Here is a 144,179-nt window from a genome sequence, read left to right on the forward strand (position 1 = left end):
CTTTCAATTGTGCTTCTACTTTTCAGTTACATCTTAAAGCAAAGCTTGAATCTGCCCCCGATCCCCTTCTCCACTAGGCAGGATTCTACTGACAGACATCAGTTCATTCCAGTGATTTCCCAGAGTTCCGTATTCCATCCCAACGGAAGCAATCTTCCATTCTACTGGCCAAAACACAAATAAAAGAGGACCCAGTTTTCGTGGAACCCTGTGGTGTTTTGATACATACAGTACACCCTTAGGGAGAATGCTGAAGGTCAAATAAGGTAGGCTCTATCTGGAGATCAGTGTGAAGACGTATGCAAATTATGTAAGAGGCATGTATTCATGCATATTGTATACTGTGGATGATAATGACAGGGTCTTGAATTCATTCTTGCAAGTGTGTTCAACATGAATAATGTCAGATTTGTCAAGAACGGATCCTTGGATTGATCTGTGTTTTAACAATCACCTGCTGGGTGTCGAAAAATGGCAGCGATTCAAACATTTTATGAACTGGCTGATGCTCTTTAATCACAGGTGTTCAGGTTAGACGGCACCCGATGCTTTTAAGTGGACAATGTGTGGCTCAGTCGGTAGAGCATGGAGCTTGAAACACCAAGGGTCATGGATTGGATTCCAGCTGGGGCCAGCCATATGTAAAATGTATGCACGCATGACTAAGTTGCTTTGGATAAAAGCATATGCTAAATTATAAGGACACTGCCATGCGTTGCTCTGGTGTATTTCCCCTCTAACCTGTGTCAATATTGTGCAAACATGTTCAGTATACTGTATAATATTTAGTAATAAATCAAGTAGAATTGAACAGTTGAAAGGTTTTTAATATGTTGTCTCATTCTTTTTAACCCCCCCCAAAAAATAGGTTGCACTAATACAAAATAGGTTGCATCAAATGCAAACTTCACACATTTTCTTGACATTACCAGTCTTACATTGATAGAACCCACAGAAAGAAACCTTCATATATACACTACTTCTGCAAGCAGAGCTCTGTACTGTTATTGTTCCAATACAACCGCTGAACCATTTCTAAGAAAGACATTTAATTGGGTGATATAAAACATACATTTTAAAGGCTATGCATAAAATGTATACATTGAGAGGCACAGACAATGGCAGAGGATGAGATGGATGAGTCCAATTTACAACTGGCTTATGAAGAGCATGACTACAACGTAGGTTCCGTTTCAACGTTCCCACTAGCACACTACTTAGAATGAAGTACTGGACATGTACTTGAAGTAGTATGCTAGTATGGACATTGGAATGTAAGCCTACTACATTTCATTTTTGAGTAACGTCCGTCCGGCTATCTCCGTCTATGTGGGGAGCTATCCCTGCTCCGTTCCTCGTTTCTCCTGGGTTCTCTGTATCTGTCAGATTGATGGCGGTTCTCCCTGTTCTCCTTGTTCGCCCGCTCTGCTTGCTGCTCCACCCCGTTCCTGTACGAGTTCCTGGAAGAATCCATGTCTTTCTCCTTGCGGCTGCTCTTCTCCCGTGACTTTGACCTCTCTCTGTTTCTGTACCTGGCTGGTTCCTTCTCTTTCTCAGGGCTGCGGTGTCTGACTCTGTCATGGTCAGCCCGGTCAACCTGGGGGGCTTGGCGTTTCCCATCATATTTCCCCCCATCGTCCCTGTTGTGCCTGCGGGACTCTGTCTGTCTGTCGCTGTCCTCGTAGTCTCTGCCTCTGTCAGGCCTGCCACGAGGCTGCTCCTCATCTTGGTGCCCCCCACGGTCGCGGTGGGGTCTCTCGTACGTGGGTTGCGGTGCGTCTTCTTCTCGACCCCGGTGGCGAGAGGATTTGTGGTGGTCCTCGAGCTCTGGTCTCCTCTCACCGCGCTCCGCCGCCTCCTCATCGCTACTGCTGTCATCACGGCGACGGTTGTCGTTTCTCAGACTCTTATTGGGCCGTTCCTCCAGAGGTGACTTCTGATTTGAGGAGGTATTTTTGGAAGAAGCCTTGGACTTGGTCATCTTGTCTTTCTTCTTGTCTTTGTCACTCTTCTTATTTTTGCTCTGGCCCTTGCTCTTCTTACGCCTCGAGTCAGAATCTGTAAAACAGTAAGTACGTCTTAGAAACTCGAGATAATTCCAGACTTTGAACTGAAATCTGTTAAACATAAGCAAAGAACCTAAATAAATCCAGAAGCATGCAAACAGCACACCACATTGCAATCCCATAGAGCGAAACATTATATATGCTGTAAAAAAACGAAAGAAAAGAAAAATCAACCAATGACAGTCTGTCATCGCCACACATCTGCACACACAGGTTGTCCCCCAAATGGCACCATTTTCAATATATAGTGCACTTCTAGGCCCTGTAGGCCCTGTTCAAAAACAGTGCACTAAATAGGAAATAGGGTGCCATTTCGGACACAGCCTGTGTGTGCAGATAATGTGTGGCGATGACAGACTGTGCTTTTAGCAGGTGCCTGGGGTGCCCTACTCTGCCATGTTAACATGTCACTCTACCCTACAGAGAGCAGGCCAGGGACACCCAACACCACACCAGTCAAACAGTCACCAGACTGCCAGAGCACTGACTGCAGGGAGGGTGTATTTGTGTGAGTGTGTGTGGCCACGGCAGGGACTGACTGACTGTCTTTGCGTGCATGTTTTTCATAGATATTTGCATACAAACACACAGGATGAATGGTAAATAGCCACATCAACATCACAGCAGGAAACACCTCTAGTATCTCAAACAGGCTTGATATCATGTTCAGGACAATTGAGAACCAACAGAAGCTCAGAGGACATTTCAGTGCCATTGGACATTTCCTCGGTTGGCTGTGGTTGCATGTCATCAGCAAGGGACTGACACGAAAAGCCATCTTAATGTCCCACAATCAAACAAGAGGTTGCCTAAACAAGTCTTTGGATAAAAACCTTTGCTAAATGGAATTTTTATATTATTTGAAATGGGGAGAAGCATTTAAGGGAAACAGTGAAGTCCTTCAAACATCCAAGTTTCATTTCAATAGAGCTGGTCAATTAAAAATAATTAGCATGCCGAGTGAGAGGGGCTGAGTACAGCACAGTGACATTCTTCAAGGTGAGGCAAGCGATGACCCATGACCCAGGCGCGCACACACACACACGGGCAACAGGCTGTGCCACCCTCACATCAGGGACCAGGACCTCCCCGACACAACACAGGCATTATAATTAAGTAGAGGTGAATGTGGAGGGCAGGCAGTTAATAAATACTCAACTATCAAAGGACGAATTAAAGGACAAGCACTTTGAATTCCTCAGAAATAATTCAGATATTGCTGTTAGAAGAGGGCTGGGTTGTAAATTGATTGCAACTCCCTAAGTATTTCAATAAAAAGCCTAGTTAGGGAAGCCTGGTCCCAGATCTGTTTAAACTGCTGTCTGTTCTGACAATGATCAAAGTCGATACAGTATAAGAAACAGCTCTGGGACCAGGCTACTGTAAGGGTGGTAAAATGACTGTACCTGAGCTGCTGCTGGATGAGGAGGAGTCACTGGAGGAGTCAGAGCTGTCACTGTCGCTGCTGTCACTGTCTGAGGAGGACGAGTCAGAGGACGAGTCGGTGTCAGACGATTCCACTTCCTGGTTCTGGGTCATGATAATCTTGGGGGCGTTCTTTAGATGCTCACGGAGCTCATCCCTGTGGTAATGAAGAGGAGAGATAGAGCAGGAGAGAGAGCGAATGAAAGAGGAGAGAGAAGGAGCGAGTGGAAATTATGACACTGGCAAGAGATCACCGGAGGCTGGTGACGCAATACACCAGCCTGTTATAGGTGCCAAGGTTGTGGGTTCAAATCACACAGGGATCACAACACAGGAGGTTGGTGGCACCTTAATTGTGGAGGACTGCCCTATAAAATCAGTTTTTTTTAAAAATACATTTAGTTGATAAACCTAAGTTCAATACATTTTGGGATTTGTTGAATTCCGTTTGTTGTCTGGATTAAGTGATTCAGTCTGCGTTCTCCGTATCAGATTTTATAGTGCCCTAGTAATGGCCGGAGCAGAATGAGTCGAATGGTATCAAATACATCTAACACATGGTTTCCATTAGTTTGATGCGATTCTATTCCCTCCGTTCCGGCCATTATTATAAGCCTTCCTCCCCTCAGCATCCTCCTGTAGATCACAAACATACATCAAATCTATGCACACATTGAGCTGTCGCTTTGGGTGAAAGCATCTGCTAGGTGGCACGTACTATCGTATTATTAGGATGGAGGCACTTACGTAAGTCCACCCAGGCCGATGGAGGTGAAGAAATTAATGGCGAATCTGGTGTTCCTGGGGTTGTCACGAGGAAAGAGACCCTCAAAGAAGGGCTGCAGCGTCCTGGAAGATACAGAAAAGACCAGAAGCAGGAAAAAAATCTCACTTTAATTTGCCATTCAGTTAAATTCAACTTTATTTTTCCTTTCAGGGGCAATAAAGAAAAACAGAGCCAGACTACAAATATCAACATCCTTAGGTGATATATTAGTTTACAGTGGAAGAGGAAAAGACTAGATTGACTTACATATCCTTGAGTCGTTCATTGAGCCTGGGAAGTCCCATATAGGCACAGAGCTCCTGAAACAAGATCTTGACGAAGATACGACTGGATGAGGTGGTGGTGTCCTCACTGACTTTAATACATTCCAGCACCTGAGAGAGAAAAGGTGTAACTAGATTAGTAGCTGTTTAAAGAAAATCAAATCAACAAACCCAAAAAATCTTGGCTTACCGAAAGTCATCTGTTCTTTCGACCTATCGATTGATTGAAATGTTTAAAGGTGTATTTTTCCATATAGACACACCCTATGTGTTTTAATAAAATCAACTATATGCTTGTCTGATTCTGTTTGATGAAATAAGACAGAAATTACCCAAGAGGGAGTCAGAGATCAAGATAACCAGAAGAGAAAACCCTTAACCGGACCATCCGCCTCCCGCTCCTGCTAGCTTTCGCGGATTCGGCCATTACTCTCCTGAAGTTGCCGGTAACAGGCTACACCAGGAGTCGGAAACCTTTGCTATGTGGCATGCCAATTTATCTGAACATTTCTACCAATCAGCGTGCCTGTTATGGTTTACATATGCACATATCCTTCGAACAATTACATTTATAATAACGTCTTCGTATCTCAAGATCATTGTCATGTGGTTAATAAAAATGTATCCAAATCTAAATGAAAATGAACCTAAAAAGTTGCATCTATTGCCAACTATGTAAAAAATATCCTACATAAAGACAACAAATAAACATATTGCAGCCTGCAGGTAGAACAAAAATATTCTGATAAAAAAATATCCTATAAATCCCACTGGCTACACATGGCCTGTCTGCAACAAACTTGAAACATTGTATCAACTATCAACTTGGGTCCAGCCAGACACAGCTATAGGCTATTTTCCGTAAGGGATGAGGTCATCAGGTAGACCTATTTAAAAAAAAAAGTTTCCACTGGATCAGAGCATGACATTTTCCCCTTTCACGCTGAGTGATTATCGAAAGGCAGAGAACTGGAAAGACCATCCAAATACATTGATTAACTATTGTCATTCTCAATGGATGTTTAAAAAACAGACTCCACAGCTCATTAGTGGTAGTGCATTAAGACAATCAGAAATACTATCAGATCCCCAAATGAGCACATTTATATGCCTACATTTGCATGCAGGCCAGGTAGCCTACTTCTATGCTTAATCAGGTGCCCGTCCTTACTCAACATTGACAGTAGCGCTTTCTCATAAGTGTAGCACAGGCTGTGCGCTCTGCAAACAACGTGTCTACTCTGACCATGAGAACGGTAAAACACTGGAATAATATACTGAATGCATTAACAGAAATTACCATAACCAAACAAACATTGTAGATTAGAAATTACAGGAATTAACAGTAAATGTAGGCTACTAGTGGTGATATATATATATATTTAGTGGAGAATTAATAGACACTAAATCAAGGAAAACAATTCACACAATTAAGTTATGAAACAATGAATGTGCACAAATTGGCTGGAGAGCGCATTCGGCTAGAGACTTGCATTGTGCGGTGTCCCGTGTGCCATAAAATAAAATACACAGTACCAGTCAAAAGTTTGGACACATTTAAGTTTTTTTTATTTTAATTTTTTACATTGTAGAATAATAGTGAAGACATCAAAATTAGGAAATAAAACATGTAGGAACCCCAAAAAGTGTTAAACACGTTTTTCAAAGTAGCCACCCTTTGCCTTGACAGCTTTGCACACTCTGCATTCTCTCAACCAGCTTCATGAGGAATGCTTTTCCAATAGTCTTGAAGGAGTTCCCACATATGCTGCTTCCCTTCACTCTGCGGTCCAACTCATCCCAAACCATCTCAATTGGGTTGAGGTCGGGTGATTGTGGAGGCAAGGTCATCTGATGCAGCACTCAATCACTCTCCTTCTTGGTCAAATAGCCCTTACACAGCCTGGTGGTGTGTTTTGGGTCATTGTCCTGTTGAAAAACAATCGATAGTCCCACTAAGCGCAAACCAGATGGGAGGGCGTATCGATGCAGAATGCTGTGGTAGCCATGCTGGTTAAGTGTGCCTTGAACTCTAAATAAATCACTGACAGCATCACCAGCAAAGTACCCCCACACCTCCTCCTCCATGCTTTACGGTGGGAACCACACATGCGGCGATCATCTGTTCACTTACTCTGCATCTCACAAAGACACAGTGGTTGGAAACAAAAATATCAAATTTGTCTCTTATTCTCATTGGTGTCCTTTAGTAATAGTTTCTTTGCAGCAATTCGACCATGAAGGACTGATTCGCTCAGTCTCCTCTGAACAGTTGATGTTGAGATGTGTCCGTTACTTGAACTCTGAAGCATTTATTTGGGCTGCAATTTCTGAGGCTGGAAACTAATGAACTTATCCTCTGCAGCAGAGTTAACTCTGGGTATTCCTTTCCTGTGGTGGTCCTCACGAGAGCCAGTTCCATCATAGCACTTGATGGTTTTTGCGACTGACCTTCATGTCTTAATGTAATGGACTGTTGTTTCTCTTTGCTTATTTGAGCTGTTCTTACTATAATATGGACTTGGTATTTCACCAAATAGGGATATCTTCTGTATAACACCCATACCTTGTTACAACACAACTGGTTGGCTCAAACACATTAAGAAGCACAAATTCCACATTAACTTTTAACAATCATACCTGTTAATTGAAATGCATTCCAGGTGACTACCTCATGAAGCTGGTTGAGAAAATGCCAAGAGTGTGCAAAGCTGTCGTCAAGGCAAAGAGTGGCTACTTTGAAGAATCTCAAATATAAAATATATTTTGATTTGTTTAACACTTTTTGGTTACTACATGATTCCATATGTGTCATTTCATAGTTTTGACATTGTCAGTATGATTCTACAATGTAGAAAATAGTCAAAATAAAGAAGAACCCTGGAATGAGTAGGTGTGTCCAAACTTTTGACTGGTACTGTATATTTTCTACAGGTCATAAGTGCACCATATAGGGAATAGGGCGCCGTAGAGAGCTACAATACGTACACTCCACGGGACTGAGTCTGTGTACAGGAGATGGGCGAACATTCTAGCAACGTTCCTCAGTTTATTGGTCTCTAGGCGATGGATGGTTTCATACTGCTCCATGAAGATGGCCTCAAAACTCTCCATGTAGTCCTTCTTCAGCAGACAAAACCTCTGAGAAAATAACAGTCACGGTTAAAAATGTTAGTTGATCATAGAATAAAGTTGTTTTTAAACTTAGTGCTCTTGAAGGAGAGTGTGAAAGGCCACATTAGTGAACTGTACTACTTGTCCCTAAAGCTTACCAACAAATGTAATTTCAAGGGTGATGAAATTCCCATTTTCCCCATGCAACATAAACAGACTTCAACTAAATAAAAGAATGTCTCAGGCATAAAAAAAGTATTACATTTTAGTAATTTAGCAGACGCTCTTATTCAGAGTGACTTACACGAGCAATTAGGGTTAAATGCCTTGACAGATGTTTAATATCACCTAGTCGGCTCGGGGATTCGAACCAGTGACCTTTCGGTTACTGGTCCAACACACTTAACCGCTAGGCTACCTGCCGCTACTATGAAATATATATTGTGGTTATATTTTGTATAATAAAATATGTAAAAATATATTATTTGGTCTACTTACCCCTGCTAGAAGACCAAAGAACTTCTCGTAGGTCCTCTGTTGGGCACAGCAGTCCAGAATCATATTGCACAGCTCTTTCTGTTGGGAGAAGACACACAAAAATAGCTTTAATCTCTGGCACATGGACATAGAGGGGGGATGCTGGCCGAGCCAGGCAGGGCTGCACCTATGGGGGATAGAAAATACCTTGTACTGGCCTGGAGTGGAGACCCATCTGTTACATCCTTCTGTAGTCAGGCTGCTTCTGAAATAGGACCCTCTCTCTACATAATGCCATTTGGGCATGGTCAAATGTAGTGCGCTGTAGGAATAGGGTGCTATTTCGGACAGCGCCATTGTCTTTCCTCTCCCATTCTCCAACAATTATCCCAGCTAAGCAGGTTATTGATTTCATAAGATTATATTTTCGATGAGGAAGCCAGCCTTGGGCGACCATGGGCTGCGGTATGATCAATCTTCACACTAACGTCCTAGACAGGCCATGACAAAATTACACTGGTAGTGAGGAGAGATAGGAGAAAGTAAATATCTTGGGCTAATAATAGGAGAACTATGATATGGAGATGGGAAAATGTATTTGCTATTTGTTTGACTAAAATATGAACATTTAATTGGAACACATTCAGATAACACAACACCTCATTCAATGTCTTTCTCAGCAGTTATTATAATAATGATGGGTATGAGGCTAGGCACTGTATGTATAGTTTGTTACTGAGAAGTCAATCTGTCTGGCGACTGTCTCTCTCGGCCACAGAGGAAGCCCTGGCAGCAGCATCAGGAGACTGTTATGTTGTTGTGTGATACTGAGATTGAAAGTGTGATGTTCACACAGCGTGCATGATTCACACGCCGTCCATGCCTGGCAACACGATGGGAATGCAATGAAACTGCTGTCTGTCCCCTATCTCATCTCAGCTGCTTTCCACCCGGAGGACATTTGTCCGGCGCCGACAAAGATGGCCGCCTCGCTTCGCGTTCCTAGGAAACTATGCAGTATTTTGCTTTTTTATTAGATATTACTGCATGGTCGGAACTAGAAGCACAAGCATTTCGCTACACTTGCATTAACACCTGCTAACCATGTGTATGTGACAAATAAATTTGATTTGATGGCACCCTATTCCCTTGTTTAGGGATGGGCAATTTTGATGGGGTGGGGGCCACGTGAAATCGTTACGCACCATGAGGGGATGCAGTGGTTTGTGGGTCTGCATACCCACATCCTAACCTTTTGGGGTCCCTAAGCGAACTTTTGTTGCAGGAAATTAACTGATTTCCTGCAATTCTACACATTTTGCCATAGGGTGGAGAGAAATGTTTGCAGTTTTAATATGATACACTACATGACGAAAAGTATGTGGACACCTGCTCGTCAAACATTTAATTCCAAAATCATGAGCATTAATATGGAGTTTGTCCCCCCTTTGCTGCTACTTCGCATAGGTCCTCTTTTGGGCACAGCAGTCCAGAATCATGTTGAATAAAAATAAAAAACTTTACTCTGGCACATGGACACAGAGATGGTATACTAGAGATTGCTGTCCTGCTAGAGCTGCCCTGGTCAACTGTAAGCACTGTTATTGTGAAGTGGAAGGAGCAACAACGGCCCAGGTGCGAAGTGGTAGGCCACACAAGGACACAGAACGAGTGCTGAAATGCGTAGCACGCAAAAATGGTCTGTCCTCGGTTGGAACACTCACTGCAGAGTTCCAAACTGCCTCTTGAAGCAACGTCAGCACAATAACTGTTAGTCGGGGGCTTCACGGAATGGGTTTTCCATGGCCGAGCAGCTGTACACAAGCCTAAAATCACCACACACAAGCCCAAATGTTGGCTGGAGTGGTGTAAAGATCACTGCCAGTGGAAATGCGTTCTCTGGAGTGATAAATCCCGCTTCACCATCTGGCAGTCCGACGGACTAATCGGGGTTTGGCGGACGCCAGGAGAACGCAACCTGCCCGAATGAATAGTGCCAACTGTAAAATTTGCGGAAAAATGGTCTGGGGCTGTTTTTCATGGTTCGGGCTAGGCCCCTTAGTTCCAGTGAAGGGAAACCTTAACGCTACAGCATACAATGACATTCTAGATGATTCTGTGCTTCCAACTTTGTGGAAACTAATTTGTGTAAGGCCCATGCCTGTTTCAGCATTACAATGCACAAACAGAGATGCAAACTGCTGAGGGCCCAAAAAGGTAACACTTTTTTTTTTGCTGCACTGAAACATGCAAAAAAATCCCTGCTAAGGGGAAATGCAGGTTAACTAATTAAACAAAAGAAAATGATCCACATGATCAAGTGGTTAATGTGAACCTAACTCACATCTAAACAATTTAAAGAAAGCAATCCAATGTTATTTGTTGCCTAGACTAACAAAAATGACACTCAAGTCTTGAAAAAAAAAAAAAAAACGATATAAACTAATATTGCAGTTAGCCATGACAGCCTTTATAATAGAACACTTGTGACCACACAAATATTGCACTTGGGAAAAAAACTTCTTAAAGTAGAAATATAATGAAACAAACAGGCATTCTATTTTTGCTCTATTATAGTGGCCACTATAGTAGACATCGATCAAGTGCACAAGGCTACATGTGTGAAAAAAGAACATTCAATGAGTAAAAATAAATGTATAATCCCCCTCACCTCACTCACGTGTTCCTGTCAAGTTCAACACAACAAAAACAATATCTTGGGCTACACTGCACATTATTACATTGTACACTATGTGCCTGTGGACATCTGTTCTACAATGTGCCAGCAGAGCATGATACCATTTGTTGGAATAATTGATCTATTTCAGGCAGAGTACACCTGTCATACTCCTTTTTATCCACTGTATTGAAAAAGTGAGAAACAGGGAAAGTGTGTGGTGTTCCTTTCACCTCTATAGTGGCATCCAGCTAAAGCCAGGCCCAGCTACACTTGATCCCTGAATCCACTTGTTTAACAAGCAATGCCTCATTTTCACCTAATTCTCTTATAATGAAAATGTACCACATACTGTAGAAGGAAAACATTAGTTAACAGATAGTGGTTAGTTTGTTAGCTAGTTAACTACTAAATATTTCACACATATTGCCAGGGTCCATTAAGCAACGAACGCGTTATAACTTGAGGAACGGCAAGGAGTCGTATACCAGTTAATACTATTGTGAATTGGTTAGGTTACTAATGTTAGCTCATCTGATGTTGTAACGTTAGCTGTCTGACTTTATTAGCGAGCATGTTTTTACACCATAAACTCAATTATCTGATCAGATAAGTTGGCTAATGCTCAACTTTCTCTGGCTAGCTAACGGAGAATTCGATCCAGCTAGCAAGATACTTAACAGCGCTAATGCTTGTTCCACCACACCTTCGCCCTCACAATCAAAGTGTCCAAATGCCAGTTGTTTTTGGTTCCAGCTCATGAAGTACGCTTCATCACCTTCTCATCCCGGTCTCCGTGGTCAGGCTTCTCACCTAACGTTACCTCTTCGTTCTCGTACAGGGGACGCGCTGTTGTAACTGGCAAGCTGCCTTTCCAGAGCGCGCACTGATGCTGTAACTAGTAAATTGGTTCTCTTCAGTCGTGTGCTGCGCTGCATTCTGTTATGTGAACGATTGGCTGAGCGTTGGATACTGACAGTGTTGCTCCAAACGCGCATCACTTGTTCACTTACAGCCAGTAGTGATCCAATGCCACCCCACTTTACTAATCGGATCTACACGAATCACGTAGGTCACCTATTTTGGATTCAAAAGAGCGAATTTCACCAAAAGGTGACCAGTTCACATCCCTGACAAAGCAAGGTCCATAAAGAAATGGTTTGTAGAGATTGGTGTGGAAGAACTTGATTGACCTGCATCGAGCCCTGACCTCAACCCCCTCGAACACTTTTGGGATGAATTGGAACGCCTACTGCGAGACAGGCCTAACATCAGTGCCCGACCTCACTAATGCTCATGGCTGAACCGAAGCAAGTGGAAGTACTTGGCGCCGAAGTGGATGGCCAATGTTTTACATGCTCCTAACCAACTGTGCTATATTGTTTGTTTTTTTGCAAAACCAAAAATTACATAATGTTGCTGCCATCGTCTCTTATGACCGGAAATAACTTCTGGACATCAGAACAGCAATTACTCACCACGAACTGCACTCCAGTCTCCTGCCTGGTCATTTCTCCACAACACAAATATGACAGTGGCGACGAGGTGATTAAACTTCTTAAACGGACATTGCTTGAAGGAAAAAATAATTATGTAATTCGTCAGTTATTTTTTAACATTTTCTTTCACCAGTAGAAAAGGCTAAGCACTGCTAGTAGGTACAGTGTTCAGGAGCTGCCAAGTAGCAAGACTATTGGAGTAGCGAATAGCAACACTGCTCTCTGGTGGTTAAATAAAAGAAACTCATGGAACCCATTGAACTTAGGCTCTCTCAGTGGAGAAATATTGTAAAAAAATATATATAAAAAAAGGAAGAAACGTAACACGGTGTGTACATTATTACAAATGAGCGCAGTGAATGAAGTAATTGCAGAAACTTCTGAAGTGAAGAATTAGATGAAAATTCAGAAAATTAAGCAATACAAGGAATGAGGACACTGAACATTTAACTGTGAAAATGGCAACCATTGGTCGAGTACCAGAGTTTGAGGCTACAAAAGAGGATTTTGATTCCTATTTGGAGCGTTTTGAGCGTTGGCTGGCTGCAAATGAAATCTAAGAAAGCAGACGTATTTCTCAGTGTTTTGGGTCCAACTGAGTATGGATTGCTGAAAGGTCTCATTGAACCAATAAAAGCAGTGGAGTTGAACTATGCAGAACAGACAAACTCTTTCAAGGCATTTCAAGCCTAAGCAAATTCTCATTGCAGAACGTTTCAGATTTGACCAACGTCACCAGAGTGAAGGGGAAACCATGGCTGACTACATCCTTGCTTTGAAAAGGCTGACAAGTACATGTGAGTTTGCACGATTTCTTGATGATGCTCTTCGAGACAAGTTTGTATGTGGTCTCACAGGTGAAGCATATCACAGAAGGATTCTGTCAGAGAAGAACCTGAGCTTGCCCACTGGGATACTATTGAGCTATCGGGACATGCAGAACATCAGAAAGGTGTTCACAAGGTCAGTGATGCACGTGGTGAAAAAGGCTCACAAAAGTCACACTTTTCTCAGTCCGATCCTCAAGGTTACACAAGAACAAAGCAGCCCACATCAAAGGTCTAAGCCAAGTTGCTACAGATGTGGGGGAGATAATCATCAGCCCAGTGAATGTCGATTCCAAAATAAAAGGTTGGACATTTACAGAGAGTATGTAAAGCGCCAAAACGCACAGCAAGAGCGCACAAAGTGACAGACGCAGCACAAGAAGAGGAAGGTACAACTGAAACAGTATTGGAACTGTTCAGTGTACACAGCTCAACAACAAAAATATGGAATCTCTCTCAGCATGGAGTTAGCGGGAAAACCAGTACAAATGCAGCTGGACACCGGAGCGTCTGTATCTCTGGTTCCAGAGAGACACTACAAAGAAAAACTGAAAGAGTGCCCTCTTCAGCCAGCGTCCATCCACCTTTCTTCATATACTGGTGACACTATTCCTGTGTTAGGGCAGATCCAGGTACCAGTCCGGTATGAGGGGAAGGAGTGGACGCTACCGCTTGTCATTGTCAAAGGAGAGAGAAAAAAATCTGCCTTGCTTGGCAGAAACGGGCTACAAAAGATCATGTTGAACTGGGGAGAAATCTTTAGTCTGAGAAATGACAAACCAGTGAGTCAGGCTACACTCACTAACATGCTGGTGAAGCACAAAGAACTTTCAAAGATGGCAACGGCGAAATACAAGACTTCACAGCAAAGTCAGAGTGCAAGAAGGAACCAAGCCTATCTTTCACAAACCACGTTCAGTTCCCTATGCTCTTAAGGAAGCAGTAGAGAAGGAACTGGACCACCTACAGAAAAATAACATCACGAAAGTATCGAGGAGCGACTGGGCCGCTCCGATCGTTGTAGTCCCAAAGACCGTCAGAATGTGCGGAGACTACAAGGTTATAGTAAATCACTGCATACTACCAGAGGAATATCCACTACCAAATGCTGAAGATCTGTTTGCCACTCTACCTGGTGGGAAGGTTCAGTAAGCTGGACCTGTCATTCGCTTATCAGCAACTGAAGCTGGATCCGGAGTCAGAACTGTATCTGACCATCATTACACACAAGTGGCTATTCAGATTAAATCGCTTGGCCTATGGAATCTCGACAGCTCCAGCAATATTCCAACACACAATGGATCAGATCTTGGATGGCATAGACAATGTTGTGTGCTTCATGGACGACATCCTCGTTTCAGCACCAACCATTGGAGAGCACCTTGTAGTGCTGGACAAAGTGATGTCAAGACTGGAGAAATAGAGTGAGAATGAAATGCAACAAGTGTGAGTTCTTCCAAGACTCAGTGGAGTATCTCGGATACAAGATTGATGCACAAGGCCTGCACCCAACCAGCAGCAAGGTGGAAGCAATCATAAACGCACCAGCACCCACACATCTCTCAGAGCTGAGGTCATTTGTGGGGCTCCTGAACTATTACGGAAAGTTTGTGGCAAACTTATCCACATTGTTGCATCCGCGTCACCAACTGCTGCAGGCCGATATAAAGTGGAATTGGTCCCCACAATGCGAAGAAGCATTTAAGACTTGCAAACAGCGTCTGGTAAAGAGCAAGTGGCTTGCCCACTACAACACAGAAATGAAGCTGAGACTCGCGTGTGATGCATCTCCATACTGAGTAGGAGCCGTCATCTCACATGTTCTACCATCAGGTGAAAAACACCCTATTGCATTTGCATCACGGACTCTGTCACCAAGTGAGAAAAATTATGCTCAACTTGAGAAGGAAGCCCTGAGCATAATATTCGGAGTGAAGAAGTTTCACAAATACCTCTACGGAAGGAAGTTCCAACTGCTGACAGATCACAAGCCTCTGTTGGCCTTCCTTGGACCAAAATCAGCTATACTAACCCTTGCTGCACTTCGAATGCAACGTTGGGCTCTAATATTGTTAGCCTACGACTATGAGATTTAGTACAGACGATCCAGTGATCACGCAAATTCAGATGCACTATCAAGACTACCATGCAATAGTGACTCCGACAGTGAAGATGATAGAGCAGTCTTCCAGATCTCTCTCATTGACGAACTGCCCATATCTGCTTCAGACATAGCAGAGGAAATGAGGAAAGACCCAGTGCTTTCCAAAGTCTTGGACTTAACATTAGGCGGTTGGCCAACCTTCGTAAATGACGATAACCTTCGTCCATTCATCGACAAGAAAGACCAGTTGTCCACTGATCAAGGATGTGTTCTGTGGGAATCAAGGGTGGTGGTACCTCACAAATTCCAGAGGAGACTGCCATCTGACCTGCATGAGGGACATCCAGGGTTCACTCGAATGAAAGCACTGGCCCGCCGTTATCTGTGGTGGCCTGGATCAGGACATTCAACAGCATGTAGGCCACTGCTCACCTTGTGAAGCTGTTTGCAACAAGCCTGCTGCTGCACCTCTGCATCCATGGTCCTGGGCTGCTACACCTTGGGAACGCATCCATGTGGATTACGCCGAGATTGACAAGCAACATTTCCTTGTTGTCGATGTCCATTCCAAGTGGATGGAAATGTTCTACTCAACAGACCACAGCTGAGAAAACCATCAATCTTCTCAGACACCTGTTCGCATCCTTCGGACTAGTCAAGGAGCTCGTATCGGACAATAGCCCTCCTTTCACGTCAAACGATTTTGAAATGTTTCTCAAAAACAACGGAGTAAGGCACATCCTGTCACCCCCTTACCATCCGGCATCAAACGGAGCAGCGGAGAGAGCCGTGCAAACCTTTAAGAAGGCCTGGACTAGACTCGAGGTTCAGTCTGTGCCCACCCAAAGGCTTCCCCGGTGCCTGTTTACTTACCGCTACACACCACACACGGTAACGGAATGTACACCAGTTGAACTGTTTCTGAAACACCAACCGCCTGACATTGTTGAAACCAGATTTGTCAAGCACCGTAGGCAAAGCACCAGCTACAGCAGAAGAAAGCTCATGACAGACACTCAAAGACTGTCAGAGAATTCAAAGAGGGAGAGAGGGTGATCGTACGTGATTTCAGACACCCCAAGCGCCTGTGGAACTCAGGTGTGATCTTGCAACGCAGAGGACCTTTGACTTACCAAGTCCAAATTGGTCATCGCCAGGTCAACGTTCATGTGGATCATCTGCTACGGTCCAACGCCCCAGCAGAGACATGCCGAGAGAACAAGAACAATAACGACCCTCAGGACTATTCTCCTGACTGTGGACGTACGGGAGAGACAGAGCCTGATCTTCCACCTGAACCTGGCCCACCACCGGAAGCCCAGAAAGAGCGGAGATATCCTATTCGACAGTGAAGGGCACCTCAAAAGCTTGACCTGTGAGTTGAGCTGTTTCAGGAGGTAACAGACAGTAAAACAAACAAACACTTTAATATGTCCTAGATAAAAAGAAAAAAGGACATTACCTGGGTTAGTTATGAGGACAAACTCAATTTTTGGGGCATAATAAACCCCTGGATTTGTGCTGGGCTCTGAAAAATCTGCTTCAACCCAGTAGTTGTTTAAGAATGCATTGTTCAGATATTGCATTAGTAGTTCCCTAACGTATTTACCTTGTTCTTTGGGAGTTAAACACTATGGGGGAGGAGTGTAGTATCTGGGATCTACATCTGTTTATATTAGTTACTATGCTGTTACTAAGTAGTAATGTATTACGGCAGTGTTACATTACTACACCTAATAGGAAATGCACATGCGCACTATTGTGCCGGGGGCTGTGGAGCACGAGAGGTTTTGACTAAACGAAAACGAACTGTACTCCCGTCTCCTGCCTGGTCATTTCTCCACAACACAAATATTACAACTTGTATTCGGCGCATGTGACAAATAAAGTTTGATTTGATGTCCCCGCAGCAATGTTCCAACATCCCAGAAGAGTGGGGGCTGTTATAGCAGCAAAGGGGGGGAACCAACTCCATATTAATGCCCATGATTTTGGAATGAGATGTTCAATGAGCAGGGGTCCACATACCTTTGGCCATGCAGTGAACATGTCAACAGGCCTGATGGAAACAGCTAATTTGACGGTAAACTTTCCAAAATGTCAACAAAACAATACGCTAGACAAGGTGGGATCGTTTTGTGTCAGTAAAATTAATGATAGAGAGATGGCTGTGGAAAACTTGTGTCCTCCCAGTATGACTCGGGAAAGCATGCAGTTTAATAGGCTAGATGAAATAAGTTAGGCTCTTGGAAAGTCATCTGCAAGACATCATTGAACACCGCAGCAATACAACTCCAACAGCATTTTAAAACTAGTGGTTGATGTAAATTCCAGTTCAGGTTAAGTCCAAGAGAATAGATTTGAGACAGAGACAGGCAGCTGACTGAAAATAAGGATTTCCCTTCATGTTTTTAACCCAAGAACCCTTTCTAATCTACAGTAGAAGTCAGAAGTTTACATACACCTTAGCCAAATAAATGTAAACTAATTTTTTTCACAATTCCTGACATTTAATCCTAGTAAAACGTCCGTTTTAGGCCAGTTCGGATCACACTATTTTAAGAATGTGAAATGACAGAATAATAGGAGAGAAAATAATTTATTTCAGCTTTTATTTCTTTCATCACATTCCCAGTGGGTCAGATGTTTACATACACTCAATTAGTATTTGGTAGCATTGCCTTTAAATTGTTTAACTTGGGTCAAACGTTTTGGGTAGCCTTCCACAAGTTTCCCCACAATACGTTGGGTGAATTTTGGCCCATTCCTCCTGACAGAGCTGGTGTAACGGAGACAGGTTTGTAGGCCTCCTTGCTCACACACGCCTTTTCAGTTCTGCCCACAATTTTATGGGATTGAGGTCAGGGCTTTGTGATGGCCACTCCAATACCTTGACTTTGTTGTCCTTAATACATTTTGCCACAACTTTGGAAGTATGCTTGGGGTCACTGTCCATTTGGAAGACCCATTTGCAGCCAAGCTTTAACTTCCTGACTGATGTCTTGAGATGTTGCTTCAATATACATCTACATACATTTCCATCCTCATGATGCCATCTATTTTGTGAAGTACACCAGTCCCTCCTGCAGCAAAGCACCCCCACATGATGCTGCCACCCCCGTGCTTCACAGTTGGGATGGTGTTCTTCGGCTTGCAAGCCTCCTCCTTTTTCCTCCAAACATAACGATGGGCATTATGGCCAAACAGTTCTATTTTTGTTTCATCAGACCAGAGGACATTTCCGGAAAAGTACAATCTTTGTCTCAATGTGCAGTTGCAAACCGTAGTCTGGCTTTTTTATGGCGGTTTTATAGCAGTGGCTTCTGAGCGGTATTACGGCTGCGTGGTCCCATGGTGTTTATACTTGCGTACTATTGTTTGTACCGATGAACAGGCGTTTGGAAATTGCTCCCAGGGAATTAACTAGAATTGTGGAGGTCTACAATTTTTTTTCTGAGGTCTTGGCTGATTTGTTTTGATTTTCCCATGATGTCAAGCAAAGAGGCATTGAGTTTGAAGGTAGGCCTTGAAATACATCCACAGGTACATCCCCAATTGACTCAAAGTATGTCAATTAGCCTATCAGAAGCTTCTAAAGCCATGACATAATTTTCTGGAATTTTCCAAGCTGTTTAAAGGCACAGTCAACTTAGTGTATGAAAACTTCTGATTACTTGTGTATTGCACAAAGTAGATGCCCTAACGACTTGCCAAAACTATAGTTTGTTATCAAGAAATGTGTGGAGTGGTAGAAAAAATGTTTTAAATGACTCCAACTTAAGTGTATGTAAACTTCTGACTTCAACTGTATTTGTTCTCCTTTAAAAACAGAGGCAGACAGGCATCGTTTGTGTGTGTGTCCACAGTCCAGTGAGCCGTGAAAAGAGAATAGGGCTATACTCTGCTGTGGTTGTGAATTGGTTGACAATCACTGCTTCAGTCATTAGCTTTTCTAATGTGTCGATACAATCAAAGCTAAGATATTGAGCAGTCCATAAGCTCAAGGTCTCTGTTCTTATCCTATCCACTTGGCTGTCGGTCCAAGGAATTCTCTAAATGCATGTGTACCCATAGCCTAGAATATGTGAATTATAGAATATTTGTGTCCTTGTCCACCTGGTTGAGGGCAGAAACCCCCATCACTGACACTCCCTGAGTCCTTGCAGTTGGGTGGGTATTACACACTCAGGTAGCCTCTATAGGAAGTGTGAGGATTAAATATGCAGAGACATAGAACCACATAGAAATAGTTCTCTATGTGTGCATGCTTCCCAGCAGCATTAAAGAGAGATTTCACTTTAAATAACATATTTGGTTCATTACCATGAAAGCAGTTTGTTGAAAGAGAGCAGTCATGCTTTGGGTTCATTTACTGAGCAATTTCTTACCAAAAACCAATGCAGCTCTGACCATCCCTGCAGCTTATTATGGTATTTCTCTGGGCTGCAAAGGAAGTATTCAGCCCCTTTGCTACGAGAGAAGAAATTGAGCTCAGGTGCATCCTGTGCCCATTGATCATCCTTGAGATGTTTCTACAACTTGGAGTCCACCTGTGGTAAATTCAACTGATTGGACATAATTTGGAAAGGCACACCTGTCTATATTAAAGGTCCCACAGTTGACAGTGCATGTCAGAGGAAAAAAAAAACAAGCCATGAGGTCGAAGGAATTGTCCGTAGAGCTCCGAGACAGGGTTGTGTCGAGGCACAGATCTGGGTAAGGGTACTAACACATTTCTGCAGCTTTCAAGGTCCCCAAGAACACAGCAGCCTCCATTATTCTAAAATGGAAGTTTGGAACCATCAAAACTCTTCCTAGAGCTGGCTGCCCTGCCAAACTGAGCAATTGGGAGAGAAGGGCCTTGGTCAGGGAGGTGACCAAGAACCCGATGGTCACTCTGAATGAGCTCCTCTGTGGAGATTGGAGAACCTTCCAGAAAAACAACCATCTCTGCAACACTCCACCAATCAGGCCTTTACGGTACAGTGGACAGACGGAAGCCACTCCTCAGTGAAATGCACATGACAGCTGGCTTGGAGTTTGCCAAATGGCACCTAAAGACTCTCAGACCATGAGAAACAAAATTCTCTGATCTGATGAAACCAAGATTGAACTCTTTGGCCTGAACCAAGCGTCATGTCTGGAGGAAACCTGGCACCATCCCTACGGTGAAGCATGGTGGTGACAGCATCACACTGTGGGGATGTTTTTCAGCGGCAGGGACTGAGAGACTAGTCAGTAACGAGGAAAAGATGAATGGAGCGAAGTACAGAGAGATCCTTGATGAAAACCTGCTCCAGAGTGCTCAGGACCTCAGACTGGGGTGAAGGTTCACCTTCCAACATGTTAATGACCCTAAGCACACAGCCAAGACAATGCAGGAGTGGCTTTGGGACAAGTCTCAATGTCCTCGAGTGGCCAGAGCCCCGACTTGAACCCGATCGAACATCTCTGGAGAGACCATAAAATAGCTGTGCATCCCCATCCCCATCCAACCTGACAGAGCTTGCTTGAGAGGATCTACAGAGAGGAATGGGAGAACCTCCCCAAATACAGGTGTGCCAAGCTTGTAGCATCATCCCCAAGAGCCTGTAGTTGCTGCCAAAGGAGCTTCAACAAAGTACTGAGTACTGTGTGACTGTCATATAGGCCTATCTAGCAATATAGGCCTGGTGATGGTTTGATGCTTACAGGCTCATCCCAGTTATGACATTATACTATACATTGAGGACTGAAAGTCATTGAGGGTCAGTTTATCTGATCCAGATTAGCCTAAACCTAGTCCTGGACTAAACAGCATGGTCAGTGGAAAATCACCATTTAAAGTTCTTTCGTAGGAGCCCTGGAGTAGGCTTAATCGGAATCCAGGAAACTGGCCTTCAACGTGGGTGGCAGGTAGACTAGCGGTTAAGAGCGTTTGGCCAGTAACCGAAAAATTGCTGGTTAGAATCCCCGAGCAGACTAGGTAACAAAAAAGAAATCTGCCCTTGGTCCTGCAAGTGGCTCTGGATAAAATGTAGGGCTGTCTAACTCAAATAAATGATCTTGGTCGACAGAGAGTCATCCTGTTTTTTCTACCAATCAATTGGTCGAAATGTTTAACATTATTTTTCCATATATTGGACACACACCCTATGTGTTTGAATAAAATCAACTGCATATGCACTGAGCTTGTCTGATGCTTTAAGCACACTGTTTGATTAAATAATTAATTAACAAATGACCCAAAAAAAGAGCCCGATGGTCACACTTAAAAAAAATGACAACGAGTGAATGTGTGACTGTCTCGCTCTCCTCCCTACTTCAGCAAAAAGGCACCACAGCAAGTGTTTATTGCGCTGTCCGTGCTGAAGCTGCAACATCATTTCAGCGATTTAGTTTCTTACTTGTTTCTGACTGACAAGTTCTGTCACTGAAATCCTCAATTTGTTTGGAAAAACACTCCCTCAACCCTTGCTCTCTTTATGTGAAACATGTACGCATCTCATGCATGTGACCAATAGGGCCTGACCTATAGCTTATCATAAATTAATTGGTCATAAATTCAGAACACAGTAACAAGTGACAGCAAAATAGATGCGGAGGACGTGAAAAAGAAACTCGAAACAGGCGAATGTTTACTGGTTGTTCAGGAGGGAAAGGGAAAGTCAGACTCATTTGTGGAAACTACTAGAGATCAAGATAAAGGAGGGTATAGGAGCAAGCGTTGCGTGAGTATTGTGTGCCACACAGTTGCTCTTAGATTACAATATTATAAATAAATAAGTGTCCCAGAGTCTGTTCTGACAAAAAAAATATATTAAGCCTTTATTACAGGAGACAAAAAACAGTTGCACACATTTGTGAATTGCGGTTTATTTATTGTTTAGGCTAATTATTCAAAGCTCCCATTGTTATTTAATTTTTAAACTAAAATGCTTGATTGCATTTCAAAGCATGAATGTCTCGTATGCTGTGATGGCATGAACAAATTAATGATTGATTGATACAGTAGCTTATATATTGAAATATAGGCCTAAGTAAGTTATGGTATTTAGACTAAACAGGACACGCTCTTAGGCCTACAGCTAGGGGGTGGTTGTACAAAGCCTACTAATGATAACGACATTACTTATTATTATAATGATGATCATAATAATTGTAATAACAATAAGGAAATCAAGAAAAGGGAGGATATAGAAGCCAGAGCTGCGTGCATATTATGTGTGACAAACAGGTGCCTTTAGATTATTATATTTTTCTGCCTGTTTGGAACAGTGTAAACACTAAATAAATTATAAGTAATACCAGTCTGTTCTTAGGAAAACAATTGTAAAGCCTTTATTATAGCATAGCAAAGATAAAAAAAACAGCCGAATCTGTGAAATTGCTTTATCCAACCCGGTTCCTAGAGAGCTACCCTCCTGTAGGTTCACTCCAACCCCAGTTGTAACTAACCTGATTAATCTTATCACCCAGCTAATTATTAGAATCAGGTGTGCCAGATTGGGGTTGGAGCAAAAACCCACAAGACAGTAGCTCTCCATGAACAGGGTTTGAGAGCCCTGTCTTAGAGTGATGGAATGTGCCATCCACAATGTATTAGTCCACTGAGACAGGTGTCTTGTGCACCATGACAAAAGAAATCTCGGGCGACCAACAGCCTATCGACAAAATGGGGTCAGCCCTACTAAAATGTAAATGTAATTACATCATCAAGAGAGGATATAGAGCAACCACAATTCCTGTGTTCCCCTCCAGTCTAATGACCTTGTATTTCAGCCAGACAGGAACTGCCGAATTTGTAGGTCAACCTGTATAAATCAGGTTTAAGTGTCTTGTCCCTAAATGACAGCACCGTGTGAACAGCCCATCAGCACTCAGTCACTAGTCACTCCTCACTAAAAGACCTTTGTCTACGCATTTAATACAAAGACCTTTCTCCATCTTCTTCCATCTCTAATTATCTGTGACTGCTATGGTAACAGAGATAGGGTAAAGGATAGTAGGCAAGAGTGAGAGAGAGAAGGGGAGAAAGAGACAGCTAAAAAAGACAGCCTTTCAGAACCCTGGCTTTCAAAGACAATTTGTAGAAATCCAAATAACTTCACAGATCTTCATTGAAAAGGGTTTACTTAAACATTGTCTCCCATGCTTGTTCAATGAACCATAAACAATTGATGAACATGCACCTGTGGAACGGTCGTTAAGACACTAACAGCTTACACACGGTAGGCAATTAAGGTCAGTTATGAAAACTTAAAGACACTAAAGAGGCCTTTCTACTGACTCTGAAAAATACCAAAAGAAAGATGCTCAGGGTCTCTGCTCATCTGCGTGAATGTACCTTAGGCATGCTGCAAGGAGGCATGAAGACTGCAGATATGGCCAGGGCAATAAATTGCAATGTCCATACTGTGATACGCCGAAGACAGCGCTACAGAGAGACAGGACGGACAGCTGATCATCCACGCAGTAGCAGACCACGTGTAACAACACCTGCACAGGATCGGTACAGCCGAACATCACACCTGCAGGACAGGTACAGGATGATGGTCAGATTCGTGTTTATCGTCGAAAGAATGAGCGTTACACCAAGGCCTGTACTCTGGAGCGGGATCGATTTGGAGGTGGAGGGTCCGTCATGGTCTGGAGCGGTGTGTCACAGCATCATCGGACTGAGCTTGTTGTCATTGCAGGCAATCTCAACGCTGTGCGTTACAGGGAAGACATCCTCCTCCCTCATGTGGACCCTTCCTGCAGGCTCATCCTGACATGACCCTCCAGCATGACAATGCCACCAGCCATACAGCTCGTTCTGTACGTGATTTCCTGCAAGACAGGAATGTCAGTGTTCTGCCATGGCCAGCGAAGAGCCCGGATCTAAATCCCATTGAGCACGTCTGGGATCTGTTGGATCGGAGGGTGAGGGCTAAGGGCATTCCTCCCAGAAATGTCCGGGAACTGGCAGGTGACTTGGTGGAAGAGTGGGGTAACATCTCACTGCAAGAACGGGCAAATCTGGTGCAGTCCATAAGGAGATGCACTGCAGCTGGTGGCCCCCCCTTTGTTCAGGGACACATTATTCCATTTCTGTTAGTCACATGTCTGTGGAACTTGTTCAGTTTATGTGTGTTGTTGAATCCTGTTATGTTCATACAAATATTTACACGTTAAGTTTGCTGAAAATAAACGCAGTTGACAGCGAGAGGACGTTTATTTTTTTGCTGATTTTATAAGGAGGAGTGGGGCAGGAAGGGACAGAGTAAACTAGGCCCTACTTCCAAAAGTTATAGTAGTCAAGCCTAAATCTCTTATTACCCAGGTTATGATTGAGGCTCTACAGTCTGAGCTGGACCAAGTGACCAGTAAACAATTACAATCAAGGTCTGGATGACAGCCATGAGAAAATAGAACTGTGGCAGAATCCTGATTGTCTTCATCTCACAATGATGTTTTGGAACACAGCAGCATGTGTTCTAGACTCTATTATAATAGGTAATGTTGATGTAGAAGCGGTGATCAAAACAACCATAGGTTCAGAGAACATGCTCATTAAAATACCACGTTACATAAACATGAACCAAATAGTCTAGTATTTAATTTATTCATGAGCAAAAAGAAAAGAAAAATACAAGCTTAAGAATAACAGTATAGCTATAGTACTATATGAATACAACTAAACTTGGTCATGCACAACTCTATTCCTACACAAAATAACTAGATGGGCACAAACTGATGAATTATTTGGATGTTAAAAGTGACCTAGTAGTAAGCTCACAAAAGCAGCCATTTGATATGTTATACAACTGCTGGCCCTGTGGCTATATAGCACAGTGTACCCATGATATACACCTCAGTGATTCCTTTATAAAGCAGGGAAAAGACAGATGTATCAAAGACGCCTGGGTATATTTTCTTTCACTATTTACTTACACATCATAGCATTATTTTTAACACTTATTTCTTATGGAAGTAGCCAACTTACAATTGCATATGAGACCAAATATATTGCAGAGTACAGGTACATGAGAGCGATCACATAATACTATTTCCACCCACAAACATGTGTACTGTAGGCTGGCCATGAGAAAACATGACCTATCGCACAGCTATTTTAAGGTAACATAAATCACAGGCAGTAAATCACTGCGTTGCATTACATAAAACGTGTAGGTGCATTAACGGTGTGTAGGATGTCTCTAACCTCCTCTCCTCTCTACTGGGGTTCTACTGTAAAGACCACAAGATATTGAAGCTTGTTATTACAATGTCCACAACTGTGACCGTTTAAAAAAATGGGACACTTATGGGAAACAAACTCCTTGATCAGCTAAATCAGTGGGGAACACCCAGTTCCTAAACGAGGGCTTTCTTTGGCCTGGCGAAGATGCAAAACAAGGAAATTAAGATGACAAATGCTTCCCGAGTGACTGAAGAATCCAACAACCCAGCAGACCAGAAACTATTTAGATGAAGCTAAAAGTTTGGATAAACAGCTCTGGAAGCTCTTTAGATTAGATGGCCATGATATGGCAGTCTGGCAGCTAGGGGAAATGTATACTGGTGGAAGGGTACTGGGAGGAGAAGTATTGGAACCTACCGTTTGGCTGTCAGGAAAGGCCATCTTGATCAATTTGTGGGCACACTCCTCAAAGTCCAAACTGTTGAAAGAAGAGAAACTTGTATTCACTATTCATCATGACTTAATAAGAGAATAATAATTAGCCAATAAGTGCATAAGTTTGCATTATCATATTCCAAAAAGCTTTATCATGCCATATGGACTAGGACAGAGTGTCCAGGCACTAGGCAGGGTCATGTCTTTGCTTGGATGGAATTTTAAAAACATCACAGAAAAATAAACTTTCTGCCCTCATGTTTATTTTAGAAGTACATTCAGTACGCATTTAGACTTTATATATCCATAAACAAACATGGGGAAGATGTCTTATTTTGTTGTTTGATCACTTTGGAAAATTCCATCCAACCCAACTGCATTTAGGAAGCAGGCAAAACTGCATTCTGCAGACATGGTGTAAAACTGTGGTAAACACCATGGACCTCTCATTTCATTCATACATTTCCACCAGCATTCTGCATCTATTCTCTAACCGCTGACAAACCCAGACAGACACACTGCTGAGCCAACGTGTCGATCCACGTGCTCCAAAACCACACAACACTAGAAAGAAAACTGTCCCGACCATTTCCTTTACCATGACTAGACAGGGAAATTCTGATAGGACGGTGTTAAACACAGAGGTTGGATAATCCCAGTGACGGTTATATAGCCTTCTTCAATACATGTGACATGTCAAACATGTTATTATATCACATTCATAAAGGACAATACATGTGACATGTCAAACATGTTATTATATCACATTCATAAAGGACAATACATGTGACATGTCAAACATGTTATTATATCACATTCATAAAGGACAATTTGTATAAGCTCCGTTTGAAAGACACCGATCTGCGTGTAACTCCACAGGTTATGCATCAAACCGGCTATATTCACGCATCTGTAGAGGTAAACCGGTAGAGAGCAAAGCCTCATCTAATTTCCTATGTGATCACTTATCAGGGCTCCTAAAGTTCAGTCCTCTCTCCATGTTGATGTTACTGCCTTTCTACCAGCTGGAACAGAACCTTCTCACACTACAGAGCCAAACCCAGATAGGCCAAGTGGAGTTGAACTGGGCCAATGTGAGACACAAATAGCCAAGCCAGCCCAGTTCGATTCAGGTCGGCAAAATGTAAAAAGGCTAAGAGAGAACCAGGACCACAGAACTACCTCTTTCAGACTGAGTACAGTGTGGCTATTTATCATCAGACAGACAAGCCGGCCGGTCCACGGAAACTGATTTGAGTATATCACAGAAATTATGGAAGAATTATGGAAAATGTGACAAACTAGGCTATGACAAAGTACTTACCTTTACTGGAAGGCCACAAATATGCCAAATGTCTATGTCCCCATGCTATACAAACATGCATTGCAGTATGCAAACACATGTAATACAAAATATGTGGGAGGCCTACACTGCACATAAAAATACTCAGCCTGTCTATTAGTGGCCTGAAGACGTTCAATCAGAAACAAGGTTAAAATAGACTGCACACACGTATAACCTCTTATCTGAAAGGGCTTACGAGGAGAGGAGCTTTCAGCATCAACATATGACTGGCCCTGAGGTAGTATGTCTGAGACAGTCGATGGCTATGCACTCTGCTCTTCCAAACATTGCGGTGTGTCTGATAGTATGTGGATTGCTCTGCAGTGTCATCCTTCCACCTACATCGTCTTGAGAGTAAGTCTGCTCTGTTCTCTCCTTCCTACACCAGCTAGAAAAAGACCAGCTCAGATTTAGAGAAGCAGAATCTAAGAAAAATAGCCAACAATGGTTGCCATTCTCTTTGACCTATATGGCCAGGTTTTTTTCATTAGGCAGAAAATTGAAGAAACTGTGATTGGACTACCTAGACAAATGTATTGTTATGGTGTGCTTTAATGAAAAAGACCCAGCGCAAAGAGAGAGAAAACTTCCCAAAAAGATTAAACTAGAGCATGGTGCATTCTGATCCTAGACTTCAGGGCTGCTGCGTATGAATGAATAGCCTACTTCATCACTTGCTGCAGCAGTGTCCCTAATAGCAATGTTTTAGCTAGTCACTAAAACCTGGTTTAAAAACGCCCCCGTCTCTCTGAAAATAGACAAGTCTTTTCCTCTTCAAAATCTACCCCAACATCCCTTAGCACAATGCTATTAAATTCTCCTCTGGAGAAGTCTGCGCCACTAAGAACTTAACCCAATAAAATGTTTTCATGCCAATTAATTATGAATGCGTGCAAAACAAAAAATGTTCATTCAATTAAGAGAAAAAAACATTCCGCAAATACAGCTTTAAATAAACTGCTTTCTTCAAGACTTGTCTATCTGCCGTGGACATGGAGTGATTTTCAGCCATCTAGGTTTGGCCCAGAGGAAAAGTCTACTGCCCCATTTCTGCTGAAAACATCTCTGGATTTGGACCCTTTCCCATTCTGTTTGGTTTGGCAGATCTAGTTTACTTTTCTTAAATGAAAATAACGCATTTAGGCAGCACGGACACACACAAAAAATAAGATGGATTTCAATAAGGGTGATTGAGTCATATCAGTGAACCATTGCAAAAATTATAGCTAACTTGCAGATGCACTCTGTATTCACTCTATAAAACCTGTGAAAAAGTGGGAAAGGGTGAAAATCAGCATTTATCAAAATTAAAATTCATCAAAAAGGGTTTTTTGGCCAAAGCAGGCAGTAAAGTTATGTGCAGAATAATTTGTATGGGGTATGCAATGTAAGTAGTGTAAAAAGAAGCAAGTCAGCCAAGCTAGCAGAATGATGCTGAAATTTGGAGCGAGAGAGGCAAATTGAAGGTTCATTTGAATTTCAAAATGTGATCATTTCACCACTTCACCTGACTTGGGAGGGCTCAGTGACAGCTGGGAAACATAACAGCACGTCTAATCCTTTTGACACACACACACACACACACACACACACACACACACACACACACACACACACACACACACACACACACACACACACACACGACTGAGGTTATAGGAAACACACCATGCTGACCAGATCCTGATACTGGATAAGAAACAGAGGATGGGCTGCAGTAAGTGGGCTGCACAATTCATTGAATTTTAATAGAAATTGCGACGTTGACATGTGCAATACGCAAATCGCAATTTGTTTGTCGTCTCTATCCAGTCACCCTCGCTTTCATGCAGCTGCTTGCTTCCGACACAAACCAAGTCCCGCCCCTTGTCACTCAAGCAGGCACAGCTGGCTGTTAGATTCAGTCACTCAGCTTGAGTCGGCATGCTTCCGTTTGCTTCTTCGTGTCAATCCACGTTTTCTGTATTAGACTATTTGTATCTTTATCTCTGCAAACAGCTAGTTAGTTAAAGCTCCATACCAAGTGCCTCCCCAAAAAAGTGTTAGCTGCTTATGTTAATTTCTCTAATACAGGCTGCTGCCAGTGACTGAGGCCGCATGTTGTTTGTGCAATGACATGTTCTGAGTCAGACGAACATGTGAAGAGCATTCTAAAATCTTGTCTGAATATAACATCTCTATTCAAAATGTATTTCGGGTCTCCTGGGAAACACTTTGGATTCTACCCCGTCACAACTCCTTCTATACGGTCTTTTTTATTTGTTGTCATGCCAAACACCAGCCATATAATTAGAATAGCCTACTCATTCTATTTCTATGACTCCAATGGTTCACATCACACACACAAACTGCCTTCAATTAGGATTCATACGCCTCAGTTTATTCCACATTTTGTTGTGTTACAGCCTGAATTCAATGTTTTTTTCTCTCACCCATCTACACACAATACCCCATAATGACAAATTAAAAATATGTTTTTAGAAATAATACCAATTATATTGAAAATGAAATACAGAAATCTAATTCACAAGTATTCACACCCGAGTCAATACTATGTTGAAGCACCTTTGGCGACGATTACAGCTTTGGTTTCTACCCTGTCACAACTTCTACTATTTGGTATTTTTTATTAGTTGTCATGCCAAACACCAGCCATAACAGCTTTGAGTCATCTTGGGTAAGTCTGCATCGGCTTTGCACATCTGAATTTGGGGATTTTCTCCCACTCTTCCTTGCAGATTTCTCAAGCTCTGTTAAGTGAGATGGGAAGCCGCAGTGACCAGCAATCTTCAAGTCATTCTACGGATTTTCAATGGGATTCAAGTCTGGGCTTTGGCTGGGCCACTCAAGTACTTTCACATTCTTGTTCTGAAGCCATTCCAGCTTTGCCTTGGCTGTATGCATTGTCCTTTTGGAACGTAAACCTTCGCCCCCAGTCTAAGGTCTTTTGCACTCTGAAGCTGCCACCACCATGCTTCATGGTAGGGATGGTGTTAGACGGGTGATGAGCTGTGCCTAGTTTCCTCCAGACATAACGCTTTGCATTCAGGCCAGAGTTACATTTTTGTCTCATTAGACCACAGAATCTTTTGTCTTACACTCTCAGAATATCACGTGCCCTTTTGCAAACTCCAGGTGTGCCGTCATGTGCCTTTCTCAGGAGTGGCTTCCGTCTGGCCACTCCACAGCACTTCACCAATCTGAGCTTTATGGTAGAGTATTGGCCTTCTGGCAGGTTCTCCCATCTCAGCCAAGGAACTATGTAGTTATGTCAGAGTGGTCATAGGTTTATTGGTCACCTCCCTGACCAAGGGCCTTCTTGCCCGGTTCCCCAGTTTGTTTGGTCTAGGCTGGGCAAATACATATTTCTTCTATTTCCCAACTTTTAACACTCCACAAATTGTTTTATACCCTTCCCCAGATATATAGTACCAGTCAAAAGTTTGGACACACCTACTCATTCAAGCGTTTTTCGTTATTTTTTACATTGTAGAATAATAGTGAAGACATCAAAACTCTGAAAAAAACATATGGAATCATGTAGTAACCACAAAAAGTGTTAAACAAATCAAAATATATTTTATATTTGAGATTCTTCAACGTAGCCACCCTTTGCCTTGACAGCTTTGCACACTCTTGGCATTCTCAACCACCTTCACCTGGAATGCTTTTCCAACAGTCTTGAAGGAGTTCCCACATAGGTTGAGCATTTGTTGGCTGCTTCCCTTCACTCTGCGGTCCAACTCATCCCAATCCATCTCAATTGGGTTGAGGTCGGGTGATTGTGGAGGCCAGGTCATCAGATGCAGCACTTCATCACTCTCCTACTTGGTCAAATAACCCTTACACAGCCAGGGGGTGTCATTGTCCTGCTGAAAAACAAATGATAAGCCAGATGGGATGGCGTGTCTCTGCAGAATGCTGTGGTAGCCATGCTGGTTAAGTGTGCCTTAAATTCTAAATAAATCCCTGACAGTGTCAGCAGCAAAGCACCCCCCACACCACCTCCTCCATGCGTCACTGTAGGAACCACACATGCAGAGATCATTCTTTCACCTACTCAGCGTCTCACAAAGACATGGCGGTTGGAAACAAAAATCGCAAATTTGGACTCATCATACCAGTATAATGTCCATTGCTCGTGTTTCTTGGCCCAAGCAAGTGTTCTTATTGGTGTCCTTTAGTAGTGGTTTATTTGCAGCAATTCGACCATGAAGGTCTGATTCACGCAGTCTCCTCTGAACGGTTGATGTTGAGATGTGTCTGTTACTTGAAACTCTGAAGCATTTATTTGGGCTGCAATTTCTGAGGCTGGTAACTCTAATTAACTTATCTTCTGCAGCAGAGGTAACTCTGGGTCTTCCGTTCCTGTGGCGGTCCTCATGAGAGCCAGTTTCATCATAGCGCTTGATGGTTTTTGTGACTGCACTTGAAGAAACGTTCAAAGTTCTTGAAATGTTCCAGAGACTGACCTTCATGTCTTAAAGTAATGATGGACTGTCATTTCTCTTTGCTTATTTGAGCTGTTCTTGCCATAATATGGATTTGGTCTTTTACCAAATAGGGCTAACTTCTGTATACCACCCCTACCTTGTCACAACGCAAGTGATTGGCTCAAACGCATTAAGGAAATAAACACAAATTAACTTTTAACAAGGCATACCTGTTAATTGAAATGCATTCCAGGGGACTACCTCATGAAGCTGGTTGAGAGAATGCCAAGAGTGTGCAAAGCTGTCGTCAAGGCAACGGGTGGCTACTTTGAAGAATTTAAAATATATTTTGATTTGTTTAATACTTTTTTGGTTACTACATGATTCCATGTGTTATTTCATAGTTTTGATGTCTTCACTATTATTCTACAACTTAGAAAACAGTAAAAATAAAGAAAAACCATGGAATGAGTAGGTGTGTCCAAACTTTTTACTGGTACTGTATGCCTCATCACAATTCTATCTTGGAGATCTATGGACATGGTAGTTTCTGCTCTGACATGCACCGTCAGCTGTGGGACCTTACATAGACAGGTGTGTTGAATTGGCCACAGGTGGACTCCCAAGTTCTAGTGACATCAAAGATGATCAAAAGAAATTGGATGCACCTGTGCTCAATTTGGAGCGTCATAGCAAAGGGGTGTGAATACTTAAGTAAATTAGATATTTCTATTTTCAATAAATGTGCTAACATTTCTCAAAATATGTTTTCACTTTGTCATTATGAGGTATTGTGTGTAGAAGGGTGAAAGTAAATGTTTTTATTGAATCAATTTTGAATTCAGGCTGGAACAACAAAATGTGGAATAAGTCAAGGGGTATGAATACTTTAAGGCATATATGCCATTTAGCAGACGCTTTTATTCAAAGTGACTTACAGTCATGCGTTCATACATATTTTTCGTATGGGTTGTCCCGGGGATCAAAGTGTTTTGATCTAAAATGCAATAAAAATTGATCACAATTTTTGTAAACAAATAGATTTTTGGCACATATCGTGCAGCCCTAACACACACACACACAGCACAACTACCCACCTTGACTGGATGGCGAGATAGATGGTACGGCGAAATGCGACTAGGTTGACTTCCGTCTGGTCAAAGATGGTGACCTTCTCTGCTTCTATAAAAGGAAAATAGTACAAAGTTATAAGGATGAAGGAGGGTTATATTGATTGTAACACTGTCAGGTGTTGTCATGCTATCGGTCTCCACACAGAGGTCAATCGGTTTGTCTCACTCATTTTTTGGGGAGTTATTTCCATTTCTCAAGCATGGCGTTGCCAACGCCAAAGTCGTGTGTTTGAGTCCCGCAAGATACTAAAGATGAATGCACTTACTGAAGTCGCTGTGGATAAAAGTGTCCAAGTGGCATGTATTATAATAACAAAACTGGGGTCATTCAAATTGATACAAAGTTTAATGAATAGAGTGCCGAAGTGTTCTGACAGACCATCTAGGAGAGAGCAGTCAGTGAAACGTAAAAGCATTGACCGATCTCTGGCTTGCCATGGGATAGCATGGAGACACTGAGAAATGACCCTGTGCATCCCCAAATGGCACCCTAATCCCTATATAAGGGACTACTTTTGACTAGAACCCATTATAGTGCATTATATAGGGAATAGGGTGCTATTTAGGATGCACACAGAGATTCAGAGGTCTCCTTCCTACCTAATGGTCTTGGTATGCAGTGCATTTCCTTTGCAGTACTGAGCCACTGGGGATGATGAGATTTCTGGGGCAGATTACCTCTGGGACCATCAAGGACAGCCAAGGCCACCACTATAACCACCACTGTCCCCAAGTTACCGCAGTACAGAGGACAGAACACGTCACTGAACTGAGCACTGTTAACATAACAGTATCCTTCCTCTTGTCACATGTTTAGGGTTTTGAACCATTCTCTTTGTAATTGTTGAATGTCAGTGTCCTTCTGTGTTAATCTGTGATTTTTCAAATCAATAAGATGTTGCATGCATACCCTCTCCACCCTCTTCCCCCTCCTTTTCTCCATCATTATCATCATCATCTTCATCATCATCACTTCCATCGGCATCCTCTCCAGAGTCGCTGCTGCCCTCATCCAGGATCTCTGTGGGGGAAAGAGATGGTCATATGACATACTGTACACTAAAACACATTACTTTCTCCAACATCTGTATTTATTTAACCAGGTATGTCATGGAGAACACCATCTTTTACAATATCTGAAATTATGGCACAGTATGGTGGAATTCAGTTGATCATACAGACTTTATACGCTGTAGTAGCTGCAACAATAGCTAGGTAGCTGCCAGACAACAATAACCTATTACACATTAAACCATATTCAGTTCAAAGTCAAATGCTGTGCTTTGCCTTAAGGCAATCACTAGCATTGTGATCCATCTAGCAACTCACCCTTTTTAATTGCTTTGTACTTCTCCTCGTTCTCCAAGAAGTCTGTATCCATCTTAAAGACATCTGCAAGATACAGAACATTATTGTTTTTAATAGCAACCATTCGTTTGCAATTACTACATTCCAGAGCAATTAAAGTCATTGCAAATGAGCCACAATCAGAAGTAATTACCCATAAAAACACACTCATTGTGTATTAGGATGCATTTCATATCAGAGCTTAAAGTGATAATGGCTTTCTTCCCTTCTCTTGCACCCTGAAGGGATGCTTGTATAGATTTTCCAATTAGGACAAGTGTGTATGTGCTGAAGCTACAGAAAATATGTTCATCATCTGTTGAATTGAACAAACATAAATAGAAGCGGAATCTTAATGTCAGTCTGAAAATATAACCCTCTTTTACGAGAGAGCGAGGGAGTGAGATAAAGAGGGCAGAGGCGAACGCTGCGATTTCTCTCCTCTCAGAGAACATCATTCCACACTGGGACATCTATAGAGAGACTGATAGAGGAAACCCCCAGCTATACCAGTATAATTAGCTCAGAATCCTTAGGGCCCTAAAGGACAGCAGGTGAATTGACTGAATAATGGGACAGGGTATTCTCTCTCCCCTGGCAATGAACAGTCATGCTGAAAACTAAGCCATCACAGATATGGCTCAATCCGATTTTCTTAACATGTTCTCTTCTCCCCTTCATTTACACAGATTTGAATAGTCTTGATAGTTGAAAACCACATGGTGGAAGCTAACCATTGGCTGGCTTTCACATTGTCAGTTATTTTAGAACAGTGGGGTAGGGTAAGGATAGGACTGTTGTGGGGTAAGTAGGGTAAGGATAGGACTGTTGTGGCGACCATATTACTGCCACACCGGCAGTCACGAGTCAGTCAAATTCCACATCAAATCAAATTTTATTGGTCACATACACATGGTTAGCAGATGTTAATGCGAGTGCAGCGAAATGCTTGTGCTTCTAGTTCCGACCGTGCAGGAATATCTAACAAGTAATCTAACAACTTCCTTACACACAAGTGTAAAGGAATGAATAAGAATATGTACATATAAATATATGGATGAGCGATGGCCGAACGGCACAGGCAATATGCAGTAGAGGGTATAGAGTACAGTACATACATATGAGATGAGTAATGTAGGTTATGTAAACATTTTATAAAGTGGCATTGTTTAAAGTGACATTTATTACATCCAATTTTTTATTATTAAAGTGGCTAGAGATTTGAGTCAGTATGTTGGCAGCAGCCACTCAATGTTAGCGATTGCTGTTTAACAGTCTGATGGCCTTGAGATAGCTGTTTTTCAGTCTCTCGGTCCCAGCTTTGATGCACCTGTACTGACCTCGCCTTCTGGATGATAGCGGGGCCTTCCTGTGACATCGGGTGGTGTAGGTGTCCTGGAGAGCAGGTAGTTTGCACCCGGTGATGCGTTGTGCAGACCTCACTACCCTCTAGAGAGCCTTACGGTTGTGGGCGGAGCAGTTGCCGTACCAGGCGGTGATACAGCCCGACAGGATGCTCTCGATTGGGCATCTGTGAAAGTTTGTGAGTGTTTTTGGTGACAAGCCAAATTTCTTCAGCCTCCTGAGGTTGAAGAGGCGCTGTGGCGCCTTCTTCAACACGCTGTCTGTGTGGACCATTTCAGTTTGTCCGTGATGTGTACGCCGTGGAACTTAACTTTCCACCTTCTCCACTACGGTCTCGGTGTGGATAGGGAGGTGCTCCCTCTGCTGTTTCCTGAAGTCCACGAGCACCTCCTTTGTTTTGTTGATGTCGAGGGTGAGGTTATTTTCCTGACACCACACTCTAGGGCCCTCCCCTCCTCGTCGATGTTGGTAATGAAGCCTACCACTGTAGTGTCGTCTGCAAACTTGATGATTGAGTTGGAGGCGTGCATGGCCACGCAGTCATGGGTGAACAGGGAGTACAGGAGAGGGCTGAGAACGCACCCTTGTGGGGCCCCAGTGTTGAGGATTAGTGGGGTGGAGATGTTTCCTACTCTCCCCACCTGGGGGCGGCCCGTCAGAAAGTCCAGGACGCAGTTGCACAGGGCGGGGTCGAGACCCAGGGTCTCGAGCTTAATGACAAGTTTGGAGGGTACTATGGTGTTAAATGCTGAGCTGTAATCGATGAACAGCATTCTTACATAGATATTCCTCTTGTCCAGATGGGTTAGGGCAGTGTGCAGTGTGATTGCGTCGTCTGTGGACCTATTGGGGCGGTAAGTGGGTCTAGGGTGTCAGGTAAGGTAGAGGTGATATGATCCTTGACTAGTCTCTCAAAGCACTTCATGATGACGGAAGTGAGTGCTACGGGGCGATAGTCGTTTAGCTCAGTTACCTTAGCTTTCTTGGGAACAGGAACAATGGTTGCCCTCTTGAAGCATGTGGGAACAGCAGACTGGGATAGGGATTGATTGAATATGTCCATAAACACACCAGCCAGCTGGTCTGCGCATGCTCTGAGTATGCGGCTAGAGAGCCTTGCGAGGGTTAACATGTTTAAATGTTTTACTCAAAGTTGGCTGCGGTGAAGGACACTGTATGTGGCACTGTCTTGTCCTCAAAGCGACCAAAGAAGAAGTTGTTTAGTTTGTCTGGGAGCAACACGTCCGTGTCCGCAACGGGGCTGGTTTTCTTTTTGTAGTCCGTGATTGACTGTAGACCCTGCCACATACGTCTCGTGTCTGAGCCGTTGAATTGCGACTCAACTTTGTCTCTATACTGACGCTTAGCTTGTTTGATTGCCTTGTGGAGGGAATAGCTACACTGTTTGTATTTGGTCATGTTTCCGGTCGCCTTGCCATGATTAAAAGCATTGGTTTGTGCTTTTATTTTTTTGCGAATGCTGCCATCAATGAACAGTTTCTGGTTGGGGAAGATTTTAATAGTTACCATGGGTACACCATCACCGATGCACTTGCTAATAAACTCGCTCACCGAATGAGCGTGTTCATCAATGTTGTTGTCCGAGACTATCCAGAACATATCCCAGTCCACGCGATCGAAGCAATCTTGAAGCGTGGAATCAGATTGGTTGGACCAGCGTTGAACAGACCTGAGTACGTGCGTTTCCTGTTTTAGTTTCTGTCTATAGGCTGGAAGCAACAAAATGGAGTCGTGGTCAGATTTGCCGAAAGTGCGAGGGAAGGCTTTGTATGCGTCGCGGAAGTTAGAGTAGCAATGATCCAGAATTTTGCCAGCCCGGGTCGCGCATTCGATATGCTGATAAAATTTAGGGAGCCTTGTTTTCAGATTAGCCTTGTTAAAATCCCCAGTTACAATAAATGCAGTCTCAGGCTATGTGGTTTCCAGTTTACATAGAGTCCAATGAAGTTCTTTCAGGGCCGTCGAGGTGTCTGCTTGGGGGAGGGGTATACACGGCTGTATATTATAATCGAAGAGAATTCTCTTGGTAGATAATGCGGTCGGCATTTGATTGTAAGAAATTCTAGGTCAGGTGAACAAAAGGACTTGAGTTCCTGTATGTTATGATCACACCACGACTCCTAAATCATAAGGCATACACCCCTGCCCTTCTTATTACCAGAGAGATGTTTGTTTCTGTCGGTGCGATGCGTGAAGAAACCGTGTGGCTGTACCGACTGATTATGCATCCCGAGTGTGCCATGTTTCCGTGAAACAGAGAATGTTACAATCTCTGATGTCTCTCTGGAAGGCAACCCTTGCTCGAATTTCGTCTACCTTGTTGTCAAGAGACTGGACATTGGCGAGTAGTATACTCGGGAGCGGTAAGCCCGTCTACGGAGCCTGACCAGAAGACCACTCCGTCTGTGGCGTTGTTGTTTTGGGTCGCGTACTGGGATCAGATCCATTGTCCTGGGTGGTGGTCCAAACAGAGGATCCACTTCGGGAAAGTCGTAATCCTGGTAAGTTGACATTGCTCTTATATCCAATAGTTCTTCCCGGCTGTATGTAATAAGACTTAAGATTTGCTGTGGTAACAGTGTAAGAAATAATACATAAAAAAACAAAAATACTGCATAGTTTCCTAAGAAAGCGAAGCAACCGTCTCTGGCGGCGCCATTTCACACACGTTTAGTCACAGTAATTAAGCTTCTCCAAGCTCTGATGCTGCTGCTGGTCATTAGTAGCCTACCAAACTTGCTAACTGCCAGGTAGTCAGCACTCTATTGTTCCTTTAACCACTATGACATAAATGCAAATGTATAGAAAATCTAATCAAACACTTCATGAGAGCCTATGAGCTCATGTTGCGCAACATTTCTAAAGGCTATGCAATTGCGGGAGAAAACAGTGACAGCCGCTAATAAAAAGAGGATTCCATCAGCTTTCTATAGGCTAGGCCTACTATATTTATTTCTCAACTTTCCTAATATTAAGCACATTGCTTATATTTCCAACAGGAGTAAAGCCAACGTGAAAATAATCAATGGGGAAAAGTGTCCTCCATTCGGTATTTAAGTGCATAGATTACATGTATTTTTTTCCCCGCTGCCCGTTTCGAGACAGGTGCATGATAATGGTCCATTCTAAATTAAATGTCAGACATATGATTTAGTATATGTAAAGACAAGATTAAATCAAGAATAGTCTGATGGGTGACAATATTACAATATCACTTGTGAATTATATATTATCACTTGTGAATGATGCCCAGCATAAGGTAAGAAACAATGCCTTCTTTGGGCAACTTTTTTGAATCAGTCGCACACCTTTTTGAATAGCCTAGCCCATGTGCCTATATGTTTTAATAAGGTTTGTATCACAACTAAAGTGGCCAAATAACTTCTTAAAATGAAGCACATTAATCCGCTTTACAAGGGGTGTAGAGCCTAACTGGCATACATAAGCAGCGTGTGAGTTTCAAGTTTGGGGAAGATAATTTCCCCCATAAAAATGCACCTTCATAATAAAAGCATTACATGCATAACTGCATTTGCGGTCACTTTTGCTAATGGTGTTTTCTGCTAATGGAACATTCACGCTTATAGCCTACTACCATGTGCACATTGCTGCGCTTATAATGTGAAGAAATTGCCTAGTAGCTTACCAACATTTGAAGATAAATACTCTGATCTGTTGAGTCAGCCTCATTGCTTTTAAAAGTTTTTTTGATGCTAATGGATGTATTAATTTGGGATCTATCGCATCCCACAACTATGTTTGAAATATGTGTTCCTCGCACAGAATAGGTAGACCTTTGTACTACGGGGAATAGTAGATTGACATAGGATAGTGATTTTGCTGTTCGTTAGGCCTACTCATCTTGTTAGCTGACGAAAAGTAAATGTGGACAATTCTTCCAATATCTTCAATATGCACCTCGGAATTGGATAAGGACGTGCGCAGTTGTATCCCCGATGTGTCGGTCTTCACTTGTAGCCTGTGAGAAAGACCCGATCACGTGACGGAGAGCCATGTAAGTGAAAGGCGCTTTGGATTGCACAGCACACTCAGGGAGAAGTGCACAATGCAGCACTGGACCACAAAAGGCATGGATTTTTTTAGGGTGAATTACAGCCACAAAGGGGAAGCCACCGTGAAATTCAAGGCATTATCAAGTGCTTGTCAAATTGTGAATGAGAGACTACTGGTGTGTTCAGCCTGCCCAAAAAACAAAGCAGAGCTCATGCCTTTCAAGCCACGTTTTTCAAATCATCATTAGTCTCATCATGCAGCCTTACAACATTAAAATCTAAACACGTAGCCCAACATTTGTAGAACTACTAAAGTTACATTAATAACTCCAAATGAAGCATATAGGAGTACCTATTTCTTTGTTAACCGCTCAACACATAGTAGCCGCATGTGAGCACTCCCTCAAATCATTGAGAAAATATTTATATTTTATTCAGCTTTGTTCAATTGTATTCTTCAGACTATAAAATAATGCCATGGAATTCTAAGCAAATCTTGTCTGCTAAATGAACTAGTGTAGCCCACAGCCATTTGTCATAGCCACATCAGGACAACTCATAGTATGCTATTCTGTTCTTCTGAAATAGACTACATTTTCCTCATATCATGCTTCTTTAGACCTGTCTAAAATAAATAGATTTAATGTGGAGGTGACTTTTTAAAATGTCTTGTAGGCTGTGTGTGGAAGCCAACAGATGCTAAATGTGTTTATGTTAATTAACTGTCAATTACCATGAGGACGACAGTTATTTGCTTGACAATCACCGGCTGACGAAATGTCGTGACCGCCACAGGCCTAGGTGAGGACAATTTGTTTTTTTTATAAAGTCTTGGCTGGTTAGGCCTACAGTATGTGAAAGCCTGGTACTACCTTACTCAGGATATCTTCTTGGCTGTAGTCATCCTCTAGGGGCAGCATGGGTGTGAACTGTCCCTACTAGGGACTCCCTACTAGAGGCTCCGGAGTGGCGCAGCGGCCTAAGGCAATGCATCTCAGTGCTAGAGGTGTCACTACCGACACCCTGGTTCGTATCCAAGCTCTATCACGACCGGCCGTGATTGCGAAACCCATTGGGCAGCCCACAATTGGCCCAGCGTCGTCCGGCTTTGGCCGGTGTAGGCCGTCATTCTTAACTGACGTGCCTAGTTAAATGAAGGTTAAATAAATAAAAAATAAATATATATATTCTATACACAGGGCCACTCAGTAGCCAGTTTATTTGGTACACGACGCCGTTCACAAAAATGGTTCTCTCCCACAGACAGTGAGTCACGTGGCCTGCTATATAAAGCAGGCAGGCAGGCATCAATTAAAAACAGTTACTGCTCGATTAAAAACAAGTGCCAAGTGATCGTCTAGTATCTCAGAAACGTCTGGCCTCCTGGGCTTTTCACGCACGACAATAATGAGAAACAAAAAAACATCCAGTCAGCGGCAGTGCTGTGGCTAAAAACAGCTTGTTGATGAGAGGTCGAAGGAGAATGGCAAGAACAATGCAAGGTAAGAGGCGGGCCACAAACAGGCAAATAACGGCACAGTACAACAATGTGTGCAGAATGGCATCTTGGAACGCACAACTTGTCGGTCCTTGTTACAGATGGGCTATTGTAGCAGACGACCATACCAGGTTCCACTCCTATCGGCTAAAAACAAGAAGTGGCTCCAGTGGGCACGCCATCACCAACACTGGACAATTGAGAAGTGGATAAACATTGCCTAGTCAGACAAATCCCAGTTCCTGTTGCGTCATGCTGATGGCAGAGTAAGGATTTGGAGTAAGCAGCACGAGTCCATGGCCCCATCATGCCTGGTGTCAACGGTACAGGCTGGTGGCGATGGTGTGGGGAAGGTTTCCTGGCTCACGATAGGTCCCTTGATAACAATTGAGCAACGTTTGAACGCCACACCTTGTAGAATCGATGCCCCGAAGAATTCAGGCTGTTCCGGTGGCAAAGGGGGTCCGACCCGGTACTAGATGGGTGTACCTAATTAAACATTATAATCTGTAGCATCTTACTGAGTATATCTTCTTGGTTGTAGTCGTCCTCTAGGGGCAGCATGTGTGTGAACTGATCTTCTTCCTCCACCAGGTCCAGCCCCTCTGGGACGATAGGGTGGTCCTTAAACCCATCCTTCCTGATGGCAAACATCACTTCGATCATGTACTGCACCCGCTTGTCAATCTCTGACTCGTGAAGGATGTTGCGCAGTCGCTCGAAAATGGCTGAAAACAGAAGAGACAGTGTTTGAATTAGATAACAAGCGAAATGGGACATAAGAACACCAGAGAAATAAATCAAATAAATCCCTTGATTTCTCTGAATGAGCTGTGATGGAGTGCTAAAAGGATTCTGTAGCTGTGATGGAACTAATGCTTCCTTTTCACAAGCCTGGTCAAACTGTAAGAGCGGACGTGTTCTGCATAGCCATGGACCAGTAATGCCCCTAGGGGAGACCTCGGTGTATAGCTATGTACCATTGATGCCCCTAGGGGAAACCTCCGTGAGTTTGAGGCCACACTCCTTGAGGAAGCTGATGGACACCTCCACGCTGTCGTCTGTAGGTCTCTCCAGGAGCAGAGTCAACATCTCCAGACACAAGACCTCATGGGCCACATTCTGATTGACGAGGTGAGCAACAAACTTTGATGCCGTGAGACATTGTGCCTGGAAAAAAAAAAGAATACAAAATGTATTACAAAGAGTTAAACAGCTGAGCTCTGAACTTCTCCATAATATGTATCAACGTTATATGTATAAATGAGGCAGGAGTGACTGAAGTAGCTGAAGCAGTCACCGTGTCTTTCCATCACATCGTTATGATGTCAAAACTAAACAAGGCAGCAGCTAGTCACCTTGTCGTTCCTCCGGTAGCCCTTGCGGAAGTTAAGGATGAGTCTCTTGAGGATGAGCTCTCCTATCTGAGGGAACTTAGAGTTGATGATGGCTACCACTGCAGCATAGACGTGGGTGAAGGTGGCAGAAGCACTCTGGGCCTGCAGGGTGGACCTGGCCAGGAGACCTCTGGAGAATGGACACACACAGGCGGAGCAGACAGAGACACGGACCGACAGACATGGATACGAGACAGACATACAGACAGACAGACGGACGGACAGACAAACACACATTAGTGATCTTCACTTAAAAATGACTTAACCAAAATAATCCATGTCTCAAAGCTAAAAAAGTAATACATTTGATTGATAAATCAAGCTGGAGCAATTACCTGCCCCTAACAATGTTCTCCTGCAGCAGTTCCTGAATGATCATGGCGATGTTGGACACATTCACCTTGTTGATCAGACCGTTGATGGACTTCTTCAGAGCCTCCCAGCTCATTCGCTGGTACGCCAGACTGGAAACAGGAGAAAAATCCTTATCAAATGTATTCATATAGCCATTTTTACAACAGCAGTCAAAAGGCAGTTATACAGTAACGCAGCCTTACAGCTGCATGCTGAGTTGACTCAGCTCATTTCAGAATGGTGAGTGCAGCAGGGATGTGTGCAACCAAGTAATAATAACAGTACATGCTAACAGTGCATTTCTACAACACACTTTCCACAAAGCAGAACATATTTCAAATTCCTTTCCAAAGCAAAAAAGTCAGTACCTACACAAGACTACCGCAAAACAATTATCTAATTTATAACACCTTCAGCCTGGTTAATAGACATATCTGCTTTTCCCAGTTCCACCGATAAATAAATAAAGCTGAAGTCGGAAGTTAACATACACCTTAGCCAAATACATTTAAAACACAGTTTCACAATTACTGACATTTAATCCTAGTAAAAATTCCCTGTTTTAGGTCAGTTAGGATCACCACTTTATTTTAATAATGTGAAATGTCAGAATAATAGTAGAGAGAATGACTTATTTCAGCTTTTACTTCTTTCATCACATTCGCAGTGGGTCAGAAGTTTAAATACACTCAATTAGTATTTCGTAGCATTGCCTTTAAAATGTTTAACTTCGGTCAAACGTTTTGGGTAGCCTTCAACAAGCTTCCCACAATAAGTTGGGTGAATTTTGGCCCATTCCTTCTTACAGAGCTGGTGTAACTTAGTCAGGTTTGTAAGCCTCATTGCTCGCAGACGCTTCTTTAGTTCTGCCCAAAAATGTTCTATAGGGCTGAGGTCAGGGCTTTGCGATGGCCACTCCAATACATTTACATTTTACTCATTTAGCAGACGCTCTTATCCAGAGCGACTTACAGTAGTGAGTGCATACATTTTTCATACTGGTCCCCCATGGGAATCGAACCCACAACCCTGGCATTGCAAGTGCCATGCTCTACCAAGAGAGCCACACGGGATACCTTGACTTTGTAGTCCTTAAGCCATTTTGCCACAACTTTGGAAGTATGCTTGGGGTCATTGTCCATTTGGAAGACCCATTTGCGACCAAGTTTTAACATCCTGACTGATGTCTTGAGATGTTGCTTCAATATATCCACATCATTTTCTTCCTCATGATGCCATCTATTTTGTGAAGTGCACCAGTCCCTCCTGCAGCAAAGCACCCCCACAACATGATGCTGCCACCTCCGTGCTTCACGTTTGGGATGGTGTTCTTCAGGCTTACAAGCCTCCCCCTTTTACCTCCAAACATAACGGTGGTCATTATGGCCAAACAGTTCTATTTTTGTTTCATCAGACCAGAGAACATTTTTCCTAAAAGTACGATCTTTGTCCCCATGTGCAGTTGCAAACCGTAGTCTGGCTTTTTTGGAGCAGTGGCTTCTTCCTTGCTGAGCGGCCTTTCAGGTCATGTCGATATAGGACTCGTTTTACTGTGGATATAGATACTTTTGTACCCGTTTCCTCCAGCATCTTCACAAGGTCCTTTGCTATTGTTCTGGGATTGATTTGCACTTTTCGCACCAAAGTACGCTCATCTCTAGGAGACAGAACACGTCTCCTTCCTGAGCGGTATGACGGCTGCGTGGTCCCATGGTGTTTATATTTGCATACTATTGTTTGTACAGATGAACGTGTTACCTTCAGGCATCTGGAAATTGCTCCCAAGGATGAACCAGACTTGTGGAGGTCTACAATTATTTTTCTGAGATCCTGATTTCTTTTGATTTTCCCATGATGTCAAGCAAAGAGGCACTGAGTTTGAAGGTAGGCCTTGAAATACATCCACAGGTACATCTCCAATTGACTCAAATTATGTCAATTAGCCTATCAGAAAAGCTTCTAAAGCCATTTCATAATTGTCTATAATTTTCCAAGCTGTTTAAAGGCACAGTCAACTTGGTGTATGTAAACTTCTGACCCACTGAAATTGTGATAGAGTAAATTATAAGTGAAATAATCTGTAAACAATTGTTGGAAAAATGACTTGTGTCATGCACAAAGTAGATGTCCTAAACAACTTGCCAAAACCATAGTTTGTTAACAAGACATTTGTGGAGTGGTTGAAAAACAAGTTTTAATGACTCAAACCTAAGTGTATGTAAACTTCTGACTTCAACTGTGTGTGATATATATATATATATATATATTCATGTGATGCTTTATTCAGGGACCCTAGAATAGGCTCAGAGTGTACCTGTGTGTATGTGTGGACGTGCTGTGTGTGTGTGTGTGTGTGTGTGTGTGTATGCATGTGCGTCTGTGCACGTGCTGAGTGTATGTATGTGCTTGACGGCTCTGTGAGGAAAGAAGGATAGCAGGCCAGGCTAACTCCTTCGTTGCCCTGCTCTGCTCCAGAAGATCTCATTGAACCAATCACTACTTCATTATCTTCGCCACCTTTTCTGTGTCCCAAATAGCACCCTACTCCTGACCAGGGCCCAAGGCACTCTGATGAAAAGTAGTACACTACATAGGGAGTTGGGTGCTATTTGGGACGCAGAACCTCGTCTCAGGGTACTCGGACTCAAGGCGCCAAAATGCTATTCCAAGAAATGACAGGAAGGTGACTGAAAACACCTTGAACTACAGATAGTCTATGTCCGAAATAGCATCCAAGTCCATATAGTACAACGCAGGGATTCCCTATATAGCACTACATAGGGATTAGGGTGCCATTTCAGACACAAAAATAGATATTCACGCCGCTCTCAGAGAATCAGCTGTTCATTTTAGCCTCTAGCTTCAACACCGAGCTCCCACCAGACCAAAAATGATTATCTATTGTGTTGCCATCAACTTACTAGACAGCATCTTAGAATAACTTCATTTAGGGCATTCTTTTATATTAGAAATATGATAATGTTTCATTATTTGATCGTAGTCTTGAGTTTGACTTCACCATCCATGAGTATTTGTTCTGTGATGACAGGCAGATATAGAATCCATAGAATGGACAAAGCCCCTCAGACCACAGCAATCTAAATGGGAATGTCCATTCTAATAATTATATTTCTATGTTTTCAGACAACAGCTTAACTCACCTGCTCTTGTCAGTGATCTGGGCCTGCATCATGCGCAGTTTGGCCGGGGGGATGTAAGCTCCACCAGTCCTGGTCAGGATAGGGTCCAGTTCCTCCTTCTTCTTCTTCACTGGTGGTTCCTCTGCAGCAGGGTCTTTCTGGGCTGGGGAGGGCGACCGGCCTCTCCTCCTGAACTCAGCCTCTCTGTCACGACTCGACTGGCGCTCATAGTATCGGTCCCTGTTACGATCATCCTCCCTTGACCTGTGGTTGAGGCAAGGGCAGGTCAATATATCAGTACTTTGGAGATCTTTTTAAGAATGGAGCTTGGGCTAGTCTAAATGTGGCCTACCCTAAATTAGCTGTAAACATGATACAGAACAATCATATTTAGAAAGCCCTTTTTACATTCATCACAAAGTGCTTCACAGTAACTTAGGCCCCAAAGAACAAGCAGAAGTGGCAAGGAAATACCTCCCCAGAAGGAAACCTCAAGTGGAAGCAGCCAAACTATGCCGTGTTCTGTTTCCGTACCTGCCATAACCTCCTCCACCGTGGCGCCGGTCCCTCTCCCGACTTCTGGAACGGGACCTAGAGCGGGAACTGTGAGAAACAGATGATGTAGGGTTGCAAAATTACAGAGACTTTCCCAACGTTACCAGGTTCTTCATAAATACCAGTTGAAGGATTCCCAGAATCAGGAGGGAAGGCCTGGAGAGTAAGGGATGACCTATAGCTCTCATCTGCAGGTTAACAGAGATAGTCACTCACATGTCATCTGGGGTGGGGCTCCTGCCTCTGTTCGCACTCTGGTCATCTGGACCACGCTGGAACACAATGTCAAAATCCCCCATCTGGTCAGTGTCGACCAACATTACCACATTGCAAACTTTTGTAATCGCATAACGTTAACAATATGTACGAATATCAGTTGAGGGTTTGTTTCTCAGACGAAACCTAGTCCTCAACTAAAAAGCATGGCCAATAAAAAATCTCCACTGACAGTAGGGCTGGGCAGTATACCGTATTTCACGATACACCGGTAGTGACGCACGGACCGGTTTGGGTTTTTACTTAACCTTCTATAATGGTATTTGAATGTTTGGTGTGTTAAATGTGATATGCCGACCCCATGTGCAACGTCCATAGTTTACTTTGCTACTTCAGTCATGTCTCTCGCTTTCCACACAGACCTAGAACCCGCCCCGTCACTCAAGGACCATATTTTATATGGATTATACGGTCCCCTAGGACACATTTAACACTTTGGTTCCTACCCTGTCACATGAACTCCTGCCTGGCATTTTCATTCGTTGTCATGTCAAACACTGTATTCAAAGTGCCAACTATTATATTCTAACTATAGAATTAGAATATTCATTCTATTGCCATGATTCCAAAAGTTAACTTAAGTGGTTGGTTCTAAATCACAAGTCAAATCCCAATTGCAACATTTGGCAAAAAATAAGGCCTAGATTTGGCTGTATGATATGGGTGAACAAAGTGGCAGTGTGGAAATGATCTCAAATGAGCACAGGAAATGCAGAAATCTATGAAAATATTTTGGGGTTGAAAGCATAACACAATCAGAATAGAGAAAGAAACCACTTAGAATGTATGTGTTGCCACACCAGGGTAACACACTACTCATAAAGCAATTTTACAACTTCTATTTTTCAAAAACATAAAATAGTTGTTTTTTTATACAGTGATACAATATATTGACCATAACGCCCAGCCCTAACAGAAAGTATTTTTGGGGTGAAGGATTACTTTCCAAACTGTGTCTGGCAAATGGGCCACGAATGTGGCTGTCAGTCACTCACCATGATCTGTGCCACACTGCTCTTCATCCTGCAGCCTACTGCCTCATCACTGCTCCCATCGTCAGAGCCGCTGGACTCATCTTCCTCCTGGCTGACACTGGATGGGGCCCTACTACCCCTGGTGGCTCTGGAGCTGGCTACTCCTGGACTGCCTAGAACTATGGGGGCCTCTGAGCTGGGGCTGGCTGCTCTGGGACCGTCGGGTCCAGGACTGGCTGCAGGGCTATCTGCCCCCTCTGTAGCTTTCACTGCAGAAAAAAACAAAGTTTGGTTAATAAGTGGCTTTTACTACGCAGTTCTACGTGATATTGTAGGACAAGGTGGAATGTTGTCTAAGTCCAAAATGACATTGTTTTTTCTTGGAGACAAAGTCATACAGTGCTTTCTGAAAGTACTCAGACCTTTGAATTTTTACACATTTTATTACGTTACAGCCTTATTCTAAAATGGATTAAATTGTTTTTTCCCCCTTCATCAATCTACACACAATTCACCCCTAATGACAAAGCAAAACGGGTTTAGAAATTGTTGCAAATTACAAATAAATACCTGGAATATCACATAAGTATTCAGAACCTTTACTCAGTACTTTGTTGAAGCACCTTTGGCAGCGATAACAGCCTCGAGTCTTCTTGGTTATGACACTACAATCTTTGCACACCTGTATTTGGGGAGTTTCTCCCATTCTTCTCTGCAGATCCTCTCAAGCTCGGTCAGGTTGGATGGGGAGCGTCGCTCCACAGCTTTTTTCAGGTCTCTCCAGAGATGTTCGATCGGGTTCATGTCCGAGCTCTGGCTGGGCCACTCAAGGACATTCAGAGATATGTCCCGAAGCCACTGCTGTGTTGTTTAGGATCATTGTCCTGTTGGAAGGTGAACTTTCACCCCAGTCTGGAGCAGGTTTTTAATCAAGGATCTCTCTGTACTTTGCTCTGTTCATCTTCCCTCGACCCTGACGAGTCTCCCAGTCCCTGGCGCTGAAAAACATCCCGGCAGCATAATGCTGCCAGGTTTCCTCCAGAAGTGACGGCTGGCATTCAGGCCTAAGAGTTCAATCTTGGTTTTTAACCTGTTGGGGCTAGGGGGCAGTATTTTCACAGCCGGATAAAAAACTTACACGATTTAAACTGGTTACTACTCTTTTCCAGAAACGAGAATATGCATATAATTAGTATATTTGGATAGAAAACGCTAAAGTTTCAAAAACGGTTTGAATGGTGTCTGTGAGTATAACAGAACTCATATGGCAGGCCAAAACCTGAGAAGATTCCATAGAGGAAGTGCCCTGTCTGACAGGTTGGTCTCCTTCTAGGGCTTCTCTATCAAAAATACAGCATCTCTGCTGTAACGTGACATTTTCTAAGGCTTTCATTGGTTCTCAGAAGGCGCCAGAAAGTTGAACAAAAGCTCTGGGGTCTCTGGGCGAAAAACAGCAGGGGTTTTTGTTAGTGGTCCTTCTGGGAGCAATGACACGAGTGCGCGTGCACGAGACGACTCCATGTTATTCTTTCAGTGTTTTGAACGAAAACAACGTGGCTCGGTTGGTATATTATCACTATTTTACGAGAAAAATAGCATAAACATTTATTTTAAACAGCGTTTGACATGCTTCGCAGTACGGTAATGGAATATTTAGAATTATTTTGTCACGAAGTGCGTCGGCGCGCCACCCTTCGGATAGTGACTTGAATGCACGAACAAAACAGAGGATATTTGGATATAACTATGGATTATTTCGAACCAAAACAACATTTGTTGTTGAAGTGAGGGCCAAACTTGGTGGGTGTCAAATTAGCTAGCCGTGATATCTACTCAGAATATTGCAAATTGTGCTTTCACCGAAAAGCTTTTTTTAAATCTGACACCGCGATATCATAAAGGAGTCCTGTATCTACAATTCTTAAAATAATTATGTTTTTTGTCAACATTAATCGTGGGTAATTTAGTAAATTCACCGGAAGTTTGCGGTGGGTATGCTAGTTCTGAACATCACATGCTAATGTAAAAAGCTGGTTTTTGATATAAAAACGAACTTGATTGAACAAAACATGCATGTATTGTATAACATAATTTCCTAGGAGTGTCATCTGATGAAGATCAAAGGTTAGTGCTGCATTTAGCTGTGGTTTTGGTTTTTGTGACATTATATGCTAGCTTGAAAAATGGGTGTGTGATTATTTCTGGCTGGGTACTCTGCTGACATAATCTAATGTTTTGCTTTCGTTGTAAAGCCTTTTTGAAATCGGACAGTGTGGTTAGATAGAGAGTTATCTTTCAAATGGTGTAAAATAGTCATATGTTTGAGAAATTGAAGTTATAGCATTTGTGAGGTATTTGTATTTCGCGCCATGAGATTCCACTGGCTGTTGAATAGAGTGGGACGCTGACGTCCCACTGGCCCAGAGAGGTTAATCAAACCAGAGAATCTTGTTTGTAATATTCTGAGAGTCCTTTAGGTGCCTTTTGGCAAAGTCCAAGTGGGCTGTCATGTGCCTTTTACTGAGGAGTGGCTTCTGTCTGGCCACTCTACCATAAAGGCCTGATTGGTGGAGTGCTCCAGAGATGGTTGTCCTTCTGGAAGGTTCCCCCATCTCCACAGAGGAACTCTGGAACCCTGTCAGAGTGACCATCGGGTTCTTGGTCACCTCCCTGGGCCCTTATCCCAATTGCTCTGTTTGGCCGGACGGCCAGCTCATGGCTGGGTTTTTGCTCTGACATACATTGGCAACTAGGGGACCTTATATAGACAGGTGTGTGCCTTTCCAAATCATGTCCATTCAATTGAATTTACCACAGGTGGACATCTATCAAGTTGTAGAAACATCTCAAGGATGAGCAATGGAAACAGGATGCACCAGAGATAATTTGAGTCTCATAGCAAAGGGTCTGAATACTTATGTAAATAAGGCATCTGTTTTTATTTTGTATACATTTGCAAACATTTCTGAAAACCTCTTTTCGCTTTGTCATTATGGGGTCGTGTGTGTAGATTGTTGAGGATTTAAAAATATTTTTGTCATCCATTTTAGAATAAGTTAGAAAATGTGGAAAAAGAGAAGGGGTCTGAATACTTTCCGAATGCACTGTATGTCTTAGCTTCTTTGCGCTTGCCTATTTTTTATTTAACGGGGTGGATCAGCTTTAACATTGCAAACAGATTGTGGCTTCCATCAATGTAATTGCCTGCATCATTTCCAATCCCCCAAATATATTTTACTTTATAAATATATTACTTTAAACATATTTTCCATTATCTTCCCCCAACTAACCCTCCCCTAATGGAGAACACTTAGACTTCTACTCCCAGCTTATACATACTATATACATTTCATGGACACATATTTTACAAAAGTTATCTATTGATTGTTTTTAATCCCATCCTTCAGCTCCCCTCAACCCCTCCCATCCATCTCTGAACACCATTCAGTTTTGATTTGACATTTTCAGCTGTGCCGTTTCAAAAAAAATTCTAAACCTACATACATTTTACAGACACAGTATATTTTAACATTAGTGAGCTTGTTTTTTGTTATTTTTAGTCCCAAGCTTCAGCTCCCCTCAACCCTTCCCATCTATCTCTGATCGCTCTCTGTTTTGATTTATATTTTACATACATTTCTTTCAACTGTGCTGTTTCACCAAAGTTCTGAACCTTTCTATTCTCATAGTTTACAGATTGTAAAAGAAACATTTTTGCTAAGAGTATTATTATATTTTGCTTGCCTATTGTTGAACATGTTGAATGTGTTAAGGAAAGTGGGATATGGAAATGTGTCTTGAGTCTTTTACAATATGTAGACAATCTACATTCAGACCACAAGCAATCGACAAGCAAACAAGAACGAAAAGGAGCGAGAGTGAACTTCAACTGACATTCAGTTAATGCTCTATATGAGAGAACTGACTGTGCTGAAGGCTTAAGAACAGGAAGGCTGTATTAAATAATTGATGAAGTGCACTGTAGTGGCCTGCTGAGATAGATCCCTAGTTGGACCAGTGACTCATCTCCTGCCCAGTCCTCAGCTCATTCTATCATGCGTGTTGGCTGATTTCTAAGTAGACTCTGACAATGTTAACTTAGCACATCATGCATTATTACAGCAAACCTTTTCAAGAAACAATGGAACATGAAAGTTGAATATTGTGAGAATTACTTCAAGCGCTGTCTATGCATACAGCGAGACAATTACAAAATCACTTGAGAATAAGAGTGGTCTACTAATTTCATAGCTGGAATCCCAAAGCAGTGCGGAGTGTCTTGCAGGCAACTGCCATCAGAGTTAAAAGGTGTGCCAAATGGTCTCCGACAGCAATATCAAGTTCTAGATGCTACCACTGCACTCGGCTCTGTTACACACACACAGAGAAGACTCTGCAATGCATTGTTGAGAATTGGCACTGTGTGATTTGCATAATGCCAATTCTAATATTCAATGTTGACACAGGAATTAAATGTTATTTGTCACGTGCCGAACACAACAGGTGTAGACCTTAGTGAAATGCTTACTTACCCTTAACCAACAACGCAGTTAACATTATATATATTTTTTTAAGAAAGTATTTACTAAAATAAACTAAAGTAAAAAATAATTAAAGAGCAACAACAAAATAACAGTAGCGAGGCTATATACAGGGGGTACCGGTACAGAGTCAATGTGCGGGGCACTGGTTAGTTGAGGTAATATGTACATGTAGGTAGAGGTAAAGTGACTATTCATGGATAATAAACAGAGTAGCAGCAGCATAAAAATGGGGGTGGGGTGGGGACTAGAGGTCGACCGATTATTTTTCATCGCTGATACCAATTATTGGAGGACCAAAAAGACGCTAACTATTTTATTTATATATACACATACATACACATAATGACAAATACAATAATACTGAATGAACACTTATTTTAACTTAATATAACATAGATTTTATTTATTTAGTCTCAAATAAATAATGAAACATGTTCAATTTGGTTTAAATAATGCAAAAACACAGTGTTGGAGAAGAAAGTAAAAGTGCAATATGTGCAATGTAAAAAAACTAACGTTTAAGTTCCTTGCTCAGAACATGAGAACATATGAAAGCTGGTGGTTCAATATTCCCAGTTAAGAAGTTTTAGGTTGTAGTTATTACAGGAATTATGACGCGTCGACTATTTCTTTCTATACCATTTGTATTTCATATACCTTTGACTATTGGATGTTCTTATTGTCACTTTAGTATTGCCAGCATAATCTTGCGAGCTGATAGGCTTGATATCATAAACAGCGCTGAGCATCAAGCATTGCTAAGAGCTACTGGCAAAACCCAGTAAAGTGCTGTTTGAATGAATGCTTACGAGCCTGCTACTACCGCTCAGTCAGACTGCACTATCAAATATCGAATCAGAGTTAATTATAATATAATAAACACAGAAATACAAGCTTTTGGTCATTAATATGGTAAAATCCGGAGACTATCATTTCGAAAACAAAACGTTTATTCTGTCAGTGAAATACAGAACCGTTCCACATTTTATCGAACAGGTGGCAACCCTAAGTCTAAATATTGCTGTTACATTGCACAACCTTCAATGTTATGTCATAATTATGTAAAACTCTGGCAAATTAATTACGTTCCTCACACAGTTCGCAACGAGCCAGGCCGCCCAAACGGTTGCATATACCCTGACTCTGCTTGTACTGAACACAAGAGAAGTGACACAATTTCCCTAGTTAAAATAAATTAATGTTAGCAGGCAATATTAACTAAATATGCAGGTTTAAAAAAATATACTTCTGTGAATTGATTTTAAGAAAGGCATTGATGTTTAGTTACATTTGTGCTTTTTTCCACCGGCACCGCATTGATTACATGCAATGCAGGACAAGCTAGTTAACCTAGTAATATCATCAACCATGTGTAGTTAACAAGTGATTATGTGAAGATTGATTGTTTTTTTATAAGATTAGTTAAACGCTAGCTAGCAACTTACCTTGGCTCCTTGCAGCCACAAGGTCCTTTTAACGCTGCACTCGCGTAATAGGTGGTCAGCCTGCCACGTAGTTTCCTCGTGGATTGCAATGTCCATAATCGGCATCCAAAAAGGCTGATTATCGATTGTTATGAAAACTTGAAATCGGCCGACCTCTAGTGGGGACAATGCAAATAGTCCAGGTAGCCATTTGATTAGCTGTTCAGGAGACTTATGAACAGTCAATGACTAGGGAGGCTGGAATCTTTGTCAATTTTTTGGCCCTTCCTGACACCGCCTGGTATAGAGGTCCTGGATGGCAGGAAACTTGGCCCCAGTGATGTACTGGGCCGGACGCACTACCGTCTGTAGTGCCTTGCGGTCAGAGGCCGAGCAGTTGCCATACCAGGCGGTGATGCAACCAGTCAGGATGTTCGATGGTGCAGCTGTAGAGGTTGTTATCCTGGAACCACACTAACAGGTCTCTGACCTCCTCCCTATAGGCTGTCTCATCGTTGTCGGTGATCAGGCCTAACACTGTTGAGTCGTCGGCAAACAATGACAGTGGAGTCGTGCTTGGCCATGCAGTCATCAGTGAACAGGGAGTACAGGAGGTGACAGCATGCACCAGAGGGGCCCCTGTGCTGAGGATCAGCGTGGCAGATGTGTTGTTACCTACCCTTACCGCTTGGGGGTGGCCCGTCAGGAAGTCCAGGATCCAGTTGCAGAGGGAGGTGTTTAGTCCCAGGGTTCTTAGCTTTGTGATGAGCTTTGAGGGCACTATGGTGTTGAATGCTGAGCTGTAGTCAATGAATAGCATTCGTACTTAGATGTTCCTTTTGTCCAGGTGGGAAAGGGCAGTGTGGAGTGCAATAGAGATTGCATCATCTGTGAATCTGTTGGGGCGGCATGCAGATTGGAGTGGTCTAGGGTTTCTGGGATAATGGTGTTGATGTGAGCCATGACCAGCTTTTCAAAGCATTTCACGTCTACAGACGTGAGTGCTTCGGGTCAGTAGTCATTTAGGCAGGTTCCTTGGCGTTCTTGGGCACAGGGGCTATGGTGGTCTGCTTGAAACATGTTGATATTACAGACTCAGTCAGGAAAGGAACAGGTTGAAAATGTCAGTGAAGACACTTGCCAGTTGATCAGAGCATGGTCAGAGTACATGTCCTGGTAATCCGCCTGGCCCTGCGGCCTTGTGAATGTTGACCTGTTCAAAGGTCTTACTCACGTCGGCTCATCCTGTAATGATGCTTTGCCTGTGTGATGGTTCATCGGAGGGCATAGCAGGATTTCTTATAAGCGTCCGGGTTAGAGTCCCGCTCCTTGAAAGCGGCAGCTCTACCCTTTAGCTCAGTGTGGATGTTGCCTGTAATCCATGGCTTCTGGTTGGGGTACATATGTATGGTCACTGTGGGGACGACGTCATCGATTAAGTTATTGATGAAGCCATTTGTAACCAAAAGAGAGTAAGAATGTTCCTCTTTCCCTTTGTGCAAGAACACAAATAGCATAATTCCCTACTGGACTTCTGTGGGGGGAAATGCAACAGCTCTAACCCTATTCTCTAACCCTACTTTTGCCCAGAGCACCATGAGCCCTGGTCAGAATTAGTGCACTGAATAGTGAATAGGGTGGCATTTGGAATACAAACCCCTGGGTGTTACAGAGGAACTTGTTAAGGGACTATCAGCAGCAGACTGCACATTCTGTGCTCTGACAATTTTCAAATGCCCTTGGGTGGAGGGCGGCTTGTGCTGCTCTGCCCTCTCTCTCATCCCTCACTCTCCTCTCTCTCAGAGCAGAGGAAGGATTTGCAACAGCTTAACAGAAGGGATGATTGAAAGCATTATCTGGACAATAAGAGAGGCTAAAACTAGGCTATAACTGTCTGTCAGTGATGAGGATGAGAAACCACGGAGACCTGAAGTGTTTGATCAGATAAACAACAGATGGGAGATAGCAGGATCCAAGGTTCAACAAGGCCGGCGCAAAAAAATATATGGGTTCTTCTAAACAGAATCTGATCGTAGATAGCCTAGTTGTTCATTTTATACCACCAGTCAAGGGTTTATTTTGTAAGTGATAAGATTTCATCACACATTTTAAAACAAAAGGTAGCTTTTTAGATGTTTATCTAGGCCTATTACATAGATTACAATTACAATTTATCTTCAGGTAACAAAACCTTTGTTAAGCTGAGCAAAAAGTCATTTCCACTCACTGCTGCTCCTCTGCTGTGCCACATCGTTCTCCCTTTCTCCTTCCTCTGACGGGCTCCTGCTCCCGCGGGGCTGACCCATGCCACTAGACCTGGAATGCTGGAGGACGTACAGAGGACACAGCTGGTTTAGACTACATGGATATCTGAACTGAAGTTTGATGTTATGTTTTATGAAAGCAAAGGGCCTGGAAACAAATGGTAATGCAAGCTGCTCACAGAACAACAAACCCCTCCTTGAGCAGAGACATTAAAATGCATAACAGCAGGCAAATTAATATCATTACTGACATCATGTTGTAGGCCACTGGGCCAATGTGCTCTGGCTGCCACTGCTGGAAGGAAACTGAAATCAGAGGCTGTAGTGTAGAGGTTATATAAACACAGGTTATAATAAACCTGAAGGGAGCTAAATTATGCCTGCAATTAGCCTATATGCACCAGCAACGCCCGTGTCTGCAACCACAACAGAACAAGACATCTCAAAGGAAGTGGTCATTTTTCCATTTTCCAACCATGCTGCCTCTAGCTCAGCTTCAATCCAAATACAATGTGCTCTATCAGCAGGGCTGACAGGCCTATGCCTGTCTGAGCTCATCCCTCGTGTGTTGCTGAGGCGAGTCTCACTGGGCTGAACCAGTCCCTGATGGAGATGGATAGGGAGCTGGGTAGGAAAGAAAAAGGCAACTAATAGCAACAACCCACGGCTACGCTTTGCTGCCAGATGCTTTCCACTGCATAAATGAAACGCGTCATGAAATTAGACTTTGCCTCTAACATTCAATGACAAACTGCCAAGCTGCTGGGAATCTAACTATGAACATAGGGGAGACACCCGTCTGCAGATAGCTAACGTTAGACACTGCCATGTTTTCTGTCAATCAATGTGTACACAAACATAGATAGCTAACAAAACCCTAGTAGCGGGCGACACACTGACAATGTTGAACAAGAGGTTTGGACTGAAATGTACACCATTGTTCAATGTTTCCGTTATCATGTTTTTGTTTTTATGTGGCGTAGTTAGCTAGCTAACATCGATATGAAACTAGTTAGCTGTTGCTAGCGATTTTATTTCTACCCAACAATAAAACATTAACATTTTACCGACCAACGGACTATCTAGCAATCTAACTAACTACCCAGTAACTAGCTAGTTATGTCGAGGTGAAACGGCAACTAACCCCTTGCTACATGGCTAGTGTTTAGCTACAAATGCGCTCTCCTCCATGTGTGCCACTTCTTGCATTTGGGAAGCGCGATAGATAACTTTGCTAGCCTGGCTAAAACACAACTTAGAATAACTAATACTTCCGTATTCATGTATGGTCTTTCATCTTTCGTGGATTTATATGAGTATAAACTTCTTACCTCTTCTTTAGAAGTAGAGCTCAACTCCAATGCTAAATCGTTGTCGTTTGTCTTTGTAGCCATTTCCTCCCTGTCCTCTTCCGCAAGTTTTGCTACGGATAGCAGTAAGGGCCAAAAAGAACGCACGTAAACGCAAAATCAATGAGGCCTACTGTTCTAATGTAATTTGCAAGCGAACAAATCAAACAGCAAAGTATATTAGCTATGTAACAATGTAACGCATATTGATGATCTCAGATATGAGGATTAGTGATGCGCTGATTTACTCAACCCTGTAGGTCGGTCATCAAAGGGATACTTTATCTACTTTACCTGATTCAGATGAACTCGTGGATACCATTTGTATGTCTCCATGTCCAGCACAAAGGAAGGTAATTTTGCGAGCCGATAGAGTACCACAGTATGAGTCATAATACCCATAAAACCTAGCAGTCAAACAGGGAAATGGTTCCGATCGTTTTTCCACCATACATTTTTCCATAGGGGATTTTAGAAACACTTAAGATAAGGGGCGTTTTTCATGTAGGCATACCCTGGTGTGTCGTTTTGATAACCGTGTAAATCTCTCTAGGAGAAGGTGACTTTTATCAATATATTCACCAAAATTTACCCCCCAAAATGAAACGCTAATTAGCTGCTAATGTGGCTATCATAAAGAACTACAAATGCCATGATGCTCTGGGCGAGACTGACGAATTGAGGCAAAGGTAAGAATCTCTGGATTAACTCTAATTTTAGCTAAATGTAACAATAAATTGGCAAAATTTCTTTCAATTGACAATTCTGAGAACTGTCTTGTGCAAGTTTTAAATTGTCACAATACCTTTTAGCAAAAGTGTCAGCTTGAGATCACGGCAGTAGCTTGCAGGGATTTCTAGTTTTGCACGATGTCTCCTTTGATGCTAATTATCATTTTTGAATCAGAGCGTAAATAGAGCCAAATATATTGATAAAAGTCACCTTGTCCGAGAGATTTACATGGTTCTATAAACGTCACACCATGGTAAGCCTAAACGAAACACATCCCTTATTTTAGGTGTTTATAAAATCCTGTATGCAATAAAATGTATGATGGGAACCATTTCCCTGTTTGACAGCTAGGTTTTATGGGTTTTATGACACCTCCACAGTGGGGCTCTATGCTAACTAGCGTTAGGCACTGACTATGGGTATCTGTTACCATGCTAGTAGCTGAACCTCGGCAAGACGGAGCTGCTCTTCCTCCCGGGGAAGGACTGCCCGTTCCATGATCTCACCATCACGGTTGACAACTCCCTTGTGTCCTCCTCCCAGAGTGCTAAGAACCTTGGCGTGACCCTGGACAACACCCTGTCGTTCTCCACTAACATCAAGGCGGTGACCCGATCCTGTAGGTTCATGCTCTACAACATTCGCAGAGTACGACCCTGCCTCACACAGGAAGAGGCGCAGGTCCTAGTCCAGGCACATGTCATCTCCCGTCTGGATTACTGCAACTCGCTGTTGGCTGGGCTCCCTGCCTGTGCCATTAAACCCCTACAACTCATCCAGAACGCCGCAGCCCGTCTGGTGTTCAACCTTCCCAAGTTCTCTCACGTCACCCCGCTCCTCCGCTCTCTCCACTGGCTTCCAGTTGAAGCTCGCATCCGCTACAAGTCCATGGTGCTTGCCTACGGAGCTGTGAGGGGAACGGCACCTCCGTACCTTCAGGCTCTGATCAGGCCCTACACCCAAACAAGGGCACTGCGTTCATCCACCTCTGGCCTGCTCGCCTCCCTACCTCTGAGGAAGCACAGTTCCCGCTCAGCCCAGTCAAAACTGTTCGCTGCTCTGGCACCCCAATGGTGGAACAAGCTCCCTCATGACGCCAGGACAGCGGAGTCAATCACCACCTTCCGGAGACACCTGAAACCCCACCTCTTTAAGGAATACCTGGGATAGGATAAAGTAATCCTTCTAACCCCCCCCCCCCTAAAAGATTTAGATGCACTATTGTAAAGTGGTTGTTCCACTGGATATCATAAGGTGAATGCACCAATTTGTAAGTCGCTCTGGATAAGAGCGTCTGCTAAATTACGTAAATGTAAATGTAATACCCACAGACTAAGTCATTATGCTAACGCTAATTAGCATTAGCTTGCAAAACTTCCTCTAACTTCCTTCACACTGGACACATAGACAATTATGGTATGCACAAGTTTTTCTGACTCTGGCGAAGTAGATACGAAATCCAGAAGTATCCCTTTAAATATTTTGTTGGATGAAGGGTGGGCGGGTTGAATAAAGAGAGAACAAAGTCCATCAATGTCTAATTCTTGTAGAATTTATATCTATAGGCTACATTGATGTTTTTCTTCATTATTTTAGGCTGTCTGGCATTAGTGCTTAGGCTTTAGGGCCTAACTGTACTCGCACCAAATAGCCTACATGCCAATCGGCAAATGCTTTAGGGAACGGGCAGAAAAAGTTAATGTCATCCACAGAGGCAAAAAGGACAATGTGGGAGTTTAATTCAGTGAGAGAAAAGCTGGGTGAGAAAGGAGTTGGGTTCAGTTGAATCAGTTAAGGTAACCTGTAGTGGACTTTTGATATTTGTTTGTGTCTCTTCTGATCAGAGGGAGGGGGGTGCTCCTTCTCATGCAACTTGGGTCAAGATTTGTTTCTTACTTTGCTCTTAGGAACAGGGCACAATTGAATGGAATGATTTCTGGGGTAGCATTAAGTGTGGCGATGGAGCAATTTAAGTTTAAGATTCCTGGTGTTTGTGACGCCCATCGCTTGGCGCGTCGCAGACCCGGTGGGGAGCGTGGTAAAACAGAGGATTCACTGTCAGTCCTTTTTGAGTTTTGAGTCAGTCTTTACCTGACAAAGTTTGTGCCGAATCCACTGCGTTGTTTCAGGTGTAACATTTATGGCCATGTCACAGCAGTGTGTAGGAAGGAGATTCCAAAACGTGGGAAGTGTGCAGAAGGGCATGGGACAGAGGACTGTGTAGTTTTGGTGGATAAAGTTGTGTGCATTAACTGCAGGGGTGCCCATGTTGCTGTTGATCAGAAGTGTCCTGTGCGAGAGGCTGGTTGAAGTGGCTAGAGTCAGAGTAGTGCAGAAGCTGTGCGATTTTTGTTGCCAACCTTACTTTGCTACCTGACAACTTTACGGTTTTTACTTTTTAATTACTGTTTATATTTTTAGTTTTTCCCTGACTCAACTTTTTTTCATTCAACTTTTTCACTCCGGACGTTTTATCTGGACATGGTTCGTCAGGACTTCCAAAGCTAAGTAACATTAACATGATGCCTTCTAATTGCAGTCGCTGTACTCATAATTTACAGGAGAACGATTGCCTTACGGCGAGGATAGCTGTGCTGCAAGCCCAGCTTCAGACGCAATCGTTAGGCAAGGGCAATTTCAGTGTAGGAAAAGATGTAACAGCGTCTGTGCCACCAGTAAGTACAGATAGTAACGTTAGTATAAACCCCCTCGCACGGTCCCCGCAGCCGGACAACTTTCTCATGGCTTCTGGAGGGAAATGCTGTAGGAATGCTCAACCGTTGTCGCTCATTCAGCCGACAGAACCTTTCAACCGGTTCTCCTCATTAAGCAGCGAGTCGGAGTCAGAGGCCGAGCCTTCTCTGGTCTCTACTCCTCCCGTTCCGGGGTCTGAGACGCCGAAGCCTCCCACCGTTAGCTCTGACAAATTGAAAACCCTAGTCATTGGCGACTCCATTACCCACAGTATTAGACTTAAAACAAATCATCCAGCAATCATACACTGTTTACCAGGGGGCAGGGCTACCAACGTTAAGGCTAATCTGAAGATGGTGCTGGCTAAAGCTAAAACTGGCGAGTGTAGAGAGTATAGAGATATTGTTATCCACGTCGGCACCAACGATGTTAGGATGAAACAGTCAGAGGTCACCAAGCGCAACATAGCTTCAGCGTGTAAATCGGCTAGAAAGATGTGTCGGCATCGAGTAATTGTCTCTGGCCCCCTCCCAGTTAGGGGGAGTGATGAGCTCTACAGCAGAGTCTCACAACTCAATCGCTGGTTGAAAACTGTTTTCTGCCCCTCCCAAAAGATAGAACTTGTAGATAATTGGCCCTCTTTCTGGGACTCACCCACAAATAGGACCAAGCCTGGCCTGTTGAGGAGTGACGGACCCCATCCTAGCTGGAGGGGTGCTCTCATCTTATCTACGAACATAGACAGGGCTCTAACTCCCCTAGCTCCACAATGAAATAGGGCGCAGGCCAGGCAGCAGGCTGTTACCCAGCCTGCCAGCTTAGTGGAGTCTGCCACTAGCACAGTCAGTGTAGTCAGCTCAGCTATCCCCATTGAGACCGTGTCTGTGCCTCGACCTAGGTTGGTCAAAACTAAACATGGCGGTGTTCGCCTTAGCAATCTCACTAGAATAAAGACCTTCTCCATTCCTGCCATTATTGAAAGAGATCGTGATACCTCACATCTCAAAGTAGGGCTACTTAATGTTAGATCCCTCACTTCAAAGGCAGTTATAGTCAATGAACTAATCACTGATCATAATCTTGATGTGATTGGCCTGACTGAAACATGGCTTAAGCCTGCTGAATTTACTGTGTTAAATGAGGCCTCACCTCCTGGTTACACTAGTGACCATATCCCCCGTGCATCCCGCAAAGGCGGAGGTGTTGCTAACATTTACGATAGCAAATTTCAATTTACAAAAAAAAAACGACGTTTTCGTCTTTTGAGCTTCTAGTCATGAAATCTATGCAGCCTACTCAATCACTTTTTATAGCTGCTGTTTACAGGCCTCCTGGGCCATATACAGCGTTCCTCACTGAGTTCCTTGAATTCCAATCAGACATTGTAGTCACAGCAGATAATATTCACGTTTTTGGTGACTTTAGTATTCACATGGAAAAGTCCACAGACCCACTCCAAAAGGCTTTCGGAGCCATCATCGACTCAGTGGGTTTTGTCCAACATGTCTCTGGACCTACTCACTGCCACAGTCATACTCTGGACCTAGTTTTGTCCCGTGGAATAAATGTTGTGGATCTTAATGATAATCCTCATAATCCTGGACTATCGGACCACCATTTTATTACGTTTGCAATCGCAACAAATAATCTGCTCAGACCCCAACCAAGGAGCATCAGAAGTCGTGGTATAAATTCTCAGACAACCCAAAGATTCCTTGATACCCTTCCAGACTCCCTCTGCCTAGTCCTGTGTGGCTCAGTTGGTAGAGCATGGTGTTTGCAACACCAGTGTTGTGGGTTCGATTCCCACGGGGACCAGTAGGTACATTTTTTATTTTTTAAATGTATGAAATGTATGCATTCACTCTGGATAAGAGCATCTGCTGAATGACTGAAATGTAAAAAAAAATATGTAAATGTACCCAAGGACATCAGAGGACAAAAATCAGTTAACCACCTAACTGAGGAACTCAATTTAACTTTGTGCAATACCCTAGATGCAGTTGCACCCCTAAAAACTAAAAACATTTGTCATAAGAAACTAGCTCCCTGGTATACAGAAAATACACCAGCTCTGAAGCAAGCTTCCAGAAAATTGGAACGGAAATGGCGCCACACCAAACTGGAAGTCTTCGACTAGCTTGGACAGACAGTACCGTGCAGTATCGAAGAGCCCTCACTGCTGCTCGATCATCCTATTTTTCCAACTTAATTGAGGAAAATAAGAACAATCCGAAATTTATGTTTGATACTGTCGCAAAGCTAACTAAAAAGCAGCATTCCCCAAGAGAGGATGGCTTTCACTGAACTTCTTTAAGGAAAAGATCATGATCATTAGAAAGCAAATTACGGACTCTTTAAATCTGCGTATTCCTCCAAAGCTCCTTTGTCCTGAGTCTGCACAAATCTGCCAGGACCTAGGATCAAGGGAGATACTAAAGTGTTTTAGTACTACATCTCTTGACACAATGATGAAAATAATCATGGCCTCTAAACCTTCAAGCTGCATACTGGACCCTATTCCAACTAAACTACTGAAAGAGCTGCTTCCTGTGCTTGGCCCTCCTATGTTGAACATAAGAAACGGCTCTCTAACCACCGGATGTGTACCAAACTCACTAAAAGTGGTAGTAATAAAGCCTCTCTTGAAAAAGCCAAACCTTGACCCAGAAAATATAAAAAACTATCGGCCTATATCGAATCTCCCATTCCTCTCAAATATTTTAGAAAAAGCTGTTGCACAGCAACTCACTGCCTTCCTGAAGACAAACAATGTATACGAAACGCTTCAGTCAGCTTAGACCCCATCATAGCACTGAGACTGCACTTGTGAAGGTGGTAAATGACCTTTTAATGATGTCAGACCGAGGCTCTGCATCTGTCCTCGTGCTCCTAGATCTTAGTGCTGCTTTTGATACCATCGATCACCACATTCTTTTGAAGAGATTGGAAACCCAAATTGGTCTACACGGACAAGTTCTGGCCTGGTTTAGATCTTATCTGTCGGAAAGATATCAGTTTGTCTCTCTGAATGGTTTGTCCTCTGACAAATCAACTGTACATTTCGGTGTTCCTCAAGGTTCCGTTTTAGGACCACTATTGTTTTCACTATATATTTTACCTCTTGGGGATGTAATTCGAAAACATAATGTTAAATATCACTGCTATGCGGATGACACACAGCTGTACATTTCAATGAAACATGGTGAAGCCCCAAAATTGCCCTTGCTAGAAGCCTGTGTTTCAGACATAAGGAAGTGGATGACTGCAAACTTTCTACTTTTAAACTCGGACAAAACAGAGATGCTTGTTCTAGGTCCCAAGAAACAAAGAGATCTTCTGTTGGATCTGACAATTAATCTTGGTTGTACAGTCGTCTCAAATAAATCTGTGAAGGACCTCTGCGTTACTCTGGACCCTGATCTCTCTTTTGACGAACATATCAAGACTGTTTCAAGGACAGCTTTTTTCCATCTACGTAACATTGCAAAAATCAGAAACTTTCTGTCCACAAATGATGCAGAACAATTAATCCATGCTTTTGTTACTTCTAGGTTGGACTACTGCAATGCTCTACTTTCCGGCTACCCGGATAAAGCACTAAATAAACTTCAGTTAGTGCTAAATACGGCTGCTAGAATCCTGACAAGAACCCAAAAATGTGATCATATTACTCCAGTGCTAGCCTCCCTCCACTGGCTTCCTGTTAAGGCAAGGGCTGATTGCAAGGTTGTACTGCTAACCCACAAAGCATTACATGGGCTTGCTCCTACCTATCTTTCCGATTTGGTCCTGCCGTACATACCTACACGTACGCTACGGTCACAAGACGCAGGCCTCCTAATTGTCCCTAGAATTTCTAAGCAAACAGCTGGAGGCAGGGCTTTCTCCTATAGAGCTCCATTTTTATGGAATGGTCTGCCTACCCATGTGAGAGATGCAGACTCGGTCTCAACCTTTAAGTCTTTATTGAAGACTCATCTCTTCAGTGGGTCCTATGATTGAGTGTAGTCTGGCCCAGGAATGTGAAGGTGAACGGAAAGGCTCTGAAGCAACGAACCGCCCTTGCTGTCTCTGCCTTGCCGGTTCCCCTCTCTCCACTGGGATTCTCTGCCTCTAACCCTATTACAGGGGCTGAGTCACTGGCTTATTGGTGTTCTTCCATGCCGTCCCTAGGGGGGGGGGTGCGTCACTTGAGTGGGTTGAGTCACTGACTTTGGTCTTCCTGTCTGGGTTGGCGCACCCCCTTGGGTTGTGCCGTGTCGGAGATCTTTGTGGGCTATACTCGGCCTTGTCTCAGGATGGTAAGTTGGTGGTTGAAGATATCCCTCTAGTGGTGTGGGGCAGTGCTTTGGCAAAGTGGGTGGGGTTATATCCTTCCTGTTTGGCCCTGTCCGAGGGTATTGTCGGATGGGGCCACAGTGTCTCCTGACCCCTCCTGTCTCAGCCTCCAGTATTTATGCTGCAGTAGTTTGTGTCGGGGGGCTAGGGTCAGTCTTTTATATCTGGAGTATTTCTCCTGTCTTATCCGGTGTCCTGTGTGAATTTCTCTCTCTCGGAGGACCTGAGCCCTAGGACCATGCCTCAGGACCACCTGACGTGACTCCTTGCTGTCCCCAGTCCACCTGGCCGTAATGACAGAAGAGAAGCTGCATATATCTAATTATAGACAAGTTGACTAACAAATAGCCTACCAAAGGTCAGAAATTATAGTCCGAAACATCTAAGTCAGGCAAAAAAAATATTACACCCCTGTCAAAAAATTGTTCTGCCTACTCTGACTGTAGCCTAAAGCGCATTTTCTAAATTGGCTGGTTGGGTCCGATGCGGGCATCAGATTTTCACTTTATCACATATAGTTGGGCGTTTGAGGATGGGTTATTAGCAATTGCGGGCGGGTAAGGGTGAGCAAACTGCTAACCCAAGCACCACTAATGAGGATGCCTGAAGACACTAGCTAGATATTAACTTAGAAAAAAAGGACGCTAGATTGTATATTACTGGATCTTAGTTGGAGTCAATATGCTTGTGAGGGTAGGAACTAGTGATGGGAATGTCAGGTGTTCTGAAGCATTTGGCGCTTTCACCAAATTGTGTTGAAAAACGGTTCATTACTCAGAGCTTTTAACAATGCACATTAGTGACATCTGCTGGTCAGCAATAAATAGTAGCTTCTGGTGTTCACTCATATAAAAGTTTCTTCCACATTGTTTATTAAAACTCTGTGGCACAGTGGTTAGTCGAAGGCTGTAAAACACAATAGTCACATCCCTTTTTTGCCTTCAACCCATCTAGCACAGCGTATCTGGGCTGATTCCGGCTGAGAGTCGAGGCACGAGGCTGAGAGTCAGATTCGGCCGACGTCATGTGGCCTTCAGCATTATTACTTATGGCTAGGATGCGGGGATTGAGCTCGGGCTGATTCCGGTGTCAGTTATCTGGCCCAAATGTATTACTTGGGGCTCAGGCCGATTCTGGGTATAGTTATCTGACCCAAATGTATTAATTGGGGCTCGGGTAGATTGGGGCTACTCTCTGGCAGATTATTTCATGGGCTGCTTTATTAAGTAACATTTCATTCTTTATTTTTCCATATTTTCTCATTGTTTCTGTAATCAAAAAACACAATTAACATTTAAATGAAATTCTTTGAGTCCTGTGTAGTATTGTAGTATTTTGATACTTTGTGCAGGGCAATTGATAAGCATTAAAACATTTGTCAGATGGAGACTCCCAACTAGCTCAGCAGTCTAAGACACTGCATTGCGGTGCAAACTGCTGGCTGTGCCCGGGATGTCCTTGTCCCATCGCGCTGTAGGGACTACTGTGGCGGGCCAGGCGCATGCATGCTGAAAGGTGTATGGTGTTTCCTCCAACACAAAATGTTTTTTGTGTATGGGTAAAATTTGTATGTATAAAATGTATATTAGTAATGTTTAAAATTACTAAATCGGGTAATTTTGTATACATTTATTTAAATTTGCATCGGGCCGCATCTGGAGGGATTCTGGTAAGATGCCAGAAAAGTCGGCTGAATTCCGGTAGACGGAAACGGCCGGATGGACTTGGGCCTATTCTGGGCAGTCATTCATTGTGATTCCGGGCCGAGTCCAACACCCGATTCCGGGCTGATTCAATCAGTTCCGACCCCCCGGAAGAGGGCCGCTTCTGGGCCAATTCCTCAATGCTAGCTGGGAAGTAAACCATTTTGACCCAAAAATATGAATTCACGGAATTAGCCTATAGGACAAAAGCTTTATTATCATATACTACATAAGCTAATTAACTGCGGTCCTTCCACGGGGTGCAGAAATTCATACTTTTAAGAAAAATGTTTATCGAATACATCCACTGACCTTTTCGTCATTTGTGTTGCTCAACTCAGCACGATTGTGCATGTGCCAATTGAATCTCATCTTACGTACAGTTGAAGTCGGAAGTTTACATATACTTAGGTTGGAGTCATTAACTCATTTTTCAACCACTCCAAAAATGTCTTGTTAACAAACTATACTTTTGGCAAGTCGGTTAGGACATCTACTTTGTGCATGACACAAGTAATTTTTCCAACAATTGTTTGCAGACAGATTATTTCACTTATAACTCACTGTATCACAATTCCAGTGGGTCAGAAGACTACATACACTAAGTTGACTGTGCCTTTATACAGCTTGGAAAATTTCAGAAAATTATGTCATGGTTTTGGAAGCTTCTGACACGCTAATTGACATAATTTGAGTCAATTGGAGGTGTACCTGTGGATGTATTTCAAGGCCTACCTTCAAACTCAATGCCTCTTTGCTTGACATCATGGGAAAATCAAAACAAATCAGCCAAGACCTCAGAAATAGAATTGTAGACCTCCACAAGTCTGGTTCATCCTTGGGAGCAATTTCCAGATGCCTGAAGGTACTACGTTCATTTTTACAAGCAATAGTACTTAACTATAAACACCATGGGACCAAGCAACCATCATACCGCTCAGGAAGGAGATGCATTCTGTCTCCTAGAGATGAACGTACTTTGGTGCAAAAAGTGTAACTCAATCCCAGAACAACAGCAAAGGACCTTGTGAAGATGCTGGACGAAACGGGTACAAAAGTATCTATATCCACAGTAAAACGAGTCCTATATCGACATAACCTGAAAGGCCGCTCAGCAAGGAAGAAGCCACTGCTCAAAACCCGCCATAAAAAAACCAGACTACGGTTTGCAACTGCACATGGGGACAAAGATCGTACTTTTTGGAGAAATGTCCTCTGGTCTGATGAAACAAAAATAGAACTGTTTGGCCATAATGACCATTGTTATGTTTGGAGATAAATGGGGGATGCTTGCAAGCTGAAGAACACCATCCCAACTGTGAAGCACGGGGGTGGCAGCATCATGTTGTGGGGGTGCTTTGCTGCAGGAGGGACTGGTGCATTTCACAAAATAGATGGCATCATGAGGAAGGGAAATTATGTGGATATATTGAAGCAGTATCTCAAGACATCAGTCAGGAAGTTAAAGCTTGGTCGCAAATGGGTCTTCTAAATGGACAATGACACCAAACATACTTCCAAAATTGTGGCAAAATGGCTTAAGGACAACAAAGTCAAGGTATTGGGAGTGGCCATCACAAAGCCCTGACCTCAATCCTATAGAACATTAATGGGCAGAACTGAAAAAGTGTGAGCGAAATAAATAATCCTTTCTACTATTATTCTGACATTTCACATTCTTAAAATAAAGTGGTGATCCTAACTGACCTAAAATAGGGAATTTTTACTAGGATTAAATGTCAGGAATTGTGAAAAACTGAGTTTAAATGTATTTTGCTAAGGTGTATGTTAACTTCTGACTTCAACTGTACGAGCAACACAAATGAGCAAAAGCTGGTGGTTGTATTTTTTTAAATTAAAAGTATAAATAGGGCAGGTGTAAACCACTTGCCATTTCGCAGCAGAACTTTACTGACTTTTAACATCACTTTGTTGCTGCAGTCTGGGCGTTGATGTAGAAGAGGCTCTCTCTAGACAGGTGCTCTCATTTGGGGTGTTGTTGCTGACTCTGTCATTACCTCTCTCGTTCACATCATGAAGGACTGTGAGGTGCTTTCTGTTGTAGACCTTGCATGATGCTTTCAGTGTACACTTGGCTGACTGATGGCCTCGGCCCCAACAGCAGCATATGTGGTTGTTCTTTATCCAGCTGATTGTCTGTTCTTTTGTGAGCTGCTTGAAGTTAGCCCAATCATTGAGAAAGTGCTTGGTGTTTTCATAGTAGGGACAGACTTTTCCTGTGTCTTGGCGGCAGCAGGATTGGGGGTTGTTTTTGGAGCAGGAGAGGCAGAGTCTGGCGATTTCGTCAGTATAGAGGAGAATGGTGGTTATTCTGAGAGGGGGTTTGTGTTTTCTGCGCTGATCCTTTCCACAGTTACTGGTGAACACAGACCCATCTTCTTGGATAAGGATTTCGTATTCCAATGAGTCAGCGAAGTCGAGTAGTGTGTGTGAATGTGAATTTTTAGCTGGTGAACAAACCTCTTGAAGTTGGACCTTAGGTCATGTGGGAGCTTTCCTGACAGCCGGGAAACGTTGGACCCGCTCCATTTCACCTTTCCTTCCCAGCTGCTCCAACATGGACACTAGGGAACCGATTGCGTGCCAACATACGGAAAGCCTTAACATCTCCACTGTGAATTTCAAGGCCATCCATAAGCTCTGCGATGCAGGGCCAGCTGATGTGGTTGTCCATACTGCTTAGTGAGAGAGTATATGGTGTCTGAATATGGGTACCTGGAGTTACTGTATGAATCTGCGATCAACAGGGCCTCTTCCAATCTCAGGTGATTGGTGAGGATCTCGAACTTGAACCTTTCGGTCGTATCTGCTGACAGATGTTCTCTGGGGCTATTTTCATACGTGCAAACTCTCTCGGGCCAGGATGGACAAAGTCTGGTATGGTAGGAAGGGGCCGTCTGTATGTTTTTTTTTTTCTGGTTTGCATGCACGATGGGGAACTGTGATGACGGGAAGCAGAACGGTGTCAGTCAGGTGAGTAGTATCCTCTATCTGATCTGTCATAGTAGTCCCGATGTCGCCAGGGGGGTTTCAGGGTTCCCGCAGAGAAGGGTGCCAATGTCTGTCTTCGGTGTGATGGTGCCATCTGCTTGTGGCTACAGAGTGGTCTGGAGACTCACCACGGTCAGGTGACACAGTTGCTGCTGATCTGGAGGGGGCCTGTGCCATCTCAGCGTGTCTTATGTGCTCTCTGAGCGCAGCCACAAGGTTGCGGTCTGATGAACACACATCGTCATCTTTGTCTGGAGATTGGCTCCTTGTGTGAGGCGCAGGTACTGGTCTGTCTCTGACGTGCGGCTCCTGGCTTTGGTGTTGCTTAATGGTGTGTTGACATGTGGTTGGCCATGGTGTCTGTAGCTGAGTAGAATCTGGAGCCTTGAGTTCTCGCACCTCATAGTGAAGTGTTTCATAGTCATCCTTGGTGGCCTCATGTCAGTTCTATTATTGTTTCTGATTGTTCTCTTGCCTTGCGCAGGAAGGCTGCATTCTTAATTTTTATGTTTTGGTACGTAAACCTGTACTCGTGCAGGTGGCTAACCTCGCTGCAAGGTACTTGATTTCTTGCTCCATCTCTCTGAAGGTGACAATCCACTCACGGGGACTGCTGCTGGGTGAGGTGGAGAGTGCCTGATCATAGAAGTCCTCTTCTTCTCTTTGGTTGGACGTAGCAGTGCGTGGCAAGGTGGGGGGTGAGAAGCGCCTAACATAGATTCTGACCTGAGAGGTCCAGGTTATCACATTATCTGGGAGGCAAGTCTCACGCCGGGGCTGCATAATAGTTGGGTCAGGCTGCTGCATCCTCTTGATTGTGGTGGTATATCCGGCTCTTCTGAAGGACCATGTAAAATAGGGCAGGTGTAAACCTGTGTTCTGATAGCTAAGCAAGGTTGCTGTGTTGGATATTGAATCTGGCCCACCAACAAAATTACTGGCCCCCCCAAAGCCCCCAAATTGAATTATGAATTTTATAAACATTTTATAAAAATAATAATAAAAAAAATGTCAGAACCGAGATACAAAAAGTCCCAAATGCAATGTCCCAAGAAGGAAGTTACTCTACCTAAATAATGCACAAGTAACATTTTTACTTCATTCATGAGGAGAGCGAATGCAGGAGACAGTTAACTAATAAAGCAGGCAGCAGACAATTTTGTGGTGTTGAAATGTAAAGCTGCCAAATATTATTTGCCCCCAAAATTAATTATGAATTTTATTTACATTTTATATCAATAATAATAAAAAATCTCAGACCCGAGATGCAAAAAGTTCCAAATGCAATGTCCCAATAAGGAAGTTATGCTACCTAAATAATGCAAAAGGAAAAATGTTACTTCATTCATGAGGAGAGAGAATGCAGGAGACAGTTAACTAATTGGCTCCCGAGTGGCACAGCGGTCTAAGGCACTGCATCTGTGCTAGAGGCGTCACTACAGACCATGGTTCAATTCCAGGCTGTATCACAACCGGCCGTGATTGAGAGTCCCATAGGGCGGCGCAGAATTGGCCCAGCGTCATCCGGGTTAGGGTTTGGCCGGGGTATGCCGTCATTGTAAATAAGAATTTGTTCTGAACTGACTTGCCTAGTTAAATAAGTGGCTTGACAGTTCACTGCCTGCTTTATTAGTTGATCATTTTGTGGTGCTGAAATGTAAAGCTGTAACCTCGTCTGTACTGGTTCCTGTCGTGAGTCTTAATTGTATTCATAGAGGAAAAGGAGGACTTGCAAGCAATGTTCCCTCTAAGTTGCGCCCGTGCCTCCTCCAGGACTGCCACGCAGAAGAAATGCCATGCCGCACAGATGCAAAAGATTGAACTTCACTGAGTTCGCCCCATTAGTTTGCACTATATCGATCAACGTTTGTACATTATATCAGCCTATTTTCAATGCAAGATCAGAGCCTCACCTGTGCACATTTGTTGATATTATTTGTTGGTTAGCAAGTTATTAGGCCAGTTATACAGTACATTTTGTAATGTTACAGTTATCTGTGGATTAATTGTCGGAGTTGAGGACCTTGTGCATTTCAGGTAAAATAACAAACCAATGTTTATATACCAGGATAAATTTGCTAGCAACAGCAATCTAGCTAGCTAAATTGCCATAAATGTTTAATGTTTTTTGACCTGTCCCCAAATTAATATAATTGGTTCAGTTTGTTTTGATATTTCAACCTGCGTATCCTGATCGCTTCTAGTGTGGGTCAACAAAATCTACATGCGCGAGTCCGGTTTGGTCAGCATGTTATTCAAAAAATTATTCAATAGTTTTTTCTCCTCAATCTACACACAATACCCCATAATGAAAAAGCAAAAACAGGTTTTTAGAAAATGTTGCACATTTATTACAAATAAAAAACATATCACATTTACATAAGTATTCAGACCCTTTACTCAGTACTTTGTTGAAGCTTCTTTGGCAGCGATTACAGCCTTGAGTCTTCTTGGGCATGACACCTTCTGGAAGGTTCTCCCATCTCCACAGAGGAGCTCTGTCAGAGTGACCATCAGGTTCTTGTTCACCTCCCTGACCAAGGCCCTTCTTCCCCGATTGCTCAGTTTGGCTGGGTGGCCAGCTCTAGGAAGAGTCTTAGAGGTTCCAAAATTCTCCCATTTAAGAATGATGGAGGCCACTGTGTTCTTGGGGACCTTCAATGCTGCAGAAATGTTTTGGTACCCTTCCCCAGATCTGTGCCTCGACACATTCCTGTCTCGGAGCTCTATGGACAATTCCTTCAACTCATGGCTTGGTTTTTGCTCTGACATGCACTGTCAAATGCGGGACCTTTATGACAGGTGTGTGCCTTTCCAAATCATGTCCAATCAATTGAATTTACCACAGGTGGACTCCAAGTTGTAGAAACATCTCAAGGATGATCAATGGAAACAGGATGCACCTGAGCTGAATTTAGAGTCTCATAGCAAATAAGGTATTTCATTTTATTTATTTATTTATTTTTGCCCAAAACTTGTGTTCGCTTTGTCATTATGGGGTATTGTGTATACAAATCAAGGAGTCTGAATACTTTCCAAAGGCACTGTATAGTGTGTGTATGTGTATATATATATATATATATATATATATATACTGCTCAAAAAAATAAAGGGAACACTTAAACAACACAATGTAACTCCAAGTCAATCACACTTCTGTGAAATCAAACTGTCCACTTAGGAAGCAACACTGATTGACAATACATTTCACATGCTGTTGTGCAAATGGAATAGACAACAGGTGGAAATTATAGGCAATTAGCAAGACACTCCCAAAAAGGAGTGGTTCTGCAGGTGGGGACCACAGACCACTTCTCAGTTCCTATGCTTCCTGGCGGATGTTTTGGTCACTTTTGAATGCTGGTGGTGCTTTCACTCTAGTGGCAGCATGAGACGGAGTCTACAACCCACACAAGTGGCTCAGGTAGTGCAGCTCATCCAGGATGGCACATCAATGCGAGCTGTGGCAAGAAGGTTTGCTGTGTCTGTCAGCGTAGTGTCCAGAGCATGGAGGCGCTACCAGGAGACAGGCCAGTACATCAGGAGACGTGGAGGAGGCCGTAGGAGGGCAACAACCCAGCAGCAGGACCGCTACCTCCGCCTTTGTGCAAGGAGGAGCAAGAGGAGCACTGCCAGAGCCCTGCAAAATGACCTCCAGCAGGCCACAAATGTGCATGTGTCTGCTCAAACGGTCAGAAACAGACTCCATGAGGGTGGTATGAGGGCCCAACGTCCACAGGTGGGGGTTGTGCTTACAGCCCAACACCGTGCAGGACGTTTGGCATTTGCCAGAGAACACCAAGATTGGCAAATTCGCCACCGGCGCCCTGTGCTCTTCACAGATGAAAGCAGGTTCACACTGAGCACGTGACAGACGTGACAGTCTGGAGACGCCGTGGAGAACGTTCTGCTGCCTGCAACATCCTCCAGCATGACCGGTTTGGCGGTGGGTCAGTCATGGTGTGGGGTGGCATTTCTTTGGGGGGCCGCACAGCCCTCCATGTGCTCGCCAGTGGTAGCCTGACTGCCATTAGGTACCGAGATGAGATCCCCAGACCCCTTGTGAGACCATATGCTGGTGCGGTTGGCCCTGGGTTCCTCCTAATGCAAGACAATGCTAGACCTCATGTGGCTGGAGTGTGTCAGCAGTTCCTGCAATAGGAAGGCATTGATGCTATGGACTGGCCCGCCCGTTCCCCAGACCTGAATCCAATTGAGCACATCTGGGACATCATGTCTCGCTCCATCCACCAATGCCATGTTGCACCACAGACTGTCCAGGAGTTGGCGGATGCTTTAGTCCAGGTCTGGGAGGAGATCCCTCAGGAGACCATCCGCCACCTCATCAGGAGCATGCCCAGGCGTTGTAGGGAGGTCATACAGGCACGTGGAGGCCACACACACTACTGAGCCTCATTTTGACTTGTTTTAAGGACATTACATCAAAGTTGGATCAGCCTGTAGTGTGGTTTTCCACTTTCATTTTGAGTGTGACTCCAAATCCAGACCTCCATGGGTTGATAAATTGGATTTCCATTGATTATTTTTGTGTGATTTTGTTGTCAGCACATTCAACTATGTAAAGAAAAAAGTATTTAATAAGATTATTTCTTTCATTCAGATCTAGGATGTGTTGTTTAAGTGTTCCCTTTATTTTTTTGAGCAGTATATATATATATATATATATATATATATATATATATATATATATATATATATATATATATATATATATATATATATATATATATATATTTTTTTTTTATTTTTTTATTTATTTATTTATTTATTTCTTCATTTATTTCTTCATTTATTTATTTCATTTTTTTTTGTAATTCATTTTTTTGTTGCCTCTTGAGTCCCCCACAGGCCTGGGTCCAGGGGCTTCCACCCCGATAAGCCCCTGCATTAATCCGACCATGGGGTCAAGCCACTAAGGAGGATTATGCTGTTGTGTGTAGCTTGTGGTTAAGGCTTCTGTTTTTCTGCGTAGGGCCTGTGCCTGGGGCGGGAAGGCCACGTTGAAAGTACCATGCTTAGATTAATAATGAATTCTTTGCGAACAGCAACATTTTCGTTGCAAATAAGACACACATTGGTCTTGCAATGGACAAAAATTGTTTCTGAAAATTTTGATTTAAACTTTCTTTTGATACTTTGTGAGAATTACAGTTTCTCTTGCTAGCAGGGAAATAGAGAAATAGACAAAAATAATAATTGAATAGACATTGGGGATTTTATGAGTGTAATCAGATTGAAATTATTTTGTAGTGCAGGCCTATTAATTGTGCTATTATGATAAGTTGTGTCCCGCTAACTATTAGCACAGAAACATTTTGGCTGAAGACCAAACCTAGTTGAAGAACCCTGATCTAAAGGATAATGCAGTATAAGAGAGCGTGAATTATAATAGCAGAATACAGCTGCAGTCTATACACTGCTACACACTAGTTCTAGTATGCTGGTAACCTATAAAGTGCCCCGCAAGGACACATGACCACCACTCGGCATAATAAACTGTATACTGACCATAAAATGGTGGACAGATCAAGAGCTCTCACTTATGCAACTTAAAGCTGCAGCACACCCTGATAAATCACAATAAAAAAAATCAGGACCTCAACTGAGAAGTAGAATACAAGGAGCAATTTCGAAACCTGGTTGTGCATTAGCAGTTTTGTCACTTGTTATATGTCACTCACTGACAGTCGCTCTATTAGCCCATGTGAGTTAACATTATTTAGATGTTAACTTGTAAATTAGTCTAGTTAGTCTAGCCAGCTATCTGCAGGGCACGTGCCCAGGGCACCTGACCTACAGGGGGACGAAATTGATTTTGTTTGTCACTCTCACACAGATAACATATTAAAAGTGCATTATGCAGAAATCGCTCCCCATTTCCTGGTTGCTAAAATTATAATAGTCCTCCAAATGTCTGTTTATGTGACAAAAAGAAGCTAATAATTTTACCATCTATACCTCTGTGAAATATACAGTATTTTCAATAAGCAAAAATGTTGTTTTCTGCTGTTTTGAATCTGGTGTACAAAACCGAAAGTAAAAGATCTATAACTCACATTTCTATGTGAATTTGGTCGGGTAGCCCAAAAAGGTAGGTCGACTGAGGTGAATGAAGTTACTGCAACCAATGTGATAATGGCTGGGGTCATTTTTTCAAATAGCATTTTTGAGTTTTTTAATTTTATAGAAATGCCATAAATGAGCTTCAACTTTCTTAACATTTCTGGCTACAACCCTGGATGAGAGCTTTGTACCTGATGGTGTCATTGCTTTGCGATGTCATTGCTGCGCCGTTGGCAGACATTTCAGAACCACCCTGTCTTGCCAATTGTTTGGGGGGTGTGTGGTTGAATATGCTCATAAGGTATGTTCGTTTCTGTATCAGTGATTTGTTTATTTAAGGTTGACAAAATGCAAATGTTTATTGCTTTGAAAGTTATAAATGGGCCTAGCTAGACAGTGGACCAGAGCTAAATTGGGCCTAGAACCTGGGGTTTGATTTTAGGACTACACTATGGCCATGGGCATGCTCAAATTATGTATCTTTAAGTATCCTCCACCATGAATTTGAAAATCTGACCCCATCTACTCAGTAGTTGTGTCCACACAAGATTTATACAAAATCTAGCATGGGCCACATACCATCATATCATTGCCCTGGTTCCAAGATATTTCAATGACTTACTATACGCTGCTCTCCTCCTGTCCTTTCACTGTCAAGGTCTGCTTGCAAACCTGACGTTTGTGTCCTAGACAGCACTCTATTCCTCAAATAGTGTACTACTTTTGACCAGGGCCCCTAGGTCCGTAAGAATTGCAGTAGTCCCTAAAGGCCCATAAGTAGGGTACTATATAGGGATGCATTCGAGGTCTACTGAGGTCCCTGTGGCCAGACAGACAGCTCAAGTCCTGCTGTGACCTCAATGAAACGCAGACACTATGGTCTAATTCAATTAACCAGCCACCCTGGCAGTGGCAGCTAGGACATGTCACTGTGCTTCCCTCCCCTAGCCTTAAGCACTCTGTAATGTGAATGAATGCTACCAGGCAAAGGCTTATCATCACACAGACTGGGTTAGTTTGTTTGGGTCACTGGCTTCACCAAAACAAACACAGCTAGGAATACTAAAATTAAGGATCCTGGACTTCTCATCAAATAAATACATTTGTTTCATGGCTTTATCTCAAAAATGTGAATAGACATGCATCACAACCTCAGTATCCTCTCATCCATCCAGGCACTCAAAGACCAATGTTCCCTCCCTAAGGGCACTCCAGGATTCAGCTATCAACCAAAGCTCTGTGGGTTATAAAAGTAAAGGCCATTTTCTATTCCAGCCTAGTCTATTCTATTATTTTTCTGTTGTTTATATACAATAGGTTAAACTAACATCTAGTACACTGTATTTAGTACAGGGACTACAGGAAACGGAAGGCTGAGTTCACCCCCATCCACATCAATGGGGCTGTTTTGGTGAGGGTCGAGAGCTTCAAGTTCCTCAGTGTCTACACCCCTACGGAATTAACATGGTCCATACACCCACACAGTTGTGAAGAAGGCACGACAGCACCTCTTCTCCCTCAGTAGACTGAAAAGATTTGGTATGGGCCCTCAGATCCTCTAAATATTCTACAGATCCACCATTGAGGGCATCTTTACTGGCTGCTTTACCACTTAGTACGGCAACTGCAAGGCACCCGACCGCAAGGCGCTACAGAGGGTGGTGAGTACGGCCCAGTACATCACTGGGGCCAAGCTCCCTGCCATCCAGGATCTCTATACCAGGCGGTGTTAGAAGAAGGACATAACAAATTGTCAAAGACTCCAGCCACCCAAGCCATAGACCAGGGGTATTTAACTCTTACCCTACGAGGTCTGGAGCCTTCTGGTTTTCTGTTCAACTTGATAATTAATTTCACCCACCTGGTGTCCCAGGTATAAATCAGTCGTTGATTAGATGGGAACAATGGAAAACGCTGTGGAACTGACTTCGAGGTCCAGAGATGAGTTTGAGGGTCATAGACTGTTCTCTCTGCTATCGCACGCTAAGTCTGGAACCAACAGGACCCTGAACAGCTTCTACCCCCAAGCCATAAGACCGCTAAACAAGACTGCTAAATAGCTAATCAAATGGCTACCCACACACTCACACATACTTACACTGACACCCCAACACAAACATACATACATACATACATACATACATATATATATATATATATATATATATATATATATATATATATATATACATACATACATACATACATACATACATACATACATACATACATACATACATACATACATACATACATACATACATACATACATACATACATACATACATACACACACACACACACACACACACACACACACACACACACACACACACACGCATGCATACTGACAACACACACACACACACCATATGCTGCTGTTTCTGCCTATCATCTATCCTGTTGCCTAGTCACTTTATCCCTACCTACTGTGCATATGTACATAGCTACCTCAATTACTTCGTACTCCTGTACATTGACTCAGTACTGGTACTCCCTGTATATATTATTATTACCTCGTACTCCTGTACATTGACTCAGTACTGGTACTCCCTGTATATATTATTATTCGTTATTCACTGTGTATTTATTCCTCATGTCACTATTTGTATTTTTCTATTACATTTTTTATCTTTAACTCTGCATTGTTGAAAATTATCTGTAAGTAAGCATTTCACTTTTAGTCTACGCCTGTTGTTTCCGAAGCATGTGACAAATATAACTTGATTTGATATAAAACATTTGTTTTACACTCTGCAACTCAGGAGCAGTGAATGGCCTCCATTATATAGCTCTTTTGGGAGGGAATGCTGTGTCTCTGTTTGCTCATGGACGTCTTTGGCATTTTCTATGGCTGGAGTGAAAGAGCAATGCCTCCAAGGCTGCCTTTCTCTTCTCCGTGGCACTTTGCTCCGTAAACAGATCATTGTGAAGGGACCTGTGTTACATTGGTGTTATTGTTATTCTCTCCCTTGAATTTTCCCACAAGGCAGTTAGTGTCAATAGTGTTAATGTCAAGGGATATGAAACATATATTGCAGTTTAGGGCGAACCAAGCTGTCCTCCACATTCACTGGCTGAGCGTTCCACAGATAATACATAGAGGGAGCAGTGTTGACATGTTTTATTGTCAATATTAAGCCATGAAAAGCATTTATTTGAACACAATAAATATGCCATGATGATCAAGAAACATTTTAAACCATAAGCATCTCTTGATGATTCATTATAAGCAAGACAGCTTTTTATAGTACAACCCAAAAGAGGAGATGCCTAGAGAATAGATTTGATTTGATTTCTCTATTTATATAATATTTATGTCTCAACACAAAGATTGGTATGACGGATGTGAAGGGAATGTTTTTTCCAGTGGCAACATGTAATGCATAGTAATAGACTTCACTATTACTTAGCCAATCTATCATTTTTTTTTGTAATTGAGCTGCAACCATGACATGAGCCGTTAAAGATACAACACTGTCATCTACTGGTCATTGTGAAACACACTGACATTATCTCTCCGCCATAAATCAAGACTAGTCCACCTCCTGTCTTTTGAAAAGTCATCTCTGGCTGGTTCTACATTACTAGTGGTGAGATCATATTTAGCATTTTATCTTATTCAGACAACGCACTGTGTGCTTTAAAGGCTGAATCTGATGGCTTCATCACAATGTATTTAATAATCCACTTCTGTGCACCACTGTCAATATTTACCATTGATGCACAGTGGAGAAAAGGAAAAATGGATGTTCTGTGTATTAAAGAGACCACCAGACAATGGATTGCATACTCGTATCAACCATAAGAGACTCATCTATAGTGTACTACTGTCTATCAAGCAAATACAGTGTCTCTCTATCTTTACTTTATTCATTTAAAGGAAATATCATTTCCTGAAGCAAATATTAGTAGCTAACAACCGGTAGGTTTGAGTAAGCCTGGCAGTGCACGTGAGGACGAATACCAATATAAACCTCTGGCTCATGATCGTATGTGGATCAGGTTACCCCCACACATAGCTACACACGCACACACACGGACACACAGGGTCACACACACACACACACACACACACACACACACACACACACACACACACACAGACAGACACTTGTGAGCAGCAGCAGGACAATTCCTCCTTGGTCTCTGGTTGAGGAGTCAGAAGCTGAAAGGTCATGGAAGTAATGAATAGCACCGTTTCAGCCAATTGATTTACTGTAGCTGAGTGTGGATGGGGGCATCAGAAAACCTATCTAGAAATCATACAACGTTTAGGCACTGTGTGGGTCTCTGACTCTGCCTCTCTATCTGTCCATCCTTTCTCTCTTTGTCTCTCTTTCTCTCGCTCACTCTCTCTCGAACATTTTAACATTCATAGAGCAAAGGTAAACCTGTGTTTTTTTTTATTTCTACTTATCTTTATATTTCCCATCCCATGATAGAGCAGGAGACATGATAGGACAAATCAGCCTGATCAGAATTAACCCAGCGACAAACCTGAAAGAAGGCACTGTGCTCTGGTCTAATAGTTATTTCATACAATTACTGTGCTTAAAGTTTTGCCTCATTCCATCCTTCTTCCTCAATTTAAACATCTGATTTTGGTTCACTGTGACTCCTGTCATTTGGCGCGTTTCTAAGACTCTGTCACTGGTGGTGGTATCCTAGAAAATAGGGAAGATGAAAAATGAAGAGGAAATACATTTTATGAAATTTAGAGGCAACAGGATAGTGTTGCTTTTATGTGACATTTAAAAATGATAGATTAAACCAACACCTGTGACAGTAAAATAGAAAATAATAGCGGCCTATATGATCTTAGCACTATAAACGCCTCTTCTGGACTGTTTTAATCTCTCTCCCACATCCATTAAATATGGCTAGTAAGTTGGTCTGAGCCCCACATACATTATTCTCTCTCTTTATATGTGGATTAGATGTTATAATATCAGTATAAGAGGGCAGGAAATAACGGCTTTAATGATCCAACATGTTTATTCCACGGCTGTACCACTGTTGGCTTTGTGTCACGTCCTGACCAGTAAAAGGGGTTATTTGTTATTGTAGTTTGGTCAGGGCGTGGCAGGGGGTGTTTGTTTTGTGTGGTTCGGGTTTATTGGTTTATGTTCTATATTTTCTATTTCTATGTGTATATCTAGTTTTCTATTTCTATGTTGGGTTTTTGGCAATGACCTCCAATTAGAGGCAGCTGGTTGTCGTTGTCTCTAATTGGAGGCCATATTTAGTTGGGTTTGTTTTCGCTTGTGTTTTGTGGGTGGTTGTTTCTAGTATAGTCTGTGCACCTTACTGGACTGTTTTTGTCATTTTGTTTATGTTGATTAAGTGTTTTCTTTAATAAAATAAGAAGATGAGCACTTTACCCGCTGCGTTTTGGTCCCCCTTCAACGACGCTTATGACACTTTGTCCCAGATGGCACCCTATTACCTACAGTTGAAGTCGGAAGGTTACATACACCTCAGCCAAATACATTTAAACTCAGTTTTTCACAATTCCTGACATTTAATCCTAGTAAAAATTCCCTGTCTTAGGTCAGTTAGGATCACCACTTTATATTAAGAATGTGAAATGTCAGAATAATAGTAGAGAGAATGATTGATTTATTTCAGCTTTTATTTTTTTCATCACATTCCCAGTGGGTCAGAAGTTTACATCCACTCAATTAGTATTTGGTAGCATTGCCTTTAAATTGTTTAACTTGGGTCAAACATTTCGGGTAGCCTTCCACAAGCTACCCACAATAAGTTGGGGGAATTTTGGCCCATTCCTCCTGACAGAGCTGGTCTAACTGAGTCAGGTTTATAGGCCTCCTTGCTCGCACACGCTTTTTCCGTTCTGCCCACAAATTTTCTATGGGATTGGGGTCAGGGCTTTGTGATGGCCACTCCAATACCTTGACTTTGTTGTCCTTAAGCTATTTTGACACAACTTTGGAAGTATTCTTGGGGTCATTGTCCATTTGGAAGACACATTTGCGACCAAGCTTTAACTTCCTGACTGATGTCTTGATGTTGCTTCAATATATACACATAATTTTCTTCCTCATCTTGCCATCTATTTTGTGAAGTGCACCAGTCCCTCCTGCAGCAAAGCACCCCCACAACATGATGCTGCCACCCCCGTGCTTCATGGTTGGGATGGTGTTCTTCGGCTTGCAAGCATCCCCCTTTTTCCTCCAAACCTAACAATGGTCATTATGGCCAAACAGTTCTATTTTTGTTTCATCAGACCAGAGGACATTTCTACAAAAAGTACGATCTTTGTCCCCATGTGCAGATGCAAACCATAGTCTGGCTTTTTTATGGCGGGTTTGGAGCAGTGGCTTCTTCCTTGCTGAGCGGCCTTTGAGGTTATGTCGATATAGGACTTGTTTTACTGTGGATATAGATACTTTTGTACCCGTTTCCTCCAGCATCTTCACAAGGTCCTTTGCTGTTGTTCTGGGATTGATTTGCACTTTTCGCACTAAAGTACGTTAATCTCTAGGAGACAGAACACGTCTCCTTCCTGAGCGGTATGTCTGCATGGTCACATGGTGTTTATACTTGTGTACTATTGTTTGTACAGATGAACGTGGTACTTTCAGGCGTTTGGAAATTGCTCCCAAGGATGAACCAGACTTGTGGAGGTCTCCAATTTTTTTTCTGAGGTCTTGGCTGATTTGTTTTGATTTTCCCATGATGTCAAGCAAAGAGGCACTGAGTTTGAAGATAGGCCTTGAAAGACATCAACAGGTACACCTCCAATTGACTCAAATGATGTCAATTAGACTATCAGAAGCTTCTAAAGCCATGACATAATTTCCTGGAATTTTCCAAGCTGTATAAAGGCACAGTCAACTTAGTGTATGTAAACTTCTGACCCACTGGAATTGTGATACAGTGAATTATAAGTGAAATAATCTGTCTGTATACAATTGTTGGAAAAACTACTTGTGTCATGCACAAAGTAGATGTCCTAACCGACTTGCCAACACTGTAGTTTGTTAACAAGAAACTTGTGGAGTGGTTGAAAAATGAGTTTTTTAATGACTCCAATCTAAGTGCATGAAAACTTCTGACTTCAACTGTATATAGTGCTTTACTTTTGACTAGGGCGCAAGTCAAAAGTAGTGCACTATATAGGGAATAGGGCGTCATTTGGGATACACACCAATGTGTGTGTGTGTGTGTGTGTGTGTGTGGTTTCATTTTACTATCCTTGTGGTTACCAGAAGTCCTCACAAGGATAGTCAAACAAGGAAAATTCGGTCCCCACTGGAAAAATGATATTGTATGCTTAGGGGCTAGGTTTAGGGTTAGGGTTACAATTAGGGGTTACGAGTTAGGGTTAGGGGATAGGGAAAATAGTATTTTGAATAGGAATACATTTTTTGGTCCCCACAAGAATAGTAAAACAAATGTGTGTGTGTGTGTGTGTGTCTGCCTGTGTGCGTGTGCACATGCAAGCATGCGTCTGTGTAAATTCGTGTGTGTGTGTGTGTGTCATTAGACTACAAGTCCACTGGAGGTGAGCCCTGCGAAGTAAAATAAATGGTGTAATACAGAATATGACGGTTGGTTTTATCAGACTATTCCTCAGGGCTTGGAGATCTAATGGAGGGAGAGGTGTTGCTGCTCTGCTGTTCACTGTATGAAAGGTAAGCATTTCATTTCAATTTGAACTGAACGCATGAAGAGAAGGCACTGACTGTGACCTCTGAAAAATGGTTCCTCATTTATGTGGCACCCTGTGCTGCTGTCACGGCTGTTCAAAGGATCGGACCAAAATGCAGCGTGTTCGTAGTTCCACATATTTTATTTACCGTGAAACAAAATGCAAACACTAAATACTTGAATACACAAAACAACAAACCGTGATGTAGAGAGAAAACACACTACTCAAGAATGAATCACCCACAAAAACAGGTGGGACAAACATCAACTTAAATATGACCTCCAATTAGAGACAACGACAACCGGCTGCCTCTAATTGGAGAGCATACCAAACAAAACCAACATAGAAATACCAAACTAGAAACTGAACATAGAAATACAAAACATAGACAAACACCCCCTGTCATGCCCTGACCTACTCTACCATAGAAAATAACAACTTACTATGGTCAGGATGTGACAGCTGCATGTTGCTACTGTGTGTGTGTGTGTGTGTGTGTGTGTGTGTGTGTGTGTGTATTATGTACAGTAGAAGGCCAATGAAGAGAGGCATATTCAGAGCTAGTCATACTGGAACTGTTTAGTGATTTGCATCTGATAAAGCTTTGCTTGAGATCTGACAATTTCCCAACTTTGGCAACCTTTTTGAAGAAATTGAATTGCGTGTGAGTATACCGCAAGGAGTGAGGTGTACCTGAATGGCAAACCAATACACTGTTAACAGTCTACCTATACTCTCTGGGTTATTATCCACTGAATTAATTGTCCCTTGGTAAATATGTGATAGAGAATGTTTCGAAATGACTGGTTTGAACTCTGACAGGTTGATCAAGATGTGTCTAGCCTATATTTTCAACATAAGGGGCCGGTGTTGTAGGCACAGATTAAAGAACAACTGCCCCTAAAAACCAACTTCTAATTCAAAATCGACTACAAAGTGTAAATAGGATCATTCTGGTCATAACCCAGTGTTGTGTTTTTGTGGACTTTACAGTAGTATTTACTGTATTATACTATAGTATTGACAGTTAACTATAATTTAAAACTGGAGTAAAAGAACTGTAGTATATACTATTAATGTCGTGTTTTTGCGGATTGTAGCATATTTGAGTATTTACTGCAATGTTTTTGCGGACTGTAATATACTGTAGTATTTACTGTAGTGTTTTTGCGGATACTACTGCAGTAAATACTAAAATACTGCATTATTTACTATAGGGTTTTTGTTTTATTATCTTTGACATATGCTTTCTCCTTGAGTAAACCTACTGGAGAAATACTAATAGAGCTAATTTTCCATAACCTGTAGGTAGGTAGGACTGGGGTCTGAATGGATAGTTTAGAGCTTCTGCTCTTTTCTATAACCTGTATCTTATTTGAGTTTTTATTGGCAGATTCGCAACCAACTGAAAGGTGCATACACCGCCACGTACTGTACTGGAGTGTGAGGCCAGTCACAGCCTACCTATACTACTATATTCTCTTAACTAACCCTGAATTTCTAACAAAATAAAGAATTCCATACAAACCTCATCCCTTCCACCCAAAATACCACTCAAATCCCAAAACTATAACCTGTAGGGAACACGATATATGGTCTATACTTGTACTGTAGGTTTCTCACTTATGGGTGGCACAGATTGGGATATGGGGAGGGGAATGGGCAGAGTATATGCAAATTAAATACTGTATTATTTACAATAGTTTAAAAAGCGTAGTGTTTTTGCGGACATTACTGTTGTATTTACTACAGTGTTTTTATGTGGATAATACTGTAGTATTTACTATAGTATTCTACAGTATACAACAACATTATAAAGTAAGTATTACATATGATCAAGGGTTACTACAGTGTGTAGTATGGTACTATACAGTATACTACAGTTCCTACAGAATTATATAGTAAGTTATTCTGTGTACTATAATTTTTTTGTATTTTACCCCCTTTTGCTCCACAATTTCGATATTGTCTCATCGCTGCAACTCCCTAACGGGCTCGGGAGGCGAAGGTCGAGTCATGCGTCCTCCGAAACATGACCCGCCAAACCGCAATTATTAACACCTACCCGCTTAACACTGAAGCCAGCCACACCAATGTGTCAGAGGAAACATTGTTCAACTGACAACCGAGGTCAGCCTACAGGCGCCCGGCCCGCTACAAGGAGTCGCTAGAGTGCGATGAGCCAAGTAAAGCCCCCCCCAGCCAAATGCTGGGTCAATTGTGCGCCACCCTATGGGACTCCCTATCACTGCCGGTTGTGATACAGCCCGAGATCGAACCCGGGTCTGTAGTGACACCTATAGCACTGCATCGCAGTGCCTTAGACTGCTGTGCCACTCTGGAGGCCCCCAGTACTGTATTATTCTATAGTAAACTGTAGTATTTTTGGTCACACTTTATTTGGATAGTATGATTTTCAGATGGAAAATCTGGACTATCTGTTGATAAGCAACTACTTGCTAAGGTTATGGTTAGCATTAGGTTTAGCATAAGGGTTAGGGTAAGGGTTAAGTTTAGGGTTATGACAAAGGTTAGGGTTAGCATATAGTTAGTTGAAATGTTACTGATAGTCTGTAGATAGTCCAACTGTAGATGCTAGACAGACTATCCAAATCAAGTGTTACTGTATTTTTTCATATGGGAAAGTCAGTCTCACATTTGAATTCAGTCATGCCGCTAGCATTTCTTAATTAACCAAATAAATAACGAGGCCAAATCAGGAAGTTCAGTCACCCCTTAAAGGTCAACTGCCTCTTAGAACCAACTTCTCTGGTTTTAAACATCAGAAACATACATTTACTCCAAAGTGTAAATAGGATAATTTTGGTGAGTTTGTCACTACTTACTGGAGTGTTGGTGCTGTATTACTGTATTACTTAATGCTCACTTTTGCCAATAATGCTCAATTGCCCAGAGACAACACTGGGGTCTGCCCCCAGTTGCTATGTGGACATTTGTTGTCAAGTCTGCATATGGGTCTGATCAAACAAGAGGTTGGTGGCACATTAATTGGGGAGGACGGGCTCGTGGTAACGACTGGAGCGGAATTTGTGGAATGGTAGAGAATACATCAAACACATGGTTTCCATGTGTTTGATACCATTCCATTTGCTCTGTTCCACCCATTATTATGAGCCGTCCTCCCTTATGAGCCTTCACTGCTTGATCAGCATGGTCTTCATTCACCCAGAGATTGGCCAAACAAATTAGCTTTATCCTGTCAGATCCAACAATTACTGTCTGCTCACATTAGGCCCAAGAGGGAAGGGAACAGAAGTGTTTTCTCTAGTGGGTTAGCAGCAACACAGCCCTTTTCATGTCCTCTTCATCTATCTACCCCGTGGTGACTTCGAGAACTAAAGCCTGTTGGGCCTAAGAATCCTAGCCTGGTTCCAGATCAGTTTGTGCTGTCTTGCCACAAGTTTGTGCTGTCTTGCCACAAGTTTGTACTGCTATTGCATGACAATGACCATATAAGTTGGCAAAAAAACATAAACTGATCTGGGACCAGGCTACAAGAATCCCTCCAGCCCTCCCTGGTGGAGGGTTTGGCCTAGCTAGCAGGACAGAAAGATCACTGCCTGGTTCAATATCTTGCTTAGATAGTCTGCAGAAACAACCTCCAGCAGAAACCAAGGTCAGGGGATGGTAATGGTGTAACTGACTCAGAGCTGTCTGTCCTCAAACACTGACTGATGAGAGATGAGACTGATCCATGAAGACAGAATAGGACAGTGGTAGAGGGTCACCGAGAGAGCTAGGAGGGAAACTGCTCTGATGGCTTTAAAAGGTGGTTTATGAGGATCTAAACTAGACAAGATATGTGATGGATATATTGATTATTCATCCCTTTGTCAGCAAGACATACTGTATCTGCACTATAACAACAATTAGGATGTACCTTTTAGATTCAAAATCCAAGTCCTTGTGATCAAAACTGTAGTGAACTGCTGTCCAATCATCAACAATGTAATCATATCCTGTATCCTTTCTTAAGTGGAGTCAGTGGACAGACATTATAATCATATCCTTTACACTTCTACTAACCACCTTCAAAGTCCATTATCAGCCTTACCTAATTAATATAACAGATATTGTTGCATTGCTCCTAAGCAGGGAGAGGGCATAAGAGAGGAGGGTTCATTCCATGCCAGTAAATTATTATCAGTAAATTATCTACTTCACTTGCTTTGGCAATGTTAACATATGTTTCCCATGCCAATAAAGCCCCTTGAATTGAATTGAATTGACAGAGGTAGGGTGAGAGAAGCATAGAGAGAGGCAAAGAGAGGGGCAGGGAGAGAGAGAGAAAAACTGACAAAGAGATCCCAGACATCCAGAACAACTCATAAAGGTTCATAGTAGGTCATGTGGTTCCACCCAGAACAACTCATAAAGGGTCATAGTAGGTCATGTGGTTCCATCCAGAACTGCTCTTAAAGGGTCATAGTAGGTCACATGGTTCCATCCAGAACAGCTCATAAAGGTTCATAGTAGGTCATGTGGTTCCATCCAGAACAACTCATAAAGGGTCATAGTAGGTCATGTGGTTCCATCCAGAACTGCTCTTAAAGGGTCATAGTAGGTCACATGGTTCCATCCAGAACAGCTCTTAAAAGGTCATAGTAGGTCATGTGGTTCCATCCAGAACAGCTCATAAAAGGTCATAGTAGGTCACGTGGTTCCATCCAGAACAGCTCTTAAAAGGTCATAGTAGTGGTTCCATAAACATTACTTGATGTTCATTCATCACCAAGTGAAATGAAAATCACAAAGCATGCTTCCAGAGACAGAATTCATTAATTCGTTCTTTTGTTAATTTGTTCATTCGTTCATTCCACAGGAGTAATGCATTGCAGTTCCTCTCTTCACCCTCAATCAACCTCAATGGGAAGTTACTGTGTAACACATCAACCTCAATGGAACTGTACTGTGTAACACATCACCTGTCTAGGTTGACGTCCCTGAGCTAGAGAGCGTTAAATCTGTGTTACCGTAGGAAAACACCAAGTGGTAGATCTGTTGACTATGCTAGCCCCTGTGGTGCTCAGACATGCAGGGTTGAGACATTTATAATGGTCTCCTATTCCTATCCCACGTCTTACTCCATAAAGCTGGTCTGAGCTACTAATAAAGTTGGATGTTAGTTTGAAGTTATGCTCCAGTGCCAGGCTGCAGTGGCGGTCCTGTGTAGCTCAGTTGGTAGAGCATGGTGCTTGCAACGCCAGGGTTGTGGGTTCAATTCCCACGAGGAACCAGTATGAAAAAAGAAAATGTATGCACTCACTATTGTAAGTCGTCCTGGATAAGAGCGTCCGCAAAAATGGGAGGTGTTTATACTCAAGAGATTTCATAATGTTCCATTTAGAGATGCCTTCAGTGCACAACCGGCCCGCTCATTAGGCAGGAGTAGGCAGCCGCCTCTGGAGTCAATGAGGGTGGCACTTTCTGAGCTAAACTGACAAAGACGCACCTCCAACAACAACAACAACACATAAAACCTCACATACTTCTCCTCAAAAACAGTGACAATTTCTCTCAACCAGTGGCATTTTTAGGTGAGCGCTGACGCCGCCCTTCGATAAGCAGTGCCCACTTCGTCTGGAGCAAAATATTTACCTTGTCCGTTCCCAGCGCGCCTCTCCAGGGTGAAGTTGGGAAGATGCATCTCTGCTGCGCTCTACCAACGTTCCGTTAAAAAGATCATCTAACATAAATCATGTAGCAGATATAGGATATGGTAGAAATAGTATGTGTCCTTTTCTGTAGCCTACATACTGGAGATAAAATGGATAACAATGTAATGAGACGGACACTTTTTTCATCATGCAGGTTACTCCAATCAAATAGCCTAACCTAAATGGCCCTCAATCAAATAAATTAGCTGTCATGTTTGCAAACAACACATCCTAAAAACAGGTCAGGTCAAAGTTAAATGCATAATATGGAATGGACAATCACAACTGTTGTCCAGGAGTTTCACCCCATTGTGATGATCAGTGGTTTCAAGTTTGCATTTGTCAATCTTTGACAAGCTGGTCATAGTGAAAAATAAAATTATTGTGCATCTCCCGCTGTGTAAACACATTGCAAATAGCCTCGCGATAACTCCTGTTAAAGTTGGGTAGCTGATATTCAAAGCTTAAATGGCCAAATTGATTAGTCACAGGAATCAGGACTAAGAAAGCCAATGCAACATCCTGTTTAACAAACGGTGGGCCTACCACATGGATGAGCATTCATAAAATTCCATTAAGGGCCGACATGGTATGCTACACCTCAGTAAGCACTAGCCAACAATGTCTTTTGGACTTTTTTATTTGGTCCTGTCCGGATGTCTTTTTTTTAAGCCTAGCACATAGATGGGCATTCATAAAATGTAATTTCAGGCAACACTATAGGCTACACCTCAGTAAGCACGGACCGACACCGACGCCTTTCGGACATCTTTTTTGGTGCAGTTCCGGACTTAATTTCCACATCCACGGACATTGGTCTGGACCAGCCTTAATTTGGCCCAAACATACATGCCTATAAATTACTTATTTTCAACTTTCATTCAGAACCTAAAATGAGCCTGATTTCAACGTCTGTAAAATACGCATTTTTTGGTGTAGCCTAGGGCGGCAGAACGGCAGGGACCGGCCCTGCTTCAGTGATATATGTTCCTAATCATAAAGATCAGATCACTTCAATAATAGTGTATACTATAATACGTCTAATTGTCCATGTTGTATATCAAGTACGCTAACGGGTTGTATATCAATGCTCTTACTTGTTTTCCCAATGATTCTGTTTCAGCTAAATATAATGGCAGACAACATATTAACAGTATAATTATGTACTTTGGTATTGAAGCACATGAGTTCCTGAAAACAGTGAACCCTCTGGAGTGAAACGCCATATAAATTGTATTTGATGAGCATCTTACAGTTTTTTTTTCAATTGCTAACAATCATTGGTCAATACTGAAGCCACTTTTTCAAAACTCTTCACACAGTCTGCATTACCAACATGCATCTTGGCCAAACAGTTAATCTCACCTCCAAAACTCACTCAAACCACCAAAACATTTCATACATGTCTCAAAATAAACTTGTTCAACCATAACACTGGCAACAATTCTCACTCAGAAAGCAGACAGTCACTCATAACACACTGACCTAAAAAACACTAACAGGGAGCATTACTTAAATGACAAACTTTTCTCTTTTGAAGTTTGAATGATTTTTCACATAAATCAGTATTTCATTATACAATAAGAATAACACCTTTTCACTTTGACTGTACTAAAGTATATGTAACGTGAATGAATCAGAAATTTAGCAATTTGCTTCAAAACCCATAATTCTTTCTATATCTTTGCATATAGTAATTTACTTGTGAAAAAGAAAAAGTTGAAAGAAAATACAAATTCCTGAAATTCCAGGGCTGCAATAATAATAAATGAAAAACCCATCATCAACATGTATAGTATAATCACTCATACTGTACAGTACTGTGAGGGTTCTAGTTCTCATCAACATGTATAGTATAATCACTCATACTGTACAGTACTGTGAGGGTTCTAGTTCTCATCAACATGTATAGTATAATCACTCATACTGTACAGTACTGTGAGGGTTCTAGTTCTCATCAACATGTATAATCACTCATACTGTACAGTACTGTGAGGGTTCTAGTTCTCATCAACATGTATAGTATAATCACTCATACTGTACAGTACTGTGAGGGTTCTAGTTCTCAACAGCATGTATAATCACTCATACTGTACAGTACTGTGAGGGTTCTAGTTCTCATCAACATGTATAGTATAATCACTCATACTGTACAGTACTGTGAGGGTTCTAGTTCTCATCAACATGTATAGTATACTCACTCATACTGTACAGTACTGTGAGGGTTCTAGTTCTCATCAACATGTATAGTATAATCACTCATACTGTACAGTACTGTGAGGGTTCTAGTTCTCATCAACATGTATAGTATAATCACTCATACTGTACAGTACTGTGAGGATTCTAGTTCTCATCAACATGTATAGTATAATCACTCATACTGTACAGTACTGTGAGGATTCTAGTTCTCATCAACATGTATAGTATAATCACTCATACTGTACAGTACTGTGAGGGTTCTAGTTCTCATCAACATGTCTAGTATAATCACTCATACTGTACAGTACTGTGAGGGTTCTAGTTCTCATCAACATGTATAGTATAATCACTCATACTGTACAGTACTGTGAGGATTCTAGTTCTCATCAACATGCATAGTATAATCACTCATACTGTACAGTACTGTGAGGGTTCTAGTTCTCATCAACATGTCTAGTATAATCACTCATACTGTACAGTACTGTGAGGGTTCTAGTTCTCATCAACATGTATAGTATAATCACTCATACTGTACAGTACCGTGAGGGTTCTAGTTCTCATCAACATGTATAGTAGTATAATCACTCATACTGTACAGTACTGTGAGGGTTCTAGTTCTCATCAACATGTATAGTATAATCACTCATACTGTACAGTACTGTGAGGGTTCTAGTTCTCATCAACATGTATAGTATAATCACTCATACTGTACAGTACTGTGAGGGTTCTAGTTCTCATCAACATGTATAGTATAATCACACATACTGTACAGTACTGTGAGGATTCTAGTTCTCATCAACATGTGTAGTATAATCACTCATACTGTACAGTACTGTGAGGATTCTAGTTCTCATCAACATGTATAGTATAATCACTCATACTGTACAGTACTGTGAGGATTCTAGTTCTCATCAACATGTATAGTATAATCACTCATACTGTACAGTACTGTGAGGGTTCTAGTTCTCATCAACATGTATAGTATAATCACTCATACTGTACAGTACTGTGAGGGTTCTAGTTCTCATCAACATGTATAGTATAATCACTCATACTGTACAGTACTGTGAGGGTTCTAGTTCTCATCAACATGTATAGTATAATCACTCATACTGTACAGTACTGTGAGGGTTCTAGTTCTCATCAACATGTATAGTATAATCACTCATACTGTTCAGTACTGTGAGGGTTCTAGTTCTCATCAACATGTCTAGTATAATCACTCATACTGTACAGTACTGTGAGGGTTCTAGTTCTCATCAACATGTCTAGTATAATCACTCATACTATACAGTACTGTGAGGGTTCTAGTTCTCAACAACATGTATAATAACTCATACTGTACAGTACTGTGAGGGTTCTAGTTCTCATCAACATGTCTAGTATAATCACTCATACTGTACAGTACTGTGAGGGTTCTAGTTCTCATCAACATGTCTAGTATAATCACTCATACTGTACAGTACTGTGAGGGTTCTAGTTCTCATCAACATGTCTAGTATAATCACTCATACTATACAGTACTGTGAGGGTTCTAGTTCTCAACAACATGTATAATAACTCATACTGTACAGTACTGTGAGGGTTCTAGTTCTCATCAACATGTCTAGTATAATCACTCATACTGTACAGTACTGTGAGGGTTCTAGTTCTCATCAACATGTCTAGTATAATCACTCATACTGTACAGTACTGTGAGGGTTCTAGTTCTCATCAACATGTCTAGTATAATCACTCATACTGTACAGTACTGTGAGGGTTCTAGTTCTCATCAACATGTATAGTATAATCACTCATACTGTACAGTACTGTGAGGGTTCTAGTTCTCATCAACATGTATAGTATAATCACTCATTCTGTACAGTACTGTGAGGGTTCTAGTTCTCATCAACATGTCTAGTATAATCACTCATACTGTACAGTACTGTGAGGATTCTAGTTCTCATCAACATGTATAGTATAATCACTCATACTGTACAGTACTGTGAGGGTTCTAGTTCTCATCAACATGTATAGTATAATCACTCATACTGTACAGTACTGTGAGGGTTCTAGTTCTCATCAACATGTATAGTATAATCACTCATACTGTACAGTACTGTGAGGGTTCTAGTTCTCATCAACATGTATAGTATAATCACTCATACTGTACAGTACTGTGAGGGTTCTAGTTCTCATCAACATGTATAGTATAATCACTCATACTGTTCAGTACTGTGAGGGTTCTAGTTCTCATCAACATGTCTAGTATAATCACTCATACTGTACAGTACTGTGAGGGTTCTAGTTCTCATCAACATGTCTAGTATAATCACTCATACTATACAGTACTGTGAGGGTTCTAGTTCTCAACAACATGTATAATAACTCATACTGTACAGTACTGTGAGGGTTCTAGTTCTCATCAACATGTCTAGTATAATCACTCATACTGTACAGTACTGTGAGGGTTCTAGTTCTCATCAACATGTCTAGTATAATCACTCATACTGTACAGTACTGTGAGGGTTCTAGTTCTCATCAACATGTCTAGTATAATCACTCATACTATACAGTACTGTGAGGGTTCTAGTTCTCAACAACATGTATAATAACTCATACTGTACAGTACTGTGAGGGTTCTAGTTCTCATCAACATGTCTAGTATAATCACTCATACTGTACAGTACTGTGAGGATTCTAGTTCTCATCAACATGTATAGTATAATCACTCATACTGTACAGTACTGTGAGGATTCTAGTTCTCATCAACATGTATAGTATAATCACTCATACTGTACAGTACTGTGAGGGTTCTAGTTCTCATCAACATGTATAGTATAATCACTCATACTGTACAGTACTGTGAGGGTTCTAGTTCTCATCAACATGTCTAGTATAATCACTCATACTGTACAGTACTGTGAGGGTTCTAGTTCTCATCAACATGTATAGTATAATCACTCATACTGTACAGTACTGTGAGGGTTCTAGTTCTCATCAACATGTATAGTATAATCACTCATACTGTTCAGTACTGTGAGGGTTCTAGTTCTCATCAACATGTCTAGTATAATCACTCATACTGTACAGTACTGTGAGGGTTCTAGTTCTCATCAACATGTCTAGTATAATCACTCATACTATACAGTACTGTGAGGGTTCTAGTTCTCAACAACATGTATAATAACTCATACTGTACAGTACTGTGAGGGTTCTAGTTCTCATCAACATGTCTAGTATAATCACTCATACTGTACAGTACTGTGAGGGTTCTAGTTCTCATCAACATGTCTAGTATAATCACTCATACTGTACAGTACTGTGAGGGTTCTAGTTCTCATCAACATGTCTAGTATAATCACTCATACTATACAGTACTGTGAGGGTTCTAGTTCTCAACAACATGTATAATAACTCATACTGTACAGTACTGTGAGGGTTCTAGTTCTCATCAACATGTCTAGTATAATCACTCATACTGTACAGTACTGTGAGGGTTCTAGTTCTCATCAACATGTCTAGTATAATCACTCATACTGTACAGTACTGTGAGGGTTCTAGTTCTCATCAACATGTCTAGTATAATCACTCATACTGTACAGTACTGTGAGGGTTCTAGTTCTCATCAACATGTATAGTATAATCACTCATACTGTACAGTACTGTGAGGGTTCTAGTTCTCATCAACATGTATAGTATAATCACTCATTCTGTACAGTACTGTGAGGGTTCTAGTTCTCATCAACATGTCTAGTATAATCACTCATACTGTACAGTACTGTGAGGGTTCTAGTTCTCATCAACATGTATAGTATAATCACTCATACTGTACAGTACTGTGAGGATTCTAGTTCTCATCAACATGTATAATATAATCACTCATACTGTACAGTACTGTGAGGGTTCTAGTTCTCATCAACATGTATAGTATAATCACTCATACTGTACAGTACTGTGAGGATTCTAGTTCTCATCAACATGTATAGTATAATCACTCATACTGTACAGTACCGTGAGGGTTCTAGTTCTCATCAACATGTACAGTTTAACACTCATACTGTACAGTACTGTGAGGATTCTAGTTCTCATCAACATGTATAGTGTAATCACTCATACTGTACATTACTGTGAGGGTTCTAGTTCTCATCAACATGTATAGTTTAACACATACTGTACAGTACTGTGAGGGTTCTAGTTCTCATCAACATGTATAGTATAATCACTCATACTGTACAGTACTGTGAGGATTCTAGTTCTCATCAACATGTATAGTATAATCACTCATACTGTACAGTACTGTGAGGGTTCTAGTTCTCATCAACATGTATAGTATAATAACTCATACTGTACAGTACTGTGAGGGTTCTAGTTCTCATCAACATGTATAGTATAATCACTCATACTGTACAGTACTGTGAGGGTTCTAGTTCTCATCAACATGTATAGTATAATCACTCATACTGTACAGTACTGTGAGGGTTCTAGTTCTCATCAACATGTATAGTATAATCACTCATACTGTACAGTACTGTGAGGGTTCTAGTTCTCATCAACATGTCTAGTATAATCACTCATACTGTACAGTACTGTGAGGGTTCTAGTTCTCATCAACATGTATAGTTTAACACATACTGTACAGTACTGTGAGGATTCTAGTTCTCATCAACATGTATAGTATAATCACTCATACTGTACAGTACTGTGAGGGTTCTAGTTCTCATCAACATGTATAGTATAATCACTCATACTGTACAGTACTGTGAGGGTTCTAGTTCTCATCAACATGTATAGTATAATCACTCATACTGTACAGTACTGTGAGGGTTCTAGTTCTCATCAACATGTATAGTAGTATAATCACTCATACTGTACAGTACTGTGAGGGTTCTAGTTCTCATCAACATGTATAGTATAATCACTCATACTGTACAGTACTGTGAGGGTTCTAGTTCTCATCAACATGTCTAGTATAATCACTCATACTGTACAGTACTGTGAGGGTTCTAGTTCTCATCAACATGTATAGTATAATCACTCATACTGTACAGTACTGTGAGGATTCTAGTTCTCATCAACATGCATAGTATAATCACTCATACTGTACAGTACTGTGAGGGTTCTAGTTCTCATCAACATGTCTAGTATAATCACTCATAATGTACAGTACTGTGAGGGTTCTAGTTCTCATCAACATGTATAGTATAATCACTCATACTGTACAGTACCGTGAGGGTTCTAGTTCTCATCAACATGTATAGTAGTATAATCACTCATACTGTACAGTACCGTGAGGGTTCTAGTTCTCATCAACATGTATAGTATAATCACTCATACTGTACAGTACTGTGAGGGTTCTAGTTCTCATCAACATGTATAGTATAATCACTCATACTGTACAGTACTGTGAGGGTTCTAGTTCTCATCAACATGTATAGTATAATCACACATACTGTACAGTACTGTGAGGATTCTAGTTCTCATCAACATGTGTAGTATAATCACTCATACTGTACAGTACTGTGAGGATTCTAGTTCTCATCAACATGTATAGTATAATCACTCATACTGTACAGTACTGTGAGGATTCTAGTTCTCATCAACATGTATAGTATAATCACTCATACTGTACAGTACTGTGAGGGTTCTAGTTCTCATCAACATGTATAGTATAATCACTCATACTGTACAGTACTGTGAGGGTTCTAGTTCTCATCAACATGTATATTATAATCACTCATACTGTACAGTACTGTGAGGGTTCTAGTTCTCATCAACATGTATAGTATAATCACTCATACTGTACAGTACTGTGAGGGTTCTAGTTCTCATCAACATGTATAGTATAATCACTCATACTGTTCAGTACTGTGAGGGTTCTAGTTCTCATCAACATGTCTAGTATAATCACTCATACTGTACAGTACTGTGAGGGTTCTAGTTCTCATCAACATGTCTAGTATAATCACTCATACTATACAGTACTGTGAGGGTTCTAGTTCTCAACAACATGTATAATAACTCATACTGTACAGTACTGTGAGGGTTCTAGTTCTCATCAACATGTCTAGTATAATCACTCATACTGTACAGTACTGTGAGGGTTCTAGTTCTCATCAACATGTCTAGTATAATCACTCATACTGTACAGTACTGTGAGGGTTCTAGTTCTCATCAACATGTCTAGTATAATCACTCATACTATACAGTACTGTGAGGGTTCTAGTTCTCAACAACATGTATAATAACTCATACTGTACAGTACTGTGAGGGTTCTAGTTCTCATCAACATGTCTAGTATAATCACTCATACTGTACAGTACTGTGAGGGTTCTAGTTCTCATCAACATGTCTAGTATAATCACTCATACTGTACAGTACTGTGAGGGTTCTAGTTCTCATCAACATGTCTAGTATAATCACTCATACTGTACAGTACTGTGAGGGTTCTAGTTCTCATCAACATGTATAGTATAATCACTCATACTGTACAGTACTGTGAGGGTTCTAGTTCTCATCAACATGTATAGTATAATCACTCATTCTGTACAGTACTGTGAGGGTTCTAGTTCTCATCAACATGTCTAGTATAATCACTCATACTGTACAGTACTGTGAGGGTTCTAGTTCTCATCAACATGTATAGTATAATCACTCATACTGTACAGTACTGTGAGGATTCTAGTTCTCATCAACATGTATAATATAATCACTCATACTGTACAGTACTGTGAGGGTTCTAGTTCTCATCAACATGTATAGTATAATCACTCATACTGTACAGTACTGTGAGGATTCTAGTTCTCATCAACATGTATAGTATAATCACTCATACTGTACAGTACCGTGAGGGTTCTAGTTCTCATCAACATGTACAGTTTAACACTCATACTGTACAGTACTGTGAGGATTCTAGTTCTCATCAACATGTATAGTGTAATCACTCATACTGTACATTACTGTGAGGGTTCTAGTTCTCATCAACATGTATAGTTTAACACATACTGTACAGTACTGTGAGGGTTCTAGTTCTCATCAACATGTATAGTATAATCACTCATACTGTACAGTACTGTGAGGATTCTAGTTCTCATCAACATGTATAGTATAATCACTCATACTGTACAGTACTGTGAGGGTTCTAGTTCTCATCAACATGTATAGTATAATAACTCATACTGTACAGTACTGTGAGGGTTCTAGTTCTCATCAACATGTATAGTATAATCACTCATACTGTACAGTACTGTGAGGGTTCTAGTTCTCATCAACATGTATAGTATAATCACTCATACTGTACAGTACTGTGAGGGTTCTAGTTCTCATCAACATGTATAGTATAATCACTCATACTGTACAGTACTGTGAGGGTTCTAGTTCTCATCAACATGTCTAGTATAATCACTCATACTGTACAGTACTGTGAGGGTTCTAGTTCTCATCAACATGTCTAGTATAATCACTCATACTGTACAGTACTGTGAGGGTTCTAGTTCTCATCAACATGTATAGTATAATCACTCATTCTGTACAGTACTGTGAGGATTCTAGTTCTCATCAACATGTATAGTGTAATCACTCATACTGTACAGTACTGTGAGGGTTCTAGTTCTCATCAACATGTATAGTATAATCACTCATACTGTACAGTACTGTGAGGGTTCTAGTTCTCATCAACATGTATAGTATAATCACTCATTCTGTACAGTACTGTGAGGGTTCTAGTTCTAATCAACATGTCTAGTATAACACTCATACTGTACAGTACTGTGAGGGTTCTAGTTCTCATCAACATGTCTAGTATAATCACTCGTACTGTACAGTACTGTGAGGGTTCTAGTTCTCATCAACATGTATAGTATAATCACTCATACTGTACAGTACTGTGAGGGTTCTAGTTCTCAACAGCATGTATAATCACTCATACTGTACAGTACTGTGAGGGTTCTAGTTCTCAACAGCATGTATAATCACTCATACTGTACAGTACTGTGAGGGTTCTAGTTCTCAACAGCATGTATAGTATAATCACTCATACTGTACAGTACTGTGAGGGTTCTAGTTCTCATCAACATGTATAGTATAATCACTCATACTGTACAGTACTGTGAGGGTTCTAGTTCTCATCAACATGTATAGTATAATCACTCATACTGTACAGTACTGTGAGGGTTCTAGTTCTCATCAACATGTGTAGTATAATCACTCATACTGTACAGTACTGTGAGGGTTCTAGTTCTCATCAACATGTATAGTATAATCACTCATACTGTTCAGTACTGTGAGGGTTCTAGTTCTCATCAACATGTCTAGTATAATCACTCATACTGTACAGTACTGTGAGAGTTCTAGTTCTCATCAACATGTCTAGTATAATCACTCATACTATACAGTACTGTGAGGGTTCTAGTTCTCAACAACATGTATAATAACTCATACTGTACAGTACTGTGAGGGTTCTAGTTCTCATCAACATGTCTAGTATAATCACTCATACTGTACAGTACTGTGAGGGTTCTAGTTCTCATCAACATGTCTAGTATAATCACTCATACTGTACAGTACTGTGAGGGTTCTAGTTCTCATCAACATGTCTAGTATAATCACTCATACTGTACAGTACTGTGAGGGTTCTAGTTCTCATCAACATGTATAGTATAATCACTCATACTGTACAGTACTGTGAGGGTTCTAGTTCTCATCAACATGTATAGTATAATCACTCATTCTGTACAGTACTGTGAGGGTTCTAGTTCTCATCAACATGTCTAGTATAATCACTCATACTGTACAGTACTGTGAGGGTTCTAGTTCTCATCAACATGTATAGTATAATCACTCATACTGTACAGTACTGTGAGGATTCTAGTTCTCATCAACATGTATAATATAATCACTCATACTGTACAGTACTGTGAGGGTTCTAGTTCTCATCAACATGTATAGTATAATCACTCATACTGTACAGTACTGTGAGGGTTCTAGTTCTCATCAACATGTATAGTATAATCACTCATACTGTACAGTACTGTGAGGGTTCTAGTTCTCATCAACATGTATAGTATAATCACTCATTCTGTACAGTACTGTGAGGATTCTAGTTCTCATCAACATGTATAGTGTAATCACTCATACTGTACAGTACTGTGAGGGTTCTAGTTCTCATCAACATGTATAGTTTAACACATACTGTACAGTACTGTGAGGGTTCTAGTTCTCATCAACATGTATAGTATAATCACTCATTCTGTACAGTACTGTGAGGATTCTAGTTCTCATCAACATGTATAGTAGTATAATCACTCATACTGTACAGTACTGTGAGGGTTCTAGTTCTCATCAACATGTATAGTATAATCACTCATACTGTACAGTACTGTGAGGGTTCTAGTTCGCATCAACATGTATAGTATAATCACTCATACTGTACAGTACTGTGAGGGTTCTAGTTCTCATCAACATGTATAGTATAATCACTCATACTGTACAGTACTGTGAGGGTTCTAGTTCTCATCAACATGTATATTATAATCACTCATTCTGTACAGTACTGTGAGGATTCTAGTTCTCATCAACATGTATAGTGTAATCACTCATACTGTACAGTACTGTGAGGGTTCTAGTTCTCATCAACATGTATAGTTTAACACATACTGTACAGTACTGTGAGGGTTCTAGTTCTCATCAACATGTATAGTATAATCACTCATACTGTACAGTACCGTGAGGGTTCTAGTTCTCATCAACATGTATAGTAGTATAATCACTCATACTGTACAGTACTGTGAGGGTTCTAGTTCTCATCAACATGTATAGTATAATCACTCATACTGTACAGTACTGTGAGGGTTCTAGTTCTCATCAACATGTATAGTATAATCACTCATACTGTACAATACTGTGAGGGTTCTAGTTCTCATCAACATGTATAGTATAATCACTCATACTGTACAGTACTGTGAGGGTTCTAGTTCTCATCAACATGTATAGTATAATCACTCATACTGTACAGTACTGTGAGGGTTCTAGTTCTCATCAACATGTATAGTATAATCACTCATACTGTACAGTACTGTGAGGGTTCTAGTTCTCATCAACATGTATAGTATACTCACTCATACTGTACAGTACTGTGAGGATTCTAGTTCTCATCAACATGTATAGTATAATCACTCATACTGTACAGTACTGTGAGGGTTCTAGTTCTCATCAACATGTATAGTATAATCACTCATACTGTACAGTACTGTGAGGGTTCTAGTTCTCAACAGCATGTATAATCACTCATACTGTACAGTACTGTGAGGGTTCTAGTTCTCAACAGCATGTATAATCACTCATACTGTACAGTACTGTGAGGGTTCTAGTTCTCAACAGCATGTATAATCACTCATACTGTACAGTACTGTGAGGATTCTAGTTCTCATCAACATGTATAGTTTAACACATACTGTACAGTACTGTGAGGGTTCTAGTTCTCATCAACATGTCTAGTATAATCACTCATACTGTACAGTACTGTGAGGGTTCTAGTTCTCATCAACATGTATAGTATAATCACTCATTCTGTACAGTACTGTGAGGATTCTAGTTCTCATCAACATGTATAGTGTAATCACTCATACTGTACAGTACTGTGAGGGTTCTAGTTCTCATCAACATGTATAGTATAATCACTCATACTGTACAGTACTGTGAGGGTTCTAGTTCTCATCAACATGTATAGTATAATCACTCATTCTGTACAGTACTGTGAGGGTTCTAGTTCTAATCAACATGTCTAGTATAACACTCATACTGTACAGTACTGTGAGGGTTCTAGTTCTCATCAACATGTCTAGTATAATCACTCGTACTGTACAGTACTGTGAGGGTTCTAGTTCTCATCAACATGTATAGTATAATCACTCATACTGTACAGTACTGTGAGGGTTCTAGTTCTCAACAGCATGTATAATCACTCATACTGTACAGTACTGTGAGGGTTCTAGTTCTCAACAGCATGTATAATCACTCATACTGTACAGTACTGTGAGGGTTCTAGTTCTCAACAGCATGTATAGTATAATCACTCATACTGTACAGTACTGTGAGGGTTCTAGTTCTCATCAACATGTATAGTACAATCACTCATACTGTACAGTACTGTGAGGGTTCTAGTTCTCATCAACATGTATAGTATAATCACTCATACTGTACAGTACTGTGAGGGTTCTAGTTCTCATCAACATGTGTAGTATAATCACTCATACTGTACAGTACTGTGAGGGTTCTAGTTCTCATCAACATGTATAGTATAATCACTCATACTGTTCAGTACTGTGAGGGTTCTAGTTCTCATCAACATGTCTAGTATAATCACTCATACTGTACAGTACTGTGAGGGTTCTAGTTCTCATCAACATGTCTAGTATAATGACTCATACTATACAGTACTGTGAGGGTTCTAGTTCTCAACAACATGTATAATAACTCATACTGTACAGTACTGTGAGGGTTCTAGTTCTCATCAACATGTCTATTATAATCACTCATACTGTACAGTACTGTGAGGGTTCTAGTTCTCATCAACATGTCTAGTATAATCACTCATACTGTACAGTACTGTGAGGGTTCTAGTTCTCATCAACATGTCTAGTATAATCACTCATACTATACAGTACTGTGAGGGTTCTAGTTCTCAACAACATGTATAATAACTCATACTGTACAGTACTGTGAGGGTTCTAGTTCTCATCAACATGTCTAGTATAATCACTCATACTGTACAGTACTGTGAGGGTTCTAGTTCTCATCAACATGTATAGTATAATCACTCATACTGTACAGTACTGTGAGGGTTCTAGTTCTCATCAACATGTATAGTATAATCACAGTACTGTACAGTACTGTGAGGGTTCTAGTTCTCATCAACATGTATAGTATAATCACTCATACTGTACAGTACTGTGAGGGTTCTAGTTCTCATCAACATGTATAGTATAATCACTCATACTGTACAGTACTGTGAGGGTTCTAGTTCTCATCAACATGTATAGTATAATCACTCATACTGTACAGTACTGTGAGGGTTCTAGTTCTCATCAACATGTATAGTATAATCACTCATACTGTACAGTACTGTGAGGTTCTAGTTCTCATCAACATGTATAGTATAATCACTCATACTGTACAGTACTGTGAGGGTTCTAGTTCTCATCAACATGTATAGTATAATCACTCATACTGTACAGTACTGTGAGGGTTCTAGTTCTCATCAACATGTATAGTATATCACAGTACTGTACAGTACTGTGAGGGTTCTAGTTCTCATCAACATGTATAGTTAATTCACTCCATACTGTACAGTACTGTGAGGGTTCTAGTTCTCATCAACATGTATAGTATAATCACTCATACTGTACAGTACTGTGAGGGTTCTAGTTCTCATCAACATGTATTAGTTATAATCACTCATACTGTACAGTACTGTGAGGGTTCTAGTTCTCATCAACATGTATAGTAGTATAATCACTCATACTGTACAGTACTGTGAGGGTTCTAGCTCTCATCAACATGTATAGTATAATCACTCATACTGTACAGTACTGTGAGGGTTCTAGTTCTCATCAACATGTATAGTATAATCACTCATACTGTACAGTACTGTGAGGGTTCTAGTTTCTCATCAACATGTATAGTATAATCACTCATACTGTACAGTACTGTGAGGGTTCTAGTTCTCATCAACATGTATAGTATAATCACTCATACTGTACAGTACTGTGAGGGTTCTAGTTCTCAACAGCATGTATAATCACTCATACTGTACAGTACTGTGAGGGTTCTAGTTCTCAACAGCATGTATAATCACTCATACTGTACAGTACTGTGAGGGTTCTAGTTCTCAACAGCATGTATAATCACTCATACTGTACAGTACTGTGAGGATTCTAGTTCTCATCAACATGTATAGTATAATCACTCATACTGTACAGTACTGTGAGGGTTCTAGTTCTCATCAACATGTCTAGTATAATCACTCATACTATACAGTACTGTGAGGGTTCTAGTTCTCATCAACATGTATAGTATAATCACTCATTCTGTACAGTACTGTGAGGGTTCTAGTTCTCATCAACATGTATAGTGTAATCACTCATACTGTACAGTACTGTGAGGGTTCTAGTTCTCATCAACATGTATAGTATAATCACTCATACTGTACAGTACTGTGAGGGTTCTAGTTCTCATCAACATGTATAGTATAATCACAGTACTGTACAGTACTGTGAGGGTTCTAGTTCTCATCAACATGTCTAGTATAACACTCATACTGTACAGTACTGTGAGGGTTCTAGTTCTCATCAACATGTCTAGTATAATCACTCGTACTGTACAGTACTGTGAGGGTTCTAGTTCTCATCAACATGTATAGTATAATCACTCATACTGTACAGTACTGTGAGGGTACTAGTTCTCAACAGCATGTATAATCACTCATACTGTACAGTACTGTGAGGGTTCTAGTTCTCAACAGCATGTATAATCACTCATACTGTACAGTACTGTGAGGGTTCTAGTTCTCAACAGCATGTATAGTATAATCACTCATACTGTACAGTACTGTGAGGGTTCTAGTTCTCATCAACATGTATAGTATAATCACTCATACTGTACAGTACTGTGAGGGTTCTAGTTCTCATCAACATGTATAGTATAATCACTCATACTGTACAGTACTGTGAGGGTTCTAGTTCTCATCAACATGTATAGTATAATCACTCATACTGTACAGTACTGTGAGGGTTCTAGTTCGCATCAACATGTATAGTATAATCACTCATACTGTACAGTACTGTGAGGGTTCTAGTTCTCATCAACATGTATAGTATAATCACTCATACTGTACAGTACTGTGAGGGTTCTAGTTCTCATCAACATGTATAGTATAATCACTCATTCTGTACAGTACTGTGAGGATTCTAGTTCTCATCAACATGTATAGTGTAATCACTCATACTGTACAGTACTGTGAGGGTTCTAGTTCTCATCAACATGTATAGTTTAACACATACTGTACAGTACTGTGAGGGTTCTAGTTCTCATCAACATGTATAGTATAATCACTCATACTGTACAGTACCGTGAGGGTTCTAGTTCTCATCAACATGTATAGTAGTATAATCACTCATACTGTACAGTACTGTGAGGGTTCTAGTTCTCATCAACATGTATAGTATAATCACTCATACTGTACAGTACTGTGAGGGTTCTAGTTCTCATCAACATGTATAGTATAATCACTCATACTGTACAATACTGTGAGGGTTCTAGTTCTCATCAACATGTATAGTATAATCACTCATACTGTACAGTACTGTGAGGGTTCTAGTTCTCATCAACATGTATAGTATAATCACTCATACTGTACAGTACTGTGAGGGTTCTAGTTCTCATCAACATGTATAGTATAATCACTCATACTGTACAGTACTGTGAGGGTTCTAGTTCTCATCAACATGTATAGTATACTCACTCATACTGTACAGTACTGTGAGGATTCTAGTTCTCATCAACATGTATAGTATAATCACTCATACTGTACAGTACTGTGAGGGTTCTAGTTCTCATCAACATGTATAGTATAATCACTCATACTGTACAGTACTGTGAGGGTTCTAGTTCTCAACAGCATGTATAATCACTCATACTGTACAGTACTGTGAGGGTTCTAGTTCTCAACAGCATGTATAATCACTCATACTGTACAGTACTGTGAGGGTTCTAGTTCTCAACAGCATGTATAATCACTCATACTGTACAGTACTGTGAGGATTCTAGTTCTCATCAACATGTATAGTTTAACACATACTGTACAGTACTGTGAGGGTTCTAGTTCTCATCAACATGTCTAGTATAATCACTCATACTGTACAGTACTGTGAGGGTTCTAGTTCTCATCAACATGTATAGTATAATCACTCATTCTGTACAGTACTGTGAGGATTCTAGTTCTCATCAACATGTATAGTGTAATCACTCATACTGTACAGTACTGTGAGGGTTCTAGTTCTCATCAACATGTATAGTATAATCACTCATTCTGTACAGTACTGTGAGGGTTCTAGTTCTAATCAACATGTCTAGTATAACACTCATACTGTACAGTACTGTGAGGGTTCTAGTTCTCATCAACATGTCTAGTATAATCACTCGTACTGTACAGTACTGTGAGGGTTCTAGTTCTCATCAACATGTATAGTATAATCACTCATACTGTACAGTACTGTGAGGGTTCTAGTTCTCAACAGCATGTATAATCACTCATACTGTACAGTACTGTGAGGGTTCTAGTTCTCAACAGCATGTATAATCACTCATACTGTACAGTACTGTGAGGGTTCTAGTTCTCAACAGCATGTATAGTATAATCACTCATACTGTACAGTACTGTGAGGGTTCTAGTTCTCATCAACATGTATAGTACAATCACTCATACTGTACAGTACTGTGAGGGTTCTAGTTCTCATCAACATGTATAGTATAATCACTCATACTGTACAGTACTGTGAGGGTTCTAGTTCTCATCAACATGTGTAGTATAATCACTCATACTGTACAGTACTGTGAGGGTTCTAGTTCTCATCAACATGTATAGTATAATCACTCATACTGTTCAGTACTGTGAGGGTTCTAGTTCTCATCAACATGTCTAGTATAATCACTCATACTGTACAGTACTGTGAGGGTTCTAGTTCTCATCAACATGTCTAGTATAATGACTCATACTATACAGTACTGTGAGGGTTCTAGTTCTCAACAACATGTATAATAACTCATACTGTACAGTACTGTGAGGGTTCTAGTTCTCATCAACATGTCTATTATAATCACTCATACTGTACAGTACTGTGAGGGTTCTAGTTCTCATCAACATGTCTAGTATAATCACTCATACTGTACAGTACTGTGAGGGTTCTAGTTCTCATCAACATGTATAGTATAATCACTCATACTATACAGTACTGTGAGGGTTCTAGTTCTCAACAACATGTATAATAACTCATACTGTACAGTACTGTGAGGGTTCTAGTTCTCATCAACATGTCTAGTATAATCACTCATACTGTACAGTACTGTGAGGGTTCTAGTTCTCATCAACATGTCTAGTATAATCACTCATACTGTACAGTACTGTGAGGGTTCTAGTTCTCATCAACATGTCTAGTATAATCACTCATACTGTACAGTACTGTGAGGGTTCTAGTTCTCATCAACATGTATAGTATAATCACTCATACTGTACAGTACTGTGAGGGTTCTAGTTCTCATCAACATGTATAGTATAATCACTCATTCTGTACAGTACTGTGAGGGTTCTAGTTCTCATCAACATGTCTAGTATAATCACTCATACTGTACAGTACTGTGAGGGTTCTAGTTCTCATCAACATGTATAGTATAATCACTCATACTGTACAGTACTGTGAGGATTCTAGTTCTCATCAACATGTATAATATAATCACTCATACTGTACAGTACTGTGAGGGTTCTAGTTCTCATCAACATGTATAGTATAATCACTCATACTGTACAGTACTGTGAGGGTTCTAGTTCTCATCAACATGTATAGTATAATCACTCATACTGTACAGTACTGTGAGGGTTCTAGTTCTCATCAACATGTATAGTATAATCACTCATTCTGTACAGTACTGTGAGGATTCTAGTTCTCATCAACATGTATAGTGTAATCACTCATACTGTACAGTACTGTGAGGGTTCTAGTTCTCATCAACATGTATAGTTTAACACATACTGTACAGTACTGTGAGGGTTCTAGTTCTCATCAACATGTATAGTATAATCACTCATACTGTACAGTACCGTGAGGGTTCTAGTTCTCATCAACATGTATAGTAGTATAATCACTCATACTGTACAGTACTGTGAGGGTTCTAGTTCTCATCAACATGTATAGTATAATCACTCATACTGTACAGTACTGTGAGGGTTCTAGTTCTCATCAACATTTATAGTATAATCACTCATACTGTACAGTACTGTGAGGGTTCTAGTTCTCATCAACATGTATAGTATAATCACTCATACTGTACAGTACTGTGAGGGTTCTAGTTCTCATCAACATGTATAGTATAATCACTCATACTGTACAGTACTGTGAGGGTTCTAGTTCTCAACAGCATGTATAATCACTCATACTGTACAGTACTGTGAGGGTTCTAGTTCTCAACAGCATGTATAATCACTCATACTGTACAGTACTGTGAGGGTTCTAGTTCTCAACAGCATGTATAATCACTCATACTGTACAGTACTGTGAGGATTCTAGTTCTCATCAACATGTCTAGTTAACACATACTGTACAGTACTGTGAGGGTTCTAGTTCTCATCAACATGTCTAGTATAATCACTCATACTATACAGTACTGTGAGGGTTCTAGTTCTCATCAACATGTATAGTATAATCACTCATCTGTACAGTACTGTGAGGATTCTAGTTCTCATCAACATGTATAGTGTAATCACTCATACTGTACAGTACTGTGAGGGTTCTAGTTCTCATCAACATGTATAGTATAATCACTCATACTGTACAGTACTGTGAGGGTTCTAGTTCTCATCAACATGTATAGTATAATCACTCATTCTGTACAGTACTGTGAGGGTTCTAGTTCTCATCAACATGTCTAGTATAACACTCATACTGTACAGTACTGTGAGGGTTCTAGTTCTCATCAACATGTCTAGTATAATCACTCGTACTGTACAGTACTGTGAGGGTCTAGTTCTATCAACATGTATAGTATAATCACTCATACTGTACAGTACTGTGAGGGTATCTAGTTCTCAACAGCATGTATAATCACTCATACTGTACAGTACTGTGAGGGTTCTAGTTCTCAACAGCATAGTATAATCACTCATACTGTACAGTACTGTGAGGGTTCTAGTTCTCATCAACATGTATAGTATAATCACTCATACTGTACAGTACTGTGAGGGTTCTAGTTCTCATCAACATGTATAGTATAATCACTCATACTGTACAGTACTGTGAGGGTTCTAGTTCTCATCAACATGTATAGTATAATCACTCATACTGTACAGTACTGTGAGGGTTCTAGTGCTCATCAACATGTATAGTATAATCACTCATACTGTACAGTACTGTGAGGGTTCTAGTTCTCATCAACATGTATAGTATAATCACTCATACTGTACAGTACTGTGAGGGTTCTAGTTCTCATCAACATGTATAGTATAATCACTCATACTGTACAGTACTGTGAGGGTTCTAGTTCTCATCAACATGTATAGTATAATCACTCATACTGTACAGTACTGTGAGGTTCTAGTTCTCATCAACATGTATAGTTAATCACTCATACTGTACAGTACTGTGAGGGTTCTAGTTCTCATCAACATGTATAGTATAATCACTCATACTGTACAGTACTGTGAGGGTTCTAGTTCTCATCAACATGTATAGTAGTATAATCACTCATACTGTACAGTACTGTGAGGGTTCTAGTTCTCATCAACATGTATAGTATAATCACTCATACTGTACAGTAATGTGAGGGTTCTAGTTCTCATCAACATGTATAGTATAATCACTCATACTGTACAATACTGTGAGGGTTCTAGTTCTCATCAACATGTATAGTATAATCACTCATACTGTACAGTACTGTGAGGGTTCTAGTTCTCATCAACATGTATAGTATAATCACTCATACTGTACAGTACTGTGAGGGTTCTAGTTCTCATCAACATGTATAGTATAATCACTCATACTGTACAGTACTGTGAGGGTTCTAGTTCTCATCAACATGTATAGTATACTCACTCATACTGTACAGTACTGTGAGGATTCTAGTTCTCATCAACATGTATAGTATAATCACTCATACTGTACAGTACTGTGAGGGTTCTAGTTCTCATCAACAGTATAGTATAATCACTCATACTGTACAGTACTGTGAGGGTTCTAGTTCTCAACAGCATGTATAATCACTCATACTGTACAGTACTGTGAGGGTTCTAGTTCTCAACAGCATGTATAATCACTCATACTGTACAGTACTGTGAGGGTTCTAGTTCTCAACAGCATGTATAATCACTCATACTGTACAGTACTGTGAGGATTCTAGTTCTCATCAACATGTATAGTTTAACACATACTGTACAGTACTGTGAGGGTTCTAGTTCTCATCAACATGTCTAGTATAATCACTCATACTGTACAGTACTGTGAGGGTTCTAGTTCTCATCAACATGTATAGTATAATCACTCATTCTGTACAGTACTGTGAGGATTCTAGTTCTCATCAACATGTATAGTGTAATCACTCATACTGTACAGTACTGTGAGGGTTCTAGTTCTCATCAACATGTATAGTATAATCACTCATACTGTACAGTACTGTGAGGGTTCTAGTTCTCATCAACATGTATAGTATAATCACTCATTCTGTACAGTACTGTGAGGGTTCTAGTTCTAATCAACATGTCTAGTATAACACTCATACTGTACAGTACTGTGAGGGTTCTAGTTCTCATCAACATGTCTAGTATAATCACTCGTACTGTACAGTACTGTGAGGGTTCTAGTTCTCATCAACATGTATAGTATAATCACTCATACTGTACAGTACTGTGAGGGTTCTAGTTCTCAACAGCATGTATAATCACTCATACTGTACAGTACTGTGAGGGTTCTAGTTCTCAACAGCATGTATAATCACTCATACTGTACAGTACTGTGAGGGTTCTAGTTCTCAACAGCATGTATAGTATAATCACTCATACTGTACAGTACTGTGAGGGTTCTAGTTCTCATCAACATGTATAGTATAATCACTCATACTGTACAGTACTGTGAGGGTTCTAGTTCTCATCAACATGTATAGTATAATCACTCATACTGTACAGTACTGTGAGGGTTCTAGTTCTCATCAACATGTGTAGTATAATCACTCATACTGTACAGTACTGTGAGGGTTCTAGTTCTCATCAACATGTATAGTATAATCACTCATACTGTTCAGTACTGTGAGGGTTCTAGTTCTCATCAACATGTCTAGTATAATCACTCATACTGTACAGTACTGTGAGGGTTCTAGTTCTCATCAACATGTCTAGTATAATGACTCATACTATACAGTACTGTGAGGGTTCTAGTTCTCAACAACATGTATAATAACTCATACTGTACAGTACTGTGAGGGTTCTAGTTCTCATCAACATGTCTATTATAATCACTCATACTGTACAGTACTGTGAGGGTTCTAGTTCTCATCAACATGTCTAGTATAATCACTCATACTGTACAGTACTGTGAGGGTTCTAGTTCTCATCAACATGTCTAGTATAATCACTCATACTATACAGTACTGTGAGGGTTCTAGTTCTCAACAACATGTATAATAACTCATACTGTACAGTACTGTGAGGGTTCTAGTTCTCATCAACATGTCTAGTATAATCACTCATACTGTACAGTACTGTGAGGGTTCTAGTTCTCATCAACATGTCTAGTATAATCACTCATACTGTACAGTACTGTGAGGGTTCTAGTTCTCATCAACATGTCTAGTATAATCACTCATACTGTACAGTACTGTGAGGGTTCTAGTTCTCATCAACATGTATAGTATAATCACTCATACTGTACAGTACTGTGAGGGTTCTAGTTCTCATCAACATGTATAGTATAATCACTCATTCTGTACAGTACTGTGAGGGTTCTAGTTCTCATCAACATGTCTAGTATAATCACTCATACTGTACAGTACTGTGAGGGTTCTAGTTCTCATCAACATGTATAGTATAATCACTCATACTGTACAGTACTGTGAGGATTCTAGTTCTCATCAACATGTATAATATAATCACTCATACTGTACAGTACTGTGAGGGTTCTAGTTCTCATCAACATGTATAGTATAATCACTCATACTGTACAGTACTGTGAGGGTTCTAGTTCTCATCAACATGTATAGTATAATCACTCATACTGTACAGTACTGTGAGGGTTCTAGTTCTCATCAACATGTATAGTATAATCACTCATTCTGTACAGTACTGTGAGGATTCTAGTTCTCATCAACATGTATAGTGTAATCACTCATACTGTACAGTACTGTGAGGGTTCTAGTTCTCATCAACATGTATAGTTTAACACATACTGTACAGTACTGTGAGGGTTCTAGTTCTCATCAACATGTATAGTATAATCACTCATACTGTACAGTACCGTGAGGGTTCTAGTTCTCATCAACATGTATAGTAGTATAATCACTCATACTGTACAGTACTGTGAGGGTTCTAGTTCTCATCAACATGTATAGTATAATCACTCATACTGTACAGTACTGTGAGGGTTCTAGTTCTCATCAACATGTATAGTATAATCACTCATACTGTACAGTACTGTGAGGGTTCTAGTTCTCATCAACATGTATAGTATAATCACTCATACTGTACAGTACTGTGAGGGTTCTAGTTCTCATCATCATGTATACTATAATCACTCATACTGTACAGTACTGTGAGGGTTCTAGTTCTCATCAACATGTATAGTATAATCACTCATACTGTACAGTACTGTGAGGGTTCTAGTTCTCATCAACATGTATAGTATACTCACTCATACTGTACAGTACTGTGAGGGTTCTAGTTCTCATCAACATGTATAGTATAATCACTCATACTGTACAGTACTGTGAGGGTTCTAGTTCTCATCAACATGTATAGTATAATCACTCATACTGTACAGTACTGTGAGGGTTCTAGTTCTCAACAGCATGTATAATCACTCATACTGTACAGTACTGTGAGGGTTCTAGTTCTCAACAGCATGTATAATCACTCATACTGTACAGTACTGTGAGGGTTCTAGTTCTCAACAGCATGTATAATCACTCATACTGTACAGTACTGTGAGGATTCTAGTTCTCATCAACATGTATAGTTTAACACATACTGTACAGTACTGTGAGGGTTCTAGTTCTCATCAACATGTCTAGTATAATCACTCATACTATACAGTACTGTGAGGGTTCTAGTTCTCATCAACATGTATAGTATAATCACTCATTCTGTACAGTACTGTGAGGATTCTAGTTCTCATCAACATGTATAGTGTAATCACTCATACTGTACAGTACTGTGAGGGTTCTAGTTCTCATCAACATGTATAGTATAATCACTCATACTGTACAGTACTGTGAGGGTTCTAGTTCTCATCAACATGTATAGTATAATCACTCATTCTGTACAGTACTGTGAGGGTTCTAGTTCTAATCAACATGTCTAGTATAACACTCATACTGTACAGTACTGTGAGGGTTCTAGTTCTCATCAACATGTCTAGTATAATCACTCGTACTGTACAGTACTGTGAGGGTTCTAGTTCTCATCAACATGTATAGTATAATCACTCATACTGTACAGTACTGTGAGGGTACTAGTTCTCAACAGCATGTATAATCACTCATACTGTACAGTACTGTGAGGGTTCTAGTTCTCAACAGCATGTATAATCACTCATACTGTACAGTACTGTGAGGGTTCTAGTTCTCAACAGCATGTATAGTATAATCACTCATACTGTACAGTACTGTGAGGGTTCTAGTTCTCATCAACATGTATAGTATAATCACTCATACTGTACAGTACTGTGAGGGTTCTAGTTCTCATCAACATGTATAGTATAATCACTCATACTGTACAGTACTGTGAGGGTTCTAGTTCTCATCAACATGTGTAGTATAATCACTCATACTGTACAGTACTGTGAGGGTTCTAGTTCTCATCAACATGTATAGTATAATCACTCATACTGTTCAGTACTGTGAGGGTTCTAGTTCTCATCAACATGTCTAGTATAATCACTCATACTGTACAGTACTGTGAGAGTTCTAGTTCTCATCAACATGTCTAGTATAATCACTCATACTATACAGTACTGTGAGGGTTCTAGTTCTCAACAACATGTATAATAACTCATACTGTACAGTACTGTGAGGGTTCTAGTTCTCATCAACATGTCTAGTATAATCACTCATACTGTACAGTACTGTGAGGGTTCTAGTTCTCATCAACATGTCTAGTATAATCACTCATACTGTACAGTACTGTGAGGGTTCTAGTTCTCATCAACATGTCTAGTATAATCACTCATACTGTACAGTACTGTGAGGGTTCTGGTTCTCATCAACATGTATAGTATAATCACTCATACTGTACAGTACTGTGAGGGTTCTAGTTCTCATCAACATGTATAGTATAATCACTCGTTCTGTACAGTACTGTGAGGGTTCTAGTTCTCATCAACATGTCTAGTATAATCACTCATACTGTACAGTACTGTGAGGGTTCTAGTTCTCATCAACATGTATAGTATAATCACTCATACTGTACAGTACTGTGAGGATTCTAGTTCTCATCAACATGTATAATATAATCACTCATACTGTACAGTACTGTGAGGGTTCTAGTTCTCATCAACATGTATAGTATAATCACTCATACTGTACAGTACTGTGAGGGTTCTAGTTCTCATCAACATGTATAGTATAATCACTCATACTGTACAGTACTGTGAGGGTTCTAGTTCTCATCAACATGTATAGTATAATCACTCATTCTGTACAGTACTGTGAGGATTCTAGTTCTCATCAACATGTATAGTGTAATCACTCATACTGTACAGTACTGTGAGGGTTCTAGTTCTCATCAACATGTATAGTTTAACACATACTGTACAGTACTGTGAGGGTTCTAGTTCTCATCAACATGTATAGTATAATCACTCATTCTGTACAGTACTGTGTTAAACATGTATAGTATAATCACTCATTCTGTACAGTACTGTGAGGGTTCTAGTTCTCATCAACATGTATAGTATAATCACTCATACTGTACAGTACCGTGAGGGTTCTAGTTCTCATCAACATGTATAGTAGTATAATCACTCATACTGTACAGTACTGTGAGGGTTCTAGTTCTCATCAACATGTATAGTATAATCACTCATACTGTACAGTACTGTGAGGGTTCTAGTTCTCATCAACATGTATAGTATAATCACTCATACTGTACAGTACTTTGAGGGTTCTAGTTCTCATCAACATGTATAGTATAATCACTCATACTGTACAGTACTGTGAGGGTTCTAGTTCTCATCAACATGTATAGTATAATCACTCATACTGTACAGTACTGTGAGGGTTCTAGTTCTCATCAACATGTATAGTATAATCACTCATACTGTACAGTACTGTGAGGGTTCTAGTTCTCATCAACATGTATAGTATACTCACTCATACTGTACAGTACTGTGAGGATTCTAGTTCTCATCAACATGTATAGTATAATCACTCATACTGTACAGTACTGTGAGGGTTCTAGTTCTCATCAACATGTATAGTATAATCACTCATACTGTACAGTACTGTGAGGGTTCTAGTTCTCAACAGCATGTATAATCACTCATACTGTACAGTACTGTGAGGGTTCTAGTTCTCAACAGCATGTATAATCACTCATACTGTACAGTACTGTGAGGGTTCTAGTTCTCAACAGCATGTATAATCACTCATACTGTACAGTACTGTGAGGATTCTAGTTCTCATCAACATGTATAGTTTAACACATACTGTACAGTACTGTGAGGGTTCTAGTTCTCATCAACATGTCTAGTATAATGACTCATACTGTACAGTACTGTGAGGGTTCTAGTTCTCATCAACATGTATAGTATAATCACTCATTCTGTACAGTACTGTGAGGATTCTAGTTCTCATCAACATGTATAGTGTAATCACTCATACTGTACAGTACTGTGAGGGTTCTAGTTCTCATCAACATGTATAGTATAATCACTCATACTGTACAGTACTGTGAGGGTTCTAGTTCTCATCAACATGTATAGTATAATCACTCATTCTGTACAGTACTGTGAGGGTTCTAGTTCTAATCAACATGTCTAGTATAACACTCATACTGTACAGTACTGTGAGGGTTCTAGTTCTCATCAACATGTCTAGTATAATCACTCGTACTGTACAGTACTGTGAGGGTTCTAGTTCTCATCAACATGTATAGTATAATCACTCATACTGTACAGTACTGTGAGGGTTCTAGTTCTCAACAGCATGTATAATCACTCATACTGTACAGTACTGTGAGGGTTCTAGTTCTCAACAGCATGTATAATCACTCATACTGTACAGTACTGTGAGGGTTCTAGTTCTCAACAGCATGTATAGTATAATCACTCATACTGTACAGTACTGTGAGGGTTCTAGTTCTCATCAACATGTATAGTATAATCACTCATACTGTACAGTACTGTGAGGGTTCTAGTTCTCATCAACATGTATAGTATAATCACTCATACTGTACAGTACTGTGAGGGTTCTAGTTCTCATCAACATGTGTAGTATAATCACTCATACTGTACAGTACTGTGAGGGTTCTAGTTCTCATCAACATGTATAGTATAATCACTCATACTGTTCAGTACTGTGAGGGTTCTAGTTCTCATCAACATGTCTAGTATAATCACTCATACTGTACAGTACTGTGAGGGTTCTAGTTCTCATCAACATGTCTAGTATAATGACTCATACTATACAGTACTGTGAGGGTTCTAGTTCTCAACAACATGTATAATAACTCATACTGTACAGTACTGTGAGGGTTCTAGTTCTCATCAACATGTCTATTATAATCACTCATACTGTACAGTACTGTGAGGGTTCTAGTTCTCATCAACATGTCTAGTATAATCACTCATACTGTACAGTACTGTGAGGGTTCTAGTTCTCATCAACATGTCTAGTATAATCACTCATACTATACAGTACTGTGAGGGTTCTAGTTCTCAACAACATGTATAATAACTCATACTGTACAGTACTGTGAGGGTTCTAGTTCTCATCAACATGTCTAGTATAATCACTCATACTGTACAGTACTGTGAGGGTTCTAGTTCTCATCAACATGTCTAGTATAATCACTCATACTGTACAGTACTGTGAGGGTTCTAGTTCTCATCAACATGTCTAGTATAATCACTCATACTGTACAGTACTGTGAGGGTTCTAGTTCTCATCAACATGTATAGTATAATCACTCATACTGTACAGTACTGTGAGGGTTCTAGTTCTCATCAACATGTATAGTATAATCACTCATTCTGTACAGTACTGTGAGGGTTCTAGTTCTCATCAACATGTCTAGTATAATCACTCATACTGTACAGTACTGTGAGGGTTCTAGTTCTCATCAACATGTATAGTATAATCACTCATACTGTACAGTACTGTGAGGATTCTAGTTCTCATCAACATGTATAATATAATCACTCATACTGTACAGTACTGTGAGGGTTCTAGTTCTCATCAACATGTATAGTATAATCACTCATACTGTACAGTACTGTGAGGGTTCTAGTTCTCATCAACATGTATAGTATAATCACTCATACTGTACAGTACTGTGAGGGTTCTAGTTCTCATCAACATGTATAGTATAATCACTCATTCTGTACAGTACTGTGAGGATTCTAGTTCTCATCAACATGTATAGTGTAATCACTCATACTGTACAGTACTGTGAGGGTTCTAGTTCTCATCAACATGTATAGTTTAACACATACTGTACAGTACTGTGAGGGTTCTAGTTCTCATCAACATGTATAGTATAATCACTCATACTGTACAGTACCGTGAGGGTTCTAGTTCTCATCAACATGTATAGTAGTATAATCACTCATACTGTACAGTACTGTGAGGGTTCTAGTTCTCATCAACATGTATAGTATAATCACTCATACTGTACAGTACTGTGAGGGTTCTAGTTCTCATCAACATGTATAGTATAATCACTCATACTGTACAGTACTGTGAGGGTTCTAGTTCTCATCAACATGTATAGTATAATCACTCATACTGTACAGTACTGTGAGGGTTCTAGTTCTCATCATCATGTATACTATAATCACTCATACTGTACAGTACTGTGAGGGTTCTAGTTCTCATCAACATGTATAGTATAATCACTCATACTGTACAGTACTGTGAGGGTTCTAGTTCTCATCAACATGTATAGTATACTCACTCATACTGTACAGTACTGTGAGGGTTCTAGTTCTCATCAACATGTATAGTATAATCACCCATACTGTACAGTACTGTGAGGGTTCTAGTTCTCATCAACATGTATAGTATAATCACTCATACTGTACAGTACTGTGAGGGTTCTAGTTCTCAACAGCATGTATAATCACTCATACTGTACAGTACTGTGAGGGTTCTAGTTCTCAACAGCATGTATAATCACTCATACTGTACAGTACTGTGAGGGTTCTAGTTCTCAACAGCATGTATAATCACTCATACTGTACAGTACTGTGAGGATTCTAGTTCTCATCAACATGTATAGTTTAACACATACTGTACAGTACTGTGAGGGTTCTAGTTCTCATCAACATGTCTAGTATAATCACTCATACTGTACAGTACTGTGAGGGTTCTAGTTCTCATCAACATGTATAGTATAATCACTCATTCTGTACAGTACTGTGAGGATTCTAGTTCTCATCAACATGTATAGTGTAATCACTCATACTGTACAGTACTGTGAGGGTTCTAGTTCTCATCAACATGTATAGTATAATCACTCATACTGTACAGTACTGTGAGGGTTCTAGTTCTCATCAACATGTATAGTATAATCACTCATTCTGTACAGTACTGTGAGGGTTCTAGTTCTCATCAACATGTCTAGTATAACACTCATACTGTACAGTACTGTGAGGGTTCTAGTTCTCATCAACATGTCTAGTATAATCACTCGTACTGTACAGTACTGTGAGGGTTCTAGTTCTCATCAACATGTATAGTATAATCACTCATACTGTACAGTACTGTGAGGGTTCTAGTTCTCAACAGCATGTATAATCACTCATACTGTACAGTACTGTGAGGGTTCTAGTTCTCAACAGCATGTATAATCACTCATACTGTACAGTACTGTGAGGGTTCTAGTTCTCAACAGCATGTATAGTATAATCACTCATACTGTACAGTACTGTGAGGGTTCTAGTTCTCATCAACATGTATAGTATAATCACTCATACTGTACAGTACTGTGAGGGTTCTAGTTCTCATCAACATGTATAGTATAATCACTCATACTGTACAGTACTGTGAGGGTTCTAGTTCTCAACAGCATGTATAATCACTCATACTGTACAGTACTGTGAGGGTTCTAGTTCTCACTGTCTCCTGCATTTGGCCACAAGTTCTCATCAACATCACATCTTATATTTTCTCTGGCGATGCATCTTGGAAAGTGCCTTCTGGAATGTCTAATCCAACCCTGGCAGTCTTCAGGAGAAGTGTCTCCACACCCTGGCAGTCTTCAGGAGAAGTGTCTCCACACCCTGGCAGTCTTCAGGAGAAGTGTCTCCACACCCTGGCAGTCTTCAGGAGAAGTGTCTCCACACCCTGGCAGTCTTCAGGAGAAGTGTCTCCACACCCTGACAGTCTTCAGGAGAAGTGTCTCCACACCCTGGCAGTCTTCAGGAGAAGTGTCTCCACACCCTGGCAGTCTTCAGGAGAAGTGTCTCCACACCCTGGCAGTCTTCAGGAGAAGTGTCTCCACACCCTGGCAGTCTTCAGGAGAAGTGTCTCCACACCCCACTTTCATGGAATCCAGTAAGGACATCTGGTCATGTGGATGGTGGTCATAAACCTTCCACCTCCACGCAGAGAAAAACTCCTCTATGGGGTTTAGGAAGGGAGAGTATGGAGGCAGGAATAGTACTGACATCCTGGGATGTGCAGTAAACCAGTCTGACTGCAGCAGAGTGGTGGAATGCCACATTATCCCACACAACAACGAAGGTAGGGGAGTTTCTTGTCCCTCTCTCCTCCGCTGGCACAAATCAATTATGCAGGTCAACCTGAAAATAAAGTAGCCTCTCTGTATTGTAGGGGCCAATGAGTGGTTTGTTTAACAGCAAACCATCATTGGACAGTGCTGCACACATTGTGATGTTAACTCTTCTCTGGCCTGGGACATCCACGGTTGCTCTCTGTCCAATCACATTTCTTCCCCTGCGGCGTGTTTTTGCCAGGTTGAATCCAGCTTCATCCATAAAGATGAATGTATGTGCAGTTTGCCTGGCTTCCATCTCCATTACTCTCTAAAATACAGTAAATACACAGTTTTACAGTAATTTACATTATGCATAGCTGTGTATGTACCCTGTTTGGTTACTGAACAGATGTCTTACCTGGACATATTGATACCGGAGTTCTTTCACACGTTCACCATTTCTCTCAAACTGCTTCATCCTTATTTTATGTTTCTCTAGGACTCTGGCAATTGTCGTTGTGCTGACCGTATTCACATTCCCAAAAGTGCCATCACTCTGTCCCAAATTTCCCGCAGTTTTGTTGCATTGTTGCCAATTACCACGCCAACAATAGCATTTTCCTGCGTATCTGATAATATTCTGCCTCTCCTTTCTGTGGGAGGCAACCTTTGGATCCTACTGAAAAACACAAAACAGTCAATATATTTCAAAATGTCAGTACATGTAAAAATGTGAACATACTGTATTGTACTGTAATATGTAATTCAATTATCATTGAAGCATGCACATCTCACCTGTTGTTTTGCCAGAAAATACGTACGATTGATGCAGCTCCAGATTTGGTTGCACCCTTAAACCGTCCTCTCTCAAAGAGGGACCATGGTTTACAACATGGTCAATAATTGTGGCCCTTATCTCATCAGAGACCACCGCTCTTGATCTTCCTCTCCTTTGTCCTCCACACATTCTCCCTCTCCCTGACACTCTTCTTTCCCCACCAACCCGTCTTCCTTGATCCATGTTTCCAAACTAAATCATTCTGAAGTCGTCCTCTTTTGTCTGTTTGGTAACGAGACTAAAAACTGGACACTTGGGTAGGCTTTCAGCTGAAATTGCAATCAGCTGTGTTTGGAATGATTAAATATTCTGCTGAGATTTTCTATATGTTTCAATCTGGTTACTGCAGAAATGCACAACATTTGCCATCCTTCTGTTTTGAATGTGTTTTTAACAGTTTTGGAAACAGTGTGTTAGTATTTGAAAACATGTGCTGCGAATATATAGTTTTGCAGGTGGTGGAGTGTGAATGAGAAAAGAGTTCATGGATTTTGGAGAATGTGGTGAATGGATGCATTTTGTGTGAAAGCAATGAAAAATGATTCACACTTTGGTCCACACACACTTCTGTTTGCTGACTGTGTGAAGAGTTTTGACAATGTGACTTCAGTTTTGACCAGTGCATGTTAGCAATTGAAAAAAACTGTAAATTGATATGTGGAATGTGTCTTTTATGGAGCCAATAATTCATGTATGTTACACATTTTGTTCACCAAAGAACAATGCCTTTTTTCCTCCTGCTACATTGTTAACTGAGACAGTCAGTCAACATATATTGATGGATGGAGCCTGGTGATGTGGGAGAGGTGAAGCAAGACATTGTGTTGTGGGGGAACAGAGCTATAGTGTGTGGGTGTGGATGCGTGTCTGTGTGGGTGTGTGTCTGTGTGTGTGTCTGTGTGTGTGTCTGTGTGTGTGTCCGTGTGTGTCCCTGTGTGATTGTCTTTTTGTGTGTGTGTGTGCGCGTGTGCCAGGCTAGAGGGAAGTTAGGTGGTCAGGATGAGGTCTCACTGTGTGAGGAGACAGCCAATGTCCTGAGACAATGAGGAGAGACACTGGCTGTGTCTGAAATGACATCCTATCCCCCATATTTGTTTTCATTCTTTTTTATTTCACCTTACTGTGTCGTTTCCAAGGGAGCCCTGCATGAACACAATTTATAAAATGTACAACATTAAAACATACAACGTAATAAATCTCGTAGATCAATGCACTGCTCTCTCTTTGTTTATAAAGCCCTCTTGTGCAAACGTCCTCCATTCTTCATCCTTCATTGTTAAATTACAGATATGAGTCACCAGACCTGGATCTTAGGGATGGCTGACTCTAGAGATCCCTTCGGTCTCCACTGAATTAGGTAGATCTGCACCTTACTTGTGGAATGATGTCAAAAACTCTCTAAAGTTGGATGTTTTGGTACCGCTAGGGCATTTCAGACAGCTGGTTGATTACTTTTTTACTGAGGAATGTTTTTTTTCATGATCGTGTTTTTTATGTTACTTTTCTTAAATTGCTTGTAAATATTGTATGTTTTTATTGTGTTGGAATTGTAAATATTCTGAATTTGTATGATTGTGTGGAAGGCGCCCTTGTAAAAGAAGCCTTGGTCTCAATGGGATTTTCTGTTTAAATACATTTTAATAATACAAAAATCATTCAATAATACAATCAATTTAAGAAGAAAATATATTCCTCAACAATGAGGTCATCCATTAACAACTTGAACTGCCCAAGAGGCAGCAGAGAATCAACGTGCAGAGAGCTCTGCAGAACATTCCATATACAGGGCGCAAAAAAAACTGAATGCAGATTGAGCTAATTCTGAAGAGATCAACGGGACCTCTAGAGTTAGCCATCCCTGTGATCGGGCCTGGTGACTCGCATGTCTGTAATTTAATAATGAAGTAAGGTATATCGGTTGTTTGAACAAGATAGCTTTATAATCAAAAAGAGAGAAGTGAATTGATCTACAAGACTTAACAGAGGGCCAGCCTACTTTCTGACACAGAAGACAGTGATGTGTACTGAACCTGTCGCCTGTAATAAAGTGCAGTGCGCTATGATAAACTGTGTCCAATGGTTTCAATACAGCAGCAGCCGCATTCATATAGACGATTTCACCATAATCTATAACTGGGTTGAATGTCGACTGAATTATTTGTTTCTGCTATTTAACGGAAGGCATGCCCTATTTTGGTCTCCCGAGTCGCGCAGCGGTCTAAGGCACTGCATCTCAGTGCTAGAGACGTCACTACAGACCCTGGTTCGATTCCAGGCTGTATCACAACCACCTGTGATTGGGAGTCCCATAGGGCGGTGCACAATTGGCCCAGCGTCATCCGGGTTTGGCTGGGGTAGGCCATCATTGTAAATGATCATTTGTTCTTAACTGACTTGCCTAGTTAAATTAATAAATAAAAAATTACTTTTAATAATCAGTGGTGAACAGCATCAAAAACCTTCGACAGGTCTATGAAAAGACCAGCACAAGCTGCCTTTTGTCAATGCAATTTACAATGTAATTGATCACCAAAGAAGCAACAGATATAGTGCTATGACCTGGCCAGAAAACCAGACTGATGGACTTAGAATTCATTTTGTGGCTAGAAAAGGTCTAATGTGTGTGTTGGAAAAAAGATTCAAACATTTTCGCTAGGCAAGACAGTTTAGAGATTAGATGATAATTATTTATGTCAGAGGGGTCACCACCTTTGTGAGGGACCCTATGGGCCCTGTTCAAAAGTAGTGCACTATGTAGGGAATAGGATGCCATTTGGGAAAATAATGTGTATTATCTCTTATGGAAGACAAGTGAAAAAAGATTTTGGTGAAGAATACAACACTAATCTTTGTAGGGGATTTACATGAGCATTGAGCCTTCAAGCACTGACACTGACAGGCAAGCAGGCAGACTGGTGAAGCACGCTTCTTGAATCCTGAAGTACTACAAGGTGCAATGATTCTAGTACTATCTACAGCACAAGGTGGCTAAAAACAGACAGAGGGTGCGTCCAAAATTGTACCCTATTCCCTATATACAGTTGTATAATTCTTTTGACTAGAGCCCTATGGGCCCTGATCAAAAGTAGTGCACTAAATATGGAATAGGGTGCCATTTGCGATGCAACCAGAGGCTGAGTTTCTAGGCTTCAATAGGCATACAGACTGCTTCATTAAGTCTGTATGTCACATCACCCCAGATTTACTCTGTATGGACAGAAATGCTTACAGGGCCAAAACTCTGCTGACACATTTATCCTTTCTCCTCTTTTTCTCCATGCCCCTGAGGCTTAGTACGCTGATCTCAGAGAAAACGTGTTGCTCTCTACTCTTGGTTGTGTAGGCTATGTGTTTGACACAGACCTCCCACTGGGCACACACTGGTTGAATCAACGTTGTTTCCACGTCATTTCAAATAAATGACGTTGAACCAACGTGGAATAGACGTTGAATTGACATATGTGCCCAGTGGGCTGCTTAGACAAGACTGTGGGTAATCTTTGTACCATACCACACACATAGGCTATATACAGTAGCTGGGGTTTCTTATTTGCCTTCCTGATGCTGTTGTATGGGGAAACCTGTACTGTATAGCCTGATTTTATAATGAAATTGTTATTTTATTTCATTGTTTTGAAATACCTTGGGGTATTAGTTATGAAGATGATGTCATATCCCTCTTGGTTATCTTGTATTCTGGTTATCATGTATTATTCACTTTGTGCTCTTTGTGAAGCTACTCTCTGTGGGACCGTGCATTATATTTTCCCTATGATTTTATTGGGTGAGAGAAAATAAGAGTCTGTTTTTATATTTAACATGTAGAGGTGGGGAGGATCTGAGAGATGTGAGTCAATTGCTGTATAGATCAGTAGACGGAATTTGAATATAATCATGTAATCAGCACTGGTTTCCTTAAAGTGGTGTTCCCACAGTGTGCAGGCTTGGCTGGGACTCACATTATAGTCAAGACGACTCTGGCTAAGTGCCTCACACCCCATATATTTTAAGGTCGCCATTTACTGAAGCTACTGCATAGAAGAAATCAAATGTAACTTTATTGGTGGTGTACACATATTTTGCAGATGTTATCACAGGTGCAGAGAAATGCTTATGTTCCTAGCTCCAAAAGTGCAGAAATACCTAACAATAAAAAAACAACAATACACGTAAATACAAATAAATAAAAGAAAGGAATTAAAAATCTAGAAATATTACAGCGAGCAATGTTAGAGTCCGGAATATGAATACATATATGTATATGATAGTGTGTATAGACATTATGGACAGTATATGAATAGAAAAGGTGTGTACAGCAATACTTATATAGGATGAGCCTTGACTAGAATACAGTGCACAGTGCCGTCAGAAAGTATTCTTACCCCTTGACTTATTCCACATTTTGTTGTTACAGACTCAATTCAATATGTATTAAATGTGTTTATTTTCACTGCCATCTACACATGCTACCCCATAATGACAAAGTGAAAACATGTTTTTAGAAATGTTAGCAAATTTATTGAAAATGAAATACAGAAATATCTAATTTACATACAGTACCAGTAAAAAGTTTGGACACACCTACTCATTTAAGGGTTTTTCTTTATTTGTTACTTTTTTCTTCATTGTAGAATAAGAGTGAAGACATCAAAACTAGGAAATAACACATGGAATCATGTAGTAACCAAAAAATATGTTATATTCGAGATTCTTCAACGTAGCCACCCTTTGCCTAGGTGACAACTTTGCACACTCTTGGCATTCTCTCAACCAGCTTCATGAGGAATGCTTTTCCAACTGTCTTGAAGAAATTCTCACATACGCTGAGCAATTGTTGGCTGCTTTTCCTTCACTTTGCGGTCCAACTCATCCCAAACCATCTCAATTCGGTTGAGGTCGGGTGATTGTGGAGGCCAGGTCATCTGATGCAGCACTCTCCTTGGTCAAATAGCCCTTACACAGCCTGGAGGTGTGTTTTGGGTCATTGTCCTGTTGAAAAACAATTGATAGTCCCACTAAGCGCAAACCAGATGGTGTGTCGCTGCGGAATGCTGTGGTAGCCTTGCTGGTTAAGTGTGCCTTGAATTCTAAATAAATCACTGACAGTATCACCAGCAAAGCACCCCCCACACCATCACACCTCCTACTCCATGGTCTGCTAAGAGCGTCTGCTAAATTATGTAAATGTAAATGTAATGGTTCACGGTAGGAACCACACATGCGGAGATCATCCGTTCACCTACTTTGCGTCTCACAAAGACATGGCGGTTGGAACCAAAAATCTCTCCATGTGGATCAGAACAAAGGACAGATTTCCACCTGTCTAATGTCTATTGCTTGTGTTTCTTGGCCCAAGCAAGTCCCTTCTTCTTATTGGAGTCCTTTAGTGGTGGTTTCTTTGCAGCATTTTGACCATGAAGGCCTGATTCATGCAGTCTCATCTGAATAGTTGATGTTGAGATGTGTCTGTTACTTGAACACTGTGAAGCATTTATTTGGGCTGCAATCTGAGGTGCAGTTAACTCTAATGAACTTATCCTCTGCAGCAGAGGTAACTCTGGGTCTTCCATTCCTGTGGTGGTCCTCATGAGAGCCAGTTTCTTCATAGCGCTTGATGGTTTTTGCAACTGCACGTGAAGAAACGTTCAAAGTTCTTTAAATGTTCTGTATTGACTGACCTTCATGTCTTAAAGTAATGATGGACTGTCGTTTCTCTTTGCTTATTTGAGCTGTTCTTGCCGTAATATGGACTTAGTCTTTTACCAAATAGGGCTATCTTCTGTATACCACCCCTACCTTGTCACAACACAACTGATTGGCTCAAACGCATTAGAAGAAAGAAATTACACAAATTAACTTTTTACAAAGCACACCTCTTAATTGAAATGCATTACCTCATGAATCTGGTTGAGAGAATGCCAAGAGTGTGCAAAGCTGTCGTCAAGGAAAACAGTGTCTACTTTGAAGAATCTTAAATAAAAAATATATTTTGAATTGTTTAACACTTTTTTGTTTACTACATGATTCCATTCGTGTTATTTCATAGTTGTGATGTCTTCACTATTATTCTACAATGTAGAAAATAGTAAAAATAAAGAAAAACCCTTGAATGAGTAGGTGTGTCCAAACTTTTGACTGGTACTGTAAGTATTCACACCCCTGTCAATACATGGCAGCAATTACAGCTGTGAGTCTTTCTTGGCAAGTCTCTAAGAGCTTTGCACTCCTGGATTGTACAATATTTTCCCATTTTTATTTTTTTTAATTCTTAAAGCTCTGTCAAGTTGGTTGTTGATCATTGCTTGACAGCCATTTTCAAGTCTTGTCATAGACTTTAAAGCCAATTTAAGTCAAAACTGTAACTAGGCCACTCAGGAACATTCAGTGTTGTATTGGTAAGCAACTAAGTTTATATTTGGCCTTGTGTTTTAGGTTATTGTCCTGCTGAAATATGAATTTGTCTCCTAGTGTCTGGTGGAAAGCAGACTGAACCAGGTTTTCGCCTGTGCTTAGTTCTGTACTGTTAATTAACATCGTAAAAAAAACTCCCTAGTCCTTGCCGATGACAAGCATACCCATAACATGATGCAGCCAACACTATGCTTGAATATATGAAGAGCGGTACCCAGTGATGTTTTGGATTTGCCCCAAACATAACGCTTTGTATTCAGGACATTGCCAAATTGTTTTGCAGTTTTACTTTAGTGCCTTATTGCAAACAGGATGCATGTTTTGGAATATTTGTATTCTGTACAGGCTTCCTACTTTTAACTCTGTCATTTAGGTTAGTATTGTGGAGTAACAACAATGTTGTTGATACATCCTTAGTTCTCCTATCACAGCCATTAAACTCTGTAACTGTTTTAAAGTCTCCATTGGCCTCATGGTGAAATCTGTGAGCGGTTTCCTTCCTCTCCATCAACTGAGTTAGGAAGGACGCCTGTATCTTTGTAGTGACTGGGTGCATTGATACATTGAACTTCACCATGCTCAAAGGGATATTCAATGTATGCTTTTATTTTTTTTACCCATCTACCAATAAGTGCCCTTCTTTGTGAGGCATTGGACAACCTGCAGTTGAATCTTTGTTTGAAATTCACTGCTCGACCGAGGGACCTTACAGATAATTGTATGTGTGGGGTACATCAATGAGGCAGTTATTAAAAAATCATGTTAAACAGTGTTATTGCACACAGAGTGAGTCAATGGATCTTATGTGCCTTGTTAAGCAAATGTTTACTCCTGAACTTATTTAGGCTTGCCATAACAAAGGGGGTGAATACTTATTGACTTATTGACATTTCAGCTTTTCCTTTGTAAAAATGTCTAAAAACATAATTTCACTTTGAAATGATGGGTATTGTGTTTAGGCCAGTGACACAATCTCAATGTAATCCATTTTAAATTCAGGCTATAACACAACAAAATTTGGAAAAAGTCAAAGGGTGTGAATACTTTCTGAAGGCACAGTATGAAGTGTGTAAAACGGTATGTAAACATTATTAAAGTGACCAGTGTTCAATTACTATGTACATAGGGCAGCAGTCTTTAAGGTGCCGGGTTGAGTGTCGCGTGGTAGCTGACTAGTAACAGTGACTAAAGTTCAGAGCAGGGTACTGGGTGGAGGCCTGCTAGTGATGACTGTTTAACAGTCTGATGGCCTGAAACTTCAGTCTCTCGGTCAGCTTTAATATACCTGTACTGTCTCCGTCTTCTTTATGATAGTGGAGTAAACAGGCCGTGGCTCAAGTGTTCCTTGATGATCTTCTTGGCCTTCCTGAGACACCAGATGCTGTAGATGTCCTGAAGGGCAGACAGTGTACCCCGTTGATGCATTGGGCTGTCCGCACCACCCTCTGGAGAGCCCTGTTGTTGTGGACGGTGCAGTTTCCGTACCAGGTGGCCCAACAGAATGCTCTCAATGGTGCATCTGTAGACACATTTCTTCAGCCTCCTTAGGTTGAAGAGACACTGTTGCACCTTCTTCACCACACTGTCTGTGTGGATGGACCATTTCAGGTTGTCAGTGATGTGCACGCAGAGGATCTTGAAGCTTTCCACCCTCTCCACACGGCCCTGTCAATGTGGATGGGGGTGTGCTCCCTCTGCTGTCTCCTGAAGTCCTCGATCATCTCTTTTGTTTTGTTGACGCTGAGGGAGAGGTTATTTTCCTGGCACCACTCCACTAGGGCACTCACCTCCTCCCTGTAGGCTGTCTCGTCGTTGTTGGGACTTCAGGCCTACCTACCACTGTTGTGTTTGCAAACTTAATGATTGAGTTGAAGACGTGCGTGGCCACACAGTCATGGGTGAACAGAGAGTACAGGAAAGGGATGAGCATGCACCCTTGTGGGGCCCCTGTGTTGAGGACCAGTGGAGCGGAGGTGTTGTTGCCTACCTTCACCACCTGGGGTCGGCCCGTCAGGAAGTCCAGGACCCAGTTGCACAGGGCAGGAGAATAGATCTCTGTGGTGAAAGCCTTGTCAAAGCAGCATGGATCAGAATAGGAAGTACAGTATAGGTGCATGTTGTCATAATGTGGTTAACTGTCTTGAAACTTTAACTGTAACTATCTTAAACTGTCTATAAAAGTTCAACGTTAAAATTGGTAATGTAATGTAATGTTATCAGCTTAGTCAGGAGGGCTGATCAGCAATCAAGTCAGTGAAGTAACACACACAGGACCACCATAATGAGAATTGACTCATCAGTCAATAATTGACTGATGCCAGGTCAGTTTTGTGAGCTTATCTTTATGCATCACGTACTGTGTAATAGATTCCTTTGAATCATGATCAATGACACATTGCAATGACACAGTCATGGACATGGCCTCGTGTGGCTCAGTTGAAAGAGCATGGGACTTGCAACACCAGGATTGTGTGTTTGATTCCCATGGGGGACCAATACAAATGAAAATGTATGCACTCACTACTGTATGTCTCTGGAGAAGAGCGTCTGCTAAATGACTAAAATATAAAAAGTCCTGTGTGTGTGAACTGACACCTGAACTTGTTTCACTTACCTAAACCCATTCCCTTCAAGGCTCATTTAATTCCCCCTAGTCTTCTTCTTCTTCACCCCCTTTCTTCCACAAAACAATCTCACAACACAACACCTTGCTGTAGTTGGAGCCAAATGCAGCACAGGCACGGGATGCCATACAAGAGACAAGAGGAGTCGGCTATCTGGTCTTTTACAGCACATGAATGAGAATGACAGATCCCAAGGGTGTTGAGAGAGAAAATTGAAAAGAGAGAGGGAGACTACCAGAATATAGAGTAAACCTAATCTGGCTTCTCTACTGTGGAAACTATGAGAGAGAGAGAGATATTTGCACCATGCAACACTCCTGGATGTGCAGTATCTACTGTGGAGACGAGGAGAGGGGGAAGAAGGGAGAGAGAGTCTGATTTGCGCCATGCAACTGTCCTCCTGGCTCCTATGTTCTCCTCCTTACTCCCCAGCAGGACAGAGACAGACAGAGCTTGTTTCTCTTCCTCTCAGCCTGGAATGAAAGAGCGGAACAGAGGGCTGCCAGTCCCCCGCCAGTCCCCCAGTGGAGTAGGCTGACTTGGCTGGGTGTGAGGGCCAGATGCTGCAGATGGATGGAGCAGGGCTCAGACTTAGCCACCGTACATTCCCTGTCCCTGGCTGCAGCTAGCTTCCCAGGGGCCACACCACCCAATCCATCACCTCCTCACTCTCTCTCCTTAGAGGAGAGGAGACACTTCACTGACTCACAGGCTGGCTGTGGAATAATGGTGTCCGTCCACATGAGAAGAGGATCACCAAATGAAGGCTTGAGCATAAGAAATATATGAAAATCCTCCACACTGCACTCGCCAGTATTACTTGCTTATTTGAGTTTACGCATCAACCTCACATCCTTCATCAGAGCAAGATGAGACTGATAGAAACAGATACACCTCCATTGTCAGAGCAAGATGAGACTGATAGAAACAGATACACCTCCATTGTCAGAGCAAGATGAGACCGATAGAAACAGATACACCTCCATTGTCAGAGCAAGATGAGACTGATAGAAACAGATACACCTCCATTGTCAGAGCAAGATGAGACCGATAGAAACAGATACACCTCCATTGTCAGAGCAAGATGAGACCGATAGAAACAGATACACCTCCATTGTCAGAGCAAGATGAGACTGATAGAAACAGATACACCTCCATTGTCAGAGCAAGATGAGACTGATAGAAACAGATACACCTCCATTGTCAGAGCAAGATGAGACCGATAGAAACAGATACACCTCCATTGTCAGAGCAAGATGAGACTGATAGAAACAGATACACCTCCATTGTCAGAGCAAGATGAGACCGATAGAAACAGATACACCTCCATTGTCAGAGCAAGATGAGACTGATAGAAACAGATACACCTCCATTGTCAGAGCAAGATGAGACTGATAGAAACAGATACACCTCCATTGTCAGAGCAAGATGAGACTGATAGAAACAGATACACCTCCATTGTCAGAGCAAGATGAGACCGATAGAAACAGATACACCTCCATTGTCAGAGCAAGATGAGACCGATAGAAACAGATACACCTCCATTGTCAGAGCAAGATGAGACCGATAGAAACAGATACACCTCCATTGTCAGAGCAAGATGAGACCGATAGAAACAGATACACCTCCATTGTCAGAGCAAGATGAGACCGATAGAAACAGATACACCTCCATTGTCAGAGCAAGATGAGACCGATAGAAACAGATACACCTCCATTGTCAGAGCAAGATGAGACCGATAGAAACAGATACACCTCCATTGTCAGAGCAAGATGAGACCGATATAAACAGATACACCTCCATTGTCAGAGCAAGATGAGACCGATAGAAACAGATACACCTCCATCATCTCCATGTGCAACCACCCTCAACAACCTGTACTGGATGGATTCTGTTCTGGTTATCTGACAGACAAGACTGAGCACTATTCCTGTTTTACCTGCTACAATCACCACAACTCATCCTGACTAGGGATCAGATCAGGTCTAAGGGCTGTATTTTAACAAACCTCCGCTTACTAGCTCTGACTTTGCTGATAGCTACGTTATTGAGGAAAAAATGTACATACTATGACTGATATGTGGTTGTTCCACCTAGCTATCTTAAGATGAATGCACTAACTGTAAGATGCTCTGGATAAGAATGTCTGTTAAATTATTAAAATGTAAAAACATGTCATGGAAAATCTTAGCGCCAAGGGTAGTGTGATAGGTCCAGGAGGTGTCAAAAGTATTTTTGCTATATTCACTGCAGGAATTATGAGCACAATAGCAGGGTATGGGTAGCCAATAAGGGCTTGTTTTTTAATCAAACAAAACTGAAAACAAGCAATTGTTACAGGAAAATAACCTAAATTCTTCTAAATACAAATGTCACCAGATCATCTCATCTCTCATTCCAAGGGTATATAGCCTACATGGAGTTTTATGCACATTCAAAATAATAACAGGAGCTGTCTAAAATAATGTACAATACATAGATCAAAAGGGGATGTCCACTCACTGTTTTTCTGCTCCCAAACTTGATATTTTAATAAAGCTTTAGTGATTAAGATTTATTTCAAAGCGGTCTCACAAGCCAAACGCTTTATCAACAGTCTAGACTACTTGGCAAATGCATTGGGCAGGACAAAACAAAACAGCCTTCATTGAGAGGAGGGGAGGCGATACTTGGTTTTTAATCAAATTAAACAAAACGTGAAAAAACATACTTTTTAATGTTTCTAAATACGAGGTTTACGTGCACAAAAAGCACATATCTCTTGTTCCATGAGCATATGGGCACGGCTGGATAGGCTTCGCTTCCACTGTCAAAATCCATATCATAACTCATGCCATAACCAACCGCGTTACCTCTTAAACCAGATTTTGGTTGGTCTTGAATATCCCCATCAGCGTTGCTGAAATTGCCACTTTGGCGTCTGTTTTTTAAGAACAAACCTCATATATTGCCCTGGCGCTAGGGTTTGAAAATAGAAGAGTGCCGGATTTAATAGGTCGAAATTGCAAAGGAGAGTGCGTTTGACAATTGCGCTGACTTAATGCCAGCCTAAAATAGAGCTGTAGTTGTTTGACAACGACAACCTGCCCCTTCCCATTCTGTTGTCTAATGTAGTGTAGAGGAACAATGTGTAAGACAGAGTTTGTGTCCCAAATTGCACCCTATTCCCTATTTAGTGCGCTACTTTGAACCCTATGGGTCCTGGTCAAAAGTAATGCACTAAATAGGGAATAGGGTGCCATTTGGGATGCAGGGCAGCTCCCCCCTCCTCACTCTGCCCCCACAGTGTGAGCACATTGTTTAGTATGCAGCTGCAGCTGCTGCTGCCATTGTGCCTGTGCTGTTCATTCTCCTCCCTCCTCCCTCCTCCAAAGGCTACCCTGAGGGAATGTGTCTTCCCCCCTCTCTACCCAGTCTCCCCCTCTCCCCTGTCTCTGTCAGTAGGCCCACATTTTCAGCCCTGCCTTCAGCTGGGGAACCTCACAGACACACAGGAAAACATATTAAGACACAAATGCACAGACAAGCAGGCCCAACAGACAGCAAAGGCATTGTTACAGAAAACTGTGTTATCTAGCCTAAAAATATTTGAGTAAACCATATTGTTGGGGGATTTTTTTGGAAGGCAGAAGAAATGCATTCTCAGCATTAAGCCTATGTGTTCCAGCTGTCCTGCGTGTGCTGTGACTAGAGTCTGATCTGTGGGATTAATTGCATCATTAGTGCTGCGTATTTAAACATTTTTTTGCCTCTTTAAAACGACAGTATGTGCTTATTGATGAAGCTCACAGGAGATGATCGAGATTGTTTGAGTCATTCAATAAACCTGAGACCTGGTCCATTCAGTTCTGTCTCTTTCCTCACACTGTCTGCCTGGCTGTCTGCTTACATTTGCATGGATGATAATGATGAGAAGATATTACTTTATTGTAACATGTGTTCCTTTTTTTGCTGAAGTCCAATGATACTTATATATAATAATGAGTGATGATATCCAATTACAGCCATAAGTGGGTATGGTTAGCCTACTGAGGTTGGGCCCTGTGCGATAGTGATAGTGATACCCTGCCCTGCCTTTAACACAGGAGACAAATTAGCTTTGTGTAAAATGTCAGGGCGGGTTTTATGGGCACTCCCTTAGGGGTGATGCAGAGTAAATGGGGACTGTAAAGGCAAAGCAAATGCTTTACATTCATCTGGCTCCCATAGATGGATTCCAAACCTTTATGGGGAAGATCGGGTGGGTTCCTACACATTACACATACACACACAAAAGCATACACATAGAAAGACACACCTACACAGCTAAGACTAAATCATGACCCACATTCTGCAGCCACTCGGTCATCCCTCTAGTCTATGCTGCGTGTGTCCATGTTTTGGGTCCGTATGTCTGTGTGTGTGTTTTCTGACATCAACAGGTGACTGGGTTGAATGGATATAATGGCTTTTACAGCTGCTTCCAGGGACCAGACAAAGCCATCAGCCAAGCACATACAGTGAGCTCCAGAAGTATTGGGACAGTGACAATTTTGTTGTTGTTTTGGGTCTCTACTCCAGCACTTTGGACTTGAAATGATACAATGACTATGAGGTTAAAGTGCAAACTGTCAGCTTTAATTTGAGGGTACCTTCATCCATATCGATTGAACTGTTTAGAAATTACAGCACTTTTTGTACATAGTCCCCCCCCATTTCAGGGGACCAAAAGTTTGGACACACCTAGGATTTTTCTTTATTTTTACTATTTTCCACATTTTAGAATAATAGCGAAGACATCAAAACTATGAAATAACACATATGGAATCATGTAGAAACTAAAAAAGTGTTAAACAAATCAAAATATATTTTATATTTGAGATTCTTCAAAGTAGCCACTCTTTGCCTTGATGACAGCTTTGCACACTCTTGGCATTCTCTCAACCAGGTTCACCTGGAATTCTTTCCAAAAGTCTTGAAGGAGTTCCCACAAATGCTGAGCACTTGTTGGCTCTTTCTCCTTCACTCTGCGGTCCAACTCATCCCAAACCATCTCCATTGGGTTGAGGTTGGTTGGGTGATTGTGGAGGCCAGTACATCTGATACAGCACTCCATCACTCTCCATCTTGGTCAAATAGCCCTTACACAGCCTGGAGGTGTGTTGGGTCATTGTCCTGTTGAAAAACAAATGATAGTCCCACTAAGCACAAACCAAATGGGATGGCGTATCGCTGCAGAATGCTGGTGACACAGACAGTGTCACCAGCAAAGCAATCCCACACCATCACACCTCCTCCTCCATGCTTCACGGTGGGAACCACACATGCAGAGATCATCCGTTCACCTACTCTGCGTCTCACAAAGACACGGTGGTTGGAACCAAAGATCTCACTTTTGGACTCATCAGACTAAAGGACAGATTTACACCGGTCTAATGTCAATTGCTTGTGTTTCTTGTCCCAAGCAAGTCTCTTTTTATTGTTGGTGTCCTTTAGTAGTGGTTTATTTGTAGCAATTCGACCATGAAGGCCTGATTCACACAGTCTCCTCTGAACAGTTGATGTTGATGTGCCTGTTACTTGAACTCCATGAAGCATTTATTTGGACTGAAATTTCTGAGAATGTTAACTAATGAACTTATCCTCTGCAGCAGAGGTAACTCTGGGTCTTCCTTTCCTGTGGCGGTCCTCATGAGAGCCAGTTTCATCAAAGCGCTTGAAGGTTTTTGCGACTGCACTTGAAGAAACGTTCAAAGTTCTTGAAATGTTCCAGATTGACTGACCTTCATGTCTTAAAGTAATGATGGACTGTCATTTCTCTTTGCTTATTTGAGCTGTTCTTGCCATAATATGGACTTGGTCTTTTACCAAATAGGGCTATCTTCTGTATACCCAGTGGTGGAAAAAGTACCCAATTGTCATACTTGACAAAAAGTAAAGATACCTTAATAGAAAATAACTAAAGTAAAAATGAAAGTCGCCGAGTACAATGCTGCTTGAGAAAAAGTATAAAAGTATCTGGGTTTAAATATAATACCCTCTTAAATGTAATGGCAAAATGTAGATTTCCACCTAAATAGACATACCCAAGAGTAACTGCTATTCATGTGTAATTACATGATTCTGACATGCCAAACCTTGGTATATTTAGAAAGAAGACATCTGGGAGATTATTTGTAAATGATCAAAAGATAGGAGTTACATAGTTCAGAATACACAAGATCAAGCACACACAAAATAACCTTTTTTTTATTTTGAAAGTAATCTTTCATTGACAAGCTATAAGTGAATTATTGATGCCCAGAGCTGGAAACATATCAGATGGCTTCCACAACATGTGAACAATATCATTAAAAAAATGGGATTGTTAGGCCAAACATCTGGAAATGGGCAGATGTTTTAGGAAGTGGTGTCAGATGTGGTCACGGGACTTCTCCAAGTGTCCCAAAACCTCTCCAAAGTGGCATATGTCTGTAAATTAGATAATTCCACAGACACCCTGCTTTTGCAAATAGGGGCTACCGTTTTCATACCAGACTAAATTAAATTTTAAAAAATCTAATAGAGTCCCCAAATATGGGGATTTACATTTAAGAGGTTTTAAGTATCAAAAGTAAATGTAATTGCTAAAGTATACTTAAGTTTCAAAATTAGAAGTAAAAGTATAAATAATTTCAAATTCCTTATATTAAGCAAACCATACAGCACCATTTTCTTGTTTCTTAAATTTACTGATAGCCAGGGGCACACTCCAATACTCAGATATCATTTACAAATGAAGCATGTGTTTAGTGAGTCCGCCAGATCAGAGGCAGCAGGGATGACCAGGGATGTTCTCTTGATAAGTGTGTGAATTAGACCATTTTCCTTTCCTGTAAGCTTTCAAAATGTAACGAGTACTTTTGGGTGTCAGGGAAAATGTATGGAGTAAAAAATACATAATTTTCTTTAGGAATGTAGTGAACTAAAAGTAAAAATTGTAAAAAATGTAAATACTAAAGTAAAGTTCAGATACCAAAAAAATACTTATGTAGTACCTTCAAGTATTTTTATTTTTAGTACTTTTCACCACTGTGTTTACCAATCCTACCTTGTCACAACACAACTGATTGGCTCAAATGCATTAAGAAGGAAAGAAATTCCACAAATAAACTTTTAACAAGGCACACCTGTTAATTAACAATCCAAGATGGCATAGCAGTCAGATGTCCTTTGTCCTCGTCTTGTTGTGTCCCGTGTATATATATATTTACATATTTTCTTCGCATATCTTTTTATATATTCTTTTCTAAAAACTCAACTTCAAAACACTCTCCTGCAACCCGCCTCACCAATTAAAAAAAAAAATATTATATACCTCAAATCTGAAATCCACAACTGAAGCTAGCCAGAAGTTAGCCAGAAGTTAGCCAGTTCACTAGCTAACGTTAGAATTCAGCTAACACGGTTGGCGGTCATCAGCTATCCCTTAGCTCGAAAAGCTATCGCCAGTTTTATACAACGCAATTCAGACCAGAGCTTGGCGGACCAATTTTCTCTCCATATCCCCGGATTTCTACCGCAAGCTCTGGACATTTACACCTGGATCTTGCAGCTAGCTAGCTGCTATCCGAGTGACTATTGGCTAACATCGGTCCCGGAGCTAACATCAATTATTCCGGAGCTTGCCAGCTGAAGAGTTCCATCAGCCACTCCTGGGCTACAATCACCTATCCGGACCCGTTTTACTGCCGATGCAGAGCCCCATCGGACCTTCATAACTGGACTACCGACGTTATCTGCCCGAGGGAGTTATCCAACTGGCCCCTCCGTCGCGACGTAACCTGAACGCCCATCTGCGGCCAGCTAATCGTTAGCTGTGTTATCGGCTGCTATCTGAATAGGTCTATCGGCCAATTTTTTTGGGCCACTATAACTATAACTATTTTTGCCAATTGGATTGGTCCCCTCTAGCACACGGAACCCCACTAATCTACCGACAGAAACGCACGAGGTGGCTAAAAACAGACCATCTGTAACGGTTGTCGTCGGGAATAGAGGACCAAAACGCAGCAGGAATGTGGATGCTCATCTTGTTATTTATTTTAACTAAAGAGAACACCAAAATAACAAAAACGAAGAACTCACGAACAACAAACAGTCTTGTCAGGCTCACACATGCAAAACAAGAAACAATCTCCCACAAACACTTAACCAAACACATACCCATATATAGGACTCTCAGAGGCAACTAGAAAACACCTGCCTCCAATTGAGAGTCCAACCCCAATAAACTAGACAAATAAATACAAAAGACTAGAGACCACATAGAAATACAAACCTAGAACATAACCCCAAAAACCCAGAAATAATAAATCAAAAACCCTACTACATAAGGGAGGTATCATCATGCTGTGGGAAGTATTTCATTGGCAGGGACTGGGAAACTGGTCAGAATTGAAGGAACGATGGATGGCGCTAAATACAGGGAAATTCTTGAGGGAAACCTGTTTCAGTCTTCCAGAGATTTGAGACTGGGACGGAGGTTCACCTTCCAGCAAGACAATGACCCTAAGCATACTGCTAAAGCAACACTCAAGTGGTTTAAGGAGAAACATTTAAATGTCTTGGAATGGCCTAGTCAAAGCCCAGACCTAAATCCAATTGAGAATCAGTGGTATGACTTAAAGATTGCTGTACATCAGCGGAACCCATCCAACTTGATGGAGATGGAGCAGTTTTGCCTTGAAGAATGGGCAAAAATCCCAGTGGCTAGATGTGCCAAGCTTATAGAGACATACTTCAAGAGACTTGCAGCTGTAATTGCTGCAAAAGGTGTGCTCCATCTCCATCCAACTTGATGGAGATGGAGCAGTTTTGCCTTGAAGAATGGGCAAAAATCCCAGTGGCTAGATGTGCCAAGCTTATAGAGACATACTTCAAGAGACTTGCAGCTGTAATTGCTGCAAAAGGTGTGTCATGTCCTGACCAGTATAAGGGTTATTTGTTATTGTAGTTGGTCAGGACGTGGCAGAGGGTATTTTGTTTATGTGGTTCGGGGTGGTGTTTTATGTAGTAGGGTGTTTTATTTATTATTTCCGGGTTTTTGGGGTTATGTTCTAGGTTTGTATTTTCTATGTGGTCTCTAGTCTTTTGTATTTCTATGTCTAGTTTATTGGGGTTGGACTCTCAATTGGAGGCAGGTGTTTTCTAGTTGCCTCTGATTGAGAGTCCTATATATGGGTATGTGTTTGGTTAAGTGTTTGTGGGAGATTGTTTCTTGTTTTGCCTGTGTGAGCCTGACAAGACTGTTTTGCTGTTTGTGCGTTCTTCTTTTTTTTTGTTATTTTGGTCTCTTTATTTTAAATAAATAACAAGATGAGCATCCACATTCCTGCTGCGTTTTGGTCCTCTATTCCCGACGACAGCCGTTACAAGGTGGCTCTACAAAGTATTGACTTTGGTGGGGGTGAATAGTTATGCACGCTCAAGTTTTCTGTTTATTTGTCTTATTTCTTGTTTGTTTCACGATAAAAAAAATATTTTGCATCTTCAAAGTGGTAGGCATGTTGTGTAAATGAAATGATACAAACCCCCCCAAAATCTATTTTAATTCCAGGTTGTAAGGCAACAAAATAAGAAAAATGCCAAGGGGGTGAATAATTTCGCAAGCCACTGTATGTGTATTAAAAGTAGTCAAAAGTGTAGTATTTGGTCCCAAATGCATAGCAGGCAATGACTACATCAAGCTTGTGATAAAAAATGTGTTGGATGCATTTGCTATTTGTTTTGGTTGTGTTTCAGATTATTTTGTGCCCAGTCACTTTAAATGTAAACAACATTAGAATACGTTTCTAAACACTTCGACACTAATGTGGATGCTACCATGATTACAGATAGTCCTGAATGAACTGTGAATAATGGTGAGTGAGAAAGTTAGAGGCATAAATATCATAGGTTAGCATGTCATGGGGGTATGATACTTGTGTTGCTATTAGATCCATGGTTGTACAAGAACCCCCTTTGTTCTGTGATGGACGTGCACACAGACTGGCACAGTGCATTAGCAGTGCACTTGTTTTGGCCCAGCATCTACTGTATGTCTGGGTCAGGCCCTGCTGTCTGTACTGAGGCATGGAGGTTGGTGGGTCCCATGGCAGGTTGCAGGGGGAGGAGTCACTGTGATTAATCACCCAGGACTTTCTCAAGTACACCAAGCCACCAGCCCCTTACAGTATCCGTCTCAGTCGGAATATGACTGAGTCCTTCTACTGTGGCACAGACCACCACACAACAGGCGTCAATAGAATAGATCTATCTCATTCACAAGTCTTAAGATTTCTTTGGGTGACTAGAGGTGTTGTTCACAAAAATGTTTTCAGTGTATAGTGGGGTGGACTTTGCAGCCTATTTTCCAGTCTTTTCAGTTTGTAGCCTGTGTGTTTTCAGATCATTTTTCTAGTATTACAGGCGTGTTTCTATACAGGCATTATAACCCCCACCTAAACAGAAGGTAAATAACTATGCAGGGGTCCTGTTAATTCAGAGTTGGACTAATGGGTTTTCCTGTTGCGGAGAGTTTAATTAAACCATCACAAATAAGACAGACACCGTGTGGAACTGAATTAATTCATCACACTCACTTTACTACAATGGGTTAGTAGCCTGTGTGAAGGAATCAGTAGGGTTATGTGTAGTTTGTAGCCTGTGTGAAGGAATCAGTAGGGGTATGTGTAGTTTGTAGCCTGTGTGAAGGAATCAGTAGGGGTATGTGTAGTTTGTAGCCTGTGTGAAGCAATCAGTAGGGGTATGTGTAGTTTGTAGCCTGTTTTGATGGAATCAGTAGCGGTATGTGTAGTTTGTAGCCTGTGTGAAGGAATCAGTAGGGGTATGTGTAGTTTGTGGCCTGTGTGAAGGAATCAGTAGGGGTATGTGCAGTTTGTAGCCTGTGATACGGAATCAGTATGGGTATGTGTAGTTTGTAGCATGTTGTGATGGAATCAGTAGATATGTGTATTTTGTAGCCTGTTGTGAAGGAATCAGTATGGGTATGTGTAGTTTGTTGTCTGTTGTGTAGGAATCAGTAGGTAGGTGTAGTTTGTAGCCTGTGTGAAGGAATCAGTATGGGTATGTGTAGTTTGTAGTCTGTTGTGAAGGAATCAGTAGGTAGGTGTAGTTTGTAGCTTGTGTGAAGGAATCAGTATGGGTATGTGTATTGTTGTCTGTTGTGTAGGAATCAGTAGGTAGGTGTAGTTTGTAGCCTGTGTGAAGGAATCAGTATGGGTATGTGTAGTTTGTTGTCTGTTGTGTAGGAATCAGTAGGTAGGTGTAGTTTGTAGCCTGTGTGAAGGAATCAGTATGGGTATGTGTAGTTTGTAGTCTGTTGTGAAGGAATCAGTAGGTAGGTGTAGTTTGTAGCTTGTGTGAAGGAATCAGTATGGGTATGTGTAGTTTGTAGTCTGTTGTGTAGGAATCAGTAGGTAGGTGTAGTTTGTAGCCTGTGTGATGGAATCATTATGGGTATGTGTAGTTTGTAGTCTGTTGTGTAGGGGTGTCAGGCTGCTATCATCCTGGTGAGATAGCATTTGCTGTGTCTTCTCCTGAGGGTATCACAGCTGAATACAGGCCAGTAATACAGCTCTTCACAGGACGCATCTCAATTTCATTATCCTGCACACTACACATGTATAGCCCATGCTCCACAGACAGTAATAGCCATTCACATCAGAATCACAGCACTGATAAACTGTGAAGAAAAACACACTGGAGCCTTGTGTGAACTTACTCCCATTGCACTGACATGTGCCATAGACACAGTAACAAAATACATAATATTTCAAAATATCAAGAGGATTTGTATTGGTTTTCAACTACAAAAAAATGGAGAGGAGGAAGTAATACATGTGGTGTTTCATTCTAGATTATGAATCATTATGAATGCTCAAACTGTGTACTTGCTTGCTCATAAATCATCCATTGAGTTGTGGTATGAACATACGTGTAGGGAAATCCTCAGTCAAACATATACTTACTAGGCAGCATCTCAAGTGGCACCCTATTTCCTATGTAGTGCACTAATTTTTAGTGTTCTAATTTGGACGCTGGCAAGGTAAACCTGATGTCTAATCAGAAGAGCCTTCATACTTATAAATAAAAAATCCGTCCTCGAAAATAAATAATGCAATTCTTGCATCTAGTCTCTCACTCAATGAAAAGTCTCCATCAATTGCATGGGTATTGTTTGTAATTATTACCTGCCCCTGCAGGAAAGATTTATTCAACATAATATAATACTGTGAGGCGCTACGCGGTGCAGCGGCTGCCACATTTGTTCCAGTGTGAGGTAGTCTTTCATAGTCACTGATATAGTCATTGAGCAGACAGACGTGTGTTTTGGTGTGTTTGTGTGTGTGTGCATATGTGTGTGTGTGTGTGTGTGTGTGTTTGAGATGCTGGGGACTAGGGATGCAGTCATTTGCAACAGCTGTGCAAAATGAAATGCAGGCTGAAGAGCCAGTCAGTCTTAAATCATTATTGCAGCATCATGTCAGACAGCAGAGCTAAGTAGAGCAGAGCAGAGCTCCCCTAGGCAGATAACATAACCTGCAAATATTGCCCCTCTCTCTTTCTTTCTCTCTCAATTCAATTCAATTCAATGGGCTTTATTGGCTTGAGAAATATGTTTCCATTGCCAAAGCAAGTGAAATAGATATTAAACAACAGTGAAATAAACATTACACTCACAAAAGTTGCAAAGGAATAGAGACATTTCAAATGTCATATTATGTCTATATACAGTGTTGTAACGATGTACAAATAGTCAAGTACAAAAGGGAAAATAAATCAACATAAATATGGGTTGTAATTACAATGGTGTTTGTTCTTCAACAGGTCACAAATCTTGCTGTGATGGCACGCTGCGGTATTTCACTCAATAGACATGGGAGTTTATCAAAATTGGATATGTTTTCAAATTCTTTGTGGGTCTGTGTAATCTGAGGGAACTCTCTCTCTCTCTCTCTTTCTCTATCTCAGTGCATGCTGGGAGTGTTTTGTAGTTGAGAGGCCGTGTGGAGGTCTCTGTCCGTATTTTATTTCAAATGTTATTTTCTAAGGTGGAGGGTTAACGCACTGTTAGTTTAGAGGTACCACTGATTTTGTTCAAAGTTAGGGAGGAAGAGGATGGAGTTTTAGTTTCCTGGGGTTTGAACGGTGTGGTGTGCGCGATGACTTTGCAGCCTTGCGCGGAGGAGACACTATCGTTACATGGATTCAGGTGTGTTTCTGAGAATGGAGTTAAGGTGGAGCAGGTTCTGCTCGCGGTCGGCGAACAGGTAGGAGCTGAATTTATACATTCTGCATCCAAAATGAACAAATCTGTGGTTGTGTTCATGAAAATAGTACATTTAGTGGGTAGGCTGATTGCTATTGAAATATTTGGGGGGGGTGTTGAGGGATGTGTTGATACTGATTTCTTCTCTTTTGACTCCTTCGACAAGAGTGGTAGTTGCATTTATTACGGATGATCAAATCCGGAAAGAGTCGTTTTGGTAAATTTGCTAGCAGTTTTCGTGTACTGTCGGCAATTTTTCAAGCAGATGCAGTTAAGCATGTTGTTTCGTTCCGGAGGCAAGTGTTCAAGTTTCTCAATAGCAATGTGAATTTTAAAGTGAGGCATGGGGAGGGGCTCTACATGGGGTTTGCCAGCACAGATAGTCCGTGGTGCTTTGAGTGTGGGATTTGGGGCATAAGAGCTTTGGGTGCCCACATATAGGTCGTAGACAAGGTGAGGGTACAAGCGCCAGTGAGGGAAATCGAGGTCAATGTGCAGGGGTCGATGAGAGGCTGGGCCTAGTCATGCTATAGATGGTGGTGTACGGGAATATTCCAAATTCTTTTTTTCTGTCAAGAGTATACAGCTCTCTCATCTTCAGAGAGTAGGAGAGTATTGGGGGAACTCAAGTGTAGTATCAGTGAGGTGGAGGTAGAGCTGGTGGGGCAAGGCAATGTATGCCTCCAGGCTAATTTAGCTGAATTATGTCGGGACCTGGGCAGTTTTTTTCCAGGTTAAAGC

The 144,179-nt window shown here is 41.3% G+C and overlaps 1 protein-coding gene across 1 annotated transcript; it reads right to left on the reverse strand.

Moving 5' to 3' along the window:
- Window positions 1-806: 806 nt before the first annotated feature.
- On the reverse strand, window positions 807-57,605 carry LOC115160999 (pre-mRNA-splicing factor CWC22 homolog). Its single transcript, XM_029711628.1, has 21 exons — window positions 57,566-57,605; window positions 57,254-57,345; window positions 55,886-55,982; window positions 47,712-47,959; window positions 46,657-46,712; window positions 46,420-46,488; window positions 45,907-46,149; window positions 42,727-42,855; window positions 42,353-42,521; window positions 41,975-42,164; window positions 41,516-41,722; window positions 34,080-34,142; window positions 33,661-33,771; window positions 32,715-32,799; window positions 25,822-25,882; window positions 8,154-8,231; window positions 7,530-7,682; window positions 4,525-4,652; window positions 4,239-4,340; window positions 3,473-3,648; window positions 807-2,058 (listed from the first exon to the last, which is right to left on the reverse strand). The coding sequence occupies exons 1-21, from the start codon at window positions 57,591-57,593 to the stop codon at window positions 1,316-1,318; spliced, it is 3,228 nt and encodes a 1,075-aa protein (XP_029567488.1). The 5' UTR covers window positions 57,594-57,605; the 3' UTR covers window positions 807-1,315.
- Window positions 57,606-144,179: the final 86,574 nt, after the last annotated feature.

Source organism: Salmo trutta, chromosome 24 (assembly GCF_901001165.1).
Source record: "Salmo trutta chromosome 24, fSalTru1.1, whole genome shotgun sequence".
In the NCBI taxonomy this organism is placed as follows: Eukaryota; Metazoa; Chordata; class Actinopteri; order Salmoniformes; family Salmonidae; genus Salmo; species Salmo trutta.

What these genes read in the sequence shown, in the direction of transcription:
- LOC115160999 (XM_029711628.1), bottom strand. Translation starts at nt 57,593, where the DNA reads ATGGTATCCACGAGTTCATCTGAATCAG. An exon ending in CAACCAAGAAGATATACTCA is followed by an intron (nt 34,143 to 41,515) that starts GTAAGATGCTAC and finishes TGTATCTTGCAG; the next exon opens with ATGTCTTTAAGATGGATACA. An exon ending in CAGACTCAGTCCCGTGGAGT is followed by an intron (nt 4,653 to 7,529) that starts GTACGTATTGTA and finishes TTTCTCTCTCAG; the next exon opens with GTGCTGGAATGTATTAAAGT.